The 143723-nt window shown below is 49.8% G+C and overlaps 3 protein-coding genes across 3 annotated transcripts; all 3 read right to left on the bottom strand.

Moving 5' to 3' along the window:
• Positions 1–23992: 23992 nt before the first annotated feature.
• On the bottom strand, positions 23993–69484 carry LOC144121141 (protein argonaute-2-like). Its single transcript, XM_077654126.1, has 5 exons — positions 69298–69484; positions 36754–37157; positions 30440–32473; positions 25973–26200; positions 23993–25026 (listed from the first exon to the last, which is right to left on the bottom strand). Exons 1-5 carry the CDS (start codon positions 69482–69484, stop codon positions 24712–24714), a joined length of 3168 nt encoding a protein of 1055 aa, XP_077510252.1. The 3' UTR covers positions 23993–24711.
• A 3806-nt stretch (positions 69485–73290) lies between these two features.
• On the bottom strand, positions 73291–118377 carry LOC144121137 (protein argonaute-2-like). Its single transcript, XM_077654116.1, has 5 exons — positions 118191–118377; positions 85735–86138; positions 79412–81445; positions 74944–75171; positions 73291–73996 (listed from the first exon to the last, which is right to left on the bottom strand). The coding sequence occupies exons 1-5, from the start codon at positions 118375–118377 to the stop codon at positions 73682–73684; spliced, it is 3168 nt and encodes a 1055-aa protein (XP_077510242.1). The 3' UTR covers positions 73291–73681.
• A 4130-nt stretch (positions 118378–122507) lies between these two features.
• Positions 122508–136067, bottom strand: LOC144121130 (protein argonaute-4-like). The gene is made up of 5 exons (XM_077654105.1): positions 136061–136067; positions 134630–134766; positions 128600–130336; positions 123837–124064; positions 122508–122889 (listed from the first exon to the last, which is right to left on the bottom strand). Exons 1-5 carry the CDS (start codon positions 136065–136067, stop codon positions 122575–122577), a joined length of 2424 nt encoding a protein of 807 aa, XP_077510231.1. The 3' UTR covers positions 122508–122574.
• Positions 136068–143723: the final 7656 nt, after the last annotated feature.

Genomic DNA, 143723 nt, shown 5'->3' with positions numbered 1-143723 from the left:
CAAAAGATCCTCCTTTTCATCCCTGCTCTTCAATGCCGGAAACAGCTGTGGCGTAGGGCGTTTGGAACACTGTAGTGCTGCGTTTGTATCTAGTGTATCGGCGCCCCTTGGATTGTTACGCTGTTCAATCGAGTAACTATACTTATTTCAGACACCTCAGGGGCTGTTTATATCGAAAAACGCCCGTGTGCTGCACAACATGAGTCCTCGTTGAACAACGCCAACCGATCGAAATTACTGCGTAGCCGTCAATTACGCTGCCTCTTTTGCACTTCTTTATTTTTCGCTTCCTCTTTCGTTCCTTCGCTTACAGCGCGGAGAAGCCACGGAGGAGTGTGTTATCTAACCGTTCCCTTTCCCAGCCTACGCTAACTATACCGACACCCTGCCTGTTCAGAATAGTATAGCGGGGTTATGCGGCCACAGAAGTTACAATCTCCGAGGCACCGTTTGCCAGGGCCACGGGTCACTTTATCGCTCAAGGACATGTGGATGTTCCCTGGTCTGCAACTTTCCTGTTATCCAATATTGCGCCGACAGCAACACCGTTTGCGCAAAGGATAGCCCTCCACAAATCTACAGCTGAAAACATCCACCACACATGCGATCCAGAGAAAAACCAAGAGGGAACAGCACGGCATTCGAAGCTAGGGATGACGGGTAGAATTGAATCTGAACAGTGTTGCGGCTACTGCGAGAGATTCGAAGAAACGCACAGTTGAAAGTGGCGTACTGTAGGTTTAACGAACCGGATGACGGGAGACCTCTCGGGAGCGGACGCCCCCGCCGAGGCGCCTCGCCGTACGCGGAGATTACAAACTTTCATCGCGGGCTAAGTTGCACGTATCCCGCTCTTCACCCCGACCTGGACAGGGCGCAAGCCACACTCAGACGCCTACAAACAAAGGCCATTCTTGGCCCCTACCGATTACGTTTAATCACCAACGGTGAATATGACCCTGCAAGCCCGCACTGTGGCGACGGGACGCATGCCACACAAGACATATATTATGAGAATGCGCTAGCAACCCCGCTCCGACGACACTCTTGCCTGCCTCCTCGGCGGATGAATGGGACAAACACTCGACCAGTTCAGGAAAAACAACGCAGCTGGCCCTCATCACGCGAGCTCAAGAGGTCGCCCTCGGCTTGCTGCCACCCTGGGCTCGCGCCTGCCCCAACTAATCCCTTCCATTTTGTGGCAATAAAGTTGTAACCACCACCTTATTGTAGTAGAACCCACGCTTCCAACGGTACCAACGCTTCTAGTTTCGAATGGACGCTGGATTGAAAGCGGGTTGTTCCACCGAGAAGTGAGATGATTCCTGAATAATATTTGCGTTTTTTTTGGGGGGGTGGGGAGGAAATTGTGCATTATCTGTCGCTTATATCGTTGGAAAAATGAACTGCGCCGTACGGGAAGGGATAAGGGAGGGAGTGAAAGACGAAAGGAAGAAAGAGGTGCCGTAGTGGAGGGCTCCGGAATAATTTCGACCACCTGCGGATCATTAACGTGCACTGACATCGCATAGCGCACGGGCGCCTTAGCGTTTTTCCTCCATAAAAACGATTACTTCACCATTTCCTTTGTGGTGGTAGTGGTTTTTTATAAAATAATATAAAAACGAAGGAACAGATTTTTGCCAGCCCCGGCATCCGCCATCGATACTGAAGCACCTGAGCTGTGGCGGCGGAAATAATGGATAGCAGGCCGAATTGAAAAATGAAATGAATGAGGTGAGGGGAGAGGAAGAGAGTATAGGGGGACCGTTTCCTATCGTCAAAAACAATTTTTCATAGCGGCATAGGGTCTCAGCACCTTGCGAACTACACGACATTCGAACAGGAACCGTCTGGAAGGGTGTTGCGGCAGTACAATGCTGCGCCATTGGAGTTCCACCCTTATGTAGCGTTCCTAACGTCAAAATTAAAGCAAGAAATCAACACTGCGGCAATGATGCTCCACCATAATCTATTGTTCCTAACATTTAAAACTAAAGAAAACTTCGTCACATGGCGCTTCCTTGAAGCTGGCTTTGCCGTGGTAGGCAGGAGTGTTGGATCAAGCTTCATCTCTTTCCCGAAAACGAGCGGCCGAGACTGCGAGCTAATTTCGACCACCTGCGGATCTCTAACGTGCACTGACATTGCATAGCACACGGGCGATTTAGCGTTTTTCCTCCAGTGTGCTTTTTCGATGTCAGTGCCCGTTGAAGATCCCCCGGTGGTCGAAATTATTCTGGAGCCCTCCACTGCTCTCTGTGCTCATCTCTGTGCTGATAATAATAATTTGTTTTGGGGGAAAGGAAATGGCGCAGTATCTGTCTCATATATCGTTGGACACCTGAACCGCGCCGTAAAAGAAGGAATAAACGAGAGAGTGAAAGGAGAAAGGAAGAAAGAGGTGCCGCAGTGGAGGGCTCCGGAATAATTTCGACCACCTGGGGATCATTAACGTACACTAACATCGCACAGCACACGGGCGCCTTAGCGTTTCTCCTTCATAAAAACGATTACTTCGCCGTTTCCTTTCTGGTAGTAGTCGTTTTTTTATTACAATAATAGTAAAAAGGAAGGAAAAGATTTTTGCTAGCCCCGACATCTGCCATCGACGCTGAAGCACCTTAGCTGAGGCTGCGGAAATAAAGGATATTTGGAGGAATTGAAAAATGAAATGAAAAAGGTGAGGGGAGAGAAAGAGAGGATAGGGGGACGGTTTCCAGTCTAAAATTTTGGATTGAATTGGAAAACGTTTATTATCGTCTTGAGTTATAAATCGGTTTGTTGATCTTGTTAGGTGGCCGTCAGTGGAAGCTGGCGGCGACCTCTTCGGCTCTCGTCACCATCTGTACTTGGGTTTCCAGGTTAGAGCTGAGCAACAAGGTCTCCCACGGGCCCGGGAGCGCGAGCCTCTTGAGCGATATTGGTTGGGGATCTCTCGGACAGTCCCAGAAAATGTGGTCTACGGTGGCTTTGTCGCCGCATTTGCTTCACTCCGACTTATATCTATCCAGGTACACATGGCTTAGGACAGCTGCATTAGGGAGAGTTTTTGTTTGAAGTTGCCTCCACAGTACCTCCTGTTCTTTGTTTAGGCTTTTATGCGGAGCAGGGAAGGTTAGCCTTTCTAGTCTATAATGCTGAGTAATCTCATGGAAAGTATTAAGACCATCTCTCGTGATTTCGGCGTCCGAGTTAGCCTCCACAGCTCGGCCGATAGATTCTCGAGCTTTATCGTGGGCTGCCTCGTTCCCCGGGTTTGACGAGTGAGCCGGTACCCAAACCAATCACACGTCTGTCCTGTCTTCCGGGTAATTCCTGAGAATTCCCAAGGAGATGGGAGATATTCTGCCCTTGGCGAAATTGCCAATGGCTGCTTCTGAATCCCTGACAATCACTTCTGCTCGCGGGTTTGTCAACGTCCAGGTGATTGCCGCTTCTCCGGCTATTTCTGAAGAAAATTTTTCATAGCGCCATAGCACTATTCGAACAGAAGCGGTCTGTAAGGTTGTTGTGGCAGCCCAATGCTGCGCCATTGGAGTTCCACCCTTATGTAGCGTTCCTAATGTCAAACATAAAGCAAGAAATCAACGCTGCGGACAGGAGTCCCACCATAATCTATCGTTCCTAACATTTTTAAAAAATAAAGAAAAAGTTGCCCCGTGGCGCTTCCTTGAAGGCGGCGTTGCTGTGGTCGGTAGCAGTATTGGACCCAGCGTCGCCTCTTTCCCGAACACGAGGTAACGCCCGTGTGCTGTGAAATTTCATTGCTCGTTAAAGATCACCAGTTGGCCGAAATTATTCCTGGCGGCTGCGTTTTTATGGAGGAAAAACGCTAAGGCGCCCGTGTGCTGTGCGATGTCAGTGCACGTTAAAGATCCCCACGTGGTCGAAATTATTCCGGAGCCCTCCACTACGGCACCCATTCTCCCTTTTTTCTTTCACGCCCTCCTTTACCCTTCCCTTACGGCGCGGTTCAGGTGTCCAACGATACATGAGACAGATACTGCGCCATTTTCCTTTCTCCCCAAAAACCAATTATTATTATTATTAAATTATTCCGGAGCCCTCCACTACGGGCTTTCTTTCTTGCTTTCTTTTCTCAGTCCCTCCTTTATCCCTTCGCTTAAGGAGCGGTTCAGGTTTCCGCCGAGATTTGATACATACTGCACCATTTCCTTTCCCCAGCAGCCAATTTTCAATTTTAATGGATTGGATTGGATTCTAAAACATTTACCCGCCGCGGTGGCTAAGTAGTTAGGGAGCTTGGCTACCGATCCGGAGTTCCCGGGTTCCTTCCCGACCGCGGCGGCTGCGTTTTTATGGAGGCAAAACGCTGAGGCGCCCGTGTGCTGTGCGATGTCAGTGCACGTTAAAGATCCCCAGGTGGTCTAAATTAATCCTGAGCCCTCCACTACGGCACCTCTCTCTTCCTTTCTACTTTCACTCCCTCCTTTATCCCCTCTCTTACGGCGATGTTCGGATGTCCGCCGATATATGAGACAGATACTGCGCCATTTCATTTCTCCAAAAACCAATTATTATTATTATTATTATTATTATTATTATTATTATTATTATTATTATTATGTAAAACATTTATTGCGTCGAGGGCAGATTGCAGGAGACACATACTAGATGGCCGCTAGCCCATGGCTGGCGGCGACCTCATTGACCCGCTCGATTGCCCGTACTTGAATCTTGGGATCCGAGCTGACCAGCACGGCGTCCCACCGCTCGGGATATTTACCTGTATCAACTCCGCCTGAGGCGAATTATTTGCGCAGTTTCACAGAATGTGGTCGTATGTGGTCCTTTCACCATATTTATGGCAGTTTGGGTCGTACTGGCCAGGGTCCTTGAGGGAAAGCACTGCCGGATTCTGAAGGGAGCGTGTTTGCAGTCGGCGCCAGGTAACTTCCTGCGCTTTTGTTGAAGATCTGTGGGGAGGGGGATATGCGCGCCTCTCCAGCCTAAAGTGATGGGTTTTGTCATGAAATGAGATCAACCCGTTCCTCGTGAAATTCTGGTCGTAGGGCGTCCTCACTGCCCGAATGCGATAGCCCACCCTCTTCGATGACATTATTGCAACCTCCCTCGGCGGAGGAACGGGACAAGCTCTTGGCCAGTTCAAGAAAACAACGCAGCTGGCCATCATCACGCGAACTCGAGAGGCCGCCCCCGAGTGGAGGTCACACTGCCTCGCACCATCCCCAAATATTCCAGGCTTCCATTTTGTGGCAATAAAGTTGTAACCACCACCTTATTGGGGCGGAACGCTACGGCGGTGCCAGCGCTTCTATTTTCGAACGGGCGTTGGTTTGAAAGCGGGTTGCTCCGCCGATAAGTGAGACCATTACTTCGCCGTTTTATTTCTTGAAAACCAATTTTTCGTAGCCCAGCGCTACGGCATCATGTCTCATACTTTGCGAACTACACGACATTCGAAAAGAAGTGATTTTGAAGACTGTGGCGGAAGCACAACGCTGCCCTAACGGAGTTTCGTAGTCATCTAGCGTTTCTAACATAAAAAAAACAAATAAAACGTTGTTTGGTTTGTTTTAAGGTGTTCAACGTCCCGAAACAACTGAGACTATAAGGGACGCCACAGTGAACGGCCTTTGGCAAAAGTATCCAAGAAACTCAGTTTGTTTCTAACACGTGTGGTGGAGCACTTGTCACGTCCTTTCAGCTCTAATTTAGTGCAATGACGACCCTATTCTCACCTTTTGCGGACTTTTTTCGTCTGGTGGTACCCTAAGAGCTTCAATATAACGCTGAAAAGCAAACCCCTTTCCTTAGTTATACACCTCTGGCTAAGAAGACATGTCTGCAGCGAAGCTCTTTGCTCGGCCTGTGTGTGCGTGTGTGTGTGTGTGTGTGTGTGTGTGTGTGTGTGTGTGTGTGTGTGTGTGTGTGTGTGTGTGTGTGTGTGTGTGTGTGTGTGTGTGTGTGTGTGTGTGTGTGTGTGTGTGTGTTCTATCCTCCTCTCTTTGTCTCTCTCGCTCGCTCTTGATCCAGCTCTGGACAGCGTAACTATAGGCTAGCTCCGTGGTTTAATCTCCCTTCCTGATCCTCCTCCATTCCAGTTACATTATACTTATTGCACTGGCAAGTAAGTATAGCCTTCAGTACACCATGAAATGCATTCTGAGCACGGAGATGATGTCAACGCCGCGGTGGCTCAGTGGTTATGGCGCCAGAAAACTGATCCGGAGTTCCCGGTTTCGAACCAGACCGCGACGGGTGCGTTTTTATTGATGAAACACGCTAAGGCGCCCGTGTGCTGTGCGATCTCAGTGCATGTTAAAGATCCCCAAGAAGTCAAAATTATTCCGGAGTCCTCCACCACGGCACCTCTTTCTTCCTCTCTTCTTTGAATCCCTCCTTTATCCCTTCCCTTACGGCGCGGTTCAGGTGTCCAAAGATATATGAGACAGATACTGCGCCATTTCCTCTCGCCCAAAACCAATTATTATTATTTGCACAGAGATGAGCACAGAGAGTAGTGGAGGGCTCCGGAATAATTTCGGCCACCGGCGGATCTTCAACGGGCACTGACACCGCACAGCACACTGGAGTAAATACGCTAAAGCGCCCGTGTGCTGTGCAATGTCAGTGCACGTTAAAGATCCCCTGGTGGTCGAAATTATTCCGGAGCCCTCCACTACGGAACCTATTTTTTCCTTTCTTCTTTCACTCCCTCCCTTATCCCTTTCTTTAAGGCGTGGTTCAGTTGTTCAACGACATATGAGAGAGATGCTGCGCCATTTCCTTCCCCCAAAACCAATTATTATTATTATTATTATTATTATTATTATTATCATTATTATTATTAATATTATCGCAGAGATTCTCAAGAATACCTGTAGAGTCAAAAATGTCGTTGCGGTAGATCGCACAACGTACACGAAACATCGTATTTTTCTTGGCTGGATACTGGCCGAGAAAACGAGGATTCAGTAGGAAGAACTAGACTCCTTGAGACAACGCACCTGGCAATACGCTGGTAATTTTCATGCACGGCTGGTACCAAACCTTTGGTCACATTAAAGGACCCCAGGTGGTCGAAATTTTCTCAGCCCTTCACTGTGGCGTCTCTCATAACCTTAGTTACTTTGGCACGTTAAAAACACCCATAAAAAACCATACCTTTGCTCACAATAAATTATAAAAGGACTGAAAGACGTACAAGTGAGATAGTTTCATCTGTCCTCTCGGCAGCACCGAAGCGCAGCTGTGTTTAAGGAGCTGGCTCGATCGCTTCGGCCAAGCACTAGCCAAGCCTAGTACGGAGTTCATATTTCCCGACGTCCCCTAGGTGCATGTTATCAGACGTCAGCGTCTCTTTTCTCTTACGGTAGTGATACTGAGAAGCTCCGTGATTTCGGCTGCTGGCTGTGTCTTGGAAGCAGGCAAACCCTCTCTGCACATAGGCAGGCCTGCGCCAGGATGGCGGGTCGTGCTTCTGGGAGGGCCAGACGGCCGACGGAGAGGCTGTCTTGGTCTCCCGGCTGAGGGCGCTATTCCTCCGGCGCCAAGCAACGTACCCGAACTGTGCGCATGGGGCGACGCGGCCAACGCGGTAGACAGGCGGACGAGGATTCCGTACGACACCCGCAGGAGTCCCGGAGGGAGTAGCGGCGGGCGGATCTGGTATGCCACGGCGTTCTTTTTATTATTAATGCGAAAGCATTAGATGGTTATGTGGCGTGTTTCGTGTCAGCAAAACATTATCCGCACGATTACGTCGTTCTGTGAACATGGATCTGCAAAAGTTTGGTAATGTTAGAGAGTAAGTGATGAGATCTTGCTGTGGAAAACATTTGGTTGACGAATTGTGATTAGTTAATTAGCTACACTTCGACGACGCGATAGACACGTACGGATGCCGACATAGCACCTGGGCGAGGAAAGTAAATTAAAGTAAAAAATAAAACAGAATAAGAACAGCAAAAATAAAAATATTTTAAAATAAAATAAAATAAAAGGAAAAATAAAAAGGAAAATAAAAACGGCCGTGGCTTAGCTTGGTTACGCCTGGTGATTGCGAAGCAATAGCGTGTCATTCTCGGATAAGCTGGTAGTGTGGCTGATGGTAGTCTTGGGTTACGCTAGTGTTACGGCTTACAGAGAATCATCTAAGAGGAAGTCATCCGTCGAATCCGTGTATGCCGACAAGCATTTCCCTCACCAGCGTGCCCATTACAATATCTTCCAGTATCGATTGGCCGACGGTGCGGTAACACTCCATTTTCTCCACGTAGTAAGATATGCCCACTCGGTGCTTGCAGTAGCTTTCGTTAAAGTACGGTAGCGTTACGCCGTAATAAATGTTGGGGTTATTGTCCCCGTCCAAAATGCGATACAGTTTCTTCTTCTTCTTCTCCTCAAGTAATATGGCACATACCCACGTGGGGGGATTGGCCAAGGTATAGAGTAGAATGCCAATGAAGCATTTGCGCGGGGAAGAAAACGTCAGAAGACTGAATCAAGATTAAAAAAATTGGAAAAATAAAATGAATTCAAGAGGTATGAGTCATCCGGAATAGAATCAATCTAGCCTTTTTTGGACATGCGAAAGAATTTTGTATATAGCTAACAAGATAATCGATTAGTTGCACTTATGTAATCGTGAAGGTAGCCGCATACACTGCTTAACGGGAATCCCTTGGCACTCGCACCGAACGATAGAAGAACTGTAAGAGACAGAGGCAGTCCTAGTCTCGAGAGAGGAACCTCCAGATATTGCTTTCTCTGAACCGCGAACCGCCGGCAAGAGAGGAGAAAGTGATCGATTGATTCAACTTGCCCGCATGATACACAAAGGTTTGTCGCAGCGAACCCGCACCTGCATAAATACAAGTTTAAGTGAGGGATTCGACATCGCAGGAGCGTCATGGACACTTCACAAAGCCTTGACTTACACCACCGGATATTCCATGGGTACTTTAGGTGCTGAAAGTCCACGGTATTGAGCAACGCATCACTCAAAGTGGCTGAAATATGTTAGAACCGCTGGAAACGTGAAGCTGCTAACAGAATGAGGTGAGGGACGGGATATATTACAGGTGCGCTGAGAGCTGACCTTGCCAATAAATCAGCCACCTCGTTAAAATAGACGCCTGAATGCCCAGGTACCCAGACCAAACGGATCTCGCGCACTGTGCTCGGAACAAAAAACCTAAGTGAACGAGTCAAGAAAGATTTTTCCTAATTTTGGAGAGAGACAATAACTGAAAGGCAGTCTGCAAGAATAAGAACCCGTGCGACATGTCTGAGAATTTTGAGAAGAGCCAAACCAATGGCCAAAAACTCTGCGAAGAATATAGGAGTATAATCAGGGATACAAACGGAGTAGCTCCAAGCTAGATCCTGCGAATATATGCCAATCGCCGCCTTCCCACAGCTGCCGGAGGCATCAGTGGAGAGACCAGTACGATGTGGAAAATTCTGTAGGTGTTCAGAAAGAAGACCATTTAGGGTATGTGCGGGCATATGCTTCGCATGGGACGGGAAAATAAAGTCGTAATAGAAGACGGGATCAGCCTGCGTGTCAGAAACTCGTTGCAAGGAGATCAGATCAACCTGAAGCGGAGCTAACAGATTCTGCGTGAACCTAGCTTGCGGAAGCTGTTAACGTGGCCAGTGATTAGTCAAAAAAGGTGTGGTTGGGATACAAAAATTGGAATACTAACGCCTGGGGCCGGGTCAAAAGACTTGAGGAAAGTACGCACTGTTAGAAGTTGGAAGCGGGAATAGAGGTTGGGGATACGGGCTTCCAGATAAAGGACAGCGTTGGAAGCTGATTTTGGGAGCCCGGGGCATAGCCGTAGGGCACGCCTTTCCAGTAAGGCTAATGGCTGCAGCTTGTAGTTCGCTCTACTAGAGAACAAGGGGCAACCAAATTCCAGAATTGGTCTCATATAAGCCTTATAGAGCAACAGTAGCGTGTCACGACGCATGCCAAACTTTTTATTGCCAACTCGGGTCAAACGGCCCAGTGCACGTTCCCCTTTAATAACATTATACTTAATATGGTGTCGCCAGTCCAAATTTTGGTCATAAGTAACACCTAGGTATTTAACCGACTCCACCTGCGGAATTGGAGTGGAGCGGTAGGCTAGCTAGATGTACATAGGAGCGTCGGGTGGAAATATCAGCACGCCACATTTGCTGACATTAGGTGATAAATTGATTTGGTCCAACCAGACTTCAAGAGCATTCAGATATGCCTGCAAATACCCGTAGAGCACATGAATATCCTTTGCTGATGCGAAAAAAGCTATATCATTTGCGTATACATGAACTGTAACGTTAGGATGAATGGGGATGTCCCGAACTAATATGTTGAAAAGCAGCGGAGAAAGAACAGAGCCTTGCGGCACACCTCTTGATTGACCATAGGTATTAGAACAAAAAGATCCGTCTGTACAGAAGAAAAATCTATCTTTTAGAAATTCACAAATCCAGGCGTAGAGGTAATGCGGTGGTTGTAGTTGAGCAAGCTTGTTAATGAGGACTGTGTGCTCCACGCTGTCATAGGCCTTCGCAACGTCAAGCGTCACCAAGGCCGAAACTTCTCTCTGGCGCAAACGAGAGCGCCCAAACGAGAGCGGCGGAGGCCACAGAACCGAAAGCAAATTCGCTACGCACCTGGAGGTCCACCAGCTGAGTCGTTTTTCTTCTTGTCTTTGCGCTTTCCTTTCCCCATTTAGATAGCAGGCCACGAACACAAATGGCAGCCACCGGAACGGACGTCTTGCCAGCCTACTGAGCCACTGCAGAAAGGCAAAAAGGCTGCGTTGTTACTCTTTTATAGTGACCTGTTCTGTTCCGTGATTCGCTCATATGCTTCTCCGCGAGCTGCACGTGTTCCGTCGTCATTGGCTGGCTTGGAGACGTCATGCGCGTGCCGGCGCTTCTGCCTCCAAGAACGCATAAAGAAAAAAAAACTATGGAACCAAAGGAAATCGTCGTACGATACCGCTTTTCCACAGCCCCTTATGGGAACGCAAAGTCCCGGCGCGTCTCGAACACGCGCGCTGTGGAAGTCGAAGACAACAAGTGGAGTGGGACTCCGCTTCGAAACTCAAGTAGTCCTAGAAGCTGCTTTGCTGAGAGGGTCTAGTTCAGAAAATACAGAGGCGCATACCAAGTTCACGGGCGTACAAAGTGAGAAAATGGGACGATGCTGCTAGCATTCATTTCCCATTTTGTCCACGTCCGTGGTTTCAGCTCAGAGATCCACATAAATGAGCCACCAGAATGCGGCAAATAAAGAGCTGTAGCGATTTGTCAACATTTCTGGCTTTTACCTATGTCTCTATGTATTTGTTATTGCATCCGTTTAATTCATTTTATTCCCACGTGCTAGCGTGGATAAGCCCCGGAGTAAGGAGTATGTTTTACTGCCCACATGTGAGCCGACAGTCTGAAAAATCGGATTTGGGGGGGGGGGGGGGAATGGCTCAATATCTGTCACACATATCCGCGGAACCCTGAACCGGACCGTAAGAGTAGGTATAAAGCAGGGACTAAGAGAATGAAGGAAGAAACAGGTGCCGTAGTGGAGGGCTCCGGATCAACTCGGACAACCTGCGGATCTCTAACGTGCACTGACATCGCACAGCATACGGGCGCCAATCTCAGAGTTTATGTCGAGTCGTTGCGGTGGCCATTGCTCTCGAAGGAGGCCCCGATGCACGGTTCGCCGGTCACAACTGTAGCACTCGCTCGGCAAAGAGGAGCCGCCAAACTTTGACGTCTCCCTTTGTGCGAGGCGAAAAAAAAAACTGAAGTCGGCGACGCTAGCCCATGCTTAGCTCAGCCGGAATATCTGATACGCGTCTCGCTGGCAATCTCCAACGCCGGCGTTTGGTGGTATTGTAAGATCATCGCCATGTCCGAGGTTATACATTCCATAAGCTATCCATGTTGCGATCACAGGTAGAGGAATGTGCACGGGCCTGCCGACGGGCTCCAGCTATGCCTAACCACTGCCGCGTGCAAACAAAGGACAGTTCAGAGGTGTGAGGGGAACTACTGAAAGAAAAATGTGCTTTGCATCAACTGCGACCGTAGGAGCGACGGTGGTTCTGGTGGGGAGCAATCTGTAGAGTCAGTTGTGGCGTTTGCAAGACAGCGACAGCACGCGTCACAGCACTCATGTAAGGATGGTGCCGAGCGTGTCTTCGTGATCAGGCGTTAGGTGCCTTAGCCAGAGGACGTGGGAACAAAGCCTGACAGCGACGGCCCCGTTTCGATGTATACGCGAAATTATTTAATGAACCCTGTGTGTTCGAAGTTACTGCAGTACCCCTCTATACGACGGCCACGTTTGACTTCAACCTGTGTTTAATGCTCGCTATCAAATTCAGGCAAAGCGCCGAGTAGAATGGCAATGCAGTCGCCACGTTTCACTTGATGAGCGCGGACGGCAATTGTAGTTTAAATATTTAGCTTAAACGCTTGTCGTTACCTCGTGTTCGGGAAAGAGGCCACGCTGGGTCGAACACTGCTGCCTACCACAGCAACGCCAGCATCAAGGAAGCGCCACGTGACAAAGTTTAGCCGCCGCGGCGGCCCCGTAGTTACGGCGCTCGGCTGCTGACCCGACAGACGCGGGTTCGATCCCGGCCGTGGCGGTCGAATTTAAATGGAGGCGAAATTCTAGATGCCCGTGTACTGTGCGACGTGAGAGCACGCTAAATAACCCCAGGTGGTCGAAATTTCCGGAGCCTTCACTACGGCGTCTCTCATTGTCTGAGTTGTTTTGGGACGTTGAACCCCTCACACCAAACCAAACAACGTTTTCTTCCTTTTTTTGATGTTAGGAACGCTAGATGATCATGGAACTCCGTTACTGCAGCGTTGTGCTGCCGCCACACTCTTCATGCGCGCTTCTGATCGAATTTCGTGTAGTTCGCAAAGCGCTGAGACCCGATGCCGCAGCGCTGGGCTACGAAAAATTGGTTTTGAAGAAAGGACACGGCGATGTAATTGTCTCGCTTCTTGGTGGAACAATCCGCTTTGCAAACCAGCACCCGCTCGATAATAGAAGCGCTGGTATCACCGTAGCGTGCTGCTACATTAAGGTGGTGGTTACACCTTTATTGCCACAGAATGGAATTGATTAGTTGGGGCTGGTGCGAGGCAGTGTGGCCTCAAGTCGGGGGCGGCCTCTTGAGCTCGCGTGACGATGGCCAGCTGCGTTGTTTTCTTGAACTGGCCAAGAGCTTGTCCCATTCCTTCGCCGAGAGAGGTGGCAAGGATGTCATCGAAGAGGGTGGGCTATCGCATTAGGGCAGTGAGCGCGCCCTCCGACCCGAATTTCACGACGGACAGGTCATCTAATTTCATGACATCACCCATCACTTTAGACTTGACAGGCGCGCTTATGCCCCTCCCCGCAAATAATTAACAAGAGCACAGGAAGTTACCTGCAGCGCCGACTGCAAACACGCTCCCTTCTGAATCCGGCAGTGCTTCCCCTCAAGGACCCCCGGCCAGTAAGACCCAAACTGCCATAAATATGGTGCAAGGGCCACATATAACCACATTATGCGAAACTGCGCAAATGATCCGCTTCAAGCGGAGTTGATACAGCTCGCTACTCCCGAGCGGTGGGACGCCGTGCTGGTAAGGTCGTACCCCAAGATTCAAGGATGGGCATTCCAGCGAGCCAATGAGGTCGCCGCTAGCCATGGGCTAGCGGCCATCTAGTATGTCTCCTGCAATCTGTTCTCGACGCATTAAAAGTTTTACAATCCAATCCATAAAAATTGAAAATTGCCTGTTGGGGAAAGGAAATGGCTCAGTATCTGTCTCATATATCGTTGGACACCTGAACCGCGCCGTAAGGGAAGGAATAAAGGAGGGAGAGAAAGAAGAAAGGAAGAGGAAGGTGCCATAGTGGAGGGCTCCGAAATAATTTTGACCACCTGGGGATCTTTAACGTGCACTGACATGGCACAGCACACGGGCGCCTCAGCGTTTTTCTTCCATAAAAACGCAGCCGCTGCGGTCGGGTTCGAACCCGGGAACTCCGGATCAGTAGCTTATGATTAAAATTCGAGCCGGAGCTGGAGTTTGTTGTTTCCGATCAAGCCACGTTTGTTGAATGCGTCAACCGTAATGTTAGTGTGAGAACTCCCTACAAACACAACTTCTTTACTAAAACCAGGAAGGGGATGTTTTGGGAGTGGACAAAGTGAGCTGCTTAATGCCAGTTGCCTTGTTCAATCGCAAGGATTGATTAAAAGTAGCTTCACCTTCTTCTCTATGGGCCACTTCAGGAACTTGTCAAACAAGCCTTCAATTATATACACACGAAACCAAACATAGACACGGCTAAAGCATAGCCTCGGAACTAACAGGTATCCATAGTGGTAACTAGGCCGGCCATCGTTGCCTGTGAAATAACGCAAACGATCAGACGATTTCCTGCAGAATCCATTCCAGTCATCTATGGTCCATACGTACGGGACGGATTTGCTGAGGACGTCGCTTCTGATGCTGAGAGACGCTACGGCCAGCAGTTCCAGAGATTTCGCCTCGTCCTCTACTGAAGCCGCCTGATTTTAGCTGCTGTCATCTCCGAAAGTGAAGATCCGGCATCTGCCGGCGTGCGTTCTTCACAAACGGCTTTTACGACCCTGTCCTCCAAACGCGACACGTCACGCTCACACCCCTCGCTGTTCTTCTCTTTCATGGTTCGCTGGATGTAAGCCAGCGCATCCCTGATCTCTGCGATGACTTCGCGTTGGTCTTCAGCCAACGCTGCCTCCGCTCCGGTCGTCAGCTCCGAAAACTTGGGCGGCTGTCACTGCGTCGGCAATACTGGTGCGCTGCGCTGCAAAGGCGCCACTGGTATCAGGGTGCAGACGGTCCTCGAACGAATCCATCTTCGTGCGCAGGGCAGCATTTTCTTCCAATATTTTGCCAGCGTTCCTTTGACTTCCATAAAGGCGTTCGAAAAGTTGTCCTCTGATGCTTGGTCGCGTGCGCGCGGTGGTTCACAGTCACGCACGCGCCAGATGTTCCGCAATGTCTCGGTGTCGGACACTCTCGCTGCATTCGGGGCATCTCACGACGTGGAACTGGCAGGCGTTAGCGAAGTGCTCCAACATGGCGGATGCGACGACCTCCGCGTCGCAGCCATGCTCAGCGTTCCAGCAGCGTACCTTGCGGCCGAGGATACTGTCCCTGGTGAAGGCTGACCACACCACGTCTTCTTCCTGGAAGGGCTCCTTGTGAAAGGGGCAGTGGTTGCGTTTGGCACCGGCGCCCTCGGAGCAGGACTGGCAGAGCAGGTGTAGACAGGGTAACATGGCTGCCGATGAAGGAACGAGACCGCAGACTATGCACACTCTAGTTGGTGGGAACGGGTTCACAAAACACGTCGGCCTCCAATCGAAGCCTCTGTCGAAACCGAACACTGTCTGCAGGCTCGTGGGCGCCATCGCTGGAGGCACGCACTCAAGCGTCCTAACATGCAGCGTCACGGCCACAGTCGGCTGAGGATGCAGTCTGCGTGTGCGACTGTTATCACGTTTCCGCCGTCCTTGTCACACCACGGTATGGTGTAAAAAGAGAAAACACTAGACTGCGAAGCTTTGCGCGCGGCAGCAGACGGTCAGACGGAATCCCGGCCGGTCTGCACTGCGTTGTCAATATTTCCAAGAAGTTATATCTACCCGGTTTACCTGATGAGAAACGCGACGTTCTTCTGTTGGTCGTTTTCACCTCCTCGCTGGCCACAGCTACTCCCTAAGCAGAATTCTTTTCGTCTATCTGTCTCGAAAACGAACATGGAACAGCTGGCGACACCTGGTGTGTGCTGCGGATATCAAGACACGGCGCGAACTTGGGAATCGAAACTGCATTGAGGAGAGCAATGCTTTATCTTAGGACATTGCAACGGAAGAAGCCGCTTGTTGATGTAAATTGCGTGGACAGCGGAGTAAGCCGGTAGGATGGTAAGTTGATTACATATATATTTGTTTGAAAAGTGAGAGCTGCGAATGACCGGAAAGGTTTTCGAAATGCCACTACATTAAACGTATAGTTGTTATTCCGGCGGGTGACGCTCTAAGGGAGTTCAAAAGTGGCGTTCGGTAGGGCTGGGCCAGTAGCGTCAGTTTAGTTCCGGTGTTCCAGCGGGAACCTTGCGTGGTCCAGGCTTCGATTACAAGGCAGTACTAGAGCGCCGCCATAGTGAATTCTTCTGAAGAACTCTGTTCATTACCTCGTGCGTTTCTGACGGCTATGTCTAGGGTTAAAGCCCATCGACGATGAAAGCAACGCATCCGCTGCAGCAGTGGCGAAGTACCCCGCGCTCTTCCAATCAACGTCTCCTGAGCTAAGAGAAATTTTTCTTGCATAAGAATTTGTCCACAGTTTCATGAAACAATGCCACCATTTGTACTAGATTAGGAAACGTGTGCTCCGCGATAAAGCCTAACAAATGATTTGTGGTGGAGCTAGTCGAGGCGAAAACCGGTGCTACAAGTGTACAGTAGCGAGGCTGAGCATCCGTCTAGCATGCATGAGGTGAGAGGTTCGATCCCCAGTGTCGCTGGGTACGAAGCTGTGATACAGTGGGTACAAGCTTCACCTGGCCTGGTGCTCGGCTTAAACAGGGTGAAATGCTTGGAAAATGGGTCTTTGACCCCACCTTGAGCAAACGAAAATACCTTGTGCCATGGTCGCAGGCAACGTTACTATTAGCTCTACTCGGATGCGACTCAAGAACAAAGCGACAAATGCCCCTCAGAGGAGACCCTCCAGCCAGTGGTGTCGGCCCATTCTCCGCATGACCGTTCCCTTCGGAACTGCCAGCTTGAACTCGGAGGCGGTGGCAGAAGGATGGAAAATAAACAAGGGTAAATCAGATTAACCGCGGCGTCTTGAAAATCGGTCGACGCCATTGGCTGGACGGCCTCCCTTGACGGGCGTCTGCCGCTTCCTTCTTGAGTTGTATCCGACTATAGCTGGCGTCACTGGCGTCAGGTCCATTCAGCAAACCCTACCTTAATACCCGATCTCGGAGGCCTTGGCTTAGTATAAATGCTACTCGCCTCATGCCCTGAAGTGTGGCTCTAATTGATTGTCTTTCGTCGCTAAAATTATTTTGTACGTATGATTTGACGGTCATAGATATAATACATTGACTTCGCGTTGAGAAGACCTCTTAGTGGAGACTAGTGTTGCTGCTGTTAACAGCTGTAGAATTCCTGAATGTTTACAAATAACCGAGGTGGCGCTACAATCGCTAGCGGGCTCGCGGTATGAAAGGGGCCGGGGGCGTCATCGTGGGGTAGACCTGAGCACCAGTTTTTCAAGGCCTGTAGGCGAGTTTTCCGTCTCTGGAAATCACAAAAGTGGTCGATGCTTTTCATGGGTTCCTGCTGCCCTCCCCCCGGCCCTCCTTTCCTAATTCGCCTTTTATCAACATAGGGTCCCACCCTCATAGGGTTGACACGCTCATAGGATGTCAACCCTCTGTAAGACGGCCGCCAAGCCTATCCTTATATCTACTTGCAACCCATACGGAGACGAACACTGTTTCAGGGCTGCAGTGCAAGGACGTCCGTGACTCGAACCATGCGCTGCTATAGCGATCCGCCACCTAACACGGGACAACGGGTTTTTTAACGGCTACACTGTCACCTCTCTGTCCGCAGGTTTCTATCTGTCCGCCCGTCCTCAGCACAAGACAGCTCGAGGAAATAAAAGCTGTGCAAATAGATATGTTCGACTGGGATTCGAACCTGCACCTTTGAGGTGTCAGTGTGGGTATGCAACGCCACGCGTTGGGTCGTTTGCGCAGACGCGAGAAGACAGCGCTGCTGCCACGTTGATCTAGCTAAGCGTTAACGCTTATGCACGGGCACTTCCTCATGTAAGTGTTGCCATTCAATTAGTGCGACTGTACAACAACACCGCTGCTAAAAACGGACTAATTTCGCACAGCGAAGTACAAAGGGGATAGCAGGGATTTTTACAAAAGAGAACTTATATGAGAGATAAACTTTTCTTATGACTGCTCACTATCTTCACGAGATAACTGAACGTATTCCTTGACAGCACTGTGCATTTATATCCGTTTAAAATGCGCATGTGTTTTCTTGTGATGCGTACTCCGTAGCGTTCGAGCACCCGTTCTTCAACGCCCTCGTATGTCCTCTTGTAGTACGCAATCACACGTCGTTCTGCACTGGGGGACAGTGCACGCGTTCTTTCTTTCGCGTGAGCGATTTTTTGTGGGTCTGGTTGGCTTGTCGGGTGCACAAAATGGCTCTAAGTGTGCTTGTGTCAACGCTAGCGTGCTGGTTCCTTGAATCCGCCTGAACGATCTCACCTCGAACGCGTGACACCATTGGGAGGTAAGTGAAATTAAAAAAAAAAGAATGGCGCACGATTTAGCACGATTAGGCCACCTACGAATTAAGTCTGCTAGAACTTTGGTTTTCAATTCGATTTAGGTTCCAGGCTCGGTTTTCAATGTCAAGCAGGTGCCTCAGAAAAGGGTGGGCGAAATCGGACTTAGGTTCCGCCTTAAGGATATGACGCGATAGAGTTAATGGGCTGATGCCCATGTATGTGGAAATGGTCATTCTCTACTTTTCATTCATAGATCGCTAGCAGTCCTTATACCAGTGCCAGCGGAGTGGCGCAGCTGTTAAACGATGCGCCAGAGCCGTGCGATGGCAGGTGCTGCCACAGGTGAGGTTAGCGCGACCCATGTTTCTCTTCCCGAGCAAACTCAAGGTTTCGTACAGACAAGCGTCGGCGACATTTGAAATTGGGGGTTTCAGTCCTGGCGTACCAAAAAGGTGCTTGCGCCGTGACGCCGATAACAGGCGATAATTCATAGCGGACATATCGTACAGCCTACGTCATCGCTGAATGCTTACAAGCGACGTAACGTCCAAAAGAAGTGCAAATATTGTAAATGCTCGCCAAAGTTGACCAATATAAAGATTCTGGGCAGAAGTCGAACGGTACCTACTGGTAGCGTTTATCAGAATAAAAGGCTGATATATGTATCAGCGACATTTCACTGCGCTTGAAGCGAAAATATAATTTCTCTGGAGACGTACCTAACATTATGGAAATTTTGATATGATGAATCACTGCATGACTGCATATATGTACGTGCGTTCTTTCTGAATAAACAGTTGTGAGTTCACGCCTGTATTGTTCCCTTCATGTGCTGCGTTAAATTTAATTCCATCTTGGCAAAGAAACAAGTGCATAAAGATTTTTTTGCTGACAATGTTCATTGTGTTGTTGCTTGCGTGTGGATGAGATCAAAACAATGAACAGTGGGCATGCATTCCTGCAGTGGGGTAATATAGGCGTAGCACGGATTAGCCAGCAATTTTTTAATCGACCAGGGTCGGCTGCATTAATTATGATTAAGCTGGAGGATAAATGTCACATAACCTCGTACTCCCGTACAGCTTTTCTTCAGAGTTCTCTGCTTTCTGCTGCTGCCCACCCACACCTCGCCGTATTTCACTATTTCGAATGGAACGACAGCCGAAGAAGCGTGTTGGCGTAGTGCTCATGTCACAACGAGGCAAGGCTTTTCGTGGACAGAGATACGAGTCGGTAACCAGGGGCAGATTCATGTGTTACTCTTGGAAATGCTGGTCGCATTTCAACAGCGTATTTCTTGGACTTTTTTTCGTCCACATAATGGGGTCCAGCCGAGATAAGGGGGGGGGCTCCCTTTCCTCCCATAAATACGCCCCTGTCGGTAACCCCGAAGATGTGCCATATATACCGCCCACAATCTATACACGAATAAGTCGATAAAGGTGTAAAAACAAAGTAAGCTGTCCTCTAGCGAGCTCACATTTAGGGGCAGGGTATTTTGCCCAAGTTCCGTAGGAGATTTCAGTCACTAAATATACGGAATGCTTACTCTTAGCAACGGTAGTATATTCCTACTGCAAAGCATGGTAACTTGATGCAGTTGGCAAAGGCAGTAGGCATACAAGCGCAGCGGCGGACTGGTCGAATTGCGTTCCTTACAGTTAATTGTCTCGTGCAGTCGCTAGGATCGATGAGAACTAGCTTAACCTTCTTATCCATGGGTCAATTCAGGAATTTGTCGCACAAGCCCTCGAGTATGTAAACACGAGGCCAAACACGGTGGCCGTGAAAACATTGGCACGGAACTATAAGGTTTCCATGGTGGTAGCTAGGCTGGTCATCGCTGCTTGTGCGGAATGGCGAAGAACGTGCTTGGGAGAGAAATTCATCCCAGTCATATATGGTTCATTCGAACGGAACCTACTTGTCCAGAAAATCACCACCGATGTTCAGGGAAGCGATGACCAGCTGTTCCTCAGCTTTGGCCTCGCCGTCTACTGACGCAGCCTGTTTTCCAGCAGACGCCGCCGAAGCTAAAAATCCGGCATCTCCCAGCGTGCGATCTTCACACAAGGCTTCTACGACCTTGTCCTTCATAAACAGCGCTGTCCGCTCACACTCTGGCATGACTACCTCTTTCATGGACCTCCCGTTTCCAGCCAGTGCGTCCCTGATTTCCGATGCGACTTCGCGCCTGTGTTCAGCTAATGCCGTCTCGGCCAAGGTCTTGAGCCCAAAAACCTTGTTTTCTAGAGCGTCCGTCACTGCACTGGCGATAGTAGTGGACTGAGATGCTACTGTGTTTTAAGTCTCAGGGCGCAGACACTGTTCGAATGAATCCAGCTTCATCCGCAGGGCACCATTCCCTTCCTGTATCTTTCCTAACGCTTCTTTTATTTGCATGAATACGTTGCCAAATTTATCGTCTTGTTCGCGTGCGCGGCACGATAAACAGTCGCGCTCCAGATGTTCCGCAATGTCCTGGTGCAGGACCATCTGGATACACAAGGGGAGATCATGGCGTGGTACTGGTAGGTGTTGGCGAAGTGTTCCAACATGGCGGACGCCACGCACTCGGCATCGCAGCCGTGCTCAGAGTTCCAGCGGCGTACCTTTCGGCCGAGAACGTTGCCCCTGCTGATGGTTGTCCACGCCATGTCTTCCTCCTGGAAAGGCTCTTTGTCCAGTGGGCAGTGGCTGCGCTTAGCAGCGGCGCCGTCGTAGCAGGGCTGGCATACGGAGTGACGCCAACTCTGCCGCCAAAGCAGTGACGAGACCGCACACTCTGCTCGAAGGGAAAGGGTTCAAGAAGAACGTGGGCCGCCGATCGAGGCCGGTGCCGAAACCGAACACTACCGGCATGCATGCGGGCGCTATGGCCTGAGGCATGCAGTCAAGTGTCCTCAGAGGGAACATCCGGGAACATTGACATGCGCGCACGCACGACTCCCGGGAGAACACCACTCGACCAGCCACGGACCACCGAGGTAACGTGCGCCAGTCTGTGGATCGGCCCTGTCGTGCTCCTCAGGTCGTCTACTCTCCCAGTGCCCGGGGAACAAATTGTGTTTCTTTTCTCTGTGTTAGTGCGCTTTAAATGCAGATTCTGTTGAATTGTAATCTCTCTCGATTGTTAATTTGCATGAGTTGCACTGTATTTGTAAATCACTTTGTATGTGCTCGTACGAATGATTGCGAAATCCTCTGTATCGTCTCTCTGCTGTATAAGCTTTGTTTGGTTTTGTGAACCTTTGGCTCCGACCCATTCTCTGGCTTGCGACCGGCGAAGGCTGGGCACCAAACGACCAACCCCCTCGGCTCTTGGTAGCTGGTCTCCGGCTGAACTTGGCACATTGAGTCAATGGCATCTCTATGGGCACCGAGACCGCTACCCCCACACGCTCTAAGGGTGTCTCGGTGCGCACACAAAGGTGCGCGGAGTACTGACACCCAGCAGCACAACTAATCGGCCCAATATTGAGAATATACTGGCAAATTTTTATCACCAGAGTGAAATCAGTCATTCGCAAAATTGGCCCTTTTGCCTGCGCTGCTTGGGAAGGGACTAGCTCACGAAGTCTAATCGGCTGACCGAGTTTGCGCGGAGCTTGACGTTGAGTGTCAACCTAGGCGCATGAAGAAATAAAATATAAGTATTGCTGCGACTGGGCGATGAACCCTCGGAGGCCCGAACAGATCAGATTCGCTCGCCACTACACAAGGAGCACTGTGCTATCTCCGAAGCCGATCACGCCTCGTGTCAAAAAACCACACTCACTCATGCTGTCCATTGCACGTCATCGTCTATATCAACTTCCATCTGCGGCGTGAACAGATCAGATCAGCCTAACCTCTTTCAGAGCTTAACCTTAGCCCAATATCACAGCAAAGCAAAACACAACCAGCCAAGCAAAACCTTGAGCCAACCTAGCCAAACACATGCTTTCGCACCTCTACTCGGCTTAACTACGTTTCCAAACCCTATCACTTTTTTAGCATGTGTTGTAGTTGAAAAGACTGGATCCGGACAACGCTGGCCAATGCAAGCGCCAGTGACTGCAAGACAAGGAAACCTCATGTAACGGCGAACTTTATCGACATTTTTTTATTAGAACTTAATAGATTTCAAGGCACAAGAACAGCAAACAACAATGTAGGCTCCCGCACTCTTCGGACAGCACATAAAAGAACAAAACCAAGGAAATCCTTCGCCTTGCGAGCCTGCAAGAAAACAAAAGGTGCAATTAGTGGCGGCTTGGCTGACTTACGCTAACCTGGAAATTGTTCCGTCGAATTTGAATCAAAGCCAGCCCGAGCCTCTAACAACGAAAACCACCGATTAGTAGTTGCTCATACCAGGCTTGCGGAGCTACAACTGAAAGATACTGATCATACATCTCTTCCAAGAAAATAAATCCGTTATTTCATAGTCTCCGATTTTTTGCGATTGTTTCCGATCACAAAGAAAGATTTTTGATCTCTATGTTCATCACACTGGTATCTATAGAGAATGCGGAAAAACAGTGACAAATGGCATATACAGCGATCTCACAGAACGAACTCCGAGATCCATGCATCCGCTCGAAAAGGCCAATGTCGCCTATATAGGCAAATAGAAAACAACTCACCGCTATGAATTGAAGTCTCACCACTATCCACTATTCATGCAGTGAACACTGATAGCCCCTTTGTATGACATACTGCGCATCACCATTTAATATCTTGTAGCATTACTTGTCCATGTACCTCAGCGCAAATTGACTGCCCATTTATGCTTAGATTATATTAATTTTTTTTTTTATTCTTTTACTGCTATAAAGATATTTTCCGCGCTTCTCGCCTTACGATATTTTCGCCACAATACTCTTCCCCATGTAGAGTATGCTCTAAACAGAAAGGAGTAAAAAGGGAGTAAGAAAGGGAAGTAAGCTGTCCTATCCGCTAGGAGGCAGCTTACTCTCTTTCTTACTCCCATATAGGCGTTTGTTTGTGTTTAGAGTGTAGCATGCGAGCTAAAATCTCTTGTTTAAATTAAAGGGCTTCTCGCTCTATCTATCGCAAAGGGACACCCGCGTGGCTTGACAACTAGCTGACGGCTATGCAGTTGAACGTCGCGAAGGCTGCGGATTTTAAAGTTAGATCGCATTTTTGTGCAGCTATGAAATGCTCTCAAGGTGCAGAAAGCCGGTTAAATTCAGTACAGGTTCTTCTCTGCCTGCAATACATACAGCATATATGAGTATAGCAAGTCGGGGCGCAGGCAGCGAGAAAAAGAGAAAATATCGCCGGACAGTGATCAATAACATTTTATTAGGATGACAAAAAAAAGCATATTAGGCGCATATATATTTAACGGAAAATTTTGGTTGTGCGCTCATAGAAGATGCACAGCTGAACTAAGCGCAATTAAACACGTGAAAGGCACACAACACAAGGCAAGCGCTTTGTGTTCATGTTCCTATTCAGTTGCGCATCTGTGATGTGTAGCTTACAATGAACCAAACTGAAACACTTTAAGTTCCGATCATAGAATTTGGATCAAAATTTTCTCGTTTTAAATTTCGTCTGGTGGTAAACTTCTAGTTTAAGTAACACAAAACGAATTTATAACCGATTAATTTTTTCCTCGTGGAGGAATTCGATGCAGCGGCCCTAATGTGGGCGGAGCAGCACTTAACAGTTAAGTCGTCTCTCACTACAACAAAACGCATTAAAAAATGTTGCTATACGGCATTCGTAAAGCGGTGATCTTTATCGTCCATCCCATGCATACCACTTCACCTGCGCCTTGAACACACGACAGTGCAACGCCAAGAGGGCCGGGAGAAGATGTCCACTGCGTGTCACGTATATCTTGTCCTCTACGTCTTGCGCACATGTCCAACATTCTTCGACAAAAAAAATTGAAATTTGGGAAAGTGTAAGATTCTGGTATTGAAATATTCAAGGCCCATTCTTCCGATATCTGGAAAAATCTTCCTTTTATACTGTTTCCATTGCTCGCATCGAGCAGTTATGACTGTAATAGAAAACCAATGAAGAACACTTTGGACTGTAGCAAAAACGTTAATAGCAAAAAAAAATGCAAGCCTGCAGGCGGTAGGTTGGGGATATATTGATTGTTGTAGTAGAATTTTACAATATATGAGGAACACTGCGCTCATAATACCCTCCCTATACCCTATATAACACCCTCCCTGCAAATGCCTTTAAACGTTTTCCCGTTCCAGATTGCTTTTCTCCAGAACTGTTGGGTATGACGTCAGTGGTGCGCCTCCAGGCTCACCGTAACCGGAATGCAGGGGCAGCGGAGAACCTCCTCCATTACACGAAGTACATGGAGGCCTGCAGTTCCTGCAGCACCTTGACGGCCTCCACGTATTGGGCAGTGGTCAACACTGTGTCACCGCCGCCCTCAGACGACTGGCTGACCGCGCCGGACGTCTCCAGCTTGCTGGCGATGTGGTGTTTTGCACGGAAGGCGGCCAGGTGCGCGTAGTACACAGGGGCCGGGATGCTCACGCTCCTTGCACATCGGGAGTATGTGTGGCACAGGTAGAAGCTGAGCTTCTGCAGGTCGTCCGCGCTGAACTTGGAGTCATCCCACACGACATAGTAGTGGGCCGGCCGGCTGGTGCCCTGCGGGTGCGCCGAGGAGTACACTTATTCACATGCGAGAATTCCAAGGGCCGTGTCATGTTGTGTCGCGTCGTGTCGAGGTATGTGGTGGTGCGGTGTGGTCCTGCTTGTGGTGCGATGTGGTGTGGCGTGGTGTTTGCGGTTTAAATGCGCCATTACGTGGGAAGGACAGTGCTTAAACGCAATATACAAAAACCGGCAGTGCCCATGAGCAACCCATGCACTTGCCCTGCTCCTAATGCCGCATGCACAACATGTTTCTGGCTTTATCTGGCCTTAGATGCCCTCGCGCCAATAAATACAGTGAATAACTATTATTTCCTGGCTGGCTGTCATCAGCGCATTGGTCGGTCATCGTCATCTATGTCGGTGTCCCGACTTCGGGACAGCATAAACACCGAGGCATACAAGCCGACACGACTATTTAAACAAAAATCAATTTTGACCGTTTTTTGAGACTTAAAAGCCGCTTCCATCTTTTACGTACGAGCTAAACATCAAGCGCTTCTCTTTTCGCCCAACCTTCTGCAATCATGTCTCAGTAGACGCCACCTCGAGAATAAAAACCAATGACCATATCCACATGACAGCATCACTGAGCACTGGCCATAGAGGCCCCCCATGCGCAACTTCCGATACCGCTTCCCCAAAGGTGAACGATGACGTCACAGTAACACACAGCGCTCCTGATGGACTCAATGTAAAGCGGAAATCTTCCGTCACAGTTTCGCGCGTAGGTGATCTCGAAAACCATGCTTCCGTTTCCTCAAGATGTGGAAGGCCTACACCGCAGGCGCTCCTGGAATTTGTAGCGCATTAACGACGCGACACGACTTTGGCGATGCCGGCGCCCGGACTATTTCCTCCGCAAATTCATAAACGAAAACACCGCAGACCATTTCTTCCCGCTGACAATCGCAACAAGAGCGGAGAAGAGGACGCCTACCTGGATGCCGAAGTGGCTGCAGAGGAAGAAGTCGAAGTCCAGCGGGTGCGTGACCACCGAGTCTACGGTCGTGCCTGGTGGGACGTTTCGACACTTGCCCACGCCGTCGCGGTCGTTGGCGGGCATGAACCTCGTGTGATGCCGCTTCTGGACCACGATGAAAGTAATTGCTGGCTCGTAGGTCTCGTTGGGAGACAGTTCCTTGCACGCCAGCCGGATGGCGCTCACCTGCGAGATTTTAGAGCGGAAACAAAAACTGTCGGTCAAGGCTGAAAGGCCATTCGAATCATCACGATATCTACCTAGTTCAGAATGTAAACCAAACAATTTGGATGTTCACGAACTATGCTGTCGTATCTTATACAATTGTCGTTTCACAAAGAGTGTACGGCGAAGATCACCGTTTTTTTAGGCAATGCTATTATCGGTTGTACTCTGGTTAAACGAGCCGTTTCAGCTACCGTTCAGTTCAACGGAAGTGCAGCTTTTCCAACTGACGCTTAAATGAATAACAGTCGGCTGCAGTTACTCGGCATACTCCTCTAAATTGAGTTCACGCGGTCCACATTCCGGATCACGTGATCGGTTTGCACATAACTCTGCGCATTGACCACCTAGTTGACTTCACTCAACAAAAATTTCTGTGCAAGCTTGGCGTTTCAGTATACCTGTAGTGAACAACCACACAGAGCCAAAAAAAATTCAGTACAGGAACGTCCGGCTTCACCGCTCAGCCGTTGTTTTACTGGTGCCACTTCGCGGCCTTTTTTTTTTCTGGCTACACTAATCCGAATATAGTCGGATACACTCAAGAATGAAGCCGATTTTCTCCGTAAAAGGACCCCCTTCCAGCCAATGGCTTCGGCTTATCATCACGAGCCCTCAAGGCTGACAATGCGGTGTGCGCCGTGGCAGTGACAATAGTCTTCCCTGTGAGGGGGGAGACTAACCCCTTTCATCTAGCATTCGCCACGTGGTTACCCAAGCAGGCTCATGAGAATTGGTCTATGCCATTGGCTGCAAGAGAGTCCATTCAGGGTTCTTGAGTTGCTGGGTTCTTGAGTTGTATCCGACTATAATGGAAGTTGTAGTTGTACTTATATTAGCCAAGATAGCAAGATGTGGCAGCCGGAAATGCCGCCGACTCGGCCGATGCAGCGGGTCAGTAGACTGGTCCAACTGCGTATCTCCACTGCGCTGAGATCTCAACAGCAGGTGGCGCTGCCTTTTATTACCCGTGCCACACGCGCACTTTCTAGATGTTTGTAGCCTTAAGTTTGCCTATGCCATTTTTTTCGGAGCTGGCGCTACACGTCCAGATTTAACGACAATATTATTTATTGGCAAATTTATTGACATTACTGATTCGCAACTAAACAGAGGAGATTACAATCCAATAAATGACGAAATTCAAATGTTTTCTGATAATATTCTGACACCCTCTTTTCAATATAAGTCAGTAGAATATAACCGCGGGTTCAATTTAGAGGCAAGCTCGCCGAAATAGTAGCCAAACATGTCCCGCTTATCACGCTATCAAATCATAAACCTAACACTTGCTTTACAAGAAAGCATCAATGCATGAGAAATAAGAAAAAAAACGGTTGTACAAAAATACAAAGCACGAATGTTCGCCCTGCGCGCCGGGTAAATATAAAACCTACCTAAACCTCTGTTGTTCTGGCCTTTGTGACGAAAAATTTTTTTTTTCAAAAAGCCCTTCCTGCGCTACTTAGGAACAATAAAAGCAAGTCCTTCAAAACAATACGTCCGAACAGTGTCAGTAATGATATATCAATACATGATATTGACAGCACCCCCTACTTCGATGCTGAATGTCCTAAAGCATTTAACTCGTTTTTCGCATATATTTTCACCCAAGAAGATAATCCTAACGTCTCGTATGTACCTGATTTTGGTTACCCGTACATGGCGCCGGTTGACATTACACTTGATGGCTTAGTACACCTGATAAATAACCTAGTACCCTCTTTTTCTGGTGTTGATTAAATCAATTCAAAATACTAAAGACATGCCATTTCTGTCTCCAAAATCATCTTCCTTCATATCTTTAAGCAGTCAATATCTACAGGTGAGGTTTCCACCGGTTGAAAAATAGGAAAGGTTGTACCGGTTTTCAAAAGTGGCAACAAACACTCGCACGAAAACTGCCCACTTCCACCTTTTTGGACTTTGCCAAAGAATTTTATCGGGTAGAACATTGCCGACAAATATCTAAGCTTTGTGCGCTTAAATTACATTCTTTAACTCTGTCATGGGTCCGTAGTTTTCTTTCTAATTGCCAGCAGTACACCGTTGTTAACAAGTATTAATTTCCTGTTTGCGATGTTACATCGGGCGCGGCGCTAGAAGCCTCCTCTGTCCATTAGTATTAATAATTTACATTAATAACCTGCCAGCAACAATCTCATCTTAGATACACATATTTGCTGACGTCTGCATTATTCATTGACCAATAAAATTTACTAATGGCCACCTTGAACTTCAAAGTCACCTCGATTGCATAAACGACTGGTGTAAAACGTGTCTAATGACTAAACATTTCTAAGTGTAATATAATTACTTTTAGCCGAAAATGCGCAACTTCGAATTTTCCATACCGCAATAATAACGATACATTGGCTCGGAATACGCAGTATAAGCATCTAGGCGTCCATATTTCACCAAACTTTACTCGGGCTGAACACACATCCACCACTTTCGCTAATGCTTCCCGGTCACTAGTTTTCTTTCGCCGTAACCTGCTATGCACTACCCCTGACATGCGTAAACAAGCCTATATTACTTTTGTAGCACCGCAGCTAGAGTACACTTCATCCATCTGGTCACCTTATCAGAAATATCTAATAGAAAAGTTGGAAGCTGTCCAGAATCGGGCTTGTCGTCTCATTTTGGCAAAATTACAGTTATCAGTCCAGTGCAACCCAACTGAAGATCAAACTTTCGCTCCATGCATCCTTTGCAAATTCGTCGCGAGACTGCCCTTTTATCTATCTTTCACAAATACGTCCATGCCACTGATTCACCGCCAGCACATCTACAACGTCCCTCCTACTTATAACTGCAGCTATGCCGAATTTATGGCAACACACATGATTTCAACTTCTCGTCACTCCCGCGTGCCATTCGTCTCTGGAACGATCTTCCGGACTGCACCGCCCTGCAGGCTAATCAAGACCCCTTTCGCGAACATCTACCCAAACATTTCGTTGATAACGGTTAGCACGTCATTTAAATACTCAGGATTCGTACAACTTCGTTTTCAGCAGCTTGAGACTATTGCCTCTTCGGTTTCGTGATGCGCAGCTTTGTTCATTTATGCCTGATATGTTTTATTTGGCTTTTGTATAAATCTTCGTGCATTTCTCCTGATTTTGTTTCATGAAGCAAAGTGGTTTTTTTACTTTTATCCCTGTTAATGAATTGCGATATCTTATCTGAACTCACCTGTTTTTTGTGTGTTTTGCTGTACTTTTAATATGATGTTTGGATTTCTGGCCTATTTCTCACTAACTTCTGTATCGCCCCCTTACACAATGCCTCTCCAGAGGCCTATAAGGTATCTGTATATAAATAAATAAATAATTTAACTAGTCACGGTGACGATACCGCCTTCAAGGCAGTAAAAAAAGCCCTGAATATAAACAGTGTAATGAGAAAGTATAACAGCAATGCCCTTCAAATATAATATAAAAATTATTTTGTAGAAAACGCCACTGTTCTTGCTTGACAAGTGTGTAAAAGTAGAACTCGTGTGTCAGCTCACAGGATAACAGTACATATGAATTCCTATTAAAAATAGTGTTGTTTATGAATAAACGATTATACTCTGGGTAGTGACTTCACACAAAAAAGTTGCATGTCTTTACGCATGCGGAATGGCGAAAAGAGTATACAGATCTCGAGCGAATGAGGTGTGGCGAACTCAGAAGGTCGCAAACGCCAGTTAGTCTGTCTAATGTCATTAAATACAAGTGTGTGGCACCGCGCCAATTGCGTTAAAAATTGATTTACTAAGTAAAAAATGACATAAAACTTGACCGTGTGGCACGGGTATAACACCTCGAACTGTCGTTCAGCTCAACGGACGGTCATCTGCACAGCAGTTATAATCGCCCGTGTGTAAGAAGGATGAGAGGCGGAGCGGATACGTACAAAACCGCGCCAGAGGCCTCAGTCTTGGATGTTTACCACCTTTTGCAGAGAAACGATCAAGCTGAGGTCAACTAACGCCGACAAGACGTCTCCAGAAATGAATATCCTGGATGTCCTGAAATTATATCCCTGTGGAGATCAATTCGGTGTCGTTACGTATATGCACAGCTAGTCGGCTTCTCCAAAGACAAAGGTTATCCAATGACACTAGTGACATTGAATGCGGGAAAAACTGTCTTAACAAGATGAGCGTTTAGTGGGCACAGTATAGTAGTAGGCGCAGTTACTTACCTCATAGTTACGGACTTCCAAGAACTGCCCCTCGCTCACTCCGTCCCTGTAGAAGACGATCCGCTCGGGCTTGTGCCTGGTGGCGCGGTGGAAAGCCAGTAGCAATTCTTTGATCATGTCCTTCAGGTCTCTAATGATTTCCACACGCGCCTTAGCCTCGGAGTCTTCAATCTGTACCCGAATGGTGGCGTGAAACTTGGACGGTACAGTGTCTAGGCTTCCGACGCACGCGGCGATGGATGGCCTCACCTTGTCTCCAGGCGATGGGTGCGACACGTCTGCTCCAATGACGATCACGGGCGTATGAAACAGCTTCGGCTTCTCCTGCATCAGGAGACTATTGTTGATACCGCCCATCTTGGCGTTGATCTTCTGGCACAAGTTTTGGATGAGCGCTGCGTTGCACTTTTGGACCACGTTGTTGTCCAAGATGCATTGTGTGCGCAGAGAGAGCTCAGTCTCTGCCACCTGCTTGATCTCAGCGTAGTTCGTGGCTTTTGTTATCACTGCCACAACCATCTCCAACTGCGGGTACTGCTTGCGCTGCTCCGTGAGAACGGTCCGCATGGGCTGGCGGTTTGTGTCGAACGTGATGACCGCAAGCGGCTGCGCAATGCGCATGCCCAGTTCTTGGCCGATGCGGATCAGCATCCTGATGAAGTTTTCCAGGGAATCCTTGTGCGCGGAGCGGCTCACGTTGAGAACAATCCACTTTGTCATGGACATCGCCTTGTAGAAGCGCTGCCCTCGGAGATCCCACGTACCGTCGCGCGGCTTGCACATGGTGTTGTTCTCAAATACCAGAGATGGCGGGTCGAGCACTCTGCCCACAACCTGAGTGGGCTCAGTGTTGATCTTGACGCCGAACTCTCGCAGGTACTTGTCCGAGCTGCTGACCATGTCGCGCACGGACTGACGAATCTTCTGGAAGCGCTTGGCTGGCGGCTTGGCCGTGTGCTTGATCATCTCGGCGGTCTGACTCTCGTCGAGCTTCTTCCGACAGTGCTGGCCTTCGGCCAGCTCGCACACCTCCAGAGGAATGTAGACCGGATGCGTCGGGCTGCCACTCTGCACGCAAGGGAAGTTCGGGTACGACAAGCGCCTGTAGCGGCTCTGGAAGTAGTCGGCGACGGAGATCTGACTACCTTCTGATTCAAAATAGATTTCCTTCGCAGGTTCCCTCGTGATCTTGACCACTTTGTACTTGCGCGGGTACGGAAGGTGCGTCACTTTGACACGGAGTCCCTTGAGCTCCCTATTCAGGCGCACGTACTGGTTGTCGCGCAATGACCGGAAGTCTGCGGGCGTCAACACACGACGGCTGTCGCTTAAGAACCTGCACATGAAGTCGACCAGTGGAAGCGACTCGTAGAATGTGGTTGCTGACATGTCGACGTTAAGCATGGGCTTCCATTGGGCGGGTCGAACACTCGTGTAGTAGCCAAACCACACCTCCCGGCCTCCTCCGAGGTCATTGTGCTCGTTGGGTCCCGGCGGTCTGAAAAACGAGCGTCCAACTGGTGCAAGGTTTATCGAGGGGCTGTGCCTCAAGACGATGTCTATGGCCTGGAGGACTTCCTGGGGCACAGTTTGTACGCGCTTTTGGAAGACGCCATGCAGGGCGTCCAGATTCACTGTGGCCGCGTACTGGATCTTGATTATAAACTTCTCGGATCTTTGGTCTTCCTCGAGGTCGACTGTGAATGTCCGCTCGCGGAAGTTGAGCTGGCGGCGTGTGTACAGGTTCTTGCGGCCATCGAAAGCAGGAATGCAGTTGGCCAGGTCTTGCCGGTACTTCTTTACTAGGAGCTCGATGACAATCCTGTTGATCTTTGTACTGAGGCATCGGTAGTTTTTCTGCTCAGGAACCTTGGTCTCCTTGGCAGTTTCCGAGGAGATGTCGACGTCGTAGTGGTAGACGCTGCCAGTCGGTATCTCGATGCTGAAGTGGTTGGCAAGAAGTTGTATGGTCCGGCCCAGCTGGCCGTGGGCAGGCCGCCGTGGGAAGTGAGAGGGTAGGGTTCTCTCGAGCTCCTGCGCCGTGTTTGGAGGTAATTAGAGCAGAGCATGAACAATTAAGTATGGACGCACTGTTTCGTGTGTTGAGCGTCACATAAGTTTGGCCGAATGGTCTTCGATTTACACTACAGCGCAGGACCGGTTCCGGTGGGTCTTAATGGAAAAAGCCTCCTGCACCCCGTGCATTATAGCGAGCCATTTAAAGGACAGCGCTTGAACAAGAATATCCTCCAGTGACAATGTTTAAAATGTTTTGTGCAAGCGACGTTATGTGCAGTCAAAATTTAAATTTCAGCGTCTTCGAGCCTTTCTATATCTTTTCATCACTCTTTTCATGCTCACAGGTCGGCGCTGTTCAGCCAGCCCTACCCACTCGGCCCCACCGCCGGCTGCCTATGCGTTCGGGATTTCCCCCCCCCCCTGTAGAATGGGGTCAGGGGGGCTTCCTGAACCGCCGAAGCGACGCTCATTACTGGCAGCGGCCATAGCAGCTGCCTTATTTCTTAATCTAACCGACAGACACATCTGAACAAAAATACGCAGGAGCGCGAGGCGGAGAAATGCGCGGGCGTGAAAAAGTCACTGGAAAGAGCTCGCCAACCTTCGCTCGGGATTGTGGGTCCTGAATATTTGGTTCTGTACCCGGTTAGTCAAAAGTTTCGGGGCCAGAGGGCTTGCTTGTTTCATCGGTATATCATGGCATTTAAGACGCGAATAAAGCTATCAAGGTTCCCAGAGCACAGAACGATACCTCTTCCGCTTTCTACGGATATTCTGAGTCTGGTGGTGTCATGTCTACCTGATAATACAGCTCAAAAGCAGACCCTTTGGCCTGAGAACTTTTAACCGACCCTGTAATTTCCTCGGATTATATTTCAGAGCCTTGTGCTATTTTGAGCGGATATGACAGGGACGATCGGGACGATTGCAAAATCAAGGAACCGCACTGCGTAGTCGCGGTGTTCATCAAAAGCGAGACAGTAATTACTTGTTCTTTTTTTGCCTTAAATTATTTATACAGTGAACCAAGGCCATGATGGTGCCACAGCTGTAGAAGCATTTCTTGCAAGGTTTCTGAACCACTCAAAGGGAAAATGTGGGCTATTTTGAATATGTTTAGACGTGGTATTGTGTTCCCATTCGCATCACATTTCTTAAGAGTCCCTTCTCTGTGCCTCAAAAACCGTTTTTCAGAATCCTGAGTAGAAGCTCTTTAAAACAGGAAAAACAAAGAACGCCGAAACCAAAACTCGGTTTCTCCCCAAGTATGACGCCGAGATCGAGGCTTGTCGTCATGCATACTGTCACAGAACCTCTCGGTGCGTTGACTGACTAAACTGGAGACTGTAAGCGACCGACCACTGTTTGTGTGAAATGGCCAAAAACAAAGGTCTTATTTCTTTTCTTCTTGACCAATCTCCGAGCAAATATCGACGGGCATGCAGCTGGTGACGTCACATGTCCAAGGTGGCCCACAGAAATGGTCCCGATTGGGGTGAAAAAATTTAATTATTGATGATGAAACAAACCGGCGCCCGGCACCGAAGCTCGGCACAAGGAACTACAGTGGAAATTTCGGCATTCGTGGAGGTCGGAAAGACGCACCAGCCGCTCATTAACAGTGAAAGATAAGCAACATACGGGAATCTTTCTATGAATTGACAATGTGCAGACGCGTAATTTATGAGAATCAACAGCTACAGCCCAAGGAAACATCAATTTGTCAGAGTGGAAGTTTGGGCTCGACAGTGCAACATTTCGCTTGGAGAAAAAGCGCATTTAACGCGTGAATAAAAAAGACACTGCACTCACTGCGGTGGCTCAGTGCTTAGTGCGCTCGGCTGCTGACCCGGTGTTCGCAGGTTTGAACCCGACCGCGGCGGCTGCGTTTTGATTGAGGCGAAAGGCGCCCGTGTGCTGTTCGATGTCAGTGCACGTTAAAGATCCCCAGGAGGTCGAAATTATTCCTCAGCCCTCCACTACGGCACTACTTCGTTTCTTCTTTCACTCCCCCCACCCTTGTCCCTTCCCTTACGGGGGCGGTTGGGGGCACTGCACCATTTCCTTCCGCCCCCCCCCTCCCGCCAGAAAAGTTAATGTCGATTAGCCCAATAATAATAATAATAGGAATAATAATAATAATTGCTTTTTGGGATAAGGAAATGATGCACCATCTGTCTCATATATCCCTGCACACCTGAACCGCGCCATAAAAGAAGGGATAGAGGGAGTGAAAGAAGAAAGGAAGAAAGAGGTTCCGTAGTGGAGGGCACCGGAATAATTTCGACCACCTGAGGATCTTTAACCTGCACTGACATCGCACAGCACATGGGCGCCTTAGTGTTTTGTTTCCATAAAAACGCAGCTGCCGCGTTCGGGTTCGAACCCGGGAACTCCAGATCAGTAGCAGAGCGCCCTAACCACTGAGCCACCGCGGCGGGTTGGATTAGCCCAGCTAATCCAGGATATACAAAGGGGAAGCGAGATTGAGCTCTCCACTGTCCCGCAGAGCCGGTTGTGCGCCTTTCCTGGTTGTGCGCTTTTCCTTTCGTGAAAATGAATGGTCATTGCAAAATTGTGAACTCCAATGAACTCTACCAAGTCCTTCCACTAACTTGTTTTCTTTGGTTTTTGAGGAAAGGAAATCGCACAGTTACCATCTCACATATCTCAGTGGACACCCGAACCACCCCAAGAAGGAAGTGATAAAGGAGGGAGGGAAAGAGGAAAGAGAAAACAAAATTGAAAGTTGGATTTTGAGGAAAGGCAGGTGGAACACCTGTGGCTCAGTGCTACTAGTGGGGCATGCACAGTAGTGGGTAGAGAGCGAAAGAGAGAAATGCCATGTGTCATTACTGCTCCACGTCCTCTCCAGGAATCATGCAAAATTGCTCAACCTGTGGCCAGTAAAGCTTTCACTTTAAAAACAATATTTCATACGCTGGCAACAAAACACTCGGCCGCCGGCGTATAAGTAGTTAACTCCAAGGCTAAACCTGACGACGCACCAATTGCTTGAGCCACCCTTTATCCAGGTGAGACTAAGGCCCTGAACCTCACAGAAGAAACTGTGAAAATTGAAAATTGATTTTTGGGGAAAGGAAATGGCGCTGTATCTTTCTCACATATTGGCAGACACATGAAACACCCTATAAGGGAAGGGAAAACGGAGGGAGTGAAAAAGGAAAGGATGAAAGAGGAAAGGAAGAAAGAGGTGCTGTAGTGGAGGGCTCCGGAATAATTTCAATCACCTGGGGATCTTCATTGTACACTGACATCGCAAAGCACAGGGGTGCCTTAGCGCTTCGCCTCCATCGAAATGTATTGCAGCTGCCCGGTCTGATTCGAACCACTCATTTAAGTACGGTCTTTACGTCACAAACTTCGGTTTTAAATTTCAGCCACTCGCCTTGTCCTCCTCATTGTTGACCAAGGAACCCGTAGCGGTTCCGAAACGTTGTTCTCGATCTAGGCATTGTCAGCAGCTAAATCTTACGTTTCACTTCCAGAGCGCCCTATACGTCATGCACTACCACGATGCTTGCTACCCACAGCACTTTTCAGCAGTAAAAACTAAGCCCTGTAGTCGGCTGGAACTCCAGAAAGAAGCGACGGATGCACTTCAAAGGACGCCTTGCAGCCTACGGCGTCGGCCGATTCTCCGGGCGCCGCTGTCAATCTGATCAAGCGGTGGTTCATATCCTTTCATATGCCACTCCCTGAGATGTCACACAGGTCCAAGAGGATTGAGTAACCATGACGTCATGGGAACCAGTCGACGCCATTGGCTGGAGGGCCTCTATCGAGAGGCACATGCCGCTTCTTTCTTCAGTTGTATTATACCGGAGTTCGGTTCTCGTACCGTCCACTTAAGTCGATGTTTTGGAGAGGTGAGGTTTCCTCTTGCCTTGAAGCTAACAGCTGAACCTCTTTGTAACGAAGCGGTTTAATACGAAACAACTTATATAACGAAGAAATTATGATTGCACGTGGAAGCTCGGCCATCAGGGGCTATAACAAAGCTACAGCTATAACGAAGTAACCGCCGGAAACCTTCAACTTCGTTGTAAAGAGGTTCAAATGTATTTGGACCACTGGCATAACGAGATGCACAGCATGGTTTATAACGAAATAATGAATATAACGAAGGAATTACGATTCCCCTCGGGAGCTCCTTCAACAGTGCATATAACGAAGCAACAGCCGTGAACGAACTTTCAGCTTCCTTATAACGAGGTTAAACGAACTACATGGCATGGCTCAAGATGAAGCCCTTTTCGGAAAACAGTACGCACCTTGATCCTGACATCGTCGCCTGAAGTGGCCTGGTCGCCAGCTGCGGGGGTCTGCTGTGTCACCGCGACGGGCGGCGTGCTTGGTGGCGACGGTGGTAGGGCAGCTGCTGCCGGCTGAGTGCCACTCACGGCGGCTGCTGCGGATGCAGGCCGGGGGCTGATGGAAGCTACCTTGGCGGAACCCGCGGCGGCGGCGGCCCCGTAGCTGGGACGGGAGGCGCTGGGCTGAGCGGTGGGGTGAGCGCTGGGATCCGCGGCCGTGGTCAGGCCGCCGCTGACGGCGCGCGGCTGCGGGCTGGCCGCGGCGCCCTGCTGGAGTGCTTGCGCGAACGAAACCCACGAGGGACCGGCGGGCGACGGAGCAGGAGGTGTGGCTTGGTTGCCACCGCTGGCCGAAGGCACTGCTGCGAGCCGAAAATGCCAATTTAACGCCGGCTCTATATATCGGCTGCGCTTGCGATCATATCGATCGTTACGACACGCATATATACACTGCCGAAAGCAGAAGACTGGACAGGCGTCGCCGGAGCTCCGTTGGTAGAGCACCGGACGCGAAATTCAGAGGTCGTGGGTTTCGGATCCCACCGGCGGCATGTGGTTGTTTTTCTTCTGCTTTTTAATGAATTATCTTTAAAAAGTTTCGCTTTTTATGAGGGTTTAAGGTCGCAAAGAGACTATTTAAAAAGTCATTGCCATATTAAGCCCCCACTGATGAACACCACAAAATATTTTTTTTTTAAATTTCCCTATGCTCCTTGGTTCGGTCACTGTTGGCTTGCGTCATGTATTTCTTAACGAGCCCCTTTCGTCCCCTTCCCTTGTCTGCTCAACGGGAAAAAACATCTGGTATACAGTACTTAGTCGATGGTTTGATGGAATGCCGTCTGGTCAGGTCAGCAGAATGAATCTTCGGTTTACTGACCATGTGAAAGTGGTCAGCTGACTGCAGTTAACATAGTTGACATGGTCAGTGACCGAAAACTCAGTATACTGTGGTCGAGAGAACAGGTCGGAACAGCCGTCCCAACTCAGACAGCTGTGTAAGCCGATAATGGCATGCTCCGTGACTAAACGCGACTAAACATGCAGCTCCCCCAAACAGCGTCGTATAGCCCTTGCACTGAAGAACTTAGTGCGAGGCAATAGCTGTCGCGCAGGGTCTTAATTTTCACACAAAAGTGATCAGCCCTCCCCCCACCGCAACGAAGAAGCGGCAAACGACAAACCCCGCCGCGCGTTCAATATACTTGAGACACACGCGCACGCTTTTCGTCTAGCTGTATACGTGAGAATAAAAACAATTTTCTAAAACAACAAAAAAAAAACAACTAGGCTAACCCTGGAATTCAGCGAAAAGGAAGGACGCTTGCAAAGTGCCTCAGGCTCGTCCATGGCAGCGCCTGCATTCACGGCCGTTCTATATTATATACACACACGACATGGCTTAGACGTAGTATCAACCAATGTCAAAGAGCAGAGGTGAACTAAAGGTCATGGGTAAAGGGTCAAGAGCGACGCCATAACTGTACCACGTACGGTCATACACGGCTAACGTGGTTGGGCTGACGGTCGCGCAAGGTTATTCTCCGGCCTATGCGATGAATGCTTTACCAAACGTGGTGAAACTTTTCGCTTCGTATTCAACTGCAGTGACTTCTTCAGTTTCATTCCGTTTAGGGCGCAGCTCGCCCGTCCCTGCGTTCCGCATCGTAGTCGCTGTAACATGCTACCTGACAGATGACGTGTTACGGAGTGTGACAGGTGACGTGTTGGCACGAAGTAGCAGAGCGAAGCGCCACCTGACACGGCGAGAGGAATGGACAGCCGGAAGGCGGCTGCTACGGGACGATGCCGGAGGGGGGCTAGCAACGTAACACGACACCTGCCAAGCGGTAGCTGGCGGCTTGCGGAGACCTGGGCTGAACTTTCGAATTACCGTCCGTCGAATCAGCCTTCAATTTTTTTCATTTATATATCGGGCGTAAAGAATGCACGTTCCTTGCCGCGGATAACGCTTGCTGTCACGGAGAATGTCAGCACATGCTCGCTGTGGGAAACGCGCTTCCCCAATTCCCTTCCTTTCTTCAAAATCGACGGAGTCCGCAACATCGTGAACGACAATGCCAATGATCACAATGAACGCGACGGTGGCGGCTAAGTGACGTCATAGCTCTCACATGGTTTCTCCTCGGTTCAAGGTCAAACTCGTCAAGCTGTTAAGCCGCCTTGACTTCACCCGGCAGCCCCCCCCCCCCCAAAAAAAAAAAACAAAAAAAACACGCAGTCGCGAGAAATAGCGACCACAATCCGGGGAGAGGTATTTTTTGAAAATTGGCTTTTGAGGAAAGAAAATAACGCAGTAACCGTCTTGCATATCTCGGTGGACACCTGTACCACGCCGGAAGGGAAGGGATAGAAGGAGCGAGTGAAAAAAGAAAGGAAGAAAGAGGTGCCGTAGTGGGGTCTCCGAAAAAGTTTTGACCACCAGGAGATATTTAACCTGCACTGACATCGCACAACACTCGAGCGCCTCTGCATTTCGCCTCCATCAAAACGCGGCCGCCGTGGTCGGGTTCGAACCCGGGTACTCCGGAACAGTAGCCGAGCACCCTAATCACTGAGCCACTGTGACGGGTAATGCGGATAGCCCAAGCCGAAAATGCCACGGTAACAGAGTAATGAACAGAAACACGATACCCGAAAGACGCGGGTTCGGTGGCCGCGGCGGTCGAATTTCGATGGAGGCGAAATTCATGAGGCCCGTGTTCTGTGCGATGTCAGCGCACGTTAAAGAACCCCCAGGTGGTCGAAATTTGCGGAGCCCTTCAGCACAGCGTCCCTCATAGCCTAAGTCTCTTTGGGACGTTAAACCCAAATAAACCATAAAGGAATCGTAAATGCGCTGAGGGGACTGGGGTGCGGAGCTGCAGAGAGGTTGCTGTGCACCAAGAAGAACGGGCTAAAACGAGACAGCAGCGGTCGGAAACGTGCCGTGGATCAAGGCACTGACCAAGCTGAAGAGCGTTCCACAGCACCCGTCCCGTGTCAGGTCAGCAGCATGGACGGAACACACAGGCGCACGGGCGACGCGTGCAGCAGCGCGTGCTCGAGGAGCGTCGAGACGAACAGTGCGCGTGCGCAAGGCGAACGTTCGGCAAGGCATTCACGGCAGGAACGCGCCGCCGGTCACAAATGCGCGGCTCGGCTGGAACCCCTTTTATGGGTCCTCTCAGAAAAAATTAAAAACAAAAGATGACGTGAAGCGAAGCGACGCGATCCTTTGTATTGGGTTATGCGCTTCAGTTAGGTATTTCACATAACCTGTTAGCACTGACGTTCGTAGCATGCCTGGAATTTGGTAATTTTCTTCATTCCGCATACATTCTATCGTATAGCAATGCTACCGCAACATCAAGTATTCCCGAGACTGCAGCATCAATGCAAAACATTGGTTGTCATAACAAAATAGCCTAATATTAATGATATCTAAAGAGTGCATTGTCCACAACGCTGGTTGGAGCTTGAGCAAGCTGAAGGCTTCGCGATTTCACTAAGCGTGCGGGCTTTGTTCGAACAAAGCAAGGCTATTGTCACAGCCTGAGGGCATCGAGCCCAATACTGGCGTTGCATATGGCGACACTGTACGAACCACGAGGACCGGAGACGCGAAGTCGTACGCAGTCCAAAGGCCACTTCACATAGGAGCGGAAACGCTAGCAATTTGTGCCGCCGCGGCGCACAAAGCCGTTTCGAGCGGTCGCGGCGCATCTAACGGCCAGAGGAAAGAGGTTCAATAAATGTGCAAATTCTTCGATGCAACGCGCCGCTCTATCGCTCTGCTCGCTCATTTGCTTGCACGTGAACCCACCTTAACGCGATTAGAAGGCTGCCGAGGTCGCTTCGGCTCAACCGAACCAGGTTCTTTTTTTCTCTCAAGTCACGGTCACTCACGCTCACGTAAAAACGATGGTGCATAATAGCGAAAACAAACGGGTAACGAAGCTCGTGCATTTCGTTCAGCCTTCTCGCAAAAATATGCTTTAGAACACAATCATCGTAGCCCACGAGGTTAGGCCTCAAGCGACCACTATGTGACGCCAGATGAACAAAGGGATCGAGCACCCAAACGAGACAGCGGCGGAGGCCACAGAACCGGAAGGAAATTCGCTACGCACCTGGAGGTCCAGCAGCTGAGTCGTTTTTCTTCATGTCTTTGCGCTTTCCTTTCCCCATTTAGATAGCGGGGCCACAAACACAATTGGCAATCAACGGAACGGACGTCTTGACTGCCTGTCGAGCCCCTAGAGAAAGGCAAAATGGCTGCGCTGTTTCTCTTTTATAGAGGCCTTTTCCGCTCTGCGATTGGCTCATATGCGACGCCACGAGCTGCACGTGTTCCGCCGTCATTGGCTACGCTTGGAGACGTCATGCGCGTGCCGGCGCTTCTGCCTCCATGAAAGCATAAAGAAAAAAAGACTGTATGGAACCAAAGGGAATTGTATGATAACGCTTTACCACTGCTCCTTATGGGAACGCAAGGTCCCGGCGCGTCTCGAACACGCGCGCTGAGGAAGTCGAAGACAACAAGTGGAGGGTGACTCCGCTTCGAAACCCAATTATTCCTAGAAGCTACTTTGCTCAGAGGGTGGTGGTGGTAGTGGTTTTATTAAAAATAATAGTAAAAAGGAAGGAAAAGTTTTTGCTAGCCCCGGCATCTGCCATCGATACTGAAGCACCTGAGCTGGGGCAGCGGAAATAAAGGACAGCAGGCAGAATGAAGAAATGAAATGAAAGAGGTGAGGGGACAGGAAGAGAGGATAGGGGGAGAAGTAATATGTACAAACTATATACACAATCGCTTCTCGGCCTTTTGGCTTAGATTGGCGCTCAGGCCGTCAGATCGTGCTCGGCCTGCTGTGTTCCTGCGTGCGTTCCGGCCGCCGGCTTGCGTCGGTGGCCGGTGTTCGACCACCAAGAGTGATCTTTTGTTCCGGTGCCCTTCGGCTGGCGGGCGCCTCAACATGGTGAGCCAGCCACCTACAAAGGCCCTTGCCTTTGATGTCGTCGTCCCTGAGGGGGCTAGTCCGGAGGATGTCGTCGATGCGACAGCCTCCGTAGTTCGTTTGGAAGAAGTTTACTGTGTCCAGCACTTCGGTGGACGCAACTACCAAGTTACCGTAAAGAGTGAAGCCGCCATGGCTGCCATCGTTGATGCGTCTTGCCTCATCATCGGCAACGAACGCGTCCCCATCGTTCCCCTGAGCCCCCAGGTGACTCAGGTGACTGTTCTTTTTCTGCCCGCCCGAGTACCAAGTGATGCCCTTGCCAAGGCTCTTTCTCCTTATGGCAAGGTGCTGCACATAAGTCGCGGCATCATGGGGTCGCGTCCCACTGTCACCACCGGGACGTGGTATGTCCGAATTGAAATGAAGCCCGAGTCGCCCGTGCCTAACTACATCAAGGTCGCTGGCCACCGCGTGACATGCGATTACAAAGGCATGCAGCGTGTTTGTCGACGTTGTGGGTCGACATCACACTTCAGAGCACAGTGTACGGCTCCGTTCTGAGCCCGCTGCGGCGTCTTTGGGCACCAAGGCCAAGGTTGTGTGCTGCCGTGTCGACGTTGTGGTGATCCACACGCTACCGTGGCATGCGCGATCAAGCCCTCGTACTCTGAGGCTGCGGCCCGACCTGCACCTCCACCGGCTGCACAGGCAGCCGATGAAGCCATCAAGGAACGCGGCGTTTCCGACACCAACGGCTTTGTGAGTGGTTCCTCGGCGTCTCTGAATGTATCGGTGGAGGAAGCGGTGCCTACGGCTGATGCGTCCAGTGATGCACCTCGCAAGCCGGCATTAAATGTGCCTGCTATGTCAGCCTCAGTCTCTCCAAGTGTACCTGCCGCTACGGAGGCCGAGCCCATTGCGCCCCTGCAGGTCTCTGATGCTGGGGACAGGCCGCTCTCACAGCCTGCGCGGCAGCCTGCAGCCAGCGTTGCGGTTTTGAGCGACAACGCCAGCGTATCTGAGGCCGATGGTGACGAGAGCAGCTTGTCGTCCTCAGCTTCTTCAGTCAACCTCGTCATCGACGAGACTATCATCGTGCCTGGGCAGGAGCCGAGGCCGCCGTCGTCATCTCCTTCGTCATCGCAGTTTAGTGTCGGCACAAATATTTCGCCTGGGCAGGAGCCAAGGCCATCTCCTGACGTGGAATCTGTGCAGTCGCCGTCCTCTTCTGCGTCGAGGATTAGCGCCAGCACTTCTAGTACTCTCTCTTCGGATGTTGAGATGGTCGCTTTGAGCTCCAGCATAAAGCGTCCACATACGTCAACTACGGACTCGGACAACTCTTCTGGTCGGGCAAGGAGGCCTCGTGCCTCCTCTGGTCCGACTCTACAAAAAAAGTGAGATGGTTTGGCGCCGTTCGTAGCGCGCATTGTATTGCTTAGACATCACAACTCGTTGTTTTTTGGCTTTTTTCATTACCAAAATGGCTACACTTAACATCATCACGCTTAACGTGCAAGGGTTTCGCAATGTTATGAAGCAGACCGAGGTGGTCGCTTTCGCTCGTTCATCGGGCTGCGATATCCTCTGCCTGCAAGAAACTAATTTTTTTCGCCTCAGTGACGTGTTGGAATTTAAGCGTAGGTTTGGTATTGATGCTTTCTTTTCGTACGCTAGCACGCGTTCTAGCGGAGTTGGCGTTCTTGTTCTGAACCGAATACTTCTGCGAGACCATCATGTTACCTACGATGCGCTTGGACGCGTGCTGGCGTTCGACTGCACGTTTAACTCACTTCGTCTGAGACTTCTTTGCATCTACGCACCTGCGCATTCTAATTTGGTAAACTCATTTTATAAAAATCTTGATGTGTATTTTCTTGGAGGACGAAACGTTGTGATGTTGGGCGATTTCAACTGCGTGCTCGATACGGTCGCTGATGTGCAGGGCCCTGGCAGAGGCAGACCAAGCTGGAATGCGCGCGAGTTGCGCCGCCTAGTCAACCAGTTTCTGTTAACAGATGCTTATGAGCTCCTGCATGGCGGCGTCTTTGTGTGGACTTGGCGTCGCGGATTGTCGTCAAGCAGGCTAGACAGGGCGTACGTACCGACGGGCCTTTCGAGGACAGTGGGTGCTGCTAATGTAATAACGCTGCCATCCTCACCAGTACACATATCAGACCATCGCCCCTTTCTTCTGTCGCTCAGGGTTCCGGCGGCTGCAGTGTCTCCTTTCAGACCATGGCGTTTGGATGTACGCATCCTTCACGATGCCAGCACGAGAGAAGGACTAACGCGGGCCTTGCGGTTTTCGGTTGTTGGGGCCGTGCCTGGTGACTGGGATCGTCTGAAGGAGCAGTGGCGTCACCATTGCGCCGCTTCTGGTCGAGCCCTTAGAGCTCGCGTCTCAGCTGAGGTTCGTGTTATGACGGCGAAGCTCCGTATAGCTCAGCGCACCCCGTCGCCATCGGCGCTTATGTGTGCATGGAAAGAGGAACTTTCAGAGCGTCTCCAGCGTCTTTTACGATCGTCCTCTCTGACAGCGGCCGCATGGCGTTGTCGGCGCAATCCAACTTCTCATCCAGAGGTGCTTCGGTTTGCACGCCAGGAGCTGTTGTGCGCTCAAGGTGCCCCTGCTTATACCTCTTCCGTCGGTGCTGTGGCCCAGCCAGTTGGCAGGAATTTCAGTGCGTTTTTCGTCCATTTCAGGGATATTGCTCAGTCGCACTTTTTGGTTCATCGCGATGACGTTTCCGCACACCCTTTTTTTGCAGGCTTGCCGCAGGTTGCGGATGAACTTCATGATGGCCTTATGGCTCCGCCAACAACAGACGAAATCAAGGAGGCGTTAGATTCCATGAAACGAGGCTCAACGCCTGGGCCAGATGGTCTTCCTGTGGAGTTCTATTTACAATTCTGGCATATAGTAGGCCCCATTTTCACGGAAGTGTTAAAAATCTGTTTCACTCGGAATGTCCTTCCTAATTCATTTAAAAGAGGCCGCATCGTTCTGATCCCTAAAAAGTCTTCTTTCTCGACATGTCCGGCAGATTGGCGCCCTATCACCTTACTACATACAGATTATAAAGTATTAGCAAAATTACTCGTCCGCCGTTTACGGGCTCTTCTCCCGTCCCTCATTTCCTGCCACCAGGTTTGCTCCATTCCGGGCCGTGAAATACATAGTTTATCTTCTGTAACGAGAGATATCCTAGAGTATACTATACGGCGGCGCGCACAGGGTCTTCTTGTTTCTCTAGATCAAGAGAAGGCATTCGACTTTCTAGAGCATGAGTATATTTACGGTACACTGGATGCTTTCGGTTTCCCACCTTCTTTAGTGCTACTTATTAAAGAGATGTACAGAGATATTTCAAGCACTCTGTTCCTCGATGGCTGGGAAAGTACCGCATTTGATGTTGGTCGCGGCGTCCGTCAAGGTTGTCCGCTCTCCCCTCTTTTGTTTGTCTTAGCATTAGAGCCTTTCCTTTTGGCAGTCAATCACCATTCTCTCATTAGCGGTCTGGCATTGCCAGGCAGTGAGAGTGTACGCGTCACTGCTTATGCAGATGACATCACGCTATACTTAGCTGATGAACGCAGCCTGCTCGAAGTTTTAAACGTGTTTCGTGAGTACGCCTCCTTGTCGGGGGCTGCTCTTAATTATTCCAAGAGTCATTACTTTTTTGTATGGTCACCTCAGAGACGTATAACGAGTACAATACCTTTGCAGTGGTGTGAGCAGATGCGCATTTTAGGAGTGACCTACGACTGTGCTGGAGTATGGGATGGTATGTGGTCTTCGGTCGTAGAGGGTATTACAGCTCGTGTGCAGAGGGCACAGACCTTTGACCTTCCTCTGCTTGAGAGGCGCTACCTGGTTCAGTCGGTCGTGCTGGGTGCCTTTTGGTATCTTTGCCACATTGTTAAACCACCCCTGCGCGTCATAAGGCGGGTGCAGACTACAGTTTTTTCTTTTTTTTGGTCAGGCGGAACCGAGCTTGTGGCTCGTGCTGTTCTTGGACAACCACGTGAGAGAGGTGGTTTTGCCTTCCCAATGTTGACCATCACGTCCTCACTGTTAGCATTGAAGTGCATGTTGCGTATCCTGCTGGGGGACGCGTCTCCGGCGCGAACCCTGGCGCGGTACTTTTTGGGCCCTTCCTTGCGCTTTTTGGATCCCTCGGCCCCAGTTAATCATGGTCCTCAATCAGAGAAGCCTACCGCTATATATACTACGGCAGTGGCCTTTTTCAGGCATGCAAGCGCAGTAGCACCTGACGTCAACATCCTTACAGACCGTGTCGTGAATATTATGGGCTCGCTGTTGTTGCCTGTTGTGCCGGCGGCTCGCCGCTCACCGATGTGCCGCGTTCAATGGGCGCGCATAACATCGACGCCTCTCCCAGACCATCTACGTGACTTTGTGTGGAAACTTGGTTGGGTAGTGCTGCCTACTTGTGATCGGCTGGAGCGGTGGGACGTTTTACGCTCCAGTACCTGTCCGAATTGCCCGCTTCCGGAATCTAATCGCCATGCTACAGTCACCTGCATGGTAGCACGTGTCTTTTGGCGCGCCGTTCATGCGGGATTCCGTGGGCAGGGCATTTCGAGCTTTGTCTCCCGCGGCCGCTTCCCCAGCGGCCGTTTTGCTCGCCTGTTAATTTTTGCAGGTCTTTTTAGTTTATGGCGCAATCGATGCACCGCGGTCGCTGGTGGCTTTCGACGCCGAGCTGTGTGGCCAATACTTGGCCGTCTTAGAAGGGAGCTGATCAGTTTCTTGTCAGAGGAACTCTTTTTCTTGGGAGAGGAAGAGTTTCTCCGGCAGTGGTCATGCCCATTCATTTCTGTTAACAATGAACGTCTTGTTCTGGTCTTTAGACCAAACTGGCGCTAGGGTCTTCTTCTTTATTCCCCCCCCCCTTTTTTTTCCGTGTCAGATTTTTCCGGTATCACTCACTGTTAATAATCATGCCACGCCGCTTTAAATCGCACACAAGAAATTCCTGTTAGTTATTCAAAGATGTTTTGGCACTCTAATTGGCTCGCCTTACATGCTGAGCGTCATGTCAACTTGTGAATGTCAAATGTATCCGGTAACCTTGGCATGTGTACATATGTAAATAAAATTTTTTCTAAGGGGAGAAGTAATATGTAAACTATATACACAATAAGAATTGTGTCCAGGTTGTGCGCGTGATTAGTTCATTTTAGAGGAATTAAATGACACACGCGCACATCACTGTGTTGGTTACAACTGGAGTGGGGCGTCCAGTTATTAATCGTTCAAGGTAGAACTTGCGGAGCGTTCGGTCACTGCGTGTAACTACCTGACGGAGAACAGACGGGACGTCAAGCCCGTGTGTTCGAGGAATGCACAGAGGCTCACCAAAGTTCGCTCACGAGTGCGCGCACTGCCCTGCGGCCACAATAGCGTCTTGATGGAGTCAGGTAGTATGCCCTGCGCCCTATAGGCCGCGAGCATATCGCGACGAGCATCGGCGAACGCGGCACAGAGAAGGAGCAGGTGTTCTAGTGTTAGCGCCGCATCCGTCACACACATCACTCGTCGCGATTCTGTGATGCACCCGTCGTTCCCCGGGCCACTCGCAGCCAATGCGCGCGCGGAGGATCATTGCACGTTGTGACCGTGTAAGTGCGCGACAGCCGGTGACACTGTCGACGCGCTCACCTCCCGCGATGCGTGGGTCGGGGTGCTGCTTTCGGAGATGGTCGTGGATGGCCGCACGCACGTCCTCCAGCGCAAGGGGCAGATCGCTGGCAGGTAGTTGGTGTGCAGCGGTCGCGAGGTCGTCAGCTTCTTCGTTGCCGGCGATGCCGCAGTGACCGGGCACCCACTGTGCACGCACAACACAACCTCTCTGCGCGAGGCGCTCGATGCGCAAGCGAATTTCTCGCACTACTAGGGTACCGCGGCCGTTAGATTGCAGGCGGCTGAGGGCGGCGCGGGAGTCGCACAGCAGAGCACTCCTGGGCGGCGGAGGGCCGATGGTGAGCAGCAGGTCCAGCCCGAGCCGGATCCCCATCAACTCCGCCGTGGTGGAGGAGCCCAGGAAGGCGGCGTGTTGCTGGCTGTGCAGTCGCAGGGCGGAGATGGTGGCCGCAGCAGCAAGGGAGCAGCTGTCGTGAGCCACTGAGCCGTCGGTGTACACGAGGAGATGGTCCTGGAGCTCCTCGTGTATGACGTCTCTGGCCAGCTGCTGCAAAGCACAGAGGGGTGTGCTCCGCTTTCCCGATATGCCAACGATCTCTCGCTGTACCTCCGAGGCAGCAGGCCAGGGCGCGCAGGAGCCGTAGGGGGGGTGGGCCTTGGGTCAATTGCTCATACTCGAGCAGCGCCGCGCCCATTCGTGAGCGCGGGTGCGAGCGCAAACACTGCAGCAGCGAGCCTCCGTCCGGTGCGCGGTGAAGCCAGGCGACACTGAAAAATTTTTTTGGGGGGAAAAGAAATGGCGCAGTATCTGTCTCACATATCCGCGGTCCCCTGAACCGCGCCGTAAGAGAAGGGATAAAACATGGACTAAGCGAATCATCGAAGAAAGAGGTGCCGCAGTGGAGGGCTCCGGAATAACTTGGACCAACTGGGGATCTCTAACGTGCACTGACATCGCACAGCACACGGGCGCCAATCTCAGAGTTTATGTCCTGTCGTTGCGGTGGCCATTGCTCTCAAAGGAGGCCCCGATGCGCGATTCGCGGTCACAACCTTAGCACTCGCTCGATAAAGAGAAGCCGCCACACTTTGACGTCCCCCTGAGTGCGAGACGACAAAAAAAATCAAGTCGGCGACGCTAGCCCAGGCTTAGCTCAGTCGGAATAACTAATACGCGTCTCGCTGGCGACCTCCGACATCGGCGTTTGGTGGTATTGTAAGATTATCGCAGACATCCATGTCTGAGGATATACATTCCCTAAGGTTTCCATGTTGTTGCGATTACAGGATAATAGAGGAAAGTGCACGGGCCTGCCGACGGGCTCCAGCTATGCCTAACCACTGCCGCGTGCAAACAAAGGGCAGTTCAGAGTGCTGTCAGGGAAACTACTGAGAGGAAAATGGTGCGCTGCATCAACTGCGTCCCCAGAAGCGTCAGCGGCTGCATCTGCAAAAGATCCTCCTTTTCATCCCTGCTCTTCAATGCCGGAAACAGCTGTGGCGTAGGGCGTTTGGAACACTGTAGTGCTGCGTTTGTATCTAGTGTATCGGCGCCCCTTGGATTGATACGCTGTTCAATCGAGTAACTGTACTTATTTCAGACACCTCAGGGGCTGTTTATATCGAAAAACGCCCGTGTGCTGCACAACATGAGTCCTCGTTGAACAACGCCAACCGATCGAAATTACTGCGTAGCCGTCAATTACGCTGCCTCTTTTGCACTTCTTTATTTTTCGCTTCCTCTTTCGTTCCTTCGCTTACAGCGCGGAGAAGCCACGGAGGAGTGTGTTATCTAACCGTTCCCTTTCCCAGCCTACGCTAACTATACCGACACCCTGCCTGTTCAGAATAGTATAGCGGGGTTATGCGGCCACAGAAGTTACAATCTCCGAGGCACCGTTTGCCAGGGCCACGGGTCACTTTATCGCTCAAGGACATGTGGATGTTCCCTGGTCTGCAACTTTCCTGTTATCCAATATTGCGCCGACAGCAACACCGTTTGCGCAAAGGATAGCCCTCCACAAATCTACAGCTGAAAACACCCACCACACATGCGATCCAGAGAAAAACCAAGAGGGAACAGCACGGAATTCGAAGCTAGGGATGACGGGTAGAATTGAATCTGAACAGTGTTGCGGCTACTGCGAGAGATTCGAAGAAACGCACAGTTGAAAGTGGCGCACTGTAGGTTTAACGAACCGGATGACGGGAGACCTCTCGGGAGCGGACGCCCCCGCCGAGGCGCCTCGCCGTACGCGGAGATTACAAACTTTCATCGCGGGCTAAGTTGCACGTATCCCGCTCTTCACCCCGACCTGGACAGGGCGCAAGCCACACTCAGACGCCTACAAACAAAGGCCATTCTTGGCCCCTACCGATTACGTTTAATCACCAACGGTGAATATGACCCTGCATGCCCGCACTGTGGCGACGGGACGCATGCCACACAAGACCATATATTATGGGAATGCGCTAGCAACCCCGCTCCGACGACACTCTTGCCTGCCTCCTCGGCGGATGAATGGGACAAACACTCGACCAGTTCAGGAAAAACAACGCAGCTGGCCCTCATCACGCGAGCTCAAGAGGTCGCCCTCGGCTTGCTGCCACCCTGGGCTCGCGCCTGCCCCAACTAATCCCTTCCATTTTGTGGCAATAAAGTTGTAACCACCACCTTATTGTAGTAGAACCCACGCTTCCAACGGTACCAACGCTTCTAGTTTCGAATGGACGCTGGATTGAAAGCGGGTTGTTCCACCGAGAAGTGAGATGATTCCTGAATAATAATTGCGTTTTTTTTTTTTGAGGGGGGAGGAAATTGTGCATTATCTGTCGCTTATATTGTTGGAAAAATGAACTGCGCCGTACGGGAAGGGATAAGGGAGGGAGTGAAAGACGAAAGGAAGAAAGAGGTGCCGTAGTGGAGGGCTCCGGAATAATTTCGACCACCTGCGGATCATTAACGTGCACTGACATCGCATAGCGCACGGGCGCCTTAGCGTTTTTCCTCCATAAAAACGATTACTTCACCATTTCCTTTGTGGTGGTAGTGGTTTTTATAAAATAATATAAAAACGAAGGAACAGATTTTTGCCAGCCCCGGCATCTGCCATCGATACTGAAGCACCTGAGCTGTGGCGGCGGAAATAATGGATAGCAGGCCGAATTGAAAAATGAAATGAAAGAGGTGAGGGGAGAGGAAGAGAGTATAGGGGGACCGTTTCCTATCGTCAAAAACAATTTTTCATAGCGGCATAGGGTCTCAGCACCTTGCGAACTACACGACATTCGAACAGGAACCGTCTGGAAGGGTGTTGCGGCAGCACAATGCTGCGCCATTGGAGTTCCACCCTTATGTAGCGTTCCTAACGTCCAAAATTAAAGCAAGAAATCAACACTGCGGCAATGATGCTCCACCATAATCTATTGTTCCTAACATTTAAAACTAAAGAAAACTTCGTCACATGGCGCTTCCTTGAAGCTGGCTTTGCTGTGGTAGGCAGGAGTGTTGGATCAAGCTTCATCTCTTTCCCGAAAACGAGCGGCCGAGACTGCGAGCTAATTTCGACCACCTGCGGATCTCTAACGTGCACTGACATTGCATAGCACACGGGCGATTTAGCGTTTTTCCTCCAGTGTGCTTTTTCGATGTCAGTGCCCGTTGAAGATCCCCCGGTGGTCGAAATTATTCTGGAGCCCTCCACTGCTCTCTGTGCTCATCTCTGTGCTGATAATAATAATTTGTTTTGGGGGAAAGGAAATGGCGCAGTATCTGTCTCATATATCGTTGGACACCTGAACCGCGCCGTAAAAGAAGGAATAAACGAGAGAGTGAAAGGAGAAAGGAAGAAAGAGGTGCCGCAGTGGAGGGCTCCGGAATAATTTCGACCACCTGGGGATCATTAACGTACACTAACATCGCACAGCACACGGGCGCCTTAGCGTTTCTCCTTCATAAAAACGATTACTTCGCCGTTTCCTTTCTGGTAGTAGCCGTTTTTTTATTACAATAATAGTAAAAAGGAAGGAAAAGATTTTTGCTAGCCCCAACATCTGCCATCGACGCTGAAGCACCTTAGCTGAGGCTGCGGAAATAAAGGATATTTGGAGGAATTGAAAAATGAAATGAAAAAGGTGAGGGGAGAGGAAGAGAGGATAGGGGGACGGTTTCCAGTCTAAAATTTTGGATTGAATTGGAAAACGTTTATTATCGTCTTGAGTTATAAATCGGTTTGTTGATCTTGTTAGGTGGCCGTCAGTGGAGGCTGGCGGCGACCTCTTCGGCTCTCGTCACCACCTGTACTTGGGTTTCCAGGTTAGAGCTGAGCAACAAGGTCTCCCACGGGCCCGGGAGCGCGAGCCTCTTGAGCGATATTGGTTGGGGATCTCTCGGACAGTCCCAGAAAATGTGGTCTACGGTGGCTTTGTCGCCGCATTTGCTTCACTCCGACTTATATCTATCCAGGTACACATGGCTTAGGACAGCTGGATTAGGGAGAGTTTTTGTTTGAAGTTGCCTCCACAGTACCTCCTGTTCTTTGTTTAGGCTTTTATGCGGAGCAGGGAAGGTTAGCCTTTCTAGTCTATAATGCTGAGTAATCTCATGGAAAGTATTAAGACCATCTCTCGTGATTTCGACGTCCGAGTTAGCCTCCACAGCTCGGCCGATAGATTCTCGAGCTTTATCGTGGGCTGCCTCGTTCCCCGGGTTTGACGAGTGAGCCGGTACCCAAACCAATCACACGTCTGTCCTGTCTTCCGGGTAATTCCTGAGAATTCCCAAGGAGATGGGAGATATTCTGCCCTTGGCGAAATTGCCAATGGCTGCTTTTGAATCCCTGACAATCACTTCTGCTCGCGGGTTTGTCAACGTCAAGGTGATTGCCGCTTCTCCGGCTATTTCTGAAGAAAATTTTTCATAGCGCCATAGCACTATTCGAACAGAAGCGGTCTGTAAGGTTGTTGTGGCAGCCCAATGCTGCGCCATTGGAGTTCCACCCTTATGTAGCGTTCCTAATGTCAAACATAAAGCAAGAAATCAACGCTGCGGACAGGAGTCCCACCATAATCTATCGTTCCTAACATTTTTAAAAAATAAAGAAAAAGTTGCCCCGTGGCGCTTCCTTGAAGGCGGCGTTGCTGTGGTCGGTAGCAGTATTGGACCCAGCGTCGCCTCTTTCCCGAACACGAGGTAACACCCGTGTGCTGTGAAATTTCATTGCTCGTTAAAGATCACCAGTTGGCCGAAATTATTCCTGGAGGCTGCGTTTTTATGGAGGAAAAACGCTAAGGCGCCCCGTGTGCTGTGCGATGTCAGTGCACGTTAAAGATCCCCACGTGGTCGAAATTATTCCGGAGCCCTCCACTACGGCACCTATTCTCCCTTTTTTCTTTCACGCCCTCCTTTACCCTTCCCTTACGGCGCGGTTCAGGTGTCCAACGATACATGAGACAGATACTGCGCCATTTTCCTTTCCCCCAAAAACCAATTATTATTATTATTAAATTATTCCGGAGCCCTCCACTACGGGCTTTCTTTCTTGCTTTCTTTTCTCAGTCCCTCCTTTATCCCTTCGCTTAAGGAGCGGTTCAGGTTTCCGCCGAGATTTGATACATACTGCACCATTTCCTTTCCCCAGCAGCCAATTTTCAATTTTAATGGATTGGATTGGATTCTAAAACATTTACCCGCCGCGGTGGCTAAGTAGTTAGGGAGCTTGGCTACCGATCCGGAGTTCCCGGGTTCCTTCCCGACCGCGGCGGCTGCGTTTTTATGGAGGCAAAACGCTGAGGCGCCCGTGTGCTGTGCGATGTCAGTGCACGTTAAAGATCCCCAGGTGGTCTAAATTAATCCTGAGCCCTCCACTACGGCGCCTCTCTCTTCCTTTCTACTTTCACTCCCTCCTTTATCCCCTCTCATACGGCGATGTTCGGATGTCCGCCGATATATGAGACAGATACTGCGCCATTTCATTTCTCCAAAAACCAATTATTATTATTATTATCATTATTATTATTATTATTTTATTATTATTATTATTAATATTATTATTATTATTATTATTATTATTATTATTATTATTATTATTATTATTATTATTATTATTATTATTATTATTATTATTATTATTATTATTATTATGTAAAACATTTATTGCGTCGAGGGCAGATTGCAGGAGACACATACTAGATGGCCGCTAGCCCATGGCTGGCGGCGACCTCATTGACCCGCTCGATTGCCCGTACTTGAATCTTGGGATCCGAGCTGACCAGCACGGCGTCCCACCGCTCGGGAGATTTAACTGTATCAACTCCGCCTGAGGCGAATTATTTGCGCAGTTTCACAGAATGTGGTCGTATGTGGTCCTTTCACCATATTTATGGCAGTTTGGGTCGTACTGGCCAGGGTCCTTGAGGGAAAGCACTGCCGGATTCTGAAGGGAGCGTGTTTGCAGTCGGCGCCAGGTAACTTCCTGCGCTTTTGTTGAAGATCTGTGGGGAGGGGGATATGCGCGCCTCTCCAGCCTAAAGTGATGGGTTTTGTCATGAAATGAGATCAACCCGTTCCTCGTGAAATTCTGGTCGTAGGGCGTCCTCACTGCCCGAATGCGATAGCCCACCCTCTTCGATGACATTATTGCAACCTCCCTCGGCGGAGGAATGGGACAAGCTCTTGGCCAGTTCAAGAAAACAACGCAGCTGGCCATCATCACGCGAACTCGAGAGGCCGCCCCCGAGTGGAGGTCACACTGCCTCGCACCATCCCCAAATAATCCAGGCTTCCATTTTGTGGCAATAAAGTTGTAACCACCACCTTATTGGGGCAGAACGCTACGGCGGTGCCAGCGCTTCTATTTTCGAACGGGCGCTGGTTTGAAAGCGGGTTGCTCCGCCGATAAGTGAGACCATTACTTCGCCGTTTTATTTCTTGAAAACCAATTTTTCGTAGCCCAGCGCTACGGCATAATGTCTCATACTTTGCGAACTACACGACATTCGAAAAGTGATTTTGAAGACTGTGGCGGAAGCACAACGCTGCCCTAACGGAGTTTCGTAGTCATCTAGCGTTTCTAACATAAAAAAAACAAATAAAACGTTGTTTGGTTTGTTTTAAGGTGTTCAACGTCCCGAAACAACTGAGACTATAAGGGACGCCACAGTGAACGGCCTTTGGCAAAAGTATCCAAGAAACTCAGTTTGTTTCTAACACGTGTGGTGGAGCACTTGTCACGTCCTTTCAGCTCTAATTTAGTGCAATGACGACCCTATTCTCACCTTTTGCGGACTTTTTTCGTCTGGTGGTACCCTAAGAGCTTCAATATAACGCTGAAAAGCAAACCCCTTTCCTTAGTTATACACCTCTGGCTAAGAAGACATGTCTGCAGCGAAGCTCTTTGCTCGGCCTGTGTGTGCGTGTGTGTGTGTGTGTGTGTGTGTGTGTGTGTGTGTGTGTGTGTGTGTGTGTGTGTGTTCTATCCTCCTCTCTTTGTCTCTCTCGCTCGCTCTTGATCCAGCTCTGGACAGCGTAACTATAGGCTAGCTCCGTGGTTTATTCTCCCTTCCTGATCCTCCTCCATTCCAGTTACATTATACTTATTGCACTGGCAAGTAAGTATAGCCTTCAGTACACCATGAAATGCATTCTGAGCACAGAGATGATGTCAACGCCGCGGTGGCTCAGTGGTTATGGCGCCAGAAAACTGATCCGGAGTTCCCGGTTTCGAACCCGACCGCGACGGGTGCGTTTTTATTGATGAAACACGCTAAGGCGCCCGTGTGCTGTGCGATCTCAGTGCATGTTAAAGATCCCCAAGAAGTCAAAATTATTCCGGAGTCCTCCACCACGGCACCTCTTTCTTCCTCTCTTCTTTGAATCCCTCCTTTATCCCTTCCCTTACGGCGCGGTTCAGGTGTCCAAAGATATATGAGACAGATACTGCGCCATTTCCTTTCGCCCAAAACCAATTATTATTATTAGCACAGAGATGAGCACAGAGAGTAGTGGAGGGCTCCGGAATAATTTCGGCCACCGGCGGATCTTCAACGGGCACTGACACCGCACAGCACACTGGAGTAAATACGCTAAAGCGCCCGTGTTCTGTGCAATGTCAGTGCACGTTAAAGATCCCCTGGTGGTCGAAATTATTCCGGAGCCCTCCACTACGGAACCTATTTTTTCCTTTCTTCTTTCACTCCCTCCTTTATCCCTTTCTTTAAGGCGTGGTTCAGTTGTTCAACGACATATGAGAGAGATGCTGCGCCATTTCCTTCCCCCAAAACCAATTATTATTATTAATATTATTATTATTATTATTATTATTATTATTATTATTATTATTATTATTATTATTATTATTATTATTATTATTATTATTATCGCAGAGATTCTCAAGAATACCTGTAGAGTCAAAAATGGCGTTGCGGTAGATCGCACAACGTACACGAAACATCGTATTTTTCTTGGCTGGATACTGGCCGAGAAAACGAGGATTCAGTAGGAAGAACTAGACTCCTTGAGACAACGCACCTGGCAATACGCTGGTAATTTTCATGCACGGCTGGTACCAAACCTTTGGTCACATTAAAGGACCCCAGGTGGTCGAAATTTTCTCAGCCCTTCACTGTGGCGTCTCTCATAACCTTAGTTACTTTGGCACGTTAAAAACACCCATAAAAAACCATACCTTTGCTCACAATAAATTATAAAAGGACTGAAAGACGTACAAGTGAGATAGTTTCATCTGTCCTCTCGGCAGCACCGAAGCGCAGCTGTGTTTAAGGAGCTGGCTCGATCGCTTCGGCCAAGCACTAGCCAAGCCTAGTACGGAGTTCATATTTCCCGACGTCCCCTAGGTGCATGTTATCAGACGTCAGCGTCTCTTTTCTCTTACGGTAGTGATACTGAGAAGCTCCGTGATTTCGGCTGCTGGCTGTGTCTTGGAAGCAGGCAAACCCTCTCTACACATAGGCAGGCCTGCGCCAGGATGGCGGGTCGTGCTTCTGGGAGGGCCAGACGGCCGACGGAGAGGCTGTCTTGGTCTCCCGGCTGAGGGCGCTATTCCTCCGGCGCCAAGCAACGTACCCGAACTGTGCGCATGGGGCGACGCGGCCAACGCGGTAGACAGGCGGACGAGGATTCCGTACGACACCCGCAGGAGTCCCGGAGGGAGTAGCGGCGGGCGGATCTGGTATGCCACGGCGTTCTTTTTATTATTAATGCGAAAGCAATAAATGGTTATGTGGCGTGTTTCGTGTCAGCAAAACATTATCCGCACGATTACGTCGTTCTGTGAACATGGATCTGCAAAAGTTTGGTAATGTTAGAGAGTAAGTGATGAGATCTTGCTGTGGAAAACATTTGGTTGACGAATTGTGATTAGTTAATTAGCTACACTTCGACGACGCGATAGACACGTACGGATGCCGACATAGCACCTGGGCGAGGAAAGTAAATTAAAGTAAAAAATAAAACAGAATAAGAACAGCAAAAATAAAAATATTTTAAAATAAAATAAAATAAAAGGAAAAATAAAAAGGAAAATAAAAACGGCCGTGGCTTAGCTTGGTTACGCCTGGTGATTGCGAAGCAATAGCGTGTCATTCTCGGATAAGCTGGTAGTGTGGCTGGTGGTAGTCTTGGGTTACGCTAGTGTTACGGCTTACAGAGAATCATCTAAGAGGAAGTCATCCGTCGAATTCGTGTATGCCGACAAGCATTTCCCTCACCAGCGTGCCCATTACAATATCTTCCAGTATCGATTGGCCGACGGTGCGGTAACACTCCATTTTCTCCACGTAGTAAGATATGCCCACTCGGTGCTTGCAGTAGCTTTCGTTAAAGTACGGTAGCGTTACGCCGTAATAAATGTTGGGGTTATTGTCCCCGTCCAAAATGCGATACAGTTTCTTCTTCTTCTTCTCCTCAAGTAATATGGCACATACCCACGTGGGGGGATTGGCCAAGGTATAGAGTAGAATGCCAATGAAGCATTTGCGCGGGGAAGAAAACGTCAGAAGACTGAATCAAGATTAAAAAAATTGGAAAAATAAAATGAATTCAAGAGGTATGAGTCATCCGGAATAGAATCAATCTAGCCTTTTTTGGACATGCGAAAGAATTTTGTATATAGCTAACAAGATAATCGATTAGTTGCACTTATGTAATCGTGAAGGTAGCCGCATACACTGCTTAACGGGAATCCCTTGGCACTCGCACCGAACGATAGAAGAACTGTAAGAGACAGAGGCAGTCCTAGTCTCGAGAGAGGAACCTCCAGATATTGCTTTCTCTGAACCGCGAACCGCCGGCAAGAGAGGAGAAAGTGATCGATTGATTCAACTTGCCCGCATGATACACAAAGGTTTGTCGCAGCGAACCCGCACCTGCATTAATACAAGTTTAAGTGAGGGATTCGACATCGCAGGAGCGTCATGGACACTTCACAAAGCCTTGACTTACACCACCGGATATTCCATGGGTACTTTAGGTGCTGAAAGTCCACGGTATTGAGCAACGGATCACTCAAAGTGGCTGAAATATGTTAGAACCGCTGGAAACGTGAAGCTGCTAACAGAATGAGGTGAGGGACGGGATATATTACAGGTGCGCTGAGAGCTGACCTTGCCAATAAATCAGGCACCTCGTTAAAATAGACGCCTGAATGCCCAGGTACCCAGACCAAACGGATCTCGCGCACTGTGCTCGGAACAAAAAACCTAAGTGAACGAGTCAAGAAAGATTTTTCCTAATTTTGGAGAGAGACAATAACTGAAAGGCAGTCTGCAAGAATAAGAACCCGTGCGACATGTCTGAGAATTTTGAGAAGAGCCAAACCAATGGCCAAAAACTCTGCGAAGAATATAGGAGTATAATCAGGGATACAAACGGAGTAGCTCCAAGCTAGATCCTGCGAATATATGCCAATCGCCGCCTTCCCACAGCTGCCGGAGGCATCAGTGGAGAGACCAGTACGATGTGGAAAATTCTGTAGGTGTTCAGAAAGAAGACCATTTAGGGTATGTGCGGGCATATGCTTCGCATGGGACGGGAAAATAAAGTCGTAATAGAAGACGGGATCAGCCTGCGTGTCAGAAACTCGTTGCAAGGAGATCAGATCAACCTGAAGCGGAGCTAACAGATTCTGCGTGAACCTAGCTTGCGGAAGCTGATAACGTGGCCAGTGATTAGTCAAAAAAGGTGTGGTTGGGATACAAAAATTGGAATACTAACGCCTGGGGCCGGGTCAAAAGACTTGAGGAAAGTACGCACTGTTAGAAGTTGGAAGCGGGAATAGAGGTTGGGGATACGGGCTTCCAGATAAAGGACAGCGTTGGAAGCTGATTTTGGGAGCCCGAGGCATAGCCGTAGGGCACGCCTTTCCAGTAAGGCTAATGGCTGCAGCTTGTAGTTCGCTCTACTAGAGAACAAGGGGCAACCAAATTCCAAAATTGGTCTCATATAAGCCTTATAGAGCAACAGTAGCGTGTCACGACGCATGCCAAACTTTTTATTGCCAACTCGGGTCAAACGGCCCAGTGCACGTTCCCCTTTAATAACATTATACTTAATATGGTGTCGCCAGTCCAAATTTTGGTCATAAGTAACACCTAGGTATTTAACCGACTCCACCTGCGGAATTGGAGTGGAGCGGTAGGCTAGCTAGATGTACATAGGAGCGTCGGGTGGAAATACCAGCACGCCACATTTGCTGACATTAAGTGATAAATTGATTTGGTCCAACCAGACTTCAAGAGCATTCAGATATGCCTGCAAATACCCGTAGAGCACATGAATATCCTTTGCTGATGCGAAAAAAGCTATATCATCTGCGTATACATGAACTGTAACGTTAGGATGAATGGGGATGTCCCGAACTAATATGTTGAAAAGCAGCGGAGAAAGAACAGAGCCTTGCGGCACACCTCTTGATTGACCATAGGTATTAGAACAAAAAGATCCGTCTGTACAGAAGAAAAATCTATCTTTTAGAAACTCACAAATCCAGGCGTAGAGGTAATGCGGTGGTTGTAGTTGAGCAAGCTTGTTAATGAGGACTGTGTGCTCCACGCTGTCATAGGCCTTCGCAACGTCAAGCGTCACCAAGGCCGAAACTTCTCTCTGGCGCAAACGAGAGCGCCCAAACGAGAGCGGCGGAGGCCACAGAACCGAAAGCAAATTCGCTACGCACCTGGAGGTCCACCAGCTGAGTCGTTTTTCTTCTTGTCTTTGCGCTTTCCTTTCCCCATTTAGATAGCAGGCCACGAACACAAATGGCAACCACCGGAACGGACGTCTTGCCAGCCTACCGAGCCACTGCAGAAAGGCAAAAAGGCTGCGTTGTTACTCTTTTATAGTGACCTGTTCCGTTCCGTGATTCGCTCATATGCTTCTCCGCGAGCTGCACGTGTTCCGTCGTCATTGGCTGCGCTTGGAGACGTCATGCGCGTGCCGGCGCTTCTGCCTCCAAGAACGCATAAAGAAAAAAAAACTATGGAACCAAAGGAAATCGTCGTACGATACCGCTTTTCCACAGCCCCTTATGGGAACGCAAAGTCCCGGCGCGTCTCGAACACGCGCGCTGTGGAAGTCGAAGACAACAAGTGGAGTGGGACTCCGCTTCGAAACTCAAGTAGTCCTAGAAGCTGCTTTGCTGAGAGGGTCTTGTTCAGAAAATACAGAGGCGCATACCAAGTTCACGGGCGTACAAAGTGAGAAAATGGGACGATGCTGCTAGCATTCATTTCCCATTTTGTCCAAGTCCGTGGTTTCAGCTCAGAGATCCACATAAATGAGCCACCAGAATGCGGCAAATAAAGAGCTGTAGCGATTTGTCAACATTTCTGGCTTTTACCTATGTCTCTATGTATTTGTTATTGCATCCGTTTAATTCATTTTATTCCCACGTGCTAGCGTGGATAAGCCCCGGAGTAAGGAGTATGTTTTACTGCCCACATGTGAGGCGACAGTCTGAAAAATCGGATTTGGGGGGGGGGGGGGAATGGCTCAATATCTGTCTCACATATCCGCGGAACCCTGAACCGGACCGTAAGAGTAGGTATAAAGCAGGGACTAAGAGAATGAAGGAAGAAACAGGTGCCGTAGTGGAGGGCTCCGGATCAACTCGGACAACCTGCGGATCTCTAACGTGCACTGACATCGCACAGCATACGGGCGCCAATCTCAGAGTTTATGTCGAGTCGTTGCGGTGGCCATTGCTCTCGAAGGAGGCCCCGATGCACGGTTCGCCGGTCACAACTGTAGCACTCGCTCGGCAAAGAGGAGCCGCCAAACTTTGACGTCTCCCTTTGTGCGAGGCGAAAAAAAAAACTGAAGTCGGCGACGCTAGCCCATGCTTAGCTCAGCCGGAATATCTGATACGCGTCTCGCTGGCAATCTCCAACGCCGGCGTTTGGTGGTATTGTAAGATCATCGCAGGCATCCATGTCCGAGGTTATACATTCCATAAGCTATCCATGTTGCGATCACAGGTAGAGGAATGTGCACGGGCCTGCCGACGGGCTCCAGCTATGCCTAACCACTGCCGCGTGCAAACAAAGGACAGTTCAGAGGTGTGAGGGGAACTACTGAAAGAAAAATGTGCTTTGCATCAACTGCGACCGTAGGAGCGACGGTGGTTCTGGTGGGGAGCTATCTGTAGAGTCAGTTGTGTGGCGTTTGCAAGACAGCGACAGCACGCGTCACAGCACTCATGTAAGGATGGTGCCGAGCGTGTCTTCGTGATCAGGCGTTAGGTGCCTTAGCCAGAGGACGTGGGAACAAAGCCTGACAGCGACGGCCCCGTTTCGATGTATACGCGAAATTATTTAATGAACCCTGTGTGTTCGAAGTTACTGCAGTACCCCTCTATACGACGGCTACGTTTGACTTCAACCTGTGTTTAATGCTGGCTATCAAATTCAGGCAAAGCGCCGAGTAGAATGGCAATGCAGTCGCCACGTTTCACTTGATGAGCGCGGACGGCAATTGTAGTTTAAATATTTAGCTTAAACGCTTGTCGTTACCTCGTGTTCGGGAAAGAGGCCACGCTGGGTCGAACACTGCTGCCTACCACAGCAACGCCAGCATCAAGGAAGCGCCACGTGACAAAGTTTAGCCGCCGCGGTGGCCCAGTAGTTACGGCGCTCGGCTGCTGACCCGACAGACGCGGGTTCGATCCCGGCCGTGGCGGTCGAAATTAAATGGAGGCGAAATTCTAGATGCCCGTGTACTGTGCGACGTGAGAGCACGCTAAATAACCCCAGGTGGTCGAAATTTCCGCAGCCTTCACTACGGCGTCTCTCATTGTCTGAGTTGTTTTGGGACGTTGAACCCCTCACACCAAACCAAACAACGTTTTCTTCCTTTTTTTGATGTTAGGAACGCTAGATGATCATGGAACTCCGTTACTGCAGCGTTGTGCTGCCGCCACACTCTTCATGGGCGCTTCTGATCGAATTTCGTGTAGTTCGCAAAGCGCTGAGACCCGATGCCGCAGCGCTGGGCTACGAAAAATTGGTTTTGAAGAAAGGAAACGGCGATGTAATTGTCTCGCTTCTTGGTGGAACAATCCGCTTTGCAAACCAGCACCCGCTCGATAATAGAAGCGCTGGTATCACCGTAGCGTGCTGCTACATTAAGGTGGTGGTTACACCTTTATTGCCACAGAATGGAATTGATTAGTTGGGGCTGGTGCGAGGCAGTGTGGCCTCCAGTCGGGGGCGGCCTCTTGAGCTCGCGTGACGATGGCCAGCTGCGTTGTTTTCTTGAACTGGCCAAGAGCTTGTCCCATTCCTTCGCCGAGAGAGGTGGCAAGGATGTCATCGAAGAGGGTGGGCTATCGCATTAGGGCAGTGAGCGCGCCCTCCGACCCGAATTTCACGACGGACAGGTCATCTAATTTCATGACATCACCCATCACTTTAGACTTGACAGGCGCGCTTATGCCCCTCCCCACAAATAATTAACAAGAGCACAGGAAGTTACCTGCAGCGCCGACTGCAAACTCGCTCCCTTCTGAATCCGGCAGTGCTTCCCCTCAAGGACCCCCGGCCAGTAAGACCCAAACTGCCATAAATATGGTGCAAGGGCCACATATAACCACATTATGCGAAACTGCGCAAATGATCCGCTTCAAGCGGAGTTGATACAGCTCGCTACTCCCGAGCGGTGGGACGCCGTGCTGGTAAGGTCGTACCCCAAGATTCAAGGATGGGCATTCCAGCGAGCCAATGAGGTCGCCGCTAGCCATGGGCTAGCGGCCATCTAGTATGTCTCCTGCAATCTGTTCTCGACGCATTAAAAGTTTTACAATCCAATCCATAAAAATTGAAAATTGCCTGTTGGGGAAAGGAAATGGCTCAGTATCTGTCTCATATATCGTTGGACACCTGAACCGCGCCGTAAGGGAAGGAATAAAGGAGGGAGTGAAAGAAGAAAGGAAGAGGAAGGTGCCATAGTGGAGGGCTCCGAAATAATTTTGACCACCTGGGGATCTTTAACGTGCACTGACATGGCACAGCACACGGGCGCCTCAGCGTTTTTCTTCCATAAAAACGCAGCCGCTGCGGTCGGGTTCGAACCCGGGATCTCCGGATCAGTAGCTTATGATTAAAATTCGAGCCGGAGCTGGAGTTTGTTGTTTCCGATCAAGCCACGTTTGTTGAATGCGTCAACCGTAATGTTAGTGTGAGAACTCCCTACAAACACAACTTCTTTACTAAAACCAGGAAGGGGATGTTTTGGGAGTGGACAAAGTGAGCTGCTTAATGCCAGTTGCCTTGTTCAATCGCAAGGATTGATTAAAAGTAGCTTCACCTTCTTCTCTATGGGCCACTTCAGGAACTTGTCAAACAAGCCTTCAATTATATACACACGAAACCAAACATAGACACGGCTAAAGCATAGCCTCGGAACTAACAGGTATCCATAGTGGTAACTAGGCCGGCCATCGTTGCCTGTGAAATAACGCAAACGATCAGACGATTTCCTGCAGAATCCATTCCAGTCATCTATGGTCCATACGTACGGGACGGATTTGCTGAGGACGTCGCTTCTGATGCTGAGAGACGCTACGGCCAGCAGTTCCAGAGATTTCGCCTCGTCCTCTACTGAAGCCGCCTGATTTTAGCTGCTGTCATCTCCGAAAGTGAAGATCCGGCATCTGCCGGCGTGCGTTCTTCACAAACGGCTTTTACGACCCTGTCCTCCAAACGCGACACGTCACGCTCACACCCCTCGCTGTTCTTCTCTTTCATGGTTCGCTGGATGTAAGCCAGCGCATCCCTGATCTCTGCGATGACTTCGCGTTGGTCTTCAGCCAACGCTGCCTCCGCTCCGGTCGTCAGCTCCGAAAACTTGGGCGGCTGTCACTGCGTCGGCAATACTGGTGCGCTGCGCTGCAAAGGCGCCACTGGTATCAGGGTGCAGACGGTCCTCGAACGAATCCATCTTCGTGCGCAGGGCAGCATTTTCTTCCAATATTTTGCCAGCGTTCCTTTGACTTCCATAAAGGCGTTCGAAAAGTTGTCCTCTGATGCTTGGTCGCGTGCGCGCGGTGGTTCACAGTCACGCGCCAGATGTTCCGCAATGTCTCGGTGTCGGACACTCTCGCTGCATTCGGGGCATCTCACGACGTGGAACTGGCAGGCGTTGGCGAAGTGCTCCAACATGGCGGATGCGACGACCTCCGCGTCGCAGCCATGCTCAGCGTTCCAGCAGCGTACCTTGCGGCCGAGGATACTGTCCCTGGTGAAGGCTGACCACACCACGTCTTCTTCCTGGAAGGGCTCCTTGTGAAAGGGGCAGTGGTTGCGTTTGGCACCGGCGCCCTCGGAGCAGGACTGGCAGAGCAGGTGTAGACAGGGTAACATGGCTGCCGATGAAGAAACGAGACCGCAGACTATGCACACTCTAGTTGGTGGGAACGGGTTCACAAAACACGTCGGCCTCCAATCGAAGCCTCTGTCGAAACCGAACACTGTCTGCAGGCTCGTGGGCGCCATCGCTGGAGGCACGCACTCAAGCGTCCTAACATGCAGCGTCACGGCCACAGTCGGCTGAGGATGCAGTCTGCGTGTGCGACTGTAATCACGTTTCCGCCGTCCTTGTCACACCACGGTATGGTGTAAAAAGAGAAAACACTAGACTGCGAAGCTTTGCGCGCGGCAGCAGACGGTCAGACGGAATCCCGGCCGGTCTGCACTGCGTTGTCAATATTTCCAAGAAGTTATATCTACCCGGTTTACCTGATGAGAAACGCGACGTTCTTCTGTTGGTCGTTTTCACCTCCTCGCTGGCCACAGCTACTCCCTAAGCAGAATTATTTTCGTCTATCTGTCTCGAAAACGAACATGGAACAGTTGGCGACACCTGGTGTGTGCTGCGGATATCAAGACACGGCGCGAACTTGGGAATCGAAACTGCATTGAGGAGAGCAATGCTTTATCTTAGGACATTGCAACGGAAGAAGCCGCTTGTTGATGTAAATTGCGTGGACAGCGGAGTAAGCCGGTAGGATGGTAAGTTGATTACATATATATTTGTTTGAAAAGTGAGAGCTGCGAATGACCGGAAAGGTTTTCGAAATGCCACTACATTAAACGTATAGTTGTTATTCCGGCGGGTGACGCTCTAAGGGAGTTCAAAAGTGGCGTTCGGTAGGGCTGGGCCAGTAGCGTCAGTTTAGTTCCGGTGTTCCAGCGGGAACCTTGCGTGGTCCAGGCTTCGATTACAAGGCAGTACTAGAGCGCCGCCATAGTGAATTCTTCTGAAGAACTCTGTTCAATACCTCGTGCGTTTCTGACGGCTATGTCTAGGGTTAAAGCCCATCGACGATGAAAGCAACGCATCCGCTGCAGCAGTGGCGAAGTACCCCGCGCTCTTCCAATCAACGTCTCCTGAGCTAAGAGAAATTTTTCTTGCATAAGAATTTGTCCACAGTTTCATGAAACAATGCCACCATTTGTACTAGATTAGGAAACGTGTGCTCCGCGATAAAGCCTAACAAATGATTTGTGGTGGAGCTAGTCGAGGCGAAAACCGGTGCTACAAGTGTACAGTAGCGAGGCTGAGCATCCGTCTAGCATGCATGAGGTGAGAGGTTCGATCCCCAGTGTCGCTGGGTACGAAGCTGTGATACAGTGGGTACAAGCTTCACCTGGCCTGGTGCTCGGCTTAAACAGGGTGAAATGCTTGGAAAATGGGTCTTTGACCCCACCTTGAGCAAACGAAAATACCTTGTGCCATGGTCGCAGGCAACGTTACTATTAGCTCTACTCGGATGCGACTCAAGAACAAAGCGACAAATGCCCCTCAGAGGAGACCCTCCAGCCAGTGGTGTCGGCCCATTCTCCGCATGACCGTTCCCTTCGGAACTGCCAGCTTGAACTCGGAGGCGGTGGCAGAAGGATGGAAAATAAACAAGGGTAAATCAGATTAACCGCGGCGTCTTGAAAATCGGTCGACGCCATTGGCTGGACGGCCTCCCTTGACGGGCGTCTGCCGCTTCCTTCTTGAGTTGTATCCGACTATAGCTGGCGTCACTGGCGTCAGGTCCATTCAGCAAACCCTACCTTAATACCCGATCTCGGAGGCCTTGGCTTAGTATAAATGCTACTCGCCTCATGCCCTGAAGTGTGGCTCTAATTGATTGTCTTTCGTCGCTAAAATTATTTTGTACGTATGATTTGACGGTCATAAATATAATACATTGACTTCGCGTTGAGAAGACCTCTTAGTGGAGACTAGTGTTGCTGCTGTTAACAGCTGTAAAATTGCTGAATGTTTACAAATAACCGAGGTGGCGCTACAATCGCTAGCGGGCTCGCGGTAGGAAAGGGGCCGGGGGCGTCATCGTGGGGTAGACCTGAGCACCAGTTTTTCAAGGCCTGTAGGCGAGTTTTCCGTCTCTGGAAATCACAAAAGTGGTCGATGCTTTTCATGGGTTCCTGCTGCCCTCCCCCCGGCCCTCCTTTCCTAATTCGCCTTTTATCAACATAGGGTCCAACCCTCATAGGGTTGACACGCTCATAGGATGTCAACCCTCTGTAAGACGGCCGCCAAGCCTATCCTTATATCTACTTGCAACCCATACGGAGACGAACACTGTTTCAGGGCTGCAGTGCAAGGACGTCCGTGACTCGAACCATGCGCTGCTATAGCGATCCGCCACCTAACACGGGACAACGGGTTTTTTAACGGCTACACTGTCACCTCTCTGTCCGCAGGTTTCTATCTGTCCGCCCGTCCTCAGCACAAGACAGCTCGAGGAAATAAAAGCTGTGCAAATAGATATGTTCGACTGGGATTCGAACCTGCACCTTTGAGGTGTCAGTGTGGGTATGCAACGCCACGCGTTGGGTCGTTTGCGCAGACGCGAGAAGACAGCGCTGCTGCCACGTTGATCTAGCTAAGCGTTAACGCTTATGCACGGGCACTTCCTCATGTAAGTGTTGCCATTCAATTAGTGCGACTGTACAACAACACCGCTGCTAAAAACGGACTAATTTCGCACAGCGAAGTACAAAGGGGATAGCAGGGATTTTTACAAAAGAGAACTTATATGAGAGATAAACTTTTCTTATGACTGCTCACTATCTTCACGAGATAACTGAACGTATTCCTTGACAGCACTGTGCATTTATATCCGTTTAAAATGCGCATGTGTTTTCTTGTGATGCGTACTCCGTAGCGTTCGAGCACCCGTTCTTCAACGCCCTCGTATGTCCTCTTGTAGTACGCAATCACACGTCGTTCTGCACTGGGGGACAGTGCCCGCGTTCTTTCTTTCGCGTGAGCGATTTTTTGTGGGTCTGGTTGGCTTGTCGGGTGCACAAAATGGCTCTAAGTGTGCTTGTGTCAACGCTAGCGTGCTGGTTCCTTGAATCCGCCTGAACGATCTCACCTCGAACGCGTGACACCATTGGGAGGTAAGTGAAATTAAAAAAAAAAAAGAATGGCGCACGATTTAGCACGATTAGGCCACCTACGAATTAAGTCTGCTAGAACTTTGGTTTTCAATTCGATTTAGGTTCCAGGCTCGGTTTTCAATGTCAAGCAGGTGCCTCAGAAAAGGGTGGGCGAAATCGGACTTAGGTTCCGCCTTAAGGATATGACGCGATAGCGTTAATGGGCTGATGCCCATGTATGTGGAAATGGTCATTCTCTACTTTTCATTCATAGATCGCTAGCAGTCCTTATACCAGTGCCAGCGGAGTGGCGGAGCTGTTAAACGATGCGCCAGAGCCGTGCGATGGCAGGTGCTGCCACAGGTGAGGTTAGCGCGACCCATGTTTCTCTTCCCGAGCAAACTCAAGGTTTCGTACAGACAAGCGTCGGCGACATTTGAAATTGGGGGTTTCAGTCCTGGCGTACCAAAAAGGTGCTTGCGCCGCGACGCCGATAACAGGCGATAATTCATAGCGGACATATCGTACAGCCTACGTCATCGCTGAATGCTTACAAGCGACGTAACGTCCAAAAGAAGTGCAAATATTGTAAATGCTCGCCAAAGTTGACCAATATAAAGATTCTGGGCAGAAGTCGAACGGTACCTACTGGTAGCGTTTATCAGAATAAAAGGCTGATATATGTATCAGCGACATTTCACTGCGCTTGAAGCGAAAATATAATTTCTCTGGAGACGTACCTAACATTATGGAAATTTTGATATGATGAATCACTGCATGACTGCATATATGTACGTGCGTTCTTTCTGAATAAACAGTTGTGAGTTCACGCCTGTATTGTTCCCTTCATGTGCTGCGTTAAATTTAATTCCATCTTGGCAAAGAAACAAGTGCATAAAGATTTTTTTGCTGACAATGTTCATTGTGTTGTTGCTTGCGTGTGGATGAGATCAAAACAATGAACAGTGGGCATGCATTCCTGCAGTGGGGTAATATAGGCGTAGCACGGATTAGCCAGCAATTTTTTAATCGACCAGGGTCGGCTGCATTAATTATGATTAAGCTGGAGGATAAATGTCACATAACCTCGTACTCCCGTACAGCTTTTCTTCAGAGTTCTCTGCTTTCTGCTGCTGCCCACCCACACCTCGCCGTATTTCACTATTTCGAATGGAACGACAGCCGAAGAAGCGTGTTGGCGTAGTGCTCATGTCACAACGAGGCAAGGCTTTTCGTGGACAGAGATACGAGTCGGTAACCAGGGGCAGATTCATGTGTTACTCTTGGAAATGCTGGTCGCATTTCAACAGCGTATTTCTTGGACTTTTTTTCGTCCACATAATGGGGTCCAGCCGAGATAAGGGGGGGGGGCTCCCTTTCCTCCCATAAATACGCCCCTGTCGGTAACCCCGAAGATGTGCCATATATACCGCCCACAATCTATACACGAATAAGTCGATAAAGGTGTAAAAACAAAGTAAGCTGTCCTCTAGCGAGCTCACATTTAGGGGCAGGGTATTTTGCCCAAGTTCCGTAGGAGATTTCAGTCACTAAATATACGGAATGCTTACTCTTAGCAACGGTAGTATATTCCTACTGCAAAGCATGGTAACTTGATGCAGTTGGCAAAGGCAGTAGGCATACAAGCGCAGCGGCGGACTGGTCGAATTGCGTTCCTTACAGTTAATTGTCTCGTGCAGTCGCTAGGATCGATGAGAACTAGCTTAACCTTCTTATCCATGGGTCAATTCAGGAATTTGTCGCACAAGCCCTCGAGTATGTAAACACGAGGCCAAACACGGTGGCCGTGAAAACATTGGCACGGAACTATAAGGTTTCCATGGTGGTAGCTAGGCTGGTCATCGCTGCTTGTGCGGAATGGCGAAGAACGTGCTTGGGAGAGAAATTCATCCCAGTCATATATGGTTCATTCGAACGGAACCTACTTGTCCAGAAAATCACCACCGATGTTCAGGGAAGCGATGACCAGCTGTTCCTCAGCTTTGGCCTCGCCGTCTACTGACGCAGCCTGTTTTCCAGCAGACGCCGCCGAAGCTAAAAATCCGGCATCTCCCAGCGTGCGATCTTCACACAAGGCTTCTACGACCTTGTCCTTCATAAACAGCGCTGTCCGCTCACACTCTGGCATGACTACCTCTTTCATGGACCTCCCGTTTCCAGCCAGTGCGTCCCTGATTTCCGATGCGACTTCGCGCCTGTGTTCAGCTAATGCCGTCTCGGCCAAGGTCTTGAGCCCAAAAACCTTGTTTTATAGAGCGTCCGTCACTGCACTGGCGATAGTAGTGGACTGAGATGCTACTGTGTTTTAAGTCTCAGGGCGCAGACACTGTTCGAATGAATCCAGCTTCATCCGCAGATCACCATTCCCTTCCTGTATCTTTCCTAACGCTTCTTTTATTTGCATGAATACGTTGCCAAATTTATCGTCTTGTTCGCGTGCGCGGGACGATAAACAGTCGCGCTCCAGATGTTCCGCAATGTCCTGGTGCAGGACCATCTGGATACACAAGGGGAGATCATGGCGTGGTACTGGTAGGTGTTGGCGAAGTGTTCCAACATGGCGGACGCCACGCACTCGGCATCGCAGCCGTGCTCAGAGTTCCAGCGGCGTACCTTTCGGCCGAGAACGTTGCCCCTGCTGATGGTTGTCCACGCCATGTCTTCCTCCTGGAAAGGCTCTTTGTCCAGTGGGCAGTGGCTGCGCTTAGCAGCGGCGCCGTCGTAGCAGGGCTGGCATACGGAGTGACGCCAACTCTGCCGCCAAAGCAGTGACGAGACCGCACACTCTGCTCGAAGGGAAAGGGTTCAAGAAGAACGTGGGCCGCCGATCGAGGCCGGTGCCGAAACCGAACACTACCGGCATGCATGCGGGCGCTATGGCCTGAGGCATGCAGTCAAGTGTCCTCAGAGGGAACATCCGGGAACATTGACATGCGCGCACGCACGACTCCCGGGAGAACACCACTCGACCAGCCACGGACCACCGAGGTAACGTGCGCCAGTCTGTGGATCGGCCCTGTCGTGCTCCTCAGGTCGTCTACTCTCCCAGTGCCCGGGGAACAAATTGTGTTTCTTTTCTCTGTGTTAGTGCGCTTTAAATGCAGATTCTGTTGAATTGTAATCTCTCTCGATTGTTAATTTGCATGAGTTGCACTGTATTTGTAAATCACTTTGTATGTGCTCGTACGAATGATTGCGAAATCCTCTGTATCGTCTCTCTCCTGTATAAGCTTTGTTTGGTTTTGTGAACCTTTGGCTCCGACCCATTCTCTGGCTTGCGACCGGCGAAGGCTGGGCACCAAACGACCAACCCCCTCGGCTCTTGGTAGCTGGTCTCCGGCTGAACTTGGCACATTGAGTCAATGGCATCTCTATGGGCACCGAGACCGCTACCCCCACACGCTCTAAGGGTGTCTCGGTGCGCACACAAAGGTGCGCGAAGTACTGACACCCAGCAGCACAACTAATCGGCCCAATATTGAGAATATACTGGCAAATTTTTATCACCAGAGTGAAATCAGTCATTCGCAAAATTGGCCCATTTGCCTGCGCTGCTTGGGAAGGGACTAGCTCACGAAGTCTAATCGGCTGACCGAGTTTGCGCGGAGCTTGACGTTGAGTGTCAACCTAGGCGCATGAAGAAATAAAATATAAGTATTGCTACGACTGGGCGATGAACCCTCGGAGGCCCGAACAGATCAGATTCGCTCGCCACTACACAAGGAGCACTGTGCTATCTCCGAAGCCGATCACGCCTCGTGTCAAAAAACCACACTCACTCATGCTGTCCATTGCACGTCATCGTCTATATCAACTTCCATCTGCGGCGTGAACAGATCAGATCAGCCTAACCTCTTTCAGAGCTTAACCTTAGCCCAATATCACAGCAAAGCAAAACACAACCAGCCAAGCAAAACCTTGAGCCAACCTAGCCAAACACATGCTTTCGCACCTCTACTCGGCTTAACTACGTTTCCAAACCCTATCACTTTTTTAGCATGTGTTGTAGTTGAAAAGACTGGATCCGGACAACGCTGGCCAATGCAAGCGCCAGTGACTGCAAGACAAGGAAACCTCATGTAACGGCGAACTTTATCGACATTTTTTTATTAGAACTTAATAGATTTCAAGGCGCAAGAACAGCAAACAACAATGTAGGCTCCCGCACTCTTCGGACAGCACATGAAAGAACAAAACCAAGGAAATCCTTCGCCTTGCGAGCCTGCAAGAAAACAAAAGGTGCAATTAGTGGCGGCTTGGCTGACTTACGCTAACCTGGAAATTGTTCCGTCGAATTTGAATCAAAGCCAGCCCGAGCCTCTAACAACGAAAACCACCGATTAGTAGTTGCTCATACCAGGCTTGCGGAGCTACAACTGAAAGATACTGATCATACATCTCTTCCAAGAAAATAAACCCGTTATTTCATAGTCTCCGATTTTTTGCGATTGTTTCCGATCACAAAGAAAGATTTTTGATCTCTATGTTCATCACACTGGTATCTATAGAGAATGCTGAAAAACAGTGACAAATGGCATATACAGCGATCTCACAGAACGAACTCCGAGATCCATGCATCCGCTCGAAAAGGCCAATGTCGCCTATATAGGCAAATAGAAAACAACTCACCGCTATGAATTGAAGTCTCACCACTATCCACTATTCATGCAGTGAACACTGATAGCCCCTTTGTATGACATACTGCGCATCACCATTTAATATCTTGTAGCATTACTTGTCCATGTACCTCAGCGCAAATTGACTGCCCATTTATGCTTAGATTATATTAATTGTTTTTTTTATTCTTTTACTGCTATAAAGATATTTTCCGCGCTTCTCGCCTTACGATATTTTCGCCACAATACTCTTCCCCATGTAGAGTATGCTCTAAACAGAAAGGAGTAAAAAGGGAGTAAGAAAGGGAAGTAAGCTGTCCTATCCGCTAGGAGGCAGCTTACTCTCTTTCTTACTCCCATATAGGCGTTTGTTTGTGTTTAGAGTGTAGCATGCGAGCTAAAATCTCTTGTTTAAATTAAAGGGCTTCTCGCTCTATCTATCGCAAAGGGACACCCGCGGGGCTTGACAACTAGCTGACGGCTATGCAGTTGAACGTCGCGAAGGCTGCGGATTTTAAAGTTAGATCGCATTTTTGTGCAGCTATGAAATGCTCTCAAGGTGCAGAAAGCCGGTTAAATTCAGTACAGGTTCTTCTCTGCCTGCAATACATACAGCATATATGAGTATAGCAAGTCGGGGCGCAGGCAGCGAGAAAAAGAGAAAATATCGCCGGACAGTGGTCAATAACATTTTATTAGGATGACAAAAAAAAGCATATTAGGCGCATATATATTTAACGGAAAATTTTGGTTGTGCGCTCATAGAAGATGCACAGCTGAACTAAGCGCAATTAAACACGTGAAAGGCACACAACACAAGGCAAGCGCTTTGTGTTCATGTTCCTATTCAGTTGCGCATCTGTGATGTGTAGCTTACAATGAACCAAACTGAAACACTTTAAGTTCCGATCATAGAATTTGGATCAAAATTTTCTCGTTTTAAATTTCGTCTGGTGGTAAACTTCTAGTTTAGGTAACACAAAACGAATTTATAACCGATTAATTTTTTCCTCGTGGAGGAATTCGATGCAGCGGCCCTAATGTGGGCGGAGCAGCACTTAACAGTTAAGTCGTCTCTCACTACAACAAAACGCATTAAAAAATGTTGCTATACGGCATTCGTAAAGCGGTGATCTTTATCGTCCATCCCATGCATACCACTTCACCTGCGCCTTGAACACACGACAGTGCAACGCCAAGAGGGCCGGGAGAAGATGTCCACTGTGTGTCACGTATATCTTGTCCTCTACGTCTTGCGCACATGTCCAACATTCTTCGACAAAAAAAATTGAAATTTGGGAAAGTGTAAAATTCTGGTATTGAAATATTCAAGGCCCATTCTTCCGATATCTGGAAAAATCTTCCTTTTATACTGTTTCCATTGCTCGCATCGAGCAGTTATGACTGTAATAGAAAACCAATGAAGAACACTTTGGACTGTAGCAAAAACGTTAATAGCAAAAAAAAATGCAAGCCTGCAGGCGGTAGGTTGGGGATATATTGACTGTTGTAGTAGAATTTTACAATATATGAGGAACACTGCGCTCATAATACCCTCCCTATACCCTATATAACACCCTCCCTGCAAATGCCTTTAAACGTTTTCCCGTTCCAGATTGCTTTTCTCCAGAACTGTTGGGTATGACGTCAGTGGTGCGCCTCCAGGCTCACCGTAACCGGAATGCAGGGGCAGCGGAGAACCTCCTCCATTACACGAAGTACATGGAGGCCTGCAGTTCCTGCAGCACCTTGACGGCCTCCACGTATTGGGCAGTGGTCAACACTGTGTCACCGCCGCCCTCAGACGACTGGCTGACCGCGCCGGACGTCTCCAGCTTGCTGGCGATGTGGTGTTTTGCACGGAAGGCGGCCAGGTGCGCGTAGTACACAGGGGCCGGGATGCTCACGCTCCTTGCACATCGGGAGTATGTGTGGCACAGGTAGAAGCTGAGCTTCTGCAGGTCGTCCGCGCTGAACTTGGAGTCATCCCACACGACATAGTAGTGGGCCGGCCGGCTGGTGCCCTGCGGGTGCGCCGAGGAGTACACTCATTCACATGCGAGAATTCCAAGGGCCGTGTCATGTTGTGTCGCATCGTGTCGAGGTATGTGGTGGTGCGGTGTGGTCCTGCTTGTGGTGCGATGTGGTGTGGCGTGGTGTTTGCGGTTTAAATGCGCCATTACGTGGGAAGGACAGTGTTTAAACGCAATATACAAAAACCGGCAGTGCCCATGAGCAACCCATGCACTTGCCCTGCTCCTAATGCCGCATGCACAACATGTTTCTGGCTTTATCTGGCCTTAGATGCCCTCGCGCCAATAAATACAGTGAATAACTATTATTTCCTGGCTGGCTGTCATCAGCGCATTGGTCGGTCATCGTCATCTATGTCGGTTTCCCGACTTCGGGACAGCATAAACACCGAGGCATACAATCCGACACGACTATTTAAACAAAAATCAATTTTTGACCGTTTTTTGAGACTTAAAAGCCGCTTCCATCTTTTACGTACGAGCTAAACATCAAGCGCTTCTCTTTTCACCCAACCTTCTGCAATCATGTCTCAGTAGACGCCACCTCGAGAATAAAAACCAATGACCATATCCACATGACAGCATCACTGAGCACTGGCCATAGAGGCCCCCCATGCGCAACTTCCGATACCGCTTCCCCAAAGGTGAACGATGACGTCACAGTCACACACAGCGCTCCTGATGGACTCAATGTAAAGCGGAAACCTTCCGTCACAGTTTCGCGCGTAGGTGATCTCGAAAACCATGCTTCCGTTTCCTCAAGATGTGGAAGGCCTACACCGCAGGCGCTCCTGGAATTTGTAGCGCATTAACGACGCGACACGACTTTGGCGATGCCGGCGCCCGGACTATTTCCTCCGCAAATTCATAAACGAAAACACCGCAGACCATTTCTTCCCGCTGACAATCGCAACAAGAGCGGAGAAGAGGACGCCTACCTGGATGCCGAAGTGGCTGCAGAGGAAGAAGTCGAAGTCCAGCGGGTGCGTGACCACCGAGTCTACGGTCGTGCCTGGTGGGACGTTTCGACACTTGCCCACGCCGTCGCGGTCGTTGGCGGGCATGAACCTCGTGTGATGCCGCTTCTGGACCACGATGAAAGTAATTGCTGGCTCGTAGGTCTCGTTGGGAGACAGTTCCTTGCACGCCAGCCGGATGGCGCTCACCTGCGAGATTTTAGAGCGGAAACAAAAACTGTCGGTCAAGGCTGAAAGGCCATTCGAATCATCACGATATCTACCTAGTTCAAAATGTAAACCAAACAATTTGGATGTTCACGAACTATGCTGTCGTATCTTATACAATTGTCGTTTCACAAAGAGAGTACGGCGAAGATCACCGTTTTTTTAAGCAATGCTATTATCGGTTGTACTCTGGTTAAACGAGCCGTTTCAGCTACCGTTCAGTTCAACGGAAGTGCAGCTTTTCCAACTGACGCTTAAATGAATAACAGTCGGCTGCAGTTACTCGGCATACTCCTCTAAATTGAGTTCACGCGGTCCACATTCCGGATCACGTGATCGGTTTGCACATAACTCTGCGCATTGACCACCTAGTTGACTTCACTCAACAAAAATTTCTGTGCAAGCTTGGCGTTTCAGTATACCTGTAGTGAACAACCACACAGAGCCAAAAAAAATTCAGTACAGGAACGTCCGGCTTCACCGCTCAGCCGTTGTTTTACTGGTGCCACTTCGCGGCCTTTTTTTTTCTGGCTACACTAATCCGAATATAGTCGGATACACTCAAGAATGAAGCCGATTTTCTCCGTAAAAGGACCCCCTTCCAGCCAATGGCTTCGGCTTATCATCACGAGCCCTCAAGGCTGACAATGCGGTGTGCGCCGTGGCAGTGACAATAGTCTTCCCTGTGAGGGGGGAGACTAACCCCTTTCATCTAGCATTCGCCACGTGGTTACCCAAGCAGGCTCATGAGAATTGGTCTATGCCATTGGCTGCAAGAGAGTCCATTCAGGGTTCTTGAGTTGCTGGGTTCTTGAGTTGTATCCGACTATAATGGAAGTTGTAGTTGTACTTATATTAGCCAAGATAGCAAGATGTGGCAGCAGGAAATGCCGCCGACTCGGCCGATGCAGCGGGTCAGTAGACTGGTCCAACTGCGTATCTCCACTGCGCTGAGATCTCAACAGCAGGTGGCGCTGCCTTTTATTACCCGTGCCACACGCGCACTTTCTAGATGTTTGTAGCCTTAAGTTTGCCTATGCCATTTTTTTCGGAGCTGGCGCTACACGTCCAGATTTAACGACATTATTATTTATTGGCAGATTTATTGACATTACTGATTCGCAACTAAACAGAGGAGATTACAATCCAATAAATGACGAAATTCAAATGTTTTCTGATAATATTCTGACACCCTCTTTTCAATATAAGTCAGTAGAATATAACCGCGGGTTCAATTTAGAGGCAAGCTCGCCGAAATAGTAGCCAAACATGTCCCGCTTATCACGCTATCAAATCGTAAACCTAACACTTGCTTTACAAGAAAGCATCAATGCATGAGAAATAAGAAAAAAAAACGGTTGTACAAAAATACAAAGCACGAATGTTCGCCCTGCGCGCCGGGTAAATATAAAACCTACCTAAACCTCTGTTGTTCTGGCCTTTGTGACGAAAAATTTTTTTTTTCAAAAAGCCCTTCCTGCGCTACTTAGGAACAATAAAAGCAAGTCCTTCAAAACAATACGTCCGAACAGTGTCAGTAATGATATATCAATACATGATATTGACAGCACCCCCTACTTCAATGCTGAATGTCCTAAAGCATTTAACTCGTTTTTCGCATATATTTTCACCCAAGAAGATAATCCTAACGTCTCGTATGTACCTGATTTTGGTTACCCGTACATGGCGCCGGTTGACATTACACTTGATGGCTTAGTACACCTGATAAATAACCTAGTACCCTCTTTTTCTGGTGTTGATTAAATCAATTCAAAATACTAAAGACATGCCATTTCTGTCTCCAAAATCATCTTCCTTCATATCTTTAAGCAGTCAATATCTACAGGTGAGGTTTCCACCGGTTGAAAAATAGGAAAGGTTGTACCGGTTTTCAAAAGTGGCAACAAACACTCGCACGAAAACTGCCCACTTCCACCTTTTTGGACTTTGCCAATAAATTTTATCGGGTAGAACATTGCCGACAAATATCTAAGCTTTGTGCGCTTAAATTACATTCTTTAACTCTGTCATGGGTCCGTAGTTTTCTTTCTAATTGCCAGCAGTACACCGTTGTTAACAAGTATTAATTTCCTGTTTGCGATGTTACATCGGGCGCGGCGCTAGAAGCCTCCTCTGTCCATTAGTATTAATAATTTACATTAATAACCTGCCAGCAACAATCTCATCTTAGATACACATATTTGCTGACGTCTGCATTATTCATTGACCAATAAAATTTACTAATGGCCACCTTGAACTTCAAAGTCACCTCGATTGCATAAACGACTGGTGTAAAACGTGTCTAATGACTAAACATTTCTAAGTGTAATATAATTACTTTTAGCCGAAAATGCGCAACTTCGAATTTTCCATACCGCAATAATAACGATACATTGGCTCGGAATACGCAGTATAAGCATCTAGGCGTCCATATTTCACCAAACTTTACTCGGGCTGAACACACATCCACCACTTTCGCTAATGCTTCCCGGTCACTAGTTTTCTTTCGCCGTAACCTGCTATGCACTACCCCTGACATGCGTAAACAAGCCTATATTACTTTTGTAGCACCGCAGCTAGAGTACACTTCATCCATCTGGTCACCTTATCAGAAATATCTAATAGAAAAGTTGGAAGCTGTCCAGAATCGGGCTTGTCGTCTCATTTTGGCAAAATTACAGTTATCAGTCCAGTGCAACCCAACTGAAGATCAAACTTTCGCTCCATGCATCCTTTGCAAATTCGTCGCGAGACTGCCCTTTTATCTATCTTTCACAAATACGTCCATGCCACTGATTCACCGCCAGCACATCTACAACGTCCCTCCTACTTATAACTGCAGCTATGCCGAATTTATGGCAACACACATGATTTCAACTTCTCGTCACCCCCGCGTGCCATTCGTCTCTGGAACGATCTTCCGGACTGCACCGCCCTGCAGGCTAATCAAGACCCCTTTCGCGAACATCTACCCAAACATTTCGTTGATAACGGTTAGCACGTCATTTAAATACTCAGGATTCGTACAACTTCGTTTTCAGCAGCTTGAGACTATTGCCTCTTCGGTTTCGTGATGCGCAGCTTTGTTCATTTATGCCTGATATGTTTTATTTGGCTTTTGTATAAATCTTCGTGCATTTCTCCTGATTTTGTTTCATGAAGCAAAGTGGTTTTTTTACTTTTATCCCTGTTAATGAATTGCGATATCTTATCTGAACTCACCTGTTTTTTGTGTGTTTTGCTGTACTTTTAATATGATGTTTGGATTTCTGGCCTATTTCTCACTAACTTCTGTATCGCCCCCTTACACAATGCCTCTCCAGAGGCCTATAAGGTATCTGTATATAAATAAATAAATAATTTAACTAGTCACGGTGACGATACCGCCTTCAAGGCAGTAAAAAAAGCCCTGAATATAAACAGTGTTAATGAGAAAGTATAACAGCAATGCCCTTCAAATATAATATAAAAATTATTTTGTAGAAAACGCCACTGTTCTTGCTTGACAAGTGTGTAAAAGTAGAACTCGTGTGTCAGCTCACAGGATAACAGTACATATGAATTCCTATTAAAAATAGTGTTGTTTATGAATAAACGATTATACTCTGGGTAGTGACTTCACACAAAAAAGTTGCATGTCTTTCCGCATGCGGAATGGCGAAAAGAGTATACAGATCTCGAGCGAATGAGGTGTGGCGAACTCAGAAGGTCGCAAACGCCAGTTAGTCTGTCTAATGTCATTAAATACAAGTGTGTGGCACCGCGCCAATAGCGTTAAAAATTGATTTACTAAGTAATTAATGACCTAAAACTTGACCGTGTGGCACGGGTATAACACCTCGAACTGTCGTTCAGCTCAACGGACGGTCAACTGCACAGCAGTTATAATCGCCCGTGTGTAAGAAGGATGAGAGGCGGAGCGGATACGTACAAAACCGCGCCAGAGGCCTCAGTCTTGGATGTTTACCACCTTTTGCAGAGAAACGATCAAGCTGAGGTCAACTAACGCCGACAAGACGTCTCCAGAAATGAATATCCTGGATGTCCTGAAATTATATCCCTGTGGAGATCAATTCGGTGTCGTTACGTATATGCACAGCTAGTCGGCTTCTCCAAAGACAAAGGTTATCCAATGACACTAGTGACATTGAATGCGGGAAAAACTGTCTTAACAAGATGAGCGTTTAGTGGGCACAGTATAGTAGTAGGCGCAGTTACTTACCTCATAGTTACGGACTTCCAAGAACTGCCCCTCGCTCACTCCGTCCCTGTAGAAGACGATCCGCTCGGGCTTGTGCCTGGTGGCGCGGTGGAAAGCCAGTAGCAATTCTTTGATCATGTCCTTCAGGTCTCTAATGATTTCCACACGCGCCTTAGCCTCGGAGTCTTCAATCTGTACCCGAATGGTGGCGTGAAACTTGGACGGTACAGTGTCTAGGCTTCCGACGCACGCGGCGATGGATGGCCTCACCTTGTCTCCAGGCGATGGGTGCGACACGTCTGCTCCAATGACGATCACGGGCGTATGAAACAGCTTCGGCTTCTCCTGCATCAGGAGACTATTGTTGATACCGCCCATCTTGGCGTTGATCTTCTGGCACAAGTTTTGGATGAGCGCTGCGTTGCACTTTTGGACCACGTTGTTGTCCAAGATGCATTGTGTGCGCAGAGAGAGCTCAGTCTCTGCCACCTGCTTGATCTCAGCGTAGTTCGTGGCTTTTGTTATCACTGCCACAACCATCTCCAACTGCGGGTACTGCTTGCGCTGCTCCGTGAGAACGGTCCGCATGGGCTGGCGGTTTGTGTCGAACGTGATGACCGCAAGCGGCTGCGCAATGCGCATGCCCAGTTCTTGGCCGATGCGGATCAGCATCCTGATGAAGTTTTCCAGGGAATCCTTGTGCGCGGAGCGGCTCACGTTGAGAACAATCCACTTTGTCATGGACATCGCCTTGTAGAAGCGCTGCCCTCGGAGATCCCACGTACCGTCGCGCGGCTTGCACATGGTGTTGTTCTCAAATACCAGAGATGGCGGGTCGAGCACTCTGCCCACAACCTGAGTGGGCTCAGTGTTGATCTTGACGCCGAACTCTCGCAGGTACTTGTCCGAGCTGCTGACCATGTCGCGCACGGACTGACGAATCTTCTGGAAGCGCTTGGCTGGCGGCTTGGCCGTGTGCTTGATCATCTCGGCGGTCTGACTCTCGTCGAGCTTCTTCCGACAGTGCTGGCCTTCGGCCAGCTCGCACACCTCCAGAGGAATGTAGACCGGATGCGTCGGGCTGCCACTCTGCACGCAAGGGAAGTTCGGGTACGACAAGCGCCTGTAGCGGCTCTGGAAGTAGTCGGCGACGGAGATCTGACTACCTTCTGATTCAAAATAGATTTCCTTCGCAGGTTCCCTCGTGATCTTGACCACTTTGTACTTGCGCGGGTACGGAAGGTGCGTCACTTTGACACGGAGTCCCTTGAGCTCCCTATTCAGGCGCACGTACTGGTTGTCGCGCAATGACCGGAAGTCTGCGGGCGTCAACACACGACGGCTGTCGCTTAAGAACCTGCACATGAAGTCGACCAGTGGAAGCGACTCGTAGAATGTGGTTGCTGACATGTCGACGTTAAGCATGGGCTTCCATTGGGCGGGTCGAACACTCGTGTAGTAGCCAAACCACACCTCCCGGCCTCCTCCGAGGTCATTGTGCTCGTTGGGTCCCGGCGGTCTGAAAAACGAGCGTCCAACTGGTGCAAGGTTTATCGAGGGGCTGTGCCTCAAGACGATGTCTATGGCCTGGAGGACTTCCTGGGGCACAGTTTGTACGCGCTTTTGGAAGACGCCATGCAGGGCGTCCAGATTCACTGTGGCCGCGTACTGGATCTTGATTATAAACTTCTCGGATCTTTGGTCTTCCTCGAGGTCGACTGTGAATGTCCGCTCGCGGAAGTTGAGCTGGCGGCGTGTGTACAGGTTCTTGCGGCCATCGAAAGCAGGGATGCAGTTGGCCAGGTCTTGCCGGTACTTCTTTACTAGGAGCTCGATGGCAATCCTGTTGATCTTTGTACTGAGGCATCGGTACTTTTTCTGCTCAGGAACCTTGGTCTCCTTGGCAGTTTCCGAGGAGATGTCGACGTCGTAGTGGTAGACGCTGCCAGTCGGTATCTCGATGCTGAAGTGGTTGGCAAGAAGTTGTATGGTCCGGCCCAGCTGGCCGTGGGCAGGCCGCCGTGGGAAGTGAGAGGGTAGGGTTCTCTCGAGCTCCTGCGCCGTGTTTGGAGGTAATTAGAGCAGAGCATGAACAATTAGGTATGGACGCACTGTTTCGTGTGTTGAGCGTCACATAAGTTTGGCCGAATGGTCTTCGATTTACACTACAGCGCAGGACCGGTTCCGGTGGGTCTTAATGGAAAAAGCCTCCTGCACCCCGTGCATTATAGCGAGCCCTTTAAAGGACAGCGCTTGAACAAGAATATCCTCCAGTGACAATGTTTAAAATGTTTTGTGCAAGCGACGTTATGTGCAGTCAAAATTTAAATTTCAGCGTCTTCGAGCCTTTCTATATCTTTTCATCACTCTTTTCATGCTCACAGGTCGGCGCTGTTCAGCCAGCCCTACCCACTCGGCCCCACCGCCGGCTGCCTATGCGTTCGGGATTTCCCCCCCCCCCTGTAGAATGGGGTCAGGGGGGCTTCCTGAACCGCCGAAGCGACGCTTATTACTGGCAGCGGCCATAGCAGCTGCCTTACTTCTTAATCTAACCGACTGACACATCTGAACAAAAATACGCAGGAGCGCGAGGCGGAGAAATGCGCGGGCGTGAAAAAGTCACTGGAAAGAGCTCGCCAACCTTCGCTCGGGATTGTGGGTTCTGAATATTTGGTTCTGTACCCGGTTAGTCAAAAGTTTCGGGGCCAGAGGGCTTGCTTGTTTCATCGGTATATCATGGCATTTAAGACGCGAATAAAGCTATCAAGGTTCCCAGAGCACAGAACGATACCTCTTCCGCTTTCTACGGATATTCTGAGTCTGGTGGTGTCATGTCTGCCTGATAATACAGCTCAAAAGCAGACCCTTTGGCCTGAGAACTTTTAACCGACCCTGTACTTTCCTCGGATTATATTTCAGAGCCTTGTGCTAGTTTGAGCGGATATGACAGGGACGATCGGGACGATTGCAAAATCAAGGAACCGCACTGCGTAGTCGCAGTGTTCATCAAAAGCGAGACAGTAATTACTTGTTCTTTTTCTGCCTTAAATTATTTATACAGTGAACCAAGGCCATGATGGTGCCACAGCTGTAGAAGCATTTCTTGCAAGGTTTCTGAACCACTCAAAGGGAAAATGTGGGCTATTTTGAATATGTTTAGACGTGGTATTGTGTTCCCATTCGCATCACATTTCTTAAGAGTCCCTTCTCTGTGCCTCAAAACCCGTTTTTCAGAATCCTGAGTAGAAGCTCTTTAAAACAGGAAAAACAAAGAACGCCGAAACCAAAACTCGGTTTCTCCCCAAGTATGACGCCGAGATCGAGGCTTGTCGTCATGCATACTGTCACAGAACCTCTCGGTGCGTTGACTGACTAAACTGGAGACTGTAAGCGACAGACCACTGTTTGTGTGAAATGGCCAAAAACAAAGGTCTTATTTTTTTTCTTCTTGACCAATCTCCGAGCAAATATCGACGGGCATGCAGCTGGTGACGTCACATGTCCAAGGTGGCCCACAGAAATGGTCCCGATTGGGGTGAAAAAAATTGGAAAAATTTAATTATTCATGATGAAACAAACCGGCGCCCGGCACCGAAGCTCGGCACAAGGAACTACAGTGGAAATTTCGGCATTCGTGGAGGTCGGAAAGACGCACCAGCCGCTCATTAACAGTGAAAGATGAGCAACATACGGGAATCTTTCTATGAATTGACAATGTGCAGACGCGTAATTTATGAGAATCAACAGCTACAGGCCAAGGAAACATCAATTTGTCAGAGTGGAAGTTTGGGCTCGACAGTGCAGCATTTCGCTTTGAGAAAAAGCGCATTTAACGCGTGAATAAAAAAGACACTGCACTCACTGCGGTGGCTCAGTGCTTAGTGCGCTCGGCTGCTGACCCGGTGTTCGCAGGTTTGAACCCGACCGCGGCGGCTGCGTTTTGATTGAGGCGAAAGGCGCCCGTGTGCTGTTCGATGTCAGTGCACGTTAAAGATCCCCAGGAGGTCGAAATTATTCCTCAGCCCTCCACTACGGCACTACTTCGTTTCTTCTTTCACTCCCCCCACCCTTGTCCCTTCCCTTACGGGGGCGGTTGGGGGCACTGCACCATTTCCTTCCGCCCCCCCCTCCCGCCAGAAAAGTTAATGTCGATTAGCCCAATAATAATAATAATAGGAATAATAATAATAATTGCTTTTTGGGATAAGGAAATGATGCACCATCTGTCTCATATATCCCTGCACACCTGAACCGCGCCATAAAAGAAGGGATAGAGGGAGTGAAAGAAGAAAGGAAGAAAGAGGTTCCGTAGTGGAGGGCACCGGAATAATTTCGACCACCTGAGGATCTTTAACCTGCACTGACATCGCACAGCACATGGGCGCCTTAGTGTTTTGTTTCCATAAAAACGCAGCTGCCGCGGTCGGGTTCGAACCCGGGAACTCCAGATCAGTAGCAGAGCGCCCTAACCACTGAGCCACCGCGGCGGGTTGGATTAGCCCAGCTAATCCAGGATATACAAAGGGGAAGCGAGATTGAGCTCTCCACTGTCCCGCAGAGCCGGTTGTGCGCCTTTCCTGGTTGTGCGCTTTTCCTTTCGTGAAAATGAATGGTCATTGCAAAATTGTGAACTCCAATGAACTCTACCAAGTCCTTCCACTAACTTGTTTTCTTTGGTTTTTGAGGAAAGGAAATCGCACAGTTACCATCTCACATATCTCAGTGGACACCCGAACCACCCCAAGAAGGAAGTGATAAAGGAGGGAGGGAAAGAGGAAAGAGAAAACAAAATTGAAAGTTGGATTTTGAGGAAAGGCAGGTGGAACACCTGTGGCTCAGTGCTACTAGTGGGGCATGCACAGTAGTGGGTAGAGAGCGAAAGAGAGAAATGCCATGTGTCATTACTGCTCCACGTCCTCTCCAGGAATCATGCAAAATTGCTCAACCTGTGGCCAGTAAAGCTTTCACTTTAAAAACAATATTTCATACGCTGGCAACAAAACACTCGGCCGCCGGCGTATAAGTAGTTAACTCCAAGGCTAAACCTGACGACGCACCAATTGCTTGAGCCACCCTTTATCCAGGTGAGACTAAGGCCCTGAACCTCACAGAAGAAACTGTGAAAATTGAAAATTGATTTTTGGGGAAAGGAAATGGCGCTGTATCTTTCTCACATATTGGCAGACACATGAAACACCCTATAAGGGAAGGGAAAACGGAGGGAGTGAAAAAGGAAAGGATGAAAGAGGAAAGGAAGAAAGAGGTGCTGTAGTGGAGGGCTCCGGAATAATTTGAATCACCTGGGGATCTTTATTGTACACTGACATCGCAAAGCACAGGGGTGCCTTAGCGCTTCGCCTCCATCGAAATGTATTGCAGCTGCCCGGTCTGATTCGAACCACTCATTTAAGTACGGTCTTTACGTCAAAAACTTCGGTTTTAAATTTCAGCCACTCGCCTTGTCCTCCTCATTGTTGACCAAGGAACCCGTAGCGGTTCCGAAACGTTGTTCTCGATCTAGGCATTGTCAGCAGCTAAATCTTACGTTTCACTTCCAGAGCGCCCTATACGTCATGCACTACCACGATGCTTGCTACCCACAGCACTTTTCAGCAGTAAAAACAAAGCCCTGTAGTCGGCTGGAACTCCAGAAAGAAGCGACGGATGCACTTCAAAGGACGCCTTGCAGCCTACGGCGTCGGCCGATTCTCCGGGCGCCGCTGTCAATCTGATCAAGCGGTGGTTCATATCCTTTCATATGCCACTCCCTGAGATGTCACACAGGTCCAAGAGGATTGAGTAACCATGACGTCATGGGAACCAGTCGACGCCATTGGCTGGAGGGCCTCTATCGAGAGGCACATGCCGCTTCTTTCTTCAGTTGTATTATACCGGAGTTCGGTTCTCGTACCGTCCACTTAAGTCGATGTTTTGGAGAGGTGAGGTTTCCTCTTGCCTTGAAGCTAACAGCTGAACCTCTTTGTAACGAAGCGGTTTAATACGAAACAACTTATATAACGAAGAAATTATGATTGCACGTGGAAGCTCGGCCATCAGGGGCTATAACAAAGCTACAGCTATAACGAAGTAACCGCCGGAAACCTTCAACTTCGTTGTAAAGAGGTTCAAATGTATTTGGACCGCTGGCATAACGAGATGCACAGCATGGTTTATAACGAAATAATGAATATAACGAAGGAATTACGATTCCCCTCGGGAGCTCCTTCAACAGTGCATATAACGAAGCAACAGCCGTGAACGAACTTTCAGCTTCCTTATAACGAGGTTAAACGAACTACATGGCATGGCTCAAGATGAAGCCCTTTTCGGAAAACAGTACGCACCTTGATCCTGACATCGTCGCCTGAAGTGGCCTGGTCGCCAGCTGCGGGGGTCTGCTGTGTCACCGCGACGGGCGGCGTGCTTGGTGGCGACGGTGGTAGGGCAGCTGCTGCCGGCTGAGTGCCACTCACGGCGGCTGCTGCGGATGCAGGCCGGGGGCTGATGGAAGCTACCTTGGCGGAACCCGCGGCGGCGGCGGCCCCGTAGCTGGGACGGGAGGCGCTGGGCTGAGCGGTGGGGTGAGCGCTGGGATCCGCGGCCGTGGTCGGGCCGCCGCTGACGGCGCGCGGCTGCGGGCTGGCCGCGGCGCCCTGCTGGAGTGCTTGCGCGAACGAAACCCACGAGGGACCGGCGGGCGACGGAGCAGGAGGTGTGGCTTGGTTGCCACCGCTGGCCGAAGGCACTGCTGCGAGCCGAAAATGCCAATTTAACGCCGGCTCTATATATCGGCTGCGCTTGCGATCATATCGATCGTTACGACACGCATATATACACTGCCGAAAGCAGAAGACTGGACAGGCGTCGCCGGAGCTCCGTTGGTAGAGCACCGGACGCGAAATTCAGAGGTCGTGGGTTTCGGATCCCACCGGCGGCATGTGGTTGTTTTTCTTCTGCTTTTTAATGAATTATCTTTAAAAAGTTTCGCTTTTTATGAGGGTTTAAGGTCGCAAAGAGACTATTTAAAAAGTCATTGCCATATTAAGCCCCCACTGATGAACACCACAAAATATTTTTTTTAAAATTTCCCTATGCTCCTTGGTTCGGTCACTGTTGGCTTGCGTCATGTATTTCTTAACGAGCCCCTTTCGTCCCCTTCCCTTGTCTGCTCAACGGGAAAAAACATCTGGTATACAGTACTTAGTCGATGGTTTGATGGAATGCCGTCTGGTCAGGTCAGCAGAATGAATCTTCGGTTTACTGACCATGTGAAAGTGGTCAGCTGACTGCAGTTAACATAGTTGACATGGTCAGTGACCGAAAACTCAGTATACTGTGGTCGAGAGAACAGGTCGGAACAGCCGTCCCAACTCAGACAGCTGTGTAAGCCGATAATGGCATGCTCCGTGACTAAACGCGACTAAACATGCAGCTCCCCCAAACAGCGTCGTATAGCCCTTGCACTGAAGAACTTAGTGCGAGGCAATAGCTGTCGCGCAGGGTCTTAATTTTCACACAAAAGTGATCAGCCCTCCCCCCACCGCAACGAAGAAGCGGCAAACGACAAACCCCGCCGCGCGTTCAATATACTTGAGACACACGCGCACGCTTTTCGTCTAGCTGTATACGTGAGAATAAAAACAATTTTCTAAAACAACAAAAAAAACAACTTGGCTAACCCTGGAATTCAGCGAAAAGGAAGGACGCTTGCAAAGTGCCTCAGGCTCGTCCATGGCAGCGCCTGCATTCACGGCCGTTCTATATTATATACACACACGACATGGCTTAGACGTAGTATCAACCAATGTCAAAGAGCAGAGGTGAACTAAAGGTCATGGGTAAAGGGTCAAGAGCGACGCCATAACTGTACCACGTACGGTCATACACGGCTAACGTGGTTGGGCTGACGGTCGCCCAAGGTTATTCTCCGGCCTATGCGATGAATGCTTTACCAAACGTTGTGAAACTTTTCGCTTCGTATTCAACTGCAGTGACTTCTTCAGTTTCATTCCGTTTAGGGCGCAGCTCGCCCGTCCCTGCGTTCCGCATCGTAGTCGCTGTAACATGCTACCTGACAGATGACGTGTTACGGAGTGTGACAGGTGACGTGTTGGCACGAAGTAGCAGAGCGAAGCGCCACCTGACACGGCGAGAGGAATGGACAGCCGGAAGGCGGCTGCTACGGGACGATGCCGGAGGGGGGCTAGCAACGTAACACGACACCTGCCAAGCGGTAGCTGGCGGCTTGCGGAGACCTGGGCTGAACTTTCGAATTACCGTCCGTCGAATCAGCCTTCAATTTTTTTAATTTATATATCGGGCGTAAAGAATGCACGTTCCTTGCCGCGGATAACGCTTGCTGTCACGGAGAATGTCAGCACATGCTCGCTGTGGGAAACGCGCTTCCCCAATTCCCTTCCTTTCTTCAAAATCGACGGAGTCCGCAACATCGTGAACGACAATGCCAATGATCACAATGAACGCGACGGTGGCGGCTAAGTGACGTCATAGCTCTCACATGGTTTCTCCTCGGTTCAAGGTCAAACTCGTCAAGCTGTTAAGCCGCCTTGACTTCACCCGGCAGCCCCCCCCCCTCCAAAAAAAACAACAAAAAAAAACACGCAGTCGCGAGAAATAGCGACCACAATCCGGGGAGAGGTATTTTTGAAAATTGGCTTTTGAGGAAAGAAAATAATGCAGTAACCGTCTTGCATATCTCGGTGGACACCTGTACCACGCCGGAAGGGAAGGGATAGAAGGAGCGAGTGAAAAAAGAAAGGAAGAAAGAGGTGCCGTAGTGGGGTCTCCGAAAAAGTTTTGACCACCAGGAGATATTTAACCTGCACTGACATCGCACAACACTCGAGCGCCTCTGCATTTCGCCTCCATCGAAACGCGGCCGCCGTGGTCGGGTTCGAACCCGGGTACTCCGGAACAGTAGCCGAGCACCCTAATCACTGAGCCACTGTGACGGGTAATGCGGATAGCCCAAGCCAAAAATGCGACGGTAACAGAGTAATGAACAGAAACACGATACCCGAAAGACGCGGGTTCGGTGGCCGCGGCGGTCGAATTTCGATGGAGGCGAAATTCATGAGGCCCGTGTTCTGTGCGATGTCAGCGCACGTTAAAGAACCCCCAGGTGGTCGAAATTTGCGGAGCCCTTCACCACAGCGTACCTCATAGCCTAAGTCTCTTTGGGACGTTAAACCCAAATAAACCATAAAGGAATCGTAAATGCGCTGAGGGGACTGGGGTGCGGAGCTGCAGAGAGGTTGCTGTGCACCAAGAAGAACGGGCTAAAACGAGACAGCAGCGGTCGGAAACGTGCCGTGGATCAAGGCACTGACCAAGCTGAAGAGCGTTCCACAGCACCCGTCCCGTGTCAGGTCAGCAGCATGGACGGAACACACAGGCGCACGGGCGACGCGTGCAGCAGCGCGTGCTCGAGGAGCGTCGAGACGAACAGTGCGCGTGCGCAAGGCGAACGTTCGGCAAGGCATTCACGGCAGGAACGCGCCGCCGGTCACAAATGCGCGGCTCGGCTGGAACCCCTTTTATGGGTCCTCTCAGAAAAAATTAAAAACAAAAGATGACGTGAAGCGAAGCGACGCGATCCTTTGTATTGGGTTATGCGCTTCAGTTAGGTATTTCACATAACCTGTTAGCACTGACGTTCGTAGCATGCCTGGAATTTGGTAATTTTCTTCATTCCGCATACATTCTACCGTATAGCAATGCTACCGCAACATCAAGTATTCCCGAGACTGCAGCATCAATGCAAAACGTTGGTTGTCATAACAAAATAGCCTAATATTAATGATATCTAAAGAGTGCATTGTCCACAACGCAGGTTGGAGCTTGAGCAAGCTGAAGGCTTCGCGATTTCACTAAGCGTGCAGGCTTTGTTCGAAAAAAGCAAGGCTATTGTCACAGCCTGAGGGCATCGAGCCCAATACTGGCGTTGCATATGGCGACACTGTACGAACCACGAGGACCGGAGACGCGAAGTCGTACGCAGTCCAAAGGCCACTTCACATAGGAGCGGAAACGCTAGCAATTTGTGCCGCCGCGGCGCACAAAGCCGTTTCGAGCGGTCGCGGCGCATCTAACGGCCAGAGGAAAGAGGTTCAATAAATGTGCAAATTCTTCGATGCAACGCGCCGCTCTATCGCTCTGCTCGCTCATTTGCTTGCACGTGAACCCACCTTAACGCGATTAGAAGGCTGCCGAGGTCGCTTCGGCTCAACCGAACCAGGTTCTTTTTTTCTCTCAAGTCACGGTCACTCACGCTCACGTAAAAACGATGGTGCATAATAGCGAAAACAAACGGGTAACGAAGCTCGTGCATTTCGTTCAGGCTTCTCGCAAAAATATGCTTTAGAACACAATCATCGTAGCCCACGAGGTTAGGCCTAAAGCGACCACTATGTGACGCCAGATGAACAAAGGGATCGAGCACCCAAACGAGACAGCGGCGGAGGCCACAGAACCGGAAGGAAATTCGCTACGCACCTGGAGGTCCAGCAGCTGAGTCGTTTTTCTTCATGTCTTTGCGCTTTCCTTTCCCCATTTAGATAGCGGGGCCACAAACACAATTGGCAATCAACGGAACGGACGTCTTGACTGCCTGTCGAGCCCCTAGAGAAAGGCAAAATGGCTGCGCTGTTTCTCTTTTATAGAGGCCTTTTCCGCTCTGCGATTGGCTCATATGCGACGCCACGAGCTGCACGTGTTCCGCCGTCATTGGCTACGCTTGGAGACGTCATGCGCGTGCCGGCGCTTCTGCCTCCATGAAAGCATAAAGAAAAAAACACTGTATGGAACCAAAGGGAATTGTATGATAACGCTTTACCACTGCTCCTTATGGGAACGCAAGGTCCCGGCGCGTCTCGAACACGCGCGCTGGGGAAGTCGAAGACAACAAGTGGAGGGTGACTCCGCTTCGAAACCCAATTATTCCTAGAAGCTACTTTGCTCAGAGGGTGGTGGTGGTAGTGGTTTTATTAAAAATAATAGTAAAAAGGAAGGAAAAGTTTTTTGCTAGCCCCGGCATCTGCCATCGATACTGAAGCACCTGAGCTGGGGCAGCGGAAATAAAGGACAGCAGGCAGAATGAAGAAATGAAATGAAAGAGGTGAGGGGACAGGAAGAGAGGATAGGGGGAGAAGTAACATGTACAAACTATATACACAATCGCTTCTCGGCCTTTTGGCTTAGATTGGCGCTCAGACCGTCAGATCGTGCTCGGCCTGCTGTGTTCCTGCGTGCGTTCCGGCCGCCGGCTTGCGTCGGTGGCCGGTGTTCGACCACCAAGAGTGATCTTTTGTTCCGGTGCCCTTCGGCTGGCGGGCGCCTCAACATGGTGAGCCAGCCACCTACAAAGGCCCTTGCCTTTGATGTCGTCGTCCCTGAGGGGGCTAGTCCGGAGGATGTCGTCGACGCGACAGCCTCCGTAGTTCGTTTGGAAGAAGTTTACTGTGTCCAGCACTTCGGTGGACGCAACTACCAAGTTACCGTAAAGAGTGAAGCCGCCATGGCTGCCATCGTTGATGCGTCTTGCCTCATCATCGGCAACGAACGCGTCCCCATCGTTCCCCTGAGCCCCCAGGTGACTCAGGTGACTGTTCTTTTTCTGCCCGCCCGAGTACCAAGTGATGCCCTTGCCAAGGCTCTTTCTCCTTATGGCAAGGTGCTGCACATAAGTCGCGGCATCATGGGGTCGCGTCCCACTGTCACCACCGGGACGCGGTATGTCCGAATTGAAATGAAGCCCGAGTCGCCCGTGCCTAACTACATCAAGGTCGCTGGCCACCGCGTGACATGCGATTACAAAGGCATGCAGCGTGTTTGTCGACGTTGTGGGTCGACATCACACTTCAGAGCACAGTGTACGGCTCCGTTCTGCGCCCGCTGCGGCGTCTTTGGGCACCAAGGCCAAGGTTGTGTGCTGCCGTGTCGACGTTGTGGTGATCCACACGCTACCGTGGCATGCGCGATCAAGCCCTCGTACTCTGAGGCTGCGGCCCGACCTGCACCTCCACCGGCTGCACAGGCAGCCGATGAAGCCATCAAGGAACGCGGCGTTTCCGACACCAACGGCTTTGTGAGTGGTTCCTCGGCGTCTCTGAATGTATCGGTGGAGGAAGCGGTGCCTACGGCTGATGCGTCCAGTGATGCACCTCGCAAGCCGGCATTAAATGTGCCTGCTATGTCAGCCTCAGTCTCTCCAAGTGTACCTGCCGCTACGGAGGCCGAGCCCATTGCGCCCCTGCAGGTCTCTGATGCTGGGGACAGGCCGCTCTCGCAGCCTGCGCGGCAGCCTGCAGCCAGCGTTGCGGTTTTGAGCGACAACGCCAGCGTATCTGAGGCCGATGGTGACGAGAGCAGCTTGTCGTCCTCAGCTTCTTCAGTCAACCTCGTCATCGACGAGACTATCATCGTGCCTGGGCAGGAGCCGAGCCGCCGTCGTCATCTCCTTCGTCATCGCTGTTTAGTGTCGGCACAAATATTTCGCCTGGGCAGGAGCCAAGGCCATCTCCTGACGTGGAATCTGTGCAGTCGCCGTCCTCTTCTGCGTCGAGGATTAGCGCCAGCACTTCTAGTACTCTCTCTTCGGATGTTGAGATGGTCGCTTTGAGCTCCAGCATAAAGCGTCCACATACGTCAACTACGGACTCGGACAACTCTTCTGGTCGGGCAAGGAGGCCTCGTGCCTCCTCTGGTCCGACTCTACAAAAAAAGTGAGATGGTTTGGCGCCGTTCGTAGCGCGCATTGTATTGCTTAGACATCACAACTCGTTGTTTTTTGGCTTTTTTCATTACCAAAATGGCTACACTTAACATCATCACGCTTAACGTGCAAGGGTTTCGCAATGTTATGAAGCAGACCGAGGTGGTCGCTTTCGCTCGTTCATCGGGCTGCGATATCCTCTGCCTGCAAGAAACTAATTTTTTTCGCCTCAGTGACGTGTTGGAATTTAAGCGTAGGTTTGGTATTGATGCTTTCTTTTCGTACGCTAGCACGCGTTCTAGCGGAGTTGGCGTTCTTGTTCTGAACCGAATACTTCTGCGAGACCATCATGTTACCTACGATGCGCTTGGACGCGTGCTGGCGTTCGACTGCACGTTTAACTCACTTCGTCTGAGACTTCTTTGCATCTACGCACCTGCGCATTCTAATTTGGTAAACTCATTTTATAAAAATCTTGATGTGTATTTTCTTGGAGGACGAAACGTTGTGATGTTGGGCGATTTCAACTGCGTGCTCGATACGGTCGCTGATGTGCAGGGCCCTGGCAGAGGCAGACCAAGCTGGAATGCGCGCGAGTTGCGCCGCCTAGTCAACCAGTTTCTGTTAACAGATGCTTATGAGCTCCTGCATGGCGGCGTCTTTGTGTGGACTTGGCGTCGCGGATTGTCGTCAAGCAGGCTAGACAGGGCGTACGTACCGACGGGCCTTTCGAGGACAGTGGGTGCTGCTAATGTAATAACGCTGCCATCCTCACCAGTACACATATCAGACCATCGCCCCTTTCTTCTGTCGCTCAGGGTTCCGGCGGCTGCAGTGTCTCCTTTCAGACCATGGCGTTTGGATGTACGCATCCTTCACGATGCCAGCACGAGAGAAGGACTAACGCGGGCCTTGCGGTTTTCGGTTGTTGGGGCCGTGCCTGGTGACTGGGATCGTCTGAAGGAGCAGTGGCGTCACCATTGCGCCGCTTCTGGTCGAGCCCTTAGAGCTCGCGTCTCAGCTGAGGTTCGTGTTATGACGGCGAAGCTCCGTATAGCTCAGCGCACCCCGTCGCCATCGGCGCTTATGTGCGCATGGAAAGAGGAACTTTCAGAGCGTCTCCAGCGTCTTTTACGATCGTCCTCTCTGACAGCGGCCGCATGGCGTTGTCGGCGCAATCCAACTTCTCATCCAGAGGTGCTTCGGTTTGCACGCCAGGAGCTGTTGTGCGCTCAAGGTGCCCCTGCTTATACCTCTTCCGTCGGTGCTGTGGCCCAGCCAGTTGGCAGGAATTTCAGTGCGTTTTTCGTCCATTTCAGGGATATTGCTCAGTCGCACTTTTTGGTTCATCGCGATGACGTTTCCGCACACCCTTTTTTTGCAGGCTTGCCGCAGGTTGCGGATGAACTTCATGATGGCCTTATGGCTCCGCCAACAACAGACGAAATCAAGGAGGCGTTAGATTCCATGAAACGAGGCTCAACGCCTGGGCCGGATGGTCTTCCTGTGGAGTTCTATTTACAAATCTGGCATATAGTAGGCCCCATTTTCACGGAAGTGATAAAAATCTGTTTCACTCGGAATGTCCTTCCTAATTCATTTAAAAGAGGCCGCATCGTTCTGATCCCTAAAAAGTCTTCTTTCTCGACATGTCCGGCAGATTGGCGCCCTATCACCTTACTAAATACAGATTCTAAAGTATTAGCAAAATTACTCGTCCGCAGTTTACGGGCTCTTCTCCCGTCCCTCATTTCCTGCCACCAGGTTTGCTCCATTCCGGGCCGTGAAATACATAGTTTATCTTCTGTAACGAGAGATATCCTAGAGTATACTATACGGCGGCGCGCACAGGGTCTTCTTGTTTCTCTAGATCAAGAGAAGGCATTCGACTTTCTAGAGCATGAGTATATTTACGGTACACTGGATGCTTTCGGTTTCCCACCTTCTTTAGTGCTACTTATTAAAGAGATGTACAGAGATATTTCAAGCACTCTGTTCCTCGATGGCTGGGAAAGTACCGCATTTGATGTTGGTCGCGGCGTCCGTCAAGGTTGTCCGCTCTCCCCTCTTTTGTTTGTCTTAGCATTAGAGCCTTTCCTTTTGGCAGTCAATCACCATTCTCTCATTAGCGGTCTGGCATTGCCAGGCAGTGAGAGTGTACGCGTCACTGCTTATGCAGATGACATCACGCTATACTTAGCTGATGAACGCAGCCTGCTCGAAGTTTTAAACGTGTTTCGTGAGTACGCCTCCTTGTCGGGGGCTGCTCTTAATTATTCCAAGAGTCATTACTTTTTTGTATGGTCACCTCAGAGACGTATAACGAGTACAATACCTTTACAGTGGTGTGAGCAGATGCGCATTTTAGGAGTGACCTACGACTGTGCTGGAGTATGGGATGGTATGTGGTCTTCGGTCGTAGAGGGTATTACAGCTCGTGTGCAGAGGGCACAGACCTTTGACCTTCCTCTGCTTGAGAGGCGCCACCTGGTTCAGTCGGTCGTGCTGGGTGCCTTTTGGTATCTTTGCCACATTGTTAAACCACCCCTGCGCGTCATAAGGCGGGTGCAGACTACAGTTTTTTCTTTTTTTTGGTCAGGCGGAACCGAGCTTGTGGCTCGTGCTGTTCTTGGACAACCACGTGAGAGAGGTGGTTTTGCCTTCCCAATGTTGACCATCACGTCCTCACTGTTAGCATTGAAGTGCATGTTGCGTATCCTGCTGGGGGACGCGTCTCCGGCGCGAACCCTGGCGCGGTACTTTTTGGGCCCTTCCTTGCGCTTTTTGGATCCCTCGGCCCCAGTTAATCATGGTCCTCAATCAGAGAAGCCTACCGCTATATATACTACGGCAGTGGCCTTTTTCAGGCATGCAAGCGCAGTAGCACCTGACGTCAACATCCTTACAGACCGTGTCGTGAATATTATGGGCTCGCTGTTGTTGCCTGTTGTGCCGGCGGCTCGCCGCTCACCGATGCGCCGCGTTCAATGGGCGCGCATAACATCGACGCCTCTCCCAGACCATCTACGTGACTTTGTGTGGAAACTTGGTTGGGTAGTGCTGCCTACTTGTGATCGGCTGGAGCGGTGGGACGTTTTACGCTCCAGTACCTGTCCGAATTGCCCGCTTCCGGAATCTAATCGCCATGCTAGTCACCTGCATGGTAGCACGTGTCTTTTGGCGCGCCGTTCATGCGGGATTCCGTGGGCAGGGCATTTCGAGCTTTGTCTCCCGCGGCCGCTTCCCCAGCGGCCGTTTTGCTCGCCTGTTAATTTTTGCAGGTCTTTTTAGTTTATGGCGCAATCGATGCACCGCGGTCGCTGGTGGCTTTCGACGCCGAGCTGTGTGGCCAATACTTGGCCGTCTTAGAAGGGAGCTGATCAGTTTCTTGTCAGAGGAACTCTTTTTCTTGGGAGAGGAAGAGTTTCTCCGGCAGTGGTCATGCCCATTCATTTCTGTTAACAATGAACGTCTTGTTCTGGTCTTTAGACCAAACTGGCGCTAGGGTCTTCTTCTTTATTCCCCCCCCCCCTTTTTTTTCCGTGTCAGATTTTTCCGGTATCACTCACTGTTAATAATCATGCCACGCCGCTTTAAATCGCACACAAGAAACTCCTGTTAGTTATTCAAAGATGTTTTGGCACTCTAATTGCCTCGCCTTACATGCTGAGCGTCATGTCAACTTGTGAATGTCAAATGTATCCGGTAACCTTGGCATGTGTACATATGTAAATAAAATTTTTTCTAAGGGGAGAAGTAATATGTAAACTATATACACAATAAGAATTGTGTCCAGGTTGTGCGCGTGATTAGTTCATTTTAGAGGAATTAAATGACACACGCGCACATCACTGTGTTGGTTACAACTGGAGTGGGGCGTCCAGTTATTAATCGTTCAAGGTAGAACTTGCGGAGCGTTCGGTCACTGCGTGTAACTACCTGACGGAGAACAGACGGGACGTCAAGCCCGTGTGTTCGAGGAATGCACAGAGGCTCACCAAAGTTCGCTCACGAGTGCGCGCACTGCCCTGCGGCCACAATAGCGTCTTGATGGAGTCAGGTAGTATGCCCTGCGCCCTATAGGCCGCGAGCATATCGCGACGAGCATCGGCGAACGCGGCACAGAGAAGGAGCAGGTGTTCTAGTGTTAGCGCCGCATCCGTCACACACATCACTCGTCGCGATTCTGTGATGCACCCGTCGTTCCCCGGGCCACTCGCAGCCAATGCGCGCGCGGAGGATCATTGCACGTTGTGACCGTGTAAGTGCGCGACAGCCGGTGACACTGTCGACGCGCTCACCTCCCGCGATGCGTGGGTCGGGGTGCTGCTTTCGGAGATGGTCGTGGATGGCCGCACGCACGTCCTCCAGCGCAAGGGGCAGATCGCTGGCAGGTAGTTGGTGTGCAGCGGTCGCGAGGTCGTCAGCTTCTTCGTTGCCGGCGATGCCGCAGTGACCGGGCACCCACTGTGCACGCACAACACAACCTCTCTGCGCGAGGCGCTCGATGCGCAAGCGAATTTCTCGCACTACTAGGGTACCGCGGCCGTTAGATTGCAGGCGGCTGAGGGCGGCGCGGGAGTCGCACAGCAGAGCACTCCTGGGCGGCGGAGGGCCGATGGTGAGCAGCAGGTCCAGCCCGAGCCGGATCCCCATCAACTCCGCCGTGGTGGAGGAGCCCAGGAAGGCGGCGTGTTGCTGGCTGTGCAGTCGCAGGGCGGAGATGGTGGCCGCAGCAGCAAGGGAGCAGCTGTCGTGAGCCACTGAGCCGTCGGTGTACACGAGATGGTCCTGGAGCTCCTCGTGTATGACGTCTATGGCCAGCTGCTGCAAAGCACAGAGGGGTGTGCTCCGCTTTCCCGATATGCCAACGATCTCTCGCTGTACCTCCGAGGCAGCAGGCCAGGGCGCGCAGGAGCCGTAGGGGGGGTGGGCCTTGGGTCAATTGCTCATACTCGAGCAGCGCCGCGCCCATTCGTGAGCGCGGGTGCGAGCGCAAACACTGCAGCAGCGAGCCTCCGTCCGGTGCGCGGTGAAGCCAGGCGACACTGAAAAATTTTTTGGGGGGGAAAAGAAATGGCGCAGTATCTGTCTCACATATCCGCGGTCCCCTGAACCGCGCCGTAAGAGAAGGGATAAAACATGGACTAAGCGAATCATCGAAGAAAGAGGTGCCGCAGTGGAGGGCTCCGGAATAACTTGGACCAACTGGGGATCTCTAACGTGCACTGACATCGCACAGCACACGGGCGCCAATCTCAGAGTTTATGTCCTGTCGTTGCGGTGGCCATTGCTCTCAAAGGAGGCCCCGATGCGCGATTCGCGGTCACAACCTTAGCACTCGCTCGATAAAGAGAAGCCGCCACACTTTGACGTCCCCCTGAGTGCGAGACGACAAAAAAAATCAAGTCGGCGACGCTAGCCCAGGCTTAGCTCAGTCGGAATAACTAATACGCGTCTCGCTGGCGACCTCCGACATCGGCGTTTGGTGGTATTGTAAGATTATCGCAGACATCCATGTCTGAGGATATACATTCCCTAAGGTTTCCATGTTGTTGCGATTACAGGATAATAGAGGAAAGTGCACGGGCCTGCCGACGGGCTCCAGCTATGCCTAACCACTGCCGCGTGCAAACAAAGGGCAGTTCAGAGTGCTGTCAGGGAAACTACTGAGAGGAAGATGGTGCGCTGCATCAACTGCGTCCCCAGAAGCGTCAGCGGCTGCATCTGCAAAAGATCCTCCTTTTCATCCCTGCTCTTCAATGCCGGAAACAGCTGTGGCGTAGGGCGTTTGGAACACTGTAGTGCTGCGTTTGTATCTAGTGTATCGGCGCCCCTTGGATTGTTACGCTGTTCAATCGAGTAACTGTACTTATTTCAGACACCTCAGGGGCTGTTTATATCGAAAAACGCCCGTGTGCTGCACAACATGAGTCCTCGTTGAACAACGCCAACCGATCGAAATTACTGCGTAGCCGTCAATTACGCTGCCTCTTTTGCACTTCTTTATTTTTCGCTTCCTCTTTCGTTCGTTCGCTTACAGCGCGGAGAAGCCACGGAGGAGTGTGTTATCTAACCGTTCCCTTTCCCAGCCTACGCTAACTATACCGACACCCTGCCTGTTCAGAATAGTATAGCGGGGTTATGCGGCCACAGAAGTTACAATCTCCGAGGCACCGTTTGCCAGGGCCACGGGTCACTTTATCGCTCAAGGACATGTGGATGTTCCCTGGTCTGCAACTTTCCTGTTATCCAATATTGCGCCGACAGCAACACCGTTTGCGCAAAGGATAGCCCTCCACAAATCTACAGCTGAAAACACCCACCACACATGCGATCCAGAGAAAAACCAAGAGGGAACAGCACGGCATTCGAAGCTAGGGATGACGGGTAGAATTGAATCTGAACAGTGTTGCGGCTACTGCGAGAGATTCGAAGAAACGCACAGTTGAAAGTGGCGTACTGTAGGTTTAACGAACCGGATGACGGGAGACCTCTCGGGAGCGGACGCCCCCGCCGAGGCGCCTCGCCGTACGCGGAGATTACAAACTTTCATCGCGGGCTAAGTTGCACGTATCCCGCTCTTCACCCCGACCTGGACAGGGCGCAAGCCACACTCAGACGCCTACAAACAAAGGCCATTCTTGGCCCCTACCGATTACGTTTAATCACCAACGGTGAATATGACCCTGCATGCCCGCACTGTGGCGACGGGACGCATGCCACACAAGACCATATATTATGGGAATGCGCTAGCAACCCCGCTCCGACGACACTCTTGCCTGCCTCCTCGGCGGATGAATGGGACAAACACTCGACCAGTTCAGGAAAAACAACGCAGCTGGCCCTCATCACGCGAGCTCAAGAGGTCGCCCTCGGCTTGCTGCCACCCTGGGCTCGCGCCTGCCCCAACTAATCCCTTCCATTTTGTGGCAATAAAGTTGTAACCACCACCTTATTGTAGTAGAACCCACGCTTCCAACGGTACCAACGCTTCTAGTTTCGAATGAACGCTGGATTGAAAGCGGGTTGTTCCACCGAGAAGTGAGATGATTCCTGAATAATAATTGCGTTTTTTTTTTGAGGGGGGAGGAAATTGTGCATTATCTGTCGCTTATATTGTTGGAAAAATGAACTGCGCCGTACGGGAAGGGATAAGGGAGGGAGTGAAAGACGAAAGGAAGAAAGAGGTGCCGTAGTGGAGGGCTCCGGAATAATTTCGACCACCTGCGGATCATTAACGTGCACTGACATCGCATAGCGCACGGGCGCCTTAGCGTTTTTCCTCCATAAAAACGATTACTTCGCCATTTCCTTTGTGGTGGTAGTGGTTTTTTATAAAATAATATAAAAACGAAGGAACAGATTTTTGCCAGCCCCGGCATCTGCCATCGATACTGAAGCACCTGAGCTGTGGCGGCGGAAATAATGGATAGCAGGCCGAATTGAAAAATGAAATGAAAGAGGTGAGGGGAGAGGAAGAGAGTATAGGGGGACCGTTTCCTATCGTCAAAAACAATTTTTCATAGCGGCATAGGGTCTCAGCACCTTGCGAACTACACGACATTCGAACAGGAACCGTCTGGAAGGGTGTTGCGGCAGCACAATGCTGCGCCATTGGAGTTCCACCCTTATGTAGCGTTCCTAACGTCAAAATTAAAGCAAGAAATCAACACTGCGGCAATGATGCTCCACCATAATCTATTGTTCCTAACATTTAAAACTAAAGAAAACTTCGTCACATGGCGCTTCCTTGAAGCTGGCTTTGCTGTGGTAGGCAGGAGTGTTGGATCAAGCTTCATCTCTTTCCCGAAAACGAGCGGCCGAGACTGCGAGCTAATTTCGACCACCTGCGGATCTCTAACGTGCACTGACATTGCATAGCACACGGGCGATTTAGCGTTTTTCCTCCAGTGTGCTTTTTCGATGTCAGTGCCCGTTGAAGATCCCCCGGTGGTCGAAATTATTCTGGAGCCCTCCACTGCTCTCTGTGCTCATCTCTGTGCTGATAATAATAATTTGTTTTGGGGGAAAGGAAATGGCGCAGTATCTGTCTCATATATCGTTGGACACCTGAACCGCGCCGTAAAAGAAGGAATAAACGAGAGAGTGAAAGGAGAAAGGAAGAAAGAGGTGCCGCAGTGGAGGGCTCCGGAATAATTTCGACCACCTGGGGATCATTAACGTACACTAACATCGCACAGCACACGGGCGCCTTAGCGTTTCTCCTTCATAAAAACGATTACTTCGCCGTTTCCTTTCTGGTAGTAGCCGTTTTTTTATTACAATAATAGTAAAAAGGAAGGAAAAGATTTTTGCTAGCCCCGACATCTGCCATCGACGCTGAAGCACCTTAGCTGAGGCTGCGGAAATAAAGGATATTTGGAGGAATTGAAAAATGAAATGAAAAAGGTGAGGGGAGAGGAAGAGAGGATAGGGGGACGGTTTCCAGTCTAAAATTTTGGATTGAATTGGAAAACGTTTATTATCGTCTTGAGTTATAAATCGGTTTGTTGATCTTGTTAGGTGGCCGTCAGTGGAGGCTGGCGGCGACCTCTTCGGCTCTCGTCACCACCTGTACTTGGGTTTCCAGGTTAGAGCTGAGCAACAAGGTCTCCCACGGGCCCGGGAGCGCGAGCCTCTTGAGCGATATTGGTTGGGGATCTCTCGGACAGTCCCAGAAAATGTGGTCTACGGTGGCTTTGTCGCCGCATTTGCTTCACTCCGACTTATATCTATCCAGGTACACATGGCTTAGGACAGCTGGATTAGGGAGAGTTTTTGTTTGAAGTTGCCTCCACAGTACCTCCTGTTCTTTGTTTAGGCTTTTATGCGGAGCAGGGAAGGTTAGCCTTTCTAGTCTATAATGCTGAGTAATCTCATGGAAAGTATTAAGACCATCTCTCGTGATTTCGACGTCCGAGTTAGCCTCCACAGCTCGGCCGATAGATTCTCGAGCTTTATCGTGGGCTGCCTCGTTCCCCGGGTTTGACGAGTGAGCCGGTACCCAAACCAATCACACGTCTGTCCTGTCTTCCGGGTAATTCCTGAGAATTCCCAAGGAGATGGGAGATATTCTGCCCTTGGCGAAATTGCCAATGGCTGCTTTTGAATCCCTGACAATCCCTTCTGCTCGCGGGTTTGTCAACGTCAAGGTGATTGCCGCTTCTCCGGCTATTTCTGAAGAAAATTTTTCATAGCGCCATAGCACTATTCGAACAGAAGCGGTCTGTAAGGTTGTTGTGGCAGCCCAATGCTGCGCCATTGGAGTTCCACCCTTATGTAGCGTTCCTAATGTCAAACATAAAGCAAGAAATCAACGCTGCGGACAGGAGTCCCACCATAATCTATCGTTCCTAACATTTTTAAAAAATAAAGAAAAAGTTGCCCCGTGGCGCTTCCTTGAAGGCGGCGTTGCTGTGGTCGGTAGCAGTATTGGACCCAGCGTCGCCTCTTTCCCGAACACGAGGTAACGCCCGTGTGCTGTGAAATTTCATTGCTCGTTAAAGATCACCAGTTGGCCGAAATTATTCCTGGAGGCTGCGTTTTTATGGAGGAAAAACGCTAAGGCGCCCGTGTGCTGTGCGATGTCAGTGCACGTTAAAGATCCCCACGTGGTCGAAATTATTCCGGAGCCCTCCACTACGGCACCTATTCTCCCTTTTTTCTTTCACGCCCTCCTTTACCCTTCCCTTACGGCGCGGTTCAGGTGTCCAACGATACATGAGACAGATACTGCGCCATTTTCCTTTCCCCCCCAAAACCAATTATTATTATTATTAAATTATTCCGGAGCCCTCCACTACGGGCTTTCTTTCTTGCTTTCTTTTCTCAGTCCCTCCTTTATCCCTTCGCTTAAGGAGCGGTTCAGGTTTCCGCCGAGATTTGATACATACTGCACCATTTCCTTTCCCCAGCAGCCAATTTTCAATTTTAATGGATTGGATTGGATTCTAAAACATTTACCCGCCGCGGTGGCTAAGTAGTTAGGGAGCTTGGCTACCGATCCGGAGTTCCCGGGTTCCTTCCCGACCGCGGCGGCTGCGTTTTTATGGAGGCAAAACGCTGAGGCGCCCGTGTGCTGTGCGATGTCAGTGCACGTTAAAGATCCCCAGGTGGTCTAAATTAATCCTGAGCCCTCCACTACGGCACCTCTCTCTTCCTTTCTACTTTCACTCCCTCCTTTATCCCCTCTCTTACGGCGATGTTCGGATGTCCGCCGATATATGAGACAGATACTGCGCCATTTCATTTCTCCAAAAACCAATTATTATTATTATTATTATTATTATTATTAATATTAATATTTTATTATTATTATTATTATTATTATTATTATTATTATTATTATTATTATTATTATTATTATTATTATTATTATGTAAAACATTTATTGCGTCGAGGGCAGATTGCAGGAGACACATACTAGATGGCCGCTAGCCCATGGCTGGCGGCGACCTCATTGACCCGCTCGATTGCCCGTACTTGAATCTTGGGATCCGAGCTGACCAGCACGGCGTCCCACCACTCGGGAGATTTAACTGTATCAACTCCGCCTGAGGCGAATTATTTGCGCAGTTTCACAGAATGTGGTCGTATGTGGTCCTTTCACCATATTTATGGCAGTTTGGGTCGTACTGGCCAGGGTCCTTGAGGGAAAGCACTGCCGGATTCTGAAGGGAGCGTGTTTGCAGTCGGCGCCAGGTAACTTCCTGCGCTTTTGTTGAAGATCTGTGGGGAGGGGGATATGCGCGCCTCTCCAGCCTAAAGTGATGGGTTTTGTCATGAAATGAGATCAACCCGTTCCTCGTGAAATTCTGGTCGTAGGGCGTCCTCACTGCCCGAATGCGATAGCCCACCCTCTTCGATGACATTATTGCAACCTCCCTCGGCGGAGGAATGGGACAAGCTCTTGGCCAGTTCAAGAAAACAACGCAGCTGGCCATCATCACGCGAACTCGAGAGGCCGCCCCCGAGTGGAGGTCACACTGCCTCGCACCATCCCCAAATAATCCAGGCTTCCATTTTGTGGCAATAAAGTTGTAACCACCACCTTATTGGGGCAGAACGCTACGGCGGTGCCAGCGCTTCTATTTTCGAACGGGCGCTGGTTTGAAAGCGGGTTGCTCCGCCGATAAGTGAGACCATTACTTCGCCGTTTTATTTCTTGAAAACCAATTTTTCGTAGCCCAGCGCTACGGCATCATGTCTCATACTTTGCGAACTACACGACATTCGAAAAGAAGTGATTTTGAAGACTGTGGCGGAAGCACAACGCTGCCCTAACGGAGTTTCGTAGTCATCTAGCGTTTCTAACATAAAAAAAACAAATAAAACGTTGTTTGGTTTGTTTTAAGGTGTTCAACGTCCCGAAACAACTGAGACTATAAGGGACGCCACAGTGAACGGCCTTTGGCAAAAGTATCCAAGAAACTCAGTTTGTTTCTAACACGTGTGGTGGAGCACTTGTCACGTCCTTTCAGCTCTAATTTAGTGCAATGACGACCCTATTCTCACCTTTTGCGGACTTTTTTCGTCTGGTGGTACCCTAAGAGCTTCAATATAACGCTGAAAAGCAAACCCCTTTCCTTAGTTATACACCTCTGGCTAAGAAGACATGTCTGCAGCGAAGCTCTTTGCTCGGCCTGTGTGTGCGTGTGTGTGTGTGTGTGTGTGTGTGTGTGTGTGTGTGTGTGTTCTATCCTCCTCTCTTTGTCTCTCTCGCTCGCTCTTGATCCAGCTCTGGACAGCGTAACTATAGGCTAGCTCCGTGGTTTAATCTCCCTTCCTGATCCTCCTCCATTCCAGTTACATTATACCTATTGCACTGGCAAGTAAGTATAGCCTTCAGTACACCATGAAATGCATTCTGAGCACAGAGATGATGTCAACGCCGCGGTGGCTCAGTGGTTATGGCGCCAGAAAACTGATCCGGAGTTCCCGGTTTCGAACCCGACCGCGACGGGTGCGTTTTTATTGATGAAACACGCTAAGGCGCCCGTGTGCTGTGCGATCTCAGTGCATGTTAAAGATCCCCAAGAAGTCAAAATTATTCCGGAGTCCTCCACCACGGCACCTCTTTCTTCCTCTCTTCTTTGAATCCCTCCTTTATCCCTTCCCTTACGGCGCGGTTCAGGTGTCCAAAGATATATGAGACAGATACTGCGCCATTTCCTTTCGCCCAAAACCAATTATTATTATTAGCACAGAGATGAGCACAGAGAGTAGTGGAGGGCTCCGGAATAATTTCGGCCACCGGCGGATCTTCAACGGGCACTGACACCGCACAGCACACTGGAGTAAATACGCTAAAGCGCCCGTGTTCTGTGCAATGTCAGTGCACGTTAAAGATCCCCTGGTGGTCGAAATTATTCCGGAGCCCTCCACTACGGAACCTATTTTTTCCTTTCTTCTTTCACTCCCTCCCTTATCCCTTTCTTTAAGGCGTGGTTCAGTTGTTCAACGACATATGAGAGAGATGCTGCGCCATTTCCTTCCCCCAAAACCAATTATTATTATTATTATTATTATTATTATTATTATTATTATTATTATTATTATTATTATTATTATTATTATTATCGCAGAGATTCTCAAGAATACCTGTAGAGTCAAAAATGGCGTTGCGGTAGATCGCACAACGTACACGAAACATCGTATTTTTCTTGGCTGGATACTGGCCGAGAAAACGAGGATTCAGTAGGAAGAACTAGACTCCTTGAGACAACGCACCTGGCAATACGCTGGTAATTTTCATGCACGGCTGGTACCAAACCTTTGGTCACATTAAAGGACCCCAGGTGGTCGAAATTTTCTCAGCCCTTCACTGTGGCGTCTCTCATATCCTTAGTTACTTTGGAACGTTAAAAACACCCATAAAAAACCATACCTTTGCTCACAATAAATTATAAAAGGACTGAAAGACGTACAAGTGAGATAGTTTCATCTGTCCTCTCGGCAGCACCGAAGCGCAGCTGTGTTTAAGGAGCTGGCTCGATCGCTTCGGCCAAGCACTAGCCAAGCCTAGTACGGAGTTCATATTTCCCGACGTCCCCTAGGTGCATGTTATCAGACGTCAGCGTCTCTTTTCTCTTACGGTAGTGATACTGAGAAGCTCCGTGATTTCGGCTGCTGGCTGTGTCTTGGAAGCAGGCAAACCCTCTCTGCACATAGGCAGGCCTGCGCCAGGATGGCGGGTCGTGCTTCTGGGAGGGCCAGACGGCCGACGGAGAGGCTGTCTTGGTCTCCCGGCTGAGGGCGCTATTCCTCCGGCGCCAAGCAACGTACCCGAACTGTGCGCATGGGGCGACGCGGCCAACGCGGTAGACAGGCGGACGAGGATTCCGTACGACACCCGCAGGAGTCCCGGAGGGAGTAGCGGCGGGCGGATCTGGTATGCCACGGCGTTCTTTTTATTATTAATGCGAAAGCATTAGATGGTTATGTGGCGTGTTTCGTGTCAGCAAAACATTATCCGCACGATTACGTCGTTCTGTGAACATGGATCTGCAAAAGTTTGGTAATGTTAGAGAGTAAGTGATGAGATCTTGCTGTGGAAAACATTTGGTTGACGAATTGTGATTAGTTAATTAGCTACACTTCGACGACGCGATAGACACGTACGGATGCCGACATAGCACCTGGGCGAGGAAAGTAAATAAAGTAAAAAATAAAACAGAATAAGAACAGCAAAAATAAAAATATTTTAAAATAAAATGAAATAAAAGGAAAAATAAAAAGGAAAATAAAAACGGCCGTGGCTTAGCTTGGTTGCGCCTGGTGATTGCGAAGCAATAGCGTGTCATTCTCGGATAAGCTGGTAGTGTGGCTGGTGGTAGTCTTGGGTTACGCTAGTGTTACGGCTTACAGAGAATCATCTAAGAGGAAGTCATCCGTCGAATTCGTGTATGCCGACAAGCATTTCCCTCACCAGCGTGCCCATTACAATATCTTCCAGTATCGATTGGCCGACGGTGCGGTAACACTCCATTTTCTCCACGTAGTAAGATATGCCCACTCGGTGCTTGCAGTAGCTTTCGTTAAAGTACGGTAGCGTTACGCCGTAATAAATGTTGGGGTTATTGTCCCCGTCCAAAATGCGATACAGTTTCTTCTTCTTCTTCTCCTCAAGTAATATGGCACATACCCACGTGGGGGGATTGGCCAAGGTATAGAGTAGAATGCCAATGAAGCATTTGCGCGGGGAAGAAAACGTCAGAAGACTGAATCAAGATTAAAAAAATTAGAAAAATAAAATGAATTCAAGAGGTATGAGTCATCCGGAATAGAATCAATCTAGCCTTTTTTGGACATGCGAAATAATTTTGTATATAGCTAACAAGATAATCGATTAGTTGCACTTATGTAATCGTGAAGGTAGCCGCATACACTGCTTAACGGGAATCCCTTGGCACTCGCACCGAACGATAGAAGAACTGTAAGAGACAGAGGCAGTCCTAGTCTCGAGAGAGGAACCTCCAGATATTGCTTTCTCTGAACCGCGAACCGCCGGCAAGAGAGGAGAAAGTGATCGATTGATTCAACTTGCCCGCATGATACACAAAGGTTTGTCGCAGCGAACCCGCACCTGCATTAATACAAGTTTAAGTGAGGGATTCGACATCGCAGGAGCGTCATGGACACTTCACAAAGCCTTGACTTACACCACCGGATATTCCATGGGTACTTTAGGTGCTGAAAGTCCACGGTATTGAGCAACGGATCACTCAAAGTGGCTGAAATATGTTAGAACCGCTGGAAACGTGAAGCTGCTAACAGAATGAGGTGAGGGACGGGATATATTACAGGTGCGCTGAGAGCTGACCTTGCCAATAAATCAGGCACCTCGTTAAAATAGACGCCTGAATGCCCAGGTACCCAGACCAAACGGATCTCGCGCACTGTGCTCGGAACAAAAAACCTAAGTGAACGAGTCAAGAAAGATTTTTCCTAATTTTGGAGAGAGACAATAACTGAAAGGCAGTCTGCAAGAATAAGAACCCGTGCGACATGTCTGAGAATTTTGAGAAGAGCCAAACCAATGGCCAAAAACTCTGCGAAGAATATAGGAGTATAATCAGGGATACAAACGGAGTAGCTCCAAGCTAGATCCTGCGAATATATGCCAATCGCCGCCTTCCCACAGCTGCCGGAGGCATCAGTGGAGAGACCAGTACGATGTGGAAAATTCTGTAGGTGTTCAGAAAGAAGACCATTTAGGGTATGTGCGGGCATATGCTTCGCATGGGACGGGAAAATAAAGTCGTAATAGAAGACGGGATCAGCCTGCGTGTCAGAAACTCGTTGCAAGGAGATCAGATCAACCTGAAGCGGAGCTAACAGATTCTGCGTGAACCTAGCTTGCGGAAGCTGATAACGTGGCCAGTGATTAGTCAAAAAAGGTGTGGTTGGGATACAAAAATTGGAATACTAACGCCTGGGGCCGGGTCAAAAGACTTGAGGAAAGTACGCACTGTTAGAAGTTGGAAGCGGGAATAGAGGTTGGGGATACGGGCTTCCAGATAAAGGACAGCGTTGGAAGCTGATTTTGGGAGCCCGAGGCATAGCCGTAGGGCACGCCTTTCCAGTAAGGCTAATGGCTGCAGCTTGTAGTTCGCTCTACTAGAGAACAAGGGGCAACCAAATTCCAAAATTGGTCTCATATAAGCCTTATAGAGCAACAGTAGCGTGTCACGACGCATGCCAAACTTTTTATTGCCAACTCGGGTCAAACGGCCCAGTGCACGTTCCCCTTTAATAACATTATACTTAATATGGTGTCGCCAGTCCAAATTTTGGTCATAAGTAACACCTAGGTATTTAACCGACTCCACCTGCGGAATTGGAGTGGAGCGGTAGGCTAGCTAGATGTACATAGGAGCGTCGGGTGGAAATACCAGCACGCCACATTTGCTGACATTAAGTGATAAATTGATTTGGTCCAACCAGACTTCAAGAGCATTCAGATATGCCTGCAAATACCCGTAGAGCACATGAATATCCTTTGCTGATGCGAAAAAAGCTATATCATCTGCGTATACATGAACTGTAACGTTAGGATGAATGGGGATGTCCCGAACTAATATGTTGAAAAGCAGCGGAGAAAGAACAGAGCCTTGCGGCACACCTCTTGATTGACCATAGGTATTAGAACAAAAAGATCCGTCTGTACAGAAGAAAAATCTATCTTTTAGAAATTCACAAATCCAGGCGTAGAGGTAATGCGGTGGTTGTAGTTGAGCAAGATTGTTAATGAGGACTGTGTGCTCCACGCTGTCATAGGCCTTCGCAACGTCAAGCGTCACCAAGGCCGAAACTTCTCTCTGGCGCAAACGAGAGCGCCCAAACGAGAGCGGCGGAGGCCACAGAACCGAAAGCAAATTCGCTACGCACCTGGAGGTCCACCAGCTGAGTCGTTTTTCTTCTTGTCTTTGCGCTTTCCTTTCCCCATTTAGATAGCAGGCCACGAACACAAATGGCAACCACCGGAACGGACGTCTTGCCAGCCTACCGAGCCACTGCAGAAAGGCAAAAAGGCTGCGTTGTTACTCTTTTATAGTGACCTGTTCCGTTCCGTGATTCGCTCATATGCTTCTCCGCGAGCTGCACGTGTTCCGTCGTCATTGGCTGCGCTTGGAGACGTCATGCGCGTGCCGGCGCTTCTGCCTCCAAGAACGCATAAAGAAAAAAAAACTATGGAACCAAAGGAAATCGTCGTACGATACCGCTTTTCCACAGCCCCTTATGGGAACGCAAAGTCCCGGCGCGTCTCGAACACGCGCGCTGTGGAAGTCGAAGACAACAAGTGGAGTGGGACTCCGCTTCGAAACTCAAGTAGTCCTAGAAGCTGCTTTGCTGAGAGGGTCTAGTTCAGAAAATACAGAGGCGCATACCAAGTTCACGGGCGTACAAAGTGAGAAAATGGGACGATGCTGCTAGCATTCATTTCCCATTTTGTCCAAGTCCGTGGTTTCAGCTCAGAGATCCACATAAATGAGCCACCAGAATGCGGCAAATAAAGAGCTGTAGCGATTTGTCAACATTTCTGGCTTTTACCTATGTCTCTATGTATTTGTTATTGCATCCGTTTAATTCATTTTATTCCCACGTGCTAGCGTGGATAAGCCCCGGAGTAAGGAGTATGTTTTACTGCCCACATGTGAGGCGACAGTCTGAAAAATCGGATTTGGGGGGGGGGGGGGGAATGGCTCAATATCTGTCTCACATATCCGCGGAACCCTGAACCGGACCGTAAGAGTAGGTATAAAGCAGGGACTAAGAGAATGAAGGAAGAAACAGGTGCCGTAGTGGAGGGCTCCGGATCAACTCGGACAACCTGCGGATCTCTAACGTGCACTGACATCGCACAGCATATGGGCGCCAATCTCAGAGTTTATGTGGAGTCGTTGCGGTGGCCATTGCTCTCGAAGGAGGCCCCGATGCACGGTTCGCCGGTCACAACTGTAGCACTCGCTCGGCAAAGAGGAGCCGCCAAACTTTGACGTCTCCCTTTGTGCGAGGCGAAAAAAAAAACTGAAGTCGGCGACGCTAGCCCATGCTTAGCTCAGCCGGAATATCTGATACGCGTCTCGCTGGCAATCTCCAACGCCGGCGTTTGGTGGTATTGTAAGATCATCGCAGGCATCCATGTCCGAGGTTATACATTCCATAAGCTATCCATGTTGCGATCACAGGTAGAGGAATGTGCACGGGCCTGCCGACGGGCTCCAGCTATGCCTAACCACTGCCGCGTGCAAACAAAGGACAGTTCAGAGGTGTGAGGGGAACTACTGAAAGAAAAATGTGCTTTGCATCAACTGCGACCGTAGGAGCGACGGTGGTTCTGGTGGGGAGCTATCTGTAGAGTCAGTTGTGTGGCGTTTGCAAGACAGCGACAGCACGCGTCACAGCACTCATGTAAGGATGGTGCCGAGCGTGTCTTCGTGATCAGGCGTTAGGTGCCTTAGCCAGAGGACGTGGGAACAAAGCCTGACAGCGACGGCCCCGTTTCGATGTATACGCGAAATTATTTAATGAACCCTGTGTGTTCGAAGTTACTGCAGTACCCCTCTATACGACGGCTACGTTTGACTTCAACCTGTGTTTAATGCTGGCTATCAAATTCAGGCAAAGCGCCGAGTAGAATGGCAATGCAGTCGCCACGTTTCACTTGATGAGCGCGGACGGCAATTGTAGTTTAAATATTTAGCTTAAACGCTTGTCGTTACCTCGTGTTCGGGAAAGAGGCCACGCTGGGTCGAACACTGCTGCCTACCACAGCAACGCCAGCATCAAGGAAGCGCCACGTGACAAAGTTTAGCCGCCGCGGTGGCCCAGTAGTTACGGCGCTCGGCTGCTGACCCGACAGACGCGGGTTCGATCCCGGCCGTGGCGGTCGAAATTAAATGGAGGCGAAATTCTAGATGCCCGTGTACTGTGCGACGTGAGAGCACGCTAAATAACCCCAGGTGGTCGAAATTTCCGCAGCCTTCACTACGGCGTCTCTCATTGTCTGAGTTGTTTTGGGACGTTGAACCCCTCACACCAAACCAAACAACGTTTTCTTCCTTTTTTTGATGTTAGGAACGCTAGATGATCATGGAACTCCGTTACTGCAGCGTTGTGCTGCCGCCACACTCTTCATGGGCGCTTCTGATCGAATTTCGTGTAGTTCGCAAAGCGCTGAGACCCGATGCCGCAGCGCTGGGCTACGAAAAATTGGTTTTGAAGAAAGGAAACGGCGATGTAATTGTCTCGCTTCTTGGTGGAACAATCCGCTTTGCAAACCAGCACCCGCTCGATAATAGAAGCGCTGGTATCACCGTAGCGTGCTGCTACATTAAGGTGGTGGTTACACCTTTATTGCCACAGAATGGAATTGATTAGTTGGGGCTGGTGCGAGGCAGTGTGGCCTCCAGTCGGGGGCTGCCTCTTGAGCTCGCGTGACGATGGCCAGCTGCGTTGTTTTCTTGAACTGGCCAAGAGCTTGTCCCATTCCTTCGCCGAGAGAGGTGGCAAGGATGTCATCGAAGAGGGTGGGCTATCGCATTAGGGCAGTGAGCGCGCCCTCCGACCCGAATTTCACGACCGACAGGTCATCTAATTTCATGACATCACCCATCACTTTAGACTTGACAGGCGCGCTTATGCCCCTCCCCACAAATAATTAACAAGAGCACAGGAAGTTACCTGCAGCGCCGACTGCAAACACGCTCCCTTCTGAATCCGGCAGTGCTTCCCCTCAAGGACCCCCGGCCAGTAAGACCCAAACTGCCATAAATATGGTGCAAGGGCCACATATAACCACATTATGCGAAACTGCGCAAATGATCCGCTTCAAGCGGAGTTGATACAGCTCGCTACTCCCGAGCGGTGGGACGCCGTGCTGGTAAGGTCGTACCCCAAGATTCAAGGATGGGCATTCCAGCGAGCCAATGAGGTCGCCGCTAGCCATGGGCTAGCGGCCATCTAGTATGTCTCCTGCAATCTGTTCTCGACGCATTAAAAGTTTTACAATCCAATCCATAAAAATTGAAAATTGCCTGTTGGGGAAAGGAAATGGCTCAGTATCTGTCTCATATATCGTTGGACACCTGAACCGCGCCGTAAGGGAAGGAATAAAGGAGGGAGTGAAAGAAGAAAGGAAGAGGAAGGTGCCATAGTGGAGGGCTCCGAAATAATTTTGACCACCTGGGGATCTTTAACGTGCACTGACATGGCACAGCACACGGGCGCCTCAGCGTTTTTCTTCCATAAAAACGCAGCCGCTGCGGTCGGGTTCGAACCCGGGATCTCCGGATCAGTAGCTTATGATTAAAATTCGAGCCGGAGCAGGAGTTTGTTGTTTCCGATCAAGCCACGTTTGTTGAATGCGTCAACCGTAATGTTAGTGTGAGAACTCCCTACAAACACAACTTCTTTACTAAAACCAGGAAGGGGATGTTTTGGGAGTGGACAAAGTGAGCTGCTTAATGCCAGTTGCCTTGTTCAATCGCAAGGATTGATTAAAAGTAGCTTCACCTTCTTCTCTATGGGCCACTTCAGGAACTTGTCAAACAAGCCTTCAATTATATACACACGAAACCAAACATAGACACGGCTAAAGCATAGCCTCGGAACTAACAGGTATCCATAGTGGTAACTAGGCCGGCCATCGTTGCCTGTGAAATAACGCAAACGATCAGACGATTTCCTGCAGAATCCATTCCAGTCATCTATGGTCCATACGTACGGGACGGATTTGCTGAGGACGTCGCTTCTGATGCTGAGAGACGCTACGGCCAGCAGTTCCAGAGATTTCGCCTCGTCCTCTACTGAAGCCGCCTGATTTTAGCTGCTGTCATCTCCGAAAGTGAAGATCCGGCATCTGCCGGCGTGCGTTCTTCACAAACGGCTTTTACGACCCTGTCCTCCAAACGCGACACGTTACGCTCACACCCCTCGCTGTTCTTCTCTTTCATGGTTCGCTGGATGTAAGCCAGCGCATCCCTGATCTCTGCGATGACTTCGCGTTGGTCTTCAGCCAACGCTGCCTCCGCTCCGGTCGTCAGCTCCGAAAACTTGGGCGGCTGTCACTGCGTCGGCAATACTGGTGCGCTGCGCTGCAAAGGCGCCACTGGTATCAGGGTGCAGACGGTCCTCGAACGAATCCATCTTCGTGCGCAGGGCAGCATTTTCTTCCAATATTTTGCCAGCGTTCCTTTGACTTCCATAAAGGCGTTCGAAAAGTTGTCCTCTGATGCTTGGTCGCGTGCGCGCGGTGGTTCACAGTCACGCGCCAGATGTTCCGCAATGTCTCGGTGTCGGACACTCTCGCTGCATTCGGGGCATCTCACGACGTGGAACTGGCAGGCGTTGGCGAAGTGCTCCAACATGGCGAATGCGACGACCTCCGCGTCGCAGCCATGCTCAGCGTTCCAGCAGCGTACCTTGCGGCCGAGGATACTGTCCCTGGTGAAGGCTGACCACACCACGTCTTCTTCCTGGAAGGGCTCCTTGTGAAAGGGGCAGTGGTTGCGTTTGGCACCGGCGCCCTCGGAGCAGGACTGGCAGAGCAGGTGTAGACAGGGTAACATGGCTGCCGATGAAGGAACGAGACCGCAGACTATGCACACTCTAGTTGGTGGGAACGGGTTCACAAAACACGTCGGCCTCCAATCGAAGCCTCTGTCGAAACCGAACACTGTCTGCAGGCTCGTGGGCGCCATCGCTGGAGGCACGCACTCAAGCGTCCTAACATGCAGCGTCACGGCCACAGTCGGCTGAGGATGCAGTCTGCGTGTGCGACTGTTATCACGTTTCCGCCGTCCTTGTCACACCACGGTATGGTGTAAAAAGAGAAAACACTAGACTGCGAAGCTTTGCGCGCGGCAGCAGACGGTCAGACGGAATCCCGGCCGGTCTGCACTGCGTTGTCAATATTTCCAAGAAGTTATATCTACCCGGTTTACCTGATGAGAAACGCGACGTTCTTCTGTTGGTCGTTTTCACCTCCTCGCTGGCCACAGCTACTCCCTAAGCAGAATTCTTTTCGTCTATCTGTCTCGAAAACGAACATGGAACAGCTGGCGACACCTGCTGTGTGCTGCGGATATCAAGACACGGCGCGAACTTGGGAATCGAAACTGCATTGAGGAGAGCAATGCTTTATCTTAGGACATTGCAACGGAAGAAGCCGCTTGTTGATGTAAATTGCGTGGACAGCGGAGTAAGCCGGTAGGATGGTAAGTTGATTACATATATATTTGTTTGAAAAGTGAGAGCTGCGAATGACCGGAAAGGTTTTCGAAATGCCACTACATTAAACGTATAGTTGTTATTCCGGCGGGTGACGCTCTAAGGGAGTTCAAAAGTGGCGTTCGGTAGGGCTGGGCCAGTAGCGTCAGTTTAGTTCCGGTGTTCCAGCGGGAACCTTGCGTGGTCCAGGCTTCGATTACAAGGCAGTACTAGAGCGCCGCCATAGTGAATTCTTCTGAAGAACTCTGTTCATTACCTCGTGCGTTTCTGACGGCTATGTCTAGGGTTAAAGCCCATCGACGATGAAAGCAACGCATCCGCTGCAGCAGTGGCGAAGTACCCCGCGCTCTTCCAATCAACGTCTCCTGAGCTAAGAGAAATTTTTCTTGCATAAGAATTTGTCCACAGTTTCATGAAACAATGCCACCATTTGTACTAGATTAGGAAACGTGTGCTCCGCGATAAAGCCTAACAAATGATTTGTGGTGGAGCTAGTCGAGGCGAAAACCGGTGCTACAAGTGTACAGTAGCGAGGCTGAGCATCCGTCTAGCATGCATGAGGTGAGAGGTTCGATCCCCAGTGTCGCTGGGTACGAAGCTGTGATACAGTGGGTACAAGCTTCACCTGGCCTGGTGCTCGGCTTAAACAGAGTGAAATGCTTGGAAAATGGGTCTTTTACCCCACCTTGAGCAAACTAAAATACCTTGTGCCATGGTCGCAGGCAACGTTACTATTAGCTCTACTCGGATGCGACTCAAGAACAAAGCGACAAATGCCCCTCAGAGGAGACCCTCCAGCCAGTGGTGTCGGCCCATTCTCCGCATGACCGTTCCCTTCGGAACTGCCAGCTTGAACTCGGAGGCGGTGGCAGAAGGATGGAAAATAAACAAGGGTAAATCAGATTAACCGCGGCGTCTTGAAAATCGGTCGACGCCATTGGCTGGACGGCCTCCCTTGACGGGCGTCTGCCGCTTCCTTCTTGAGTTGTATCCGACTATAGCTGGCGTCACTGGCGTCAGGTCCATTCAGCAAACCCTACCTTAATACCCGATCTCGGAGGCCTTGGCTTAGTATAAATGCTACTCGCCTCATGCCCTGAAGTGTGGCTCTAATTGATTGTCTTTCGTCGCTAAAATTATTTTGTACGTATGATTTGACGGTCATAGATATAATACATTGACTTCGCGTTGAGAAGACCTCTTAGTGGAGACTAGTGTTGCTGCTGTTAACAGCTGTAGAATTGCTGAATGTTTACAAATAACCGAGGTGGCGCTACAATCGCTAGCGGGCTCGCGGTAGGAAAGGGGCCGGGGGCGTCATCGTGGGGTAGACCTGAGCACCAGTTTTTCAAGGCCTGTAGGCGAGTTTTCCGTCTCTGGAAATCACAAAAGTGGTCGATGCTTTTCATGGGTTCCTGCTGCCCTCCCCCCGGCCCTCCTTTCCTAATTCGCCTTTTATCAACATAGGGTCCAACCCTCATAGGGTTGACACGCTCATAGGATGTCAACCCTCTGTAAGACGGCCGCCAAGCCTATCCTTATATCTACTTGCAACCCATACGGAGACGAACACTGTTTCAGGGCTGCAGTGCAAGGACGTCCGTGACACGAACCATGCGCTGCTATAGCGATCCGCCACCTAACACGGGACAACGGGTTTTTTAACGGCTACACTGTCACCTCTCTGTCCGCAGGTTTCTATCTGTCCGCCCGTCCTCAGCACAAGACAGCTCGAGGAAATAAAAGCTGTGCAAATAGATATGTTCGACTGGGATTCGAACCTGCACCTTTGAGGTGTCAGTGTGGGTATGCAACGCCACGCGTTGGGTCGTTTGCGCAGACGCGAGAAGACAGCGCTGCTGCCACGTTGATCTAGCTAAGCGTTAACGCTTATGCACGGGCACTTCCTCATGTAAGTGTTGCCATTCAATTAGTGCGACTGTACAACAACACCGCTGCTAAAAACGGACTAATTTCGCACAGCGAAGTACAAAGGGGATAGCAGGGATTTTTACAAAAGAGAACTTATATGAGAGATAAACTTTTCTTATGACTGCTCACTATCTTCACGAGATAACTGAACGTATTCCTTGACAGCACTGTGCATTTATATCCGTTTAAAATGCGCATGTGTTTTCTTGTGATGCGTACTCCGTAGCGTTCGAGCACCCGTTCTTCAACGCCCTCGTATGTCCTCTTGTAGTACGCAATCACACGTCGTTCTGCACTGGGGGACAGTGCCCGCGTTCTTTCTTTCGCGTGAGCGATTTTTTGTGGGTCTGGTTGGCTTGTCGGGTGCACAAAATGGCTCTAAGTGTGCTTGTGTCAACGCTAGCGTGCTGGTTCCTTGAATCCGCCTGAACGATCTCACCTCGAACGCGTGACACCATTGGGAGGTAAGTGAAATTAAAAAAAAAAAGAATGGCGCACGATTTAGCACGATTAGGCCACCTACGAATTAAGTCTTCTAGAACTTTGGTTTTCAATTCGATTTAGGTTCCAGGCTCGGTTTTCAATGTCAAGCAGGTGCCTCAGAAAAGGGTGGGCGAAATCGGACTTAGGTTCCGCCTTAAGGATATGACGCGATAGCGTTAATGGGCTGATGCCCATGTATGTGGAAATGGTCATTCTCTACTTTTCATTCATAGATCGCTAGCAGTCCTTATACCAGTGCCAGCGGAGTGGCGCAGCTGTTAAACGATGCGCCAGAGCCGTGCGATGGCAGGTGCTGCCACAGGTGAGGTTAGCGCGACCCTTGTTTCTCTTCCCGAGCAAACTCAAGGTTTCGTACAGACAAGCGTCGGCGACATTTGAAATTGGGGGTTTCAGTCCTGGCGTACCAAAAAGGTGCTTGCGCCGCGACGCCGATAACAGGCGATAATTCATAGCGGACATATCGTACAGCCTACGTCATCGCTGAATGTTTACAAGCGACGTAACGTCCAAAAGAAGTGCAAATATTGTAAATGCTCGCCAAAGTTGACCAATATAAAGATTCTGGGCAGAAGTCGAACGGTACCTACTGGTAGCGTTTATCAGAATAAAAGGCTGATATATGTATCAGCGACATTTCACTGCGCTTGAAGCGAAAATATAATTTCTCTGGAGACGTACCTAACATTATGGAAATTTTGATATGATGAATCACTGCATGACTGCATATATGTACGTGCGTTCTTTCTGAATAAACAGTTGTGAGTTCACGCCTGTATTGTTCCCTTCATGTGCTGCGTTAAATTTAATTCCATCTTGGCAAAGAAACAAGTGCATAGATTTTTTTGCTGACAATGTTCATTGTGTTGTTGCTTGCGTGTGGATGAGATCAAAACAATGAACAGTAGGCATGCATTCCTGCAGTGGGGTAATATAGGCGTAGCACGGATTAGCCAGCAATTTTTTAATCGACCAGGGTCGGCTGCATTAATTATGATTAAGCTGGAGGATAAATGTCACATAACCTCGTACTCCCGTACAGCTTTTCTTCAGAGTTCTCTGCTTTCTGCTGCTGCCCACCCACACCTCGCCGTATTTCACTATTTCGAATGGAACGACAGCCGAAGAAGCGTGTTGGCGTAGTGCTCATGTCACAACGAGGCAAGGCTTTTCGTGGACAGAGATACGAGTCGGTAACCAGGGGCAGATTCATGTGTTACTCTTGGAAATGCTGGTCGCATTTCAACAGCGTATTTCTTGGACTTTTTTTCGTCCACATAATGGGGTCCAGCCGAGATAAGGGGGGGGCTCCCTTTCCTCCCATAAATACGCCCCTGTCGGTAACCCCGAAGATGTGCCATATATACCGCCCACAATCTATACACGAATAAGTCGATAAAGGTGTAAAAACAAAGTAAGCTGTCCTCTAGCGAGCTCACATTTAGGGGCAGGGTATTTTGCCCAAGTTCCGTAGGAGATTTCAGTCACTAAATATACGGAATGCTTACTCTTAGCAACGGTAGTATATTCCTACTGCAAAGCATGGTAACTTGATGCAGTTGGCAAAGGCAGTAGGCATACAAGCGCAGCGGCGGACTGGTCGAATTGCGTTCCTTACAGTTAATTGTCTCGTGCAGTCGCTAGGATCGATGAGAACTAGCTTAACCTTCTTATCCATGGGTCAATTCAGGAATTTGTCGCACAAGCCCTCGAGTATGTAAACACGAGGCCAAACACGGTGGCCGTGAAAACATTGGCACGGAACTATAAGGTTTCCATGGTGGTAGCTAGGCTGGTCATCGCTGCTTGTGCGGAATGGCGAAGAACGTGCTTGGGAGAGAAATTCATCCCAGTCATATATGGTTCATTCGAACGGAACCTACTTGTCCAGAAAATCACCACCGATGTTCAGGGAAGCGATGACCAGCTGTTCCTCAGCTTTGGCCTCGCCGTCTACTGACGCAGCCTGTTTTCCAGCAGACGCCGCCGAAGCTAAAAATCCGGCATCTCCCAGCGTGCGATCTTCACACAAGGCTTCTACGACCTTGTCCTTCATAAACAGCGCTGTCCGCTCACACTCTGGCATGACTACCTCTTTCATGGACCTCCCGTTTCCAGCCAGTGCGTCCCTGATTTCCGATGCGACTTCGCGCCTGTGTTCAGCTAATGCCGTCTCGGCCAAGGTCTTGAGCCCAAAAACCTTGTTTTCTAGAGCGTCCGTCACTGCACTGGCGATAGTAGTGGACTGAGATGCTACTGTGTTTTAAGTCTCAGGGCGCAGACACTGTTCGAATGAATCCAGCTTCATCCGCAGGGCACCATTCCCTTCCTGTATCTTTCCTAACGCTTCTTTTATTTGCATGAATACGTTGCCAAATTTATCGTCTTGTTCGCGTGCGCGGGACGATAAACAGTCGCGCTCCAGATGTTCCGCAATGTCCTGGTGCAGGACCATCTGGATACACAAGGGGAGATCATGGCGTGGTACTGGTAGGTGTTGGCGAAGTGTTCCAACATGGCGGACGCCACGCACTCGGCATCGCAGCCGTGCTCAGAGTTCCAGCGGCGTACCTTTCGGCCGAGAACGTTGCCCCTGCTGATGGTTGTCCACACCATGTCTTCCTCCTGGAAAGGCTCTTTGTCCAGTGGGCAGTGGCTGCGCTTAGCAGCGGCGCCGTCGTAGCAGGGCTGGCATACGGAGTGACGCCAACTCTGCCGCCAAAGCAGTGACGAGACCGCACACTCTGCTCGAAGGGAAAGGGTTCAAGAAGAACGTGGGCCGCCGATCGAGGCCGGTGCCGAAACCGAACACTACCGGCGTGCATGCGGGCGCTATGGCCTGAGGCATGCAGTCAAGTGTCCTCAGAGGGAACATCCGGGAACATTGACATGCGCGCACGCACGACTCCCGGGAGAACACCACTCGACCAGCCACGGACCACCGAGGTAACGTGCGCCAGTCTGTGGATCGGCCCTGTCGTGCTCCTCAGGTCGTCTACTCTCCCAGTGCCCGGGGAACAAATTGTGTTTCTTTTCTCTGTGTTAGTGCGCTTTAAATGCAGATTCTGTTGAATTGTAATCTCTCTCGATTGTTAATTTGCATGAGTTGCACTGTATTTGTAAATCACTTTGTATGTGCTCGTACGAATGATTGCGAAATCCTCTGTATCGTCTCTCTGCTGTATAAGCTTTGTTTGGTTTTGTGAACCTTTGGCTCCGACCCATTCTCTGGCTTGCGACCGGCGAAGGCTGGGCACCAAACGACCAACCCCCTCGGCTCTTGGTAGCTGGTCTCCGGCTGAACTTGGCACATTGAGTCAATGGCATCTCTATGGGCACCGAGACCGCTACCCCCACACGCTCTAAGGGTGTCTCGGTGCGCACACAAAGGTGCGCGAAGTACTGACACCCAGCAGCACAACTAATCGGCCCAATATTGAGAATATACTGGCAAATTTTTATCACCAGAGTGAAATCAGTCATTCGCAAAATTGGTCCATTTGCCTGCGCTGCTTGGGAAGGGACTAGCTCACGAAGTCTAATCGGCTGACCGAGTTTGCGCGGAGCTTGACGTTGAGTGTCAACCTAGGCGCATGAAGAAATAAAATATAAGTATTGCTGCGACTGGGCGATGAACCCTCGGAGGCCCGAACAGATCAGATTCGCTCGCCACTACACAAGGAGCACTGTGCTATCTCCGAAGCCGATCACGCCTCGTGTCAAAAAACCACACTCACTCATGCTGTCCATTGCACGTCATCGTCTATATCAACTTCCATCTGCGGCGTGAACAGATCAGATCAGCCTAACCTCTTTCAGAGCTTAACCTTAGCCCAATATCACAGCAAAGCAAAACACAACCAGCCAAGCAAAACCTTGAGCCAACCTAGCCAAACACATGCTTTCGCACCTTTACTCGGCTTAACTACGTTTCCAAACCCTATCACTTTTTTAGCATGTGTTGTAGTTGAAAAGACTGGATCCGGACAACGCTGGCCAATGCAAGCGCCAGTGACTGCAAGACAAGGAAACCTCATGTAACGGCGAACTTTATCGACATTTTTTTATTAGAACTTAATAGATTTCAAGGCACAAGAACAGCAAACAACAATGTAGGCTCCCGCACTCTTCGGACAGCACATGAAAGAACAAAACCAAGGAAATCCTTCGCCTTGCGAGCCTGCAAGAAAACAAAAGGTGCAATTAGTGGCGGCTTGGCTGACTTACGCTAACCTGGAAATTGTTCCGTCGAATTTGAATCAAAGCCAGCCCGAGCCTCTAACAACGAAAACCACCGATTAGTAGTTGCTCATACCAGGCTTGCGGAGCTACAACTGAAAGATACTGATCATACATCTCTTCCAAGAAAATAAATCCGTTATTTCATAGTCTCCGATTTTTTGCGATTGTTTCCGATCACAAAGAAAGATTTTTGATCTCTATGTTCATCACACTGGTATCTATAGAGAATGCTGAAAAACAGTGACAAATGGCATATACAGCGATCTCACAGAACGAACTCCGAGATCCATGCATCCGCTCGAAAAGGCCAATGTCGCCTATATAGGCAAATAGAAAACAACTCACCGCTATGAATTGAAGTCTCACCACTATCCACTATTCATGCAGTGAACACTGATAGCCCCTTTGTATGACATACTGCGCATCACCATTTAATATCTTGTAGCATTACTTGTCCATGTACCTCAGCGCAAATTGACTGCCCATTTATGCTTAGATTATATTAATTGTTTTTTTTATTCTTTTACTGCTATAAAGATATTTTCCGCGCTTCTCGCCTTACGATATTTTCGCCACAATACTCTTCCCCATGTAGAGTATGCTCTAAACAGAAAGGAGTAAAAAGGGAGTAAGAAAGGGAAGTAAGCTGTCCTATCCGCTAGGAGGCAGCTTACTCTCTTTCTTACTCCCATATAGGCGTTTGTTTGTGTTTAGAGTGTAGCATGCGAGCTAAAATCTCTTGTTTAAATTAAAGGGCTTCTCGCTCTATCTATCGCAAAGGGACACCCGCGGGGCTTGACAACTAGCTGACGGCTATGCAGTTGAACGTCGCGAAGGCTGCGGATTTTAAAGTTAGATCGCATTTTTGTGCAGCTATGAAATGCTCTCAAGGTGCAGAAAGCCGGTTAAATTCAGTACAGGTTCTTCTCTGCCTGCAATACATACAGCATATATGAGTATAGCAAGTCGGGGCGCAGGCAGCGAGAAAAAGAGAAAATATCGCCGGACAGTGGTCAATAACATTTTATTAGGATGACAAAAAAAAGCATATTAGGCGCATATATATTTAACGGAAAATTTTGGTTGTGCGCTCATAGAAGATGCACAGCTGAACTAAGCGCAATTAAACACGTGAAAGGCACACAACACAAGGCAAGCGCTTTGTGTTCATGTTCCTATTCAGTTGCGCATCTGTGATGTGTAGCTTACAATGAACCAAACTGAAACACTTTAAGTTCCGATCATAGAATTTGGATCAAAATTTTCTCGTTTTAAATTTCGTCTGGTGGTAAACTTCTAGTTTAGGTAACACAAAACGAATTTATAACCGATTAATTTTTTCCTCGTGGAGGAATTCGATGCAGCGGCCCTAATGTGGGCGGAGCAGCACTTAACAGTTAAGTCGTCTCTCACTACAACAAAACGCATTAAAAAATGTTGCTATACGGCATTCGTAAAGCGGTGATCTTTATCGTCCATCCCATGCATACCACTTCACCTGCGCCTTGAACACACGACAGTGCAACGCCAAGAGGGCCGGGAGAAGATGTCCACTGTGTGTCACGTATATCTTGTCCTCTACGTCTTGCGCACATGTCCAACATTCTTCGACAAAAAAAATTGAAATTTGGGAAAGTGTAAGATTCTGGTATTGAAATATTCAAGGCCCATTCTTCCGATATCTGGAAAAATCTTCCTTTTATACTGTTTCCATTGCTCGCATCGAGCAGTTATGACTGTAATAGAAAACCAATGAAGAACACTTTGGACTGTAGCAAAAACGTTAATAGCAAAAAAAAATGCAAGCCTGCAGGCGGTAGGTTGGGGATATATTGATTGTTGTAGTAGAATTTTACAATATATGAGGAACACTGCGCTCATAATACCCTCCCTATACCCTATATAACACCCTCCCTGCAAATGCCTTTAAACGTTTTCCCGTTCCAGATTGCTTTTCTCCAGAACTGTTGGGTACGACGTCAGTGGTGCGCCTCCAGGCTCACCGTAACCGGAATGCAGGGGCAGCGGAGAACCTCCTCCATTACACGAAGTACATGGAGGCCTGCAGTTCCTGCAGCACCTTGACGGCCTCCACGTATTGGGCAGTGGTCAACACTGTGTCACCGCCGCCCTCAGACGACTGGCTGACCGCGCCGGACGTCTCCAGCTTGCTGGCGATGTGGTGTTTTGCACGGAAGGCGGCCAGGTGCGCGTAGTACACAGGGGCCGGGATGCTCACGCTCCTTGCACATCGGGAGTATGTGTGGCACAGGTAGAAGCTGAGCTTCTGCAGGTCGTCCGCGCTGAACTTGGAGTCATCCCACACGACATAGTAGTGGGCCGGCCGGCTGGTGCCCTGCGGGTGCGCCGAGGAGTACACTCATTCACATGCGAGAATTCCAAGGGCCGTGTCATGTTGTGTCGCATCGTGTCGAGGTATGTGGTGGTGCGGTGTGGTCCTGCTTGTGGTGCGATGTGGTGTGGCGTGGTGTTTGCGGTTTAAATGCGCCATTACGTGGGAAGGACAGTGTTTAAACGCAATATACAAAAACCGGCAGTGCCCATGAGCAACCCATGCACTTGCCCTGCTTCTAATGCCGCATGCACAACATGTTTCTGGCTTTATCTGGCCTTAGATGCCCTCGCGCCAATAAATACAGTGAATAACTATTATTTCCTGGCTGGCTGTCATCAGCGCATTGGTCGGTCATCGTCATCTATGTCGGTGTCCCGACTTCGGGACAGCATAAACACCGAGGCATACAATCCGACACGACTATTTAAACAAAAATCAATTTTTGACCGTTTTTTGAGACTTAAAAGCCGCTTCCATCTTTTACGTACGAGCTAAACATCAAGCGCTTCTCTTTTCACCCAACCTTCTGCAATCATGTCTCAGTAGACGCCACCTCGAGAATAAAAACCAATGACCATATCCACATGACAGCATCACTGAGCACTGGCCATAGAGGCCCCCCATGCGCAACTTCCGATACCGCTTCCCCAAAGGTGAACGATGACGTCACAGTCACACACAGCGCTCCTGATGGACTCAATGTAAAGCGGAAACCTTCCGTCACAGTTTCGCGCGTAGGTGATCTCGAAAACCATGCTTCCGTTTCCTCAAGATGTGGAAGGCCTACACCGCAGGCGCTCCTGGAATTTGTAGCGCATTAACGACGCGACACGACTTTGGCGATGCCGGCGCCCGGACTATTTCCTCCGCAAATTCATAAACGAAAACACCGCAGACCATTTCTTCCCGCTGACAATCGCAACAAGAGCGGAGAAGAGGACGCCTACCTGGATGCCGAAGTGGCTGCAGAGGAAGAAGTCGAAGTCCAGCGGGTGCGTGACCACCGAGTCTACGGTCGTGCCTGGTGGGACGTTTCGACACTTGCCCACGCCGTCGCGGTCGTTGGCGGGCATGAACCTCGTGTGATGCCGCTTCTGGACCACGATGAAAGTAATTGCTGGCTCGTAGGTCTCGTTGGGAGACAGTTCCTTGCACGCCAGCCGGATGGCGCTCACCTGCGAGATTTTAGAGCGGAAACAAAAACTGTCGGTCAAGGCTGAAAGGCCATTCGAATCATCACGATATCTACCTAGTTCAGAATGTAAACCAAACAATTTGGATGTTCACGAACTATGCTGTCGTATCTTATACAATTGTCGTTTCACAAAGAGTGTACGGCGAAGATCACCGTTTTTTTAAGCAATGCTATTATCGGTTGTACTCTGGTTAAACGAGCCGTTTCAGCTACCGTTCAGTTCAACGGAAGTGCAGCTTTTCCAACTGACGCTTAAATGAATAACAGTCGGCTGCAGTTACTCGGCATACTCCTCTAAATTGAGTTCACGCGGTCCACATTCCGGATCACGTGATCGGTTTGCACATAACTCTGCGCATTGACCACCTAGTTGACTTCACTCAACAAAAATTTCTGTGCAAGCTTGGCGTTTCAGTATACCTGTAGTGAACAACCACACAGAGCCAAAAAAAATTCAGTACAGGAACGTCCGGCTTCACCGCTCAGCCGTTGTTTTACTGGTGCCACTTCGCGGCCTTTTTTTTTTCTGGCTACACTAATCCGAATATAGTCGGATACACTCAAGAATGAAGCCGATTTTCTCCGTAAAAGGACCCCCTTCCAGCCAATGGCTTCGGCTTATCATCACGAGCCCTCAAGGCTGACAATGCGGTGTGCGCCGTGGCAGTGACAATAGTCTTCCCTGTGAGGGGGGAGACTAACCCCTTTCATCTAGCATTCGCCACGTGGTTACCCAAGCAGGCTCATGAGAATTGGTCTATGCCATTGGCTGCAAGAGAGTCCATTCAGGGTTCTTGAGTTGCTGGGTTCTTGAGTTGTATCCGACTATAATGGAAGTTGTAGTTGTACTTATATTAGCCAAGATAGCAAGATGTGGCAGCCGGAAATGCCGCCGACTCGGCCGATGCAGCGGGTCAGTAGACTGGTCCAACTGCGTATCTCCACTGCGCTGAGATCTCAACAGCAGGTGGCGCTGCCTTTTATTACCCGTGCCACACGCGCACTTTCTAGATGTTTGTAGCCTTAAGTTTGCCTATGCCATTTTTTTCGGAGCTGGCGCTACACGTCCAGATTTAACGACATTATTATTTATTGGCAGATTTATTGACATTACTGATTCGCAACTAAACAGAGGAGATTACAATCCAATAAATGACGAAATTCAAATGTTTTCTGATAATATTCTGACACCCTCTTTTCAATATAAGTCAGTAGAATATAACCGCGGGTTCAATTTAGAGGCAAGCTCGCCGAAATAGTAGCCAAACATGTCCGGCTTATCACGCTATCAAATCATAAACCTAACACTTGCTTTACAAGAAAGCATCAATGCATGAGAAATAAGAAAAAAAACGGTTGTACAAAAATACAAAGCACGAATGTTCGCCCTGCGCGCCGGGTAAATATAAAACCTACCTAAACCTCTGTTGTTCTGGCCTTTGTGACGAAAAATTTTTTTTTTCAAAAAGCCCTTCCTGCGCTACTTAGGAACAATAAAAGCAAGTCCTTCAAAACAATACGTCCGAACAGTGTCAGCAATGATATATCAATACATGATATTGACAGCACCCCCTACTTCGATGCTGAATGTCCTAAAGCATTTAACTCGTTTTTCGCATATATTTTCACCCAAGAAGATAATCCTAACGTCTCGTATGTACCTGATTTTGGTTACCCGTACATGGCGCCGGTTGACATTACACTTGATGGCTTAGTACACCTGATAAATAACCTAGTACCCTCTTTTTCTGGTGTTGATTAAATCAATTCAAAATACTAAAGACATGCCATTTCTGTCTCCAAAATCATCTTCCTTCATATCTTTAAGCAGTCAATATCTACAGGTGAGGTTTCCACCGGTTGAAAAATAGGAAAGGTTGTACCGGTTTTCAAAAGTGGCAACAAACACTCGCACGAAAACTGCCCACTTCCACCTTTTTGGACTTTGCCAAAGAATTTTATCGGGTAGAACATTGCCGACAAATATCTAAGCTTTGTGCGCTTAAATTACATTCTTTAACTCTGTCATGGGTCCGTAGTTTTCTTTGTAATTGCCAGCAGTACACCGTTGTTAACAAGTATTAATTTCCTGTTTGCGATGTTACATCGGGCGCGGCGCTAGAAGCCTCCTCTGTCCATTAGTATTAATAATTTACATTAATAACCTGCCAGCAACAATCTCATCTTAGATACACATATTTGCTGACGTCTGCATTATTCATTGACCAATAAAATTTACTAATGGCCACCTTGAACTTCAAAGTCACCTCGATTGCATAAACGACTGGTGTAAAACGTGTCTAATGACTAAACATTTCTAGGTGTAATATAATTACTTTTAGCCGAAAATGCGCAACTTCGAATTTTCCATACCGCAATAATAACGATACATTGGCTCGGAATACGCAGTATAAGCATCTAGGCGTCCATATTTCACCAAACTTTACTCGGGCTGAACACACATCCACCACTTTCGCTAATGCTTCCCGGTCACTAGTTTTCTTTCGCCGTAACCTGCTATGCACTACCCCTGACATGCGTAAACAAGCCTATATTACTTTTGTAGCACCGCAGCTAGAGTACACTTCATCCATCTGGTCACCTTATCAGAAATATCTAATAGAAAAGTTGGAAGCTGTCCAGAATCGGGCTTGTCGTCTCATTTTGGCAAAATTACAGTTATCAGTCCAGTGCAACCCAACTGAAGATCAAACTTTCGCTCCATGCATCCTTTGCAAATTCGTCGCGAGACTGCCCTTTTATCTATCTTTCACAAATACGTCCATGCCACTGATTCACCGCCAGCACATCTACAACGTCCCTCCTACTTGTAACTGCAGCTATGCCGAATTTATGGCAACACACATGATTTCAACTTCTCGTCACTCCCGCGTGCCATTCGTCTCTGGAACGATCTTCCGGACTGCACCGCCCTGCAGGCTAATCAAGACCCCTTTCGCGAACATCTACCCAAACATTTCGTTGATAACGGTTAGCACGTCATTTAAATACTCAGGATTCGTACAACTTCGTTTTCAGCAGCTTGAGACTATTGCCTCTTCGGTTTCGTGATGCGCAGCTTTGTTCATTTATGCCTGATATGTTTTATTTGGCTTTTGTATAAATCTTCGTGCATTTCTCCTGATTTTGTTTCATGAAGCAAAGTGGTTTTTTTACTTTTATCCCTGTTAATGAATTGCGATATCTTATCTGAACTCACCGTTTTTTGTGTGTTTTGCTGTACTTTTAATATGATGTTTGGATTTCTGGCCTATTTCTCACTAACTTCTGTATCGCCCCCTTACACAATGCCTCTCCAGAGGCCTATAAGGTATCTGTATATAAATAAATAAATAATTTAACTAGTCACGGTGACGATACCGCCTTCAAGGCAGTAAAAAAAGCCCTGAATATAAACAGTGTTAATGAGAAAGTATAACAGCAATGCCCTTCAAATATAATATAAAAATTATTTTGTAGAAAACGCCACTGTTCTTGCTTGACAAGTGTGTAAAAGTAGAACTCGTGTGTCAGCTCACAGGATAACAGTACATATGAATTCCTATTAAAAATAGTGTTGTTTATGAATAAACGATTATACTCTGGGTAGTGACTTCACACAAAAAGTTGCATGTCTTTCCGCATGCGGAATGGCGAAAAGAGTATACAGATCTCGAGCGAATGAGGTGTGGCGAACTCAGAAGGTCGCAAACGCCAGTTAGTCTGTCTAATGTCATTAAATACAAGTGTGTGGCACCGCGCCAATTGCGTTAAAAATTGATTTACTAAGTAATTAATGACCTAAAACTTGACCGTGTGGCACGGGTATAACACCTCGAACTGTCGTTCAGCTCAACGGACGGTCAACTGCACAGCAGTTATAATCGCCCGTGTGTAAGAAGGATGAGAGGCGGAGCGGATACGTACAAAACCGCGCCAGAGGCCTCAGTCTTGGATGTTTACCACCTTTTGCAGAGAAACGATCAAGCTGAGGTCAACTAACGCCGACAAGACGTCTCCAGAAATGAATATCCTGGATGTCCTGAAATTATATCCCTGTGGAGATCAATTCGGTGTCGTTACGTATATGCACAGCTAGTCGGCTTCTCCAAAGACAAAGGTTATCCAATGACACTAGTGACATTGAATGCGGGAAAAACTGTCTTAACAAGATGAGCGTTTAGTGGGCACAGTATAGTAGTAGGCGCAGTTACTTACCTCATAGTTACGGACTTCCAAGAACTGCCCCTCGCTCACTCCGTCCCTGTAGAAGACGATCCGCTTGGGCTTGTGCCTGGTGGCGCGGTGGAAAGCCAGTAGCAATTCTTTGATCATGTCCTTCAGGTCTCTAATGATTTCCACACGCGCCTTAGCCTCGGAGTCTTCAATCTGTACCCGAATGGTGGCGTGAAACTTGGACGGTACAGTGTCTAGGCTTCCGACGCACGCGGCGATGGATGGCCTCACCTTGTCTCCAGGCGATGGGTGCGACACGTCTGCTCCAATGACGATCACGGGCGTATGAAACAGCTTCGGCTTCTCCTGCATCAGGAGACCATTGTTGATACCGCCCATCTTGGCGTTCATCTTCTGGCACAAGTTTTGGATGAGCGCTGCGTTGCACTTTTGGACCACGTTGTTGTCCAAGATGCATTGTGTGCGCAGAGAGAGCTCAGTCTCTGCCACCTGCTTGATCTCAGCGTAGTTCGTGGCTTTTGTTATCACTGCCACAACCATCTCCAACTGCGGGTACTGCTTGCGCTGCTCCGTGAGAACGGTCCGCATGGGCTGGCGGTTTGTGTCGAACGTGATGACCGCAAGCGGCTGCGCAATGCGCATGCCCAGTTCTTGGCCGATGCGGATCAGCATCCTGATGAAGTTTTCCAGGGAATCCTTGTGCGCGGAGCGGCTCACGTTGAGAACAATCCACTTTGTCATGGACATCGCCTTGTAGAAGCGCTGCCCTCGGAGATCCCACGTACCGTCGCGCGGCTTGCACATGGTGTTGTTCTCAAATACCAGAGATGGCGGGTCGAGCACTCTGCCCACAACCTGAGTGGGCTCAGTGTTGATCTTGACGCCGAACTCTCGCAGGTACTTGTCCGAGCTGCTGACCATGTCGCGCACGGACTGACGAATCTTCTGGAAGCGCTTGGCTGGCGGCTTGGCCGTGTGCTTGATCATCTCGGCGGTCTGACTCTCGTCGAGCTTCTTCCGACAGTGCTGGCCTTCGGCCAGCTCGCACACCTCCAGAGGAATGTAGACCGGATGCGTCGGGCTGCCACTCTGCACGCAAGGGAAGTTCGGGTACGACAAGCGCCTGTAGCGGCTCTGGAAGTAGTCGGCGACGGAGATCTGACTACCTTCTGATTCAAAATAGATTTCCTTCGCAGGTTCCCTCGTGATCTTGACCACTTTGTACTTGCGCGGGTACGGAAGGTGCGTCACTTTGACACGGAGTCCCTTGAGCTCCCTATTCAGGCGCACGTACTGGTTGTCGCGCAATGACCGGAAGTCTGCGGGCGTCAACACACGACGGCTGTCGCTTAAGAACCTGCACATGAAGTCGACCAGTGGAAGCGACTCGTAGAATGTGGTTGCTGACATGTCGACGTTAAGCATGGGCTTCCATTGGGCGGGTCGAACACTCGTGTAGTAGCCAAACCACACCTCCCGGCCTCCTCCGAGGTCATTGTGCTCGTTGGGTCCCGGCGGTCTGAAAAACGAGCGTCCAACTGGTGCAAGGTTTATCGAGGGCCTGTGCCTCAAGACGATGTCTATGGCCTGGAGGACTTCCTGGGGCACAGTTTGTACGCGCTTTTGGAAGACGCCATGCAGGGCGTCCAGATTCACTGTGGCCGCGTACTGGATCTTGATTATAAACTTCTCGGATCTTTGGTCTTCCTCGAGGTCGACTGTGAATGTCCGCTCGCGGAAGTTGAGCTGGCGGCGTGTGTACAGGTTCTTGCGGCCATCGAAAGCAGGGATGCAGTTGGCCAGGTCTTGCCGGTACTTCTTTACTAGGAGCTCGATGGCAATCCTGTTGATCTTTGTACTGAGGCATCGGTACTTTTTCTGCTCAGGAACCTTGGTCTCCTTGGCAGTTTCCGAGGAGATGTCGACGTCGTAGTGGTAGACGCTGCCAGTCGGTATCTCGATGCTGAAGTGGTTGGCAAGAAGTTGTATGGTCCGGCCCAGCTGGCCGTGGGCAGGCCGCCGTGGGAAGTGAGAGGGTAGGGTTCTCTCGAGCTCCTGCGCCGTGTTTGGAGGTAATTAGAGCAGAGCATGAACAATTAAGTATGGACGCACTGTTTCGTGTGTTGAGCGTCACATAAGTTTGGCCGAATGGTCTTCGATTTACACTACAGCGCAGGACCGGTTCCGGTGGGTCTTAATGGAAAAAGCCTCCTGCACCCCGTGCATTATAGCGAGCCCTTTAAAGGACAGCGCTTGAACAAGAATATCCTCCAGTGACAATGTTTAAAATGTTTTGTGCAAGCGACGTTATGTGCAGTCAAAATTTAAATTTCAGCGTCTTCGAGCCTTTTTATATCTTTTCATCACTCTTTTCATGCTCACAGGTCGGTTCTGTTCAGCCAGCCCTACCCACTCGGCCCCACCGCCGGCTGCCTATGCGTTCGGGATTTCCCCCCCCCCCCTGTAGAATGGGGTCAGGGGGGCTTCCTGAACCGCCGAAGCGACGCTTATTACTGGCAGCGGCCATAGCAGCTGCCTTACTTCTTAATCTAACCGACTGACACATCTGAACAAAAATACGCAGGAGCGCGAGGCGGAGAAATGCGCGGGCGTGAAAAAGTCACTGGAAAGAGCTCGCCAACCTTCGCTCGGGATTGTGGGTTCTGAATATTGGGTTCTGTACCCGGTTAGTCAAAAGTTTCGGGGCCAGAGGGCTTGCTTGTTTCATCGGTATATCATGGCATTTAAGACGCGAATAAAGCTATCAAGGTTCCCAGAGCACAGAACGATACCTCTTCCGCTTTCTACGGATATTCTGAGTCTGGTGGTGTCATGTCTGCCTGATAATACAGCTCAAAAGCAGACCCTTTGGCCTGAGAACTTTTAACCGACCCTGTACTTTCCTCGGATTATATTTCAGAGCCTTGTGCTATTTTGAGCGGATATGACAGGGACGATCGGGACGATTGCAAAATCAAGGAACCGCACTGCGTAGTCGCAGTGTTCATCAAAAGCGAGACAGTAATTACTTGTTCGTTTTCTGCCTTAAATTATTTATACAGTGAACCAAGGCCATGATGGTGCCACAGCTGTAGAAGCATTTCTTGCAAGGTTTCTGAACCACTCAAAGGGAAAATGTGGGCTATTTTGAATATGTTTAGACGTGGTATTGTGTTCCCATTCGCATCACATTTCTTAAGAGTCCCTTCTCTGTGCCTCAAAACCCGTTTTTCAGAATCCTGAGTAGAAGCTCTTTAAAACAGGAAAAACAAAGAACGCCGAAACCAAAACTCGGTTTCTCCCCAAGTATGACGCCGAGATCGAGGCTTGTCGTCATGCATACTGTCACAGAACCTCTCGGTGCGTTGACTGACTAAACTGGAGACTGTAAGCGACAGACCACTGTTTGTGTGAAATGGCCAAAAACAAAGGTCTTATTTTTTTTCTTCTTGACCAATCTCCGAGCAAATATCGACGGGCATGCAGCTGGTGACGTCACATGTCCAAGGTGGCCCACAGAAATGGTCCCAATTGGGGTGAAAAAAATTGGAAAAATTTAATTATTCATGATGAAACAAACCGGCGCCCGGCACCGAAGCTCGGCACAAGGAACTACAGTGGAAATTTCGGCATTCGTGGAGGTCGGAAAGACGCACCAGCCGCTCATTAACAGTGAAAGATGAGCAACATACGGGAATCTTTCTATGAATTGACAATGTGCAGACGCGTAATTTATGAGAATCAACAGCTACAGCCCAAGGAAACATCAATTTGTCAGAGTGGAAGTTTGGGCTCGACAGTGACACATTTCGCTTGGAGAAAAAGCGCATTTAACGCGTGAATAAAAAAGACACTGCACTCACTGCGGTGGCTCAGTGCTTAGTGCGCTCGGCTGCTGACCCGGTGTTCGCAGGTTTGAACCCGACCGCGGCGGCTGCGTTTTGATTGAGGCGAAAGGCGCCCGTGTGCTGTTCGATGTCAGTGCACGTTAAAGATCCCCAGGAGGTCGAAATTATTCCTCAGCCCTCCACTACGGCACTACTTCGTTTCTTCTTTCACTCCCCCCACCCTTGTCCCTTCCCTTACGGGGGCGGTTGGGGGCACTGCACCATTTCCTTCCGCCCCCCCCCCCTCCCGCCAGAAAAGTTAATGTCGATTAGCCCAATAATAATAATAATAGGAATAATAATAATAATTGCTTTTTGGGATAAGGAAATGATGCACCATCTGTCTCATATATCCCTGCACACCTGAACCGCGCCATAAAAGAAGGGATAGAGGGAGTGAAAGAACAAAGGAAGAAAGAGGTTCCGTAGTGGAGGGCACCGGAATAATTTCGACCACCTGAGCATCTTTAACCTGCACTGACATCGCACAGCACATGGGCGCCTTAGTGTTTTGTTTCCATAAAAACGCAGCTGCCGCGGTCGGGTTCGAACCCGGGAACTCCAGATCAGTAGCAGAGCGCCCTAACCACTGAGCCACCGCGGCGGGTTGGATTAGCCCAGCTAATCCAGGATATACAAAGGGGAAGCGAGATTGAGCTCTCCACTGTCCCGCAGAGCCGGTTGTGCGCCTTTCCTGGTTGTGCGCTTTTCCTTTCGTGAAAATGAATGGTCATTGCAAAATTGTGAACTCCAATGAACTCTACCAAGTCCTTCCACTAACTTGTTTTCTTTGGTTTTTGAGGAAAGGAAATCGCACAGTTACCATCTCACATATCTCAGTGGACACCCGAACCACCCCAAGAAGGAAGTGATAAAGGAGGGAGGGAAAGAGGAAAGAGAAAACAAAATTGAAAGTTGGATTTTGAGGAAAGGCAGGTGGAACACCTGTGGCTCAGTGCTACTAGTGGGGCATGCACAGTAGTGGGTAGAGAGCGAAAGAGAGAAATGCCATGTGTCATTACTGCTCCACGTCCTCTCCAGGAATCATGCAAAATTGCTCAACCTGTGGCCAGTAAAGCTTTCACTTTAAAAACAATATTTCATACGCTGGCAACAAAACACTCGGCCGCCGGCGTATAAGTAGTTAACTCCAAGGCTAAACCTGACGACGCACCAATTGCTTGAGCCACCCTTTATCCAGGTGAGACTAAGGCCCTGAACCTCACAGAAGAAACTGTGAAAATTGAAAATTGATTTTTGGGGAAAGGAAATGGCGCTGTATCTTTCTCACATATTGGCAGACACATGAAACACCCTATAAGGGAAGGGAAAACGGAGGGAGTGAAAAAGGAAAGGATGAAAGAGGAAAGGAAGAAAGAGGTGCTGTAGTGGAGGGCTCCGGAATAATTTCAATCACCTGGGGATCTTTATTGTACACTGGCATCGCAAAGCACAGGGGTGCCTTAGCGCTTCGCCTCCATCGAAATGTATTGCAGCTGCCCGGTCTGATTCGAACCACTCATTTAAGTACGGTCTTTACGTCAAAAACTTCGGTTTTAAATTTCAGCCACTCGCCTTGTCCTCCTCATTGTTGACCAAGGAACCCGTAGCGGTTCCGAAACGTTGTTCTCGATCTAGGCATTGTCAGCAGCTAAATCTTACGTTTCACTTCCAGAGCGCCCTATACGTCATGCACTACCACGATGCTTGCTACCCACAGCACTTTTCAGCAGTAAAAACTAAGCCCTGTAGTCGGCTGGAACTCCAGAAAGAAGCGACGGATGCACTTCAAAGGACGCCTTGCAGCCTACGGCGTCGGCCGATTCTCCGGGCGCCGCTGTCAATCTGATCAAGCGGTGGTTCATATCCTTTCATATGCCACTCCCTGAGATGTCACACAGGTCCAAGAGGATTGAGTAACCATGACGTCATGGGAACCAGTCGACGCCATTGGCTGGAGGGCCTCTATCGAGAGGCACATGCCGCTTCTTTCTTCAGTTGTATTATACCGGAGTTCGGTTCTCGTACCGTCCACTTAAGTCGATGTTTTGGAGAGGTGAGGTTTCCTCTTGCCTTGAAGCTAACAGCTGAACCTCTTTGTAACGAAGCGGTTTAATACGAAACAACTTATATAACGAAGAAATTATGATTGCACGTGGAAGCTCGGCCATCAGGGGCTATAACAAAGCTACAGCTATAACGAAGTAACCGCCGGAAACCTTCAACTTCGTTGTAAAGAGGTTCAAATGTATTTGGACCGCTGGCATAACGAGATGCACAGCATTGTTTATAACGAAATAATGAATATAACGAAGGAATTACGATTCCCCTCGGGAGCTCCTTCAACAGTGCATATAACGAAGCAACAGCCGTGAACGAACTTTCAGCTTCCTTATAACGAGGTTAAACGAACTACATGGCATGGCTCAAGATGAAGCCCTTTTCGGAAAACAGTACGCACCTTGATCCTGACATCGTCGCCTGAAGTGGCCTGGTCGCCAGCTGCGGGGGTCTGCTGTGTCACCGCGACGGGCGGCGTTCTTGGTGGCGACGGTGGTAGGGCAGCTGCTGCCGGCTGAGTGCCACTCACGGCGGCTGCTGCGGATGCAGGCCGGGGGCTGATGGAAGCTACCTTGGCGGAACCCGCGGCGGCGGCGGCCCCGTAGCTGGGACGGGAGGCGCTGGGCTGAGCGGTGGGGTGAGCGCTGGGATCCGCGGCCGTGGTCGGGCCGCCGCTGACGGCGCGCGGCTGCGGGCTGGCCGCGGCGCCCTGCTGGAGTGCTTGCGCGAACGAAACCCACGAGGGACCGGCGGGCGACGGAGCAGGAGGTGTGGCTTGGTTGCCACCGCTGGCCGAAGGCACTGCTGCGAGCCGAAAATGCCAATTTAACGCCGGCTCTATATATCGGCTGCGCTTGCGATCATATCGATCGTTACGACACGCATATATACACTGCCGAAAGCAGAAGACTGGACAGGCGTCGCCGGAGCTCCGTTGGTAGAGCACCGGACGCGAAATTCAAAGGTCGTGGGTTTCGGATCCCACCGGCGGCATGTGGTTGTTTTTCTTCTGCTTTTTAATGAATTATCTTTAAAAAGTTTCGCTTTTTATGAGGGTTTAAGGTCGCAAAGAGACTATTTAAAAAGTCATTGCCATATTAAGCCCCCACTGATGAACACCACAAAATATTTTTTTTTAAATTTCCCTATGCTCCTTGGTTCGGTCACTGTTGGCTTGCGTCATGTATTTCTTAACGAGCCCCTTTCGTCCCCTTCCCTTGTCTGCTCAACGGGAAAAAACATCTGGTATACAGTACTTAGTCGATGGTTTGATGGAATGCCGTCTGGTCAGGTCAGCAGAATGAATCTTCGGTTTACTGACCATGTGAAAGTGGTCAGCTGACTGCAGTTAACATAGTTGACATGGTCAGTGACCGAAAACTCAGTATACTGTGGTCGAGAGAACAGGTCGGAACAGCCGTCCCAACTCAGACAGCTGTGTAAGCCGATAATGGCATGCTCCGTGACTAAACGCGACTAAACATGCAGCTCCCCCAAACAGCGTCGTATAGCCCTTGCACTGAAGAACTTAGTGCGAGGCAATAGCTGTCGCGCAGGGTCTTAATTTTCACACAAAAGTGATCAGCCCTCCCCCCACCGCAACGAAGAAGCGGCAAACGACAAACCCCGCCGCGCGTTCAATATACTTGAGACACACGCGCACGCTTTTCGTCTAGCTGTATACGTGAGAATGAAAACAATTTTCTAAAACAACAAAAAAAACAACTTGGCTAACCCTGGAATTCAGCGAAAAGGAAGGACGCTTGCAAAGTGCCTCAGGCTCGTCCATGGCAGCGCCTGCATTCACGGCCGTTCTATATTATATACACACACGACATGGCTTAGACGTAGTATCAACCAATGTCAAAGAGCAGAGGTGAACTAAAGGTCATGGGTAAAGGGTCAAGAGCGACGCCATAACTGTACCACGTACGGTCATACACGGCTAACGTGGTTGGGCTGACGGTCGCCCAAGGTTATTCTCCGGCATATGCGATGAATGCTTTACCAAACGTGGTGAAACTTTTCGCTTCGTATTCAACTGCAGTGACTTCTTCAGTTTCATTCCGTTTAGGGCGCAGCTCGCCCGTCCCTGCGTTCCGCATCGTAGTCGTTGTAACATGCTACCTGACAGATGACGTGTTACGGAGTGTGACAGGTGACGTGTTGGCACGAAGTAGCAGAGCGAAGCGCCACCTGACACGGCGAGAGGAATGGACAGCCGGAAGGCGGCTGCTACGGGACGATGCCGGAGGGGGGCTAGCAACGTAACACGACACCTGCCAAGCGGTAGCTGGCGGCTTGCGGAGACCTGGGCTGAACTTTCGAATTACCGTCCGTCGAATCTGCCTTCAATTTTTTTCATTTATATATCGGGCGTAAAGAATGCACGTTCCTTGCCGCGGATAACGCTTGCTGTCACGGAGAATGTCAGCACATGCTCGCTGTAGGAAACGCGCTTCCCCAATTCCCTTCCTTTCTTCAAAATCGACGGAGTCCGCAACATCGTGAACGACAATGCCAATGATCACAATGAACGCGACGGTGGCGGCTAAGTGACGTCATAGCTCTCACATGGTTTCTCCTCGGTTCAAGGTCAAACTCGTCAAGCTGTTAAGCCGCCTTGACTTCACCCGGCAGCCCCCCCCCAAAAAAAAAACAACAAAAAAAAACACGCAGTCGCGAGAAATAGCGACCACAATCCGGGGAGAGGTATTTTTTGAAAATTGGCTTTTGAGGAAAGAAAATAACGCAGTAACCGTCTTGCATATCTCGGTGGACACCTGTACCACGCCGGAAGGGAAGGGATAGAAGGAGCGAGTGAAAAAAGAAAGGAAGAAAGAGGTGCCGTAGTGGGGTCTCCGAAAATGTTTTGACCACCAGGAGATATTTAACCTGCACTGACATCGCACAACACTCGAGCGCCTCTGCATTTCGCCTCCATCGAAACGCGGCCGCCGTGGTCGGGTTCGAACCCGGGTACTCCGGAACAGTAGCCGAGCACCCTAATCACTGAGCCACTGTGACGGGTAATGCGGATAGCCCAAGCCAAAAATGCGACGGTAACAGAGTAATGAACAGAAACACGATACCCGAAAGACGCGGGTTCGGTGGCCGCGGCGGTCGAATTTCGATGGAGGCGAAATTCATGAGGCCCGTGTTCTGTGCGATGTCAGCGCATGTTAAAGAAACCCCAGGTGGTCGAAATTTGCGGAGCCCTTCACCACAGCGTCCCTCATAGCCTAAGTCTCTTTGGGACGTTAAACCCAAATAAACCATAAAGGAATCGTAAATGCGCTGAGGGGACTGGGGTGCGGAGCTGCAGAGAGGTTGCTGTGCACCAAGAAGAACGGGCTAAAACGAGACAGCAGCGGTCGGAAACGTGCCGTGGATCAAGGCACTGACCAAGCTGAAGAGCGTTCCACAGCACCCGTCCCGTGTCAGGTCAGCAGCATGGACGGAACACACAGGCGCACGGGCGACGCGTGCAGCAGCGCGTGCTCGAGGAGCGTCGAGACGAACAGTGCGCGTGCGCAAGGCGAACGTTCGGCAAGGCATTCACGGCAGGAACGCGCCGCCGGTCACAAATGCGCGGCTCGGCTGGAACCCCTTTTATGGGTCCTCTCAGAAAAAATTAAAAACAAAAGATGACGTGAAGCGAAGCGACGCGATCCTTTGTATTGGGTTATGCGCTTCAGTTAGGTATTTCACATAACCTGTTAGCACTGACGTTCGTAGCATGCCTGGAATTTGGTAATTTTCTTCATTCCGCATACATTCTACCGTATAGCAATGCTACCGCAACATCAAGTATTCCCGAGACTGCAGCATCAATGCAAAACGTTGGTTGTCATAACAAAATAGCCTAATATTAATGATATCTAAAGAGTGCATTGTCCACAACGCAGGTTGGAGCTTGAGCAAGCTGAAGGCTTCGCGATTTCACTAAGCGTGCGGGCTTTGTTCGAACAAAGCAAGGCTATTGTCACAGCCTGAGGGCATCGAGCCCAATACTGGCGTTGCATATGGCGACACTGTACGAACCACGAGGAACGGAGACGCGAAGTCGTACGCAGTCCAAAGGCCACTTCACATAGGAGCGGAAACGCTAGCAATTTGTGCCGCCGCGGCGCACAAAGCCGTTTCGAGCGGTCGCGGCGCATCTAACGGCCAGAGGAAAGAGGTTCAATAAATGTGCAAATTCTTCGATGCAACGCGCCGCTCTATCGCTCTGCTCGCTCATTTGCTTGCACGTGAACCCACCTTAACGCGATTAGAAGGCTGCCGAGGTCGCTTCGGCTCAACCGAACCAGGTTCTTTTTTTCTCTCAAGTCACGGTCACTCACGCTCACGTAAAAACGATGGTGCATAATAGCGAAAACAAACGGGTAACGAAGCTCGTGCATTTCGTTCAGGCTTCTCGCAAAAATATGCTTTAGAACACAATCATCGTAGCCCACGAGGTTAGGCCTAAAGCGACCACTATGTGACGCCAGATGAACAAAGGGATCGAGCACCCAAACGAGACAGCGGCGGAGGCCACAGAACCGGAAGGAAATTCGCTACGCACCTGGAGGTCCAGCAGCTGAGTCGTTTTTCTTCATGTCTTTGCGCTTTCCTTTCCCCATTTAGATAGCGGGGCCACAAACACAATTGGCAATCAACGGAACGGACGTCTTGACTGCCTGTCGAGCCCCTAGAGAAAGGCAAAATGGCTGCGCTGTTTCTCTTTTATAGAGGCCTTTTCCGCTCTGCGATTGGCTCATATGCGACGCCACGAGCTGCACGTGTTCCGCCGTCATTGGCTACGCTTGGAGACGTCATGCGCGTGCCGGCGCTTCTGCCTCCATGAAAGCATAAAGAAAAAAAGACTGTATGGAACCAAAGGGAATTGTATGATAACGCTTTACCACTGCTCCTTATGGGAACGCAAGGTCCCGGCGCGTCTCGAACACGCGCGCTGAGGAAGTCGAAGACAACAAGTGGAGGGTGACTCCGCTTCGAAACCCAATTATTCCTAGAAGCTACTTTGCTCAGAGGGTGGTGGTGGTAGTGGTTTTATTAAAAATAATAGTAAAAAGGAAGGAAAAGTTTTTTGCTAGCCCCGGCATCTGCCATCGATACTGAAGCACCTGAGCTGGGGCAGCGGAAATAAAGGACAGCAGGCAGAATGAAGAAATGAAATGAAAGAGGTGAGGGGACAGGAAGAGAGGATAGGGGGAGAAGTAATATGTACAAACTATATACACAATCGCTTCTCGGCCTTTTGGCTTAGATTGGCGCTCAGACCGTCAGATCGTGCTCGGCCTGCTGTGTTCCTGCGTGCGTTCCGGCCGCCGGCTTGCGTCGGTGGCCGGTGTTCGACCACCAAGAGTGATCTTTTGTTCCGGTGCCCTTCGGCTGGCGGGCGCCTCAACATGGTGAGCCAGCCACCTACAAAGGCCCTTGCCTTTGATGTCGTCGTCCCTGAGGGGGCTAGTCCGGAGGATGTCGTCGACGCGACAGCCTCCGTAGTTCGTTTGGAAGAAGTTTACTGTGTCCAGCACTTCGGTGGACGCAACTACCAAGTTACCGTAAAGAGTGAAGCCGCCATGGCTGCCATCGTTGATGCGTCTTGCCTCATCATCGGCAACGAACGCGTCCCCATCGTTCCCCTGAGCCCCCAGGTGACTCAGGTGACTGTTCTTTTTCTGCCCGCCCGAGTACCAAGTGATGCCCTTGCCAAGGCTCTTTCTCCTTATGGCAAGGTGCTGCACATAAGTCGCGGCATCATGGGGTCGCGTCCCACTGTCACCACCGGGACGTGGTATGTCCGAATGGAAATGAAGCCCGAGTCGCCCGTGCCTAACTACATCAAGGTCGCTGGCCACCGCGTGACATGCGATTACAAAGGCATGCAGCGTGTTTGTCGACGTTGTGGGTCGACATCACACTTCAGAGCACAGTGTACGGCTCCGTTCTGCGCCCGCTGCGGCGTCTTTGGGCACCAAGGCCAAGGTTGTGTGCTGCCGTGTCGACGTTGTGGTGATCCACACGCTACCGTGGCATGCGCGATCAAGCCCTCGTACTCTGAGGCTGCGGCCCGACCTGCACCTCCACCGGCTGCACAGGCAGCCGATGAAGCCATCAAGGAACGCGGCGTTTCCGACACCAACGGCTTTGTGAGTGGTTCCTCGGCGTCTCTGAATGTATCGGTGGAGGAAGCGGTGCCTACGGCTGATGCGTCCAGTGATGCACCTCGCAAGCCGGCATTAAATGTGCCTGCTATGTCAGCCTCAGTCTCTCCAAGTGTACCTGCCGCTACGGAGGCCGAGCCCATTGCGCCCCTGCAGGTCTCTGATGCTGGGGACAGGCCGCTCTCGCAGCCTGCGCGGCAGCCTGCAGCCAGCGTTGCGGTTTTGAGCGACAACGCCAGCGTATCTGAGGCCGATGGTGACGAGAGCAGCTTGTCGTCCTCAGCTTCTTCAGTCAACCTCGTCATCGACGAGACTATCATCGTGCCTGGGCAGGAGCCGAGCCGCCGTCGTCATCTCCTTCGTCATCGCAGTTTAGTGTCGGCACAAATATTTCGCCTGGGCAGGAGCCAAGGCCATCTCCTGACGTGGAATCTGTGCAGTCGCCGTCCTCTTCTGCGTCGAGGATTAGCGCCAGCACTTCTAGTACTCTCTCTTCGGATGTTGAGATGGTCGCTTTGAGCTCCAGCATAAAGCGTCCACATACGTCAACTACGGACTCGGACAACTCTTCTGGTCGGGCAAGGAGGCCTCGTGCCTCCTCTGGTCCGACTCTACAAAAAAAGTGAGATGGTTTGGCGCCGTTCGTAGCGCGCATTGTATTGCTTAGACATCACAACTCGTTGTTTTTTGGCTTTTTTCATTACCAAAATGGCTACACTTAACATCATCACGCTTAACGTGCAAGGGTTTCGCAATGTTATGAAGCAGACCGAGGTGGTCGCTTTCGCTCGTTCATCGGGCTGCGATATCCTCTGCCTGCAAGAAACTAATTTTTTTCGCCTCAGTGACGTGTTGGAATTTAAGCGTAGGTTTGGTATTGATGCTTTCTTTTCGTACGCTAGCACGCGTTCTAGCGGAGTTGGCGTTCTTGTTCTGAACCGAATACTTCTGCGAGACCATCATGTTACCTACGATGCGCTTGGACGCGTGCTGGCGTTCGACTGCACGTTTAACTCACTTCGTCTGAGACTTCTTTGCATCTACGCACCTGCGCATTCTAATTTGGTAAACTCATTTTATAAAAATCTTGATGTGTATTTTCTTGGAGGACGAAACGTTGTGATGTTGGGCGATTTCAACTGCGTGCTCGATACGGTCGCTGATGTGCAGGGCCCTGGCAGAGGCAGACCAAGCTGGAATGCGCGCGAGTTGCGCCGCCTAGTCAACCAGTTTCTGTTAACAGATGCTTATGAGCTCCTGCATGGCGGCGTCTTTGTGTGGACTTGGCGTCGCGGATTGTCGTCAAGCAGGCTAGACAGGGCGTACGTACCGACGGGCCTTTCGAGGACAGTGGGTGCTGCTAATGTAATAACGCTGCCATCCTCACCAGTACACATATCAGACCATCGCCCCTTTCTTCTGTCGCTCAGGGTTCCGGCGGCTGCAGTGTCTCCTTTCAGACCATGGCGTTTGGATGTACGCATCCTTCACGATGCCAGCACGAGAGAAGGACTAACGCGGGCCTTGCGGTTTTCGGTTGTTGGGGCCGTGCCTGGTGACTGGGATCGTCTGAAGGAGCAGTGGCGTCACCATTGCGCCGCTTCTGGTCGAGCCCTTAGAGCTCGCGTCTCAGCTGAGGTTCGTGTTATGACGGCGAAGCTCCGTATAGCTCAGCGCACCCCGTCGCCATCGGCGCTTATGTGTGCATGGAAAGAGGAACTTTCAGAGCGTCTCCAGCGTCTTTTACGATCGTCCTCTCTGACAGCGGCCGCATGGCGTTGTCGGCGCAATCCAACTTCTCATCCAGAGGTGCTTCGGTTTGCACGCCAGGAGCTGTTGTGCGCTCAAGGTGCCCCTGCTTATACCTCTTCCGTCGGTGCTGTGGCCCAGCCAGTTGGCAGGAATTTCAGTGCGTTTTTCGTCCATTTCAGGGATATTGCTCAGTCGCACTTTTTGGTTCATCGCGATGACGTTTCCGCACACCCTTTTTTTGCAGGCTTGCCGCAGGTTGCGGATGAACTTCATGATGGCCTTATGGCTCCGCCAACAACAGACGAAATCAAGGAGGCGTTAGATTCCATGAAACGAGGCTCAACGCCTGGGCCGGATGGTCTTCCTGTGGAGTTCTATTTACAATTCTGGCATATAGTAGGCCCCATTTTCACGGAAGTGATAAAAATCTGTTTCACTCGGAATGTCCTTCCTAATTCATTTAAAAGAGGCCGCATCGTTCTGATCCCTAAAAAGTCTTCTTTCTCGACATGTCCGGCAGATTGGCGCCCTATCACCTTACTAAATACAGATTCTAAAGTATTAGCAAAATTACTCGTCCGCAGTTTACGGGCTCTTCTCCCGTCCCTCATTTCCTGCCACCAGGTTTGCTCCATTCCGGGCCGTGAAATACATAGTTTATCTTCTGTAACGAGAGATATCCTAGAGTATACTATACGGCGGCGCGCACAGGGTCTTCTTGTTTCTCTAGATCAAGAGAAGGCATTCGACTTTCTAGAGCATGAGTATATTTACGGTACACTGGATGCTTTCGGTTTCCCACCTTCTTTAGTGCTACTTATTAAAGAGATGTACAGAGATATTTCAAGCACTCTGTTCCTCGATGGCTGGGAAAGTACCGCATTTGATGTTGGTCGCGGCGTCCGTCAAGGTTGTCCGCTCTCCCCTCTTTTGTTTGTCTTAGCATTAGAGCCTTTCCTTTTGGCAGTCAATCACCATTCTCTCATTAGCGGTCTGGCATTGCCAGGCAGTGAGAGTGTACGCGTCACTGCTTATGCAGATGACATCACGCTATACTTAGCTGATGAACGCAGCCTGCTCGAAGTTTTAAACGTGTTTCGTGAGTACGCCTCCTTGTCGGGGGCTGCTCTTAATTATTCCAAGAGTCATTACTTTTTTGTATGGTCACCTCAGAGACGTATAACGAGTACAATACCTTTGCAGTGGTGTGAGCAGATGCGCATTTTAGGAGTGACCTACGACTGTGCTGGAGTATGGGATGGTATGTGGTCTTCGGTCGTAGAGGGTATTACAGCTCGTGTGCAGAGGGCACAGACCTTTGACCTTCCTCTGCTTGAGAGGCGCTACCTGGTTCAGTCGGTCGTGCTGGGTGCCTTTTGGTATCTTTGCCACATTGTTAAACCACCCCTGCGCGTCATAAGGCGGGTGCAGACTACAGTTTTTTCTTTTTTTTGGTCAGGCGGAACCGAGCTTGTGGCTCGTGCTGTTCTTGGACAACCACGTGAGAGAGGTGGTTTTGCCTTCCCAATGTTGACCATCACGTCCTCACTGTTAGCATTGAAGTGC

This window comes from Amblyomma americanum, chromosome 1 (genome assembly GCF_052857255.1).
Source record: "Amblyomma americanum isolate KBUSLIRL-KWMA chromosome 1, ASM5285725v1, whole genome shotgun sequence".
Taxonomy (NCBI): domain Eukaryota; kingdom Metazoa; phylum Arthropoda; class Arachnida; order Ixodida; family Ixodidae; genus Amblyomma; species Amblyomma americanum.
Note: the sequence above shows the minus strand (reverse complement) of the source record. Positions and strands in the feature narration are given on the sequence as shown.

What these genes read in the sequence shown, in the direction of transcription:
- LOC144121137 (XM_077654116.1), bottom strand. Translation starts at nt 118,377, where the DNA reads ATGCCAGAGTGTGAGCGGACAGCGCTGTTTATGAAGGACAAGGTCGTA. An exon ending in TGGAAGTCCGTAACTATGAG is followed by an intron (nt 75,172 to 79,411) that starts GTAAGTAACTGC and finishes AAAATCTCGCAG; the next exon opens with GTGAGCGCCATCCGGCTGGC. An exon ending in GCAGCCACTTCGGCATCCAG is followed by an intron (nt 73,997 to 74,943) that starts GTAGGCGTCCTC and finishes GCGCACCCGCAG; the next exon opens with GGCACCAGCCGGCCGGCCCA.
- LOC144121130 (XM_077654105.1), bottom strand. An exon ending in GCGACGATGTCAGGATCAAG is followed by an intron (nt 130,337 to 134,629) that starts GTGCGTACTGTT and finishes AACACGGCGCAG; the next exon opens with GAGCTCGAGAGAACCCTACC. An exon ending in GCAGCCACTTCGGCATCCAG is followed by an intron (nt 122,890 to 123,836) that starts GTAGGCGTCCTC and finishes GCGCACCCGCAG; the next exon opens with GGCACCAGCCGGCCGGCCCA.
- LOC144121141 (XM_077654126.1), bottom strand. Translation starts at nt 69,484, where the DNA reads ATGCCAGAGTGTGAGCGGACAGCGCTGTTTATGAAGGACAAGGTCGTA. An exon ending in TGGAAGTCCGTAACTATGAG is followed by an intron (nt 26,201 to 30,439) that starts GTAAGTAACTGC and finishes AAAATCTCGCAG; the next exon opens with GTGAGCGCCATCCGGCTGGC. An exon ending in GCAGCCACTTCGGCATCCAG is followed by an intron (nt 25,027 to 25,972) that starts GTAGGCGTCCTC and finishes GCGCACCCGCAG; the next exon opens with GGCACCAGCCGGCCGGCCCA.